Source organism: Lolium perenne, chromosome 6 (genome assembly GCF_019359855.2).
Source record: "Lolium perenne isolate Kyuss_39 chromosome 6, Kyuss_2.0, whole genome shotgun sequence".
NCBI lineage: Eukaryota > Viridiplantae > Streptophyta > Magnoliopsida > Poales > Poaceae > Lolium > Lolium perenne.
The window spans coordinates 49597161-49739335 of NC_067249.2; the positions used below are offsets into that span (position 1 = coordinate 49597161).

The 142175-nt window shown below is 45.0% G+C and overlaps 5 protein-coding genes and 2 pseudogenes across 26 annotated transcripts; 3 read left to right on the forward strand and 4 right to left on the reverse strand.

The window, feature by feature from the left end:
* Window positions 1–8405: 8405 nt before the first annotated feature.
* LOC127310462 (uncharacterized) lies at window positions 8406–17428 on the reverse strand. 21 transcript variants are annotated; one of them, XM_071821673.1, is made up of 14 exons: window positions 16980–17428; window positions 16239–16910; window positions 13774–16161; window positions 13544–13610; window positions 11007–13458; window positions 10559–10567; window positions 10356–10449; window positions 10134–10261; window positions 9947–10028; window positions 9752–9863; window positions 9525–9676; window positions 9220–9400; window positions 8909–9116; window positions 8406–8837 (listed from the first exon to the last, which is right to left on the reverse strand). In XM_071821673.1, the coding sequence occupies exons 5-9, from the start codon at window positions 11035–11037 to the stop codon at window positions 10021–10023; spliced, it is 270 nt and encodes an 89-aa protein (XP_071677774.1). In that variant the 5' UTR covers window positions 11038–13458; window positions 13544–13610; window positions 13774–16161; window positions 16239–16910; window positions 16980–17428; the 3' UTR covers window positions 8406–8837; window positions 8909–9116; window positions 9220–9400; window positions 9525–9676; window positions 9752–9863; window positions 9947–10020. The 21 variants fall into 21 exon arrangements, with proteins under 21 accessions (XP_071677774.1, XP_071677773.1, XP_071677770.1 ...); XM_071821672.1 differs by having other exon boundaries at window positions 9752–10028; XM_071821669.1 differs by lacking the exons at window positions 9947–10028; window positions 16980–17428 and having other exon boundaries at window positions 11007–13250; window positions 13351–13458; window positions 16239–16486.
* Window positions 17429–18306: 878 nt separating this feature from the next.
* LOC127307913 (receptor homology region, transmembrane domain- and RING domain-containing protein 1) lies at window positions 18307–23219 on the forward strand. The gene is made up of 5 exons (XM_071821674.1): window positions 18307–18485; window positions 19653–19979; window positions 20455–20679; window positions 21004–21408; window positions 21884–23219. The coding sequence occupies exons 2-5, from the start codon at window positions 19838–19840 to the stop codon at window positions 22879–22881; spliced, it is 1770 nt and encodes a 589-aa protein (XP_071677775.1). The 5' UTR covers window positions 18307–18485; window positions 19653–19837; the 3' UTR covers window positions 22882–23219.
* Window positions 23220–63115: 39896 nt separating this feature from the next.
* Window positions 63116–73109, forward strand: LOC127307914 (uncharacterized). 2 transcript variants are annotated; one of them, XM_051338679.1, is made up of 7 exons: window positions 63116–63496; window positions 64010–64168; window positions 64326–64583; window positions 65057–65185; window positions 65300–65431; window positions 72003–72160; window positions 72675–73109. In XM_051338679.1, exons 1-7 carry the CDS (start codon window positions 63211–63213, stop codon window positions 72804–72806), a joined length of 1254 nt encoding a protein of 417 aa, XP_051194639.1. In that variant the 5' UTR covers window positions 63116–63210; the 3' UTR covers window positions 72807–73109. The 2 variants fall into 2 exon arrangements, with proteins under 2 accessions (XP_051194639.1, XP_051194640.1); XM_051338680.1 differs by having other exon boundaries at window positions 64040–64168.
* A 685-nt stretch (window positions 73110–73794) lies between these two features.
* On the reverse strand, window positions 73795–121608 carry LOC127307917 (putative serpin-Z5; annotated as a pseudogene).
* A 5705-nt stretch (window positions 121609–127313) lies between these two features.
* On the reverse strand, window positions 127314–128575 carry LOC139832381 (uncharacterized). Its single transcript, XM_071822124.1, has 4 exons — window positions 128324–128575; window positions 128033–128207; window positions 127738–127877; window positions 127314–127667 (listed from the first exon to the last, which is right to left on the reverse strand). The coding sequence occupies exons 1-4, from the start codon at window positions 128573–128575 to the stop codon at window positions 127314–127316; spliced, it is 921 nt and encodes a 306-aa protein (XP_071678225.1).
* Window positions 128576–129275: 700 nt separating this feature from the next.
* Window positions 129276–132327, forward strand: LOC127307923 (F-box protein SKIP19). Its single transcript, XM_051338691.2, has 2 exons — window positions 129276–130082; window positions 131252–132327. Exons 1-2 carry the CDS (start codon window positions 129307–129309, stop codon window positions 131955–131957), a joined length of 1482 nt encoding a protein of 493 aa, XP_051194651.1. The 5' UTR covers window positions 129276–129306; the 3' UTR covers window positions 131958–132327.
* Window positions 132328–134113: 1786 nt separating this feature from the next.
* LOC127307921 (transcription termination factor MTERF8, chloroplastic-like) lies at window positions 134114–140881 on the reverse strand (annotated as a pseudogene).
* Between the last annotated feature and the right edge of the window lie 1294 nt (window positions 140882–142175).

A 142175-nucleotide genomic window follows, 5' to 3' on the forward strand; every position in this document is an offset into this window, starting at 1 on the left:
TAATGACTTGATCTTATGCTATGCTTATTTGGGTGTGTGTCCATTATATCATTCACCTAATGACATAACCTTGTTATTAATAACATCCAATGTTCATGATCACGAAACCATGATCATCCATTAATCAACAAGCTAGTTATACAAGAGCCTTACTAGGGACTCCTTGTTGTTTACATAACACACATGTATCAATGTTTCGGTTAATACAATTATAGCATGGTATGCAAACATTATCATAAACTCAAAGATATATTATAATAACCATTTTATTATTGCCTCTTGGGCATATCTCCAACAGAAGAAACCGCTCATTCTAGCGACGGTGCTTCTAATAGGAGAAACGTTGGACCACACAATATTGAACTCGGCATACTTGTCCTTGATGTCGTCGAAGCCGGCAGATAGCACTTCACTAAGAAAAAAAAATTAAACTAGAATGTGTCACTTGAATCTTGAGCAAAAGATAAGGACGAATGTAGGAAACATGGGACAATGTTTAAAATACAATTATATTGACAATTTAAATAACACGCAAAAATGTATACTTTCGTAAAGAAATAAATACATACTTTGGAGCACGCCTAACACATTTCCAGTGGCGGACGGGTGATTAACGCGTAAGAACATGCCCCTGGGAGGGGAACAACAATTCGAAACGGTTTAATACCCCGTAGGCTGAGGAGCAAAAGGAGAAATCCACCCAAGGAGGAGCTTGCGTCTGATTAGCTAGTTGGTGAGGCAATAATTTACCAAGGGGGTGATCAATAGCTAGTCCGAGAGGATGACCCGCACGGCCCAGACTCCTACGGGAGGCAGCAGTGGGGAATTTTCCGCAATGGGTGAAAGTCTGAAGTAGCAATGCCGCGTGGAGGTGGAAGGCCTACGAGGTCGTCAATTTTTTTCTCGGAGAAGAAACAATGTTAGTACCATGTAAAAGCTTGGAAGCCTGAAACACAACTAGGTACATATGAAGCAGGGATATTTCAAAGTGAGAGATTAGTGCTATCTCAGCATACATCATCTTCGTTGGAAGCATGAATGTTTGTAAGCAAGGAATTAGGTATATCTCAATAACCTATCCTATCTGCATTGGAAGCATAGATATTATGAAGCACATAATCATTGCTATCTTAGAATAACTCCTCTTTCGTTGTAAGCATATACATTTGAGAATTTGGAACTGACTATGCTTGCCTCCAGCATGTGAGTACATCTTCCTTTGATGTGCAAACCAATTTCATCAGGAACTATTTGTTTGTGTGGTCAGCTTACACAGTGCATGATGGGCAAACGATAAGGATAAAAGTCAATCTGCGGATTTTTTTTTCGAGAAAACGCAAGAGATGTTGCGTTTCATTTCATTGAACAGGAAGAAGACAACGGGAGTACAACCTCCAGAAGGAGGGGCACACACGCACACAACACACACACACGACCGTCCTCACCAAGCGACTGCAACTTGGTAAGGAGGTGCCCTCGACTACAGACCACAACAACATTAGGCCTCGCCTAGCCTTGCCTCCAACCAAGAATGGTGAGGCATTCAGACTTGGGACAACAGGGCAGCGACACCGCCGTTGCCAGACTCTTCCAAGGACGATTGCAGCTCCAAGACTGCCCAGGCCAACGTACCTCACTCCCATCATGTGCCAAGAGAGTCGGCAAGTGGGAGGCAGGGCCTAGCTGGAACTGGTGTAGCAATCATCGGGAGGCGTCGGCTTTGGCATACGCAGCGCCCTGGATTACAAAAAATCATATTACTCAATTACTTCCGGGCATGGTGTTTTGCCTCATAGGTCTAGATGCACCTATTATAAAAAATGCATTTTAAATTTATTTCAAAATGTTAAAATATTTCGAAATAAAATCCTGAGTGTGCTTCCTCACATTCTATGTTAGCTCACAAAAGTTTGGCACGAAAAAAATATCTTGTGTGCACTATGTAAAAAAGATAAAAACAATGTCTCGTTAAATGCTATTTTGGAGCGTCGGATTTTTTTTTTACACTGGCCACAAAAATATTATTTTTCTGTGCAACTTCGTGCGTGAACATAAAATGTGTGGATGTACACCCTGATATTTTTTCCATAATTTTCAAACATTTTAAAATATGATTTTAAATAGTAAGTACATCTACACCTATGAGCCAGAGTAGATTTCCCATTACTTGCAGGGTACACACTGGGAAAACACTATAATATCACAAATTGCATGAGGACGACGAGCATGCTGCAATCGCTGAAGAGATGGATCGTCTAATGAGGCAGCCAGGAATGGCAACATCTCATCGTGGCTGTTGTGCCCTCCGTGCCTACAGGTTGGGACCTAGGTCTAGGTCGTTGTAATTACCTTATCCGGACTCGTGTCGTCTTGAAAAAACGGTACATGGATCAGTGGAAGCAACCTCCAGGGCCGTGCTGATCCGCCAATCCCCCTCCCAACCTACAGTGCCGGCCGCCGGCAATAAGGAATGCCTCGGCGACGGTTCTCCACGGCGGAACAACATGGGTATCAGCGATTACTCGATCCAGGTGAAGGCGCCGGTCTCGGGCAGGATGGCATGTGGCGGCGCGGCGCTGTGGGGATAGGACTGGTGATGCGGTGGGGCGAGAGAGACGACCAGCAGCAGATCGATTCGGGAGGATGCGTGGGTCAGAATTAATTAGTAACCGACCGGAAATTATGGAGATGCGCGTGGTTAACGGCGCAAAAGAAAGATGTCGTCAGAAAAAAAAGTTGCATGTGGACCGTACGATGGAATAGAGTTGGACGGGATTGGAATTGGATCGGTCAGATGATTTGTTTCTTATCGGACCCCGGTAGGGAGTGTCTACCCATATTTATTTGCAATTCTTAAAAAAAACGAAAAGTGCTTTTAGCACACGAGCTCCAGTGCTCTCGCTCAGTTAAAAAAATTGAAAAATGTTTTTACAAGTTATTAAAAATTATGAAAATAATTCTGTAGATTACCAATGATACATCCCACAATCATGGAAAATCCCAATCCAAAATTCTTTTTATTTTTACCTAGACAAAAATGACAAATTCTGATATGTTTTGGAGATTTGAAAATGACTACTCAGATCTACAATTTTGTCATTTTTTTGTAGCTCAAAATATTAAGTATTTAAAATTGATTTTTTGCCCGTTTGTGGGATACATCATTGACTATGTGTGGATTTTTTTTCAGAATTTTTTACAACTCAAAACTATTATTTTTAATTTTTTAAAAAAACGAGATCACTGGTGCCCATGTGCACCAAATCTCTGTCCAAAAAAAAACCCATATTTATTTGCAGATACTGAAGATGGGCTATTTACTGACATTCAAAGAACTATTGGTGGCAATTTGGCTCATAGGAGCAAATGCTCTCATTATATAAAATAATTAAAAAACAATTTTAAAAATGTTAAAAAATTCTGATATAAATTTGTTGGTGTACATCTTGACATTCTATGTTAGTGCACAAATTTTCGTGGAGAAACAACATTTTATATGGCGTGTACAAAAAAGACAAAAAAATATCCTGTACGTAGTCGTGTTATAGCATCAAAACTTGTCTTTTTTACAGGAGCCACAATTATTTTTAGTTTTTTTTTGAAAACTTGTGTACCAATATAAAATATCTAGATGTACATGTAAAAATTTAGTTTAGAATTTTTTGATACTTTGAAATATGGATTCACATAATGGGAGCATATACTCCTATGAGCCAAAGTGCATTTCCCGAAAAGGAATGAGTAAAGAAAGAAGAATGGACGTGTGTGCTGGGCGCCTGGGCGTGCGCGTGCTGTGCCGGCCGGTGGTACCGCCAGGTCCAGGCCGGTACCACACCGCGCGTGGCGGGTGCCACACCCACACTACCGCCGCTACTGTTAGGCGCATCTCCAGCCGACGTAAACGAGCAGCGATAGTTTTCGTCCGCCGTGATCGAAAATGTGTCTGGGCACTTCTCCAGCGAGGCGACGTAAAGTGACCGGGCCGTCTACGGCGACGCAAATCTGGCCCAAATATGTGCCTCGAATACGTCTCTGGACGCTGCGCGAACGCGCAAAGTGTCCGCTCGCGTCTGGCGGACGTTTCGTCGGGCCCGCCTGGCAGTGACCCTGCGTCGATGCGTCTTCGCAGGCGCGCCAGTGACTGGCGCCGCTTCGCTTCGGCAGTCTGCGCCACGTTAATGGCGATGCCTCGACTGCCGAGCGGCCGCCGCCCACCTCCGCCAACGAAGTTAATGGCGACGCCACGCGTCCCACGGCCGTCTCCTACCTCCGGTCTATATAAAGAGGACGCGCGTTCTTCTTCCTCATCCACTCCTCCAAGCAAACCCTAGCCGCCACAAGCTCCGCCGTAGCGCCGCCTAGATCTTCCCGCGACGCAGCCAGGCCCGCGAGGAAGTCCATAGCGGGACCTGGTGGGACAAGTTCGCCCGCGACCTCGAGCTCGAGCCCGGCTGCCAGCTCACCTTCCTCTACGAGGGTGATGGCGAGATGATCGTCAAGGTGTTCGACGACACAGCGTGCCGCATGCACTACCACACCGGCGAATCCGGCTCGGACACCGATAGTTAGATCTTAGAGTGTTCTTTCTTTGCAGCGAATATGGCTACAGGCCAGTTGAAGCCAGTAGTCAAGGTTTCCGCATGTTCTTCCTCGAAGAACCAACATGGCCACCGTTACCAGCTGAATTTTCCAGTTTGGGTGACTGGGTGTACCCTCGAATGTTCTTTCTTGGCAGCGAACATATGAAAATCAACACAGCTGGTTTCTTTTTTTTAATGTTTTATTTGTGTGAACCATGGTTCAAACTATGTGTTAGTTTGTGTAAACCATGTTCCAAACTATGTGTTAGTTTGTGTAAAATCATGTTTCAATATGTAATATTTGGAACTATGTTTAAATGGAGAAGAGGAAAAAAAAACAAGTAAAAAAATGTGTCGCCCCGCTGGAGCCAACCCTAGACGCAAACGGACGCGCGAACAAAAACGGACATTTTAGCGTCCGCGGCGCGATGCAAACGGACGCTCGCGGACAATAAAATGCGTCGCGCCGCTGGAGATGCCCTAACCCCGATATCCTTTTTTGTTCGAAGACAAGTACCACGCCGGTACCGCACCGGTGGCCCCGAGACTGCCTATCCGGTGGTACCGGGCTGATTCGTGGGCACATCCGGCCTGCCCCGGGCGGCTCTACCGACCCGTTGCGGTGTGGCCGTTTGGCCATCTGTGGCTCGCTGCGTGTGACTGTTGGTGTTTGCTGGAGGTGGTATCTCCCACACCTCACCGGTACTACCAGCCCGAGCGGCTGGCCAATGGGTGGATTCCCCGCACATGTATAAAAGGAAGTCGTCTTCTCAGAAGCGCGTGGAACTCAAGAATTGCTCTTTGACCTCCATTATTGTGATGGCTTTATTAATTCAAAGTCGGGCTCGTCGAGCCTTCAGTTTAAAAAACCCTCAATTGTTGTGAGATTCATTTGCCTAGATATCTCTACTCCCCCACTTAAATCTCCTGATACTTGAGGATTTGGTAGAGAAGACCTAGCCCCATATTTTCACCAAAGAAATTTGTATTTTCCTTCATATTCTTTGTGGATCTTCCAGAGGTTGCCCTGAAGCTAGTCTTTGTGTGAAGCTTTGTGGTTGCCACTTGAGAGCCTCTAATTCAATTGTGGATGTGTGCCCCAAGCTTTGTGTAAAAACTCTTGTTGCCGCCATCAAGGCTACCGCTTAGTGGAGCATGAGTTAACATTTGTTGTTTGCTCACCCGAGAATTGAGTGATTCCTTTGTGGCGTTGGTTGGCTTTCGTGGCACCACACCCCTTCAACTTAGACGTACTTTCCCTCAAAAGGAAGAAACTACGGGAATCAAACCTTGTGTCTCCGCGTGCTCCTCTATCGGTTACCTCTATCCTTCTACCATACTTTACTATTCGTATCTTTTTGTTGTTTGCTTGCTTACATCTTGTCATATAGGTGGATTCACCTAGTTACATATCTAGATAATTTACCATTTGTGTCAAGCCTAAATTAAAAAAAGATTTGAAATTTGATTAGCACCTATTCAACCCCTCTAGGTGGCCATAAGAATCCTTTCACTATGGTAAGGTTCAAATACAAATTTGTTGTATCTTATTATATTGTTGGCAGAGGTGCAACCTTTACTTTAGCTTTGTGACCTTTAACATATATAGAGACAACTGAGTATCACTCAAGCCATTGTTAACTATGATCGAGCAACTCATTGGGTATCTAGGATCTACTTCGTTAATTTATTGGATTTTACATTGACATTTTTTTTGTAAGGTTCGAGTAAGTCTTACAATTTTATTATATTTTACTTTATTTATCTGCACATATTACTAGATCACGATGGTGGGTGATCGATGACAATCCCGTCTATTTTGGCAATATGTTGATAGTTTCATGTTCTATCATGCATCATATAATTTATGTATAGTCATAAGAAAGCCAAAAAAATTAGGAAATATGAAAAGCACGGCTGAAAATCATTGCATCACTCAAAACCAATCACATGTTCAACTATGTGGAAGAACGAAATCTAGGACGGAGTAAAAGGTTAGTCGAAATATCCATTTTAACTGATCTTCTAACCTGAAGACATCACTCGTTTGGAGTAAGTCTTAAATTCTCAATACGTTTTTATTTTGCATATCGATCTGCGAAGAAAAAAAGTATGGGGTTTTCGTGCATTGGCATCATTCGTGCACTAGTTTGTTGGCTGAACTAAATTTCGAAATATATGATGTCAGCTATTTAAAAATTGATTTCTCACAAAAAGTTCACATCTAAATTTGCATCCATCATTGTATTTATTTTGATGAAGGCTTTAAAGTAGATCCGGGTTTGATATGTTTTGATTAGTAGTAGAAAAAAAATGAATGGATAAAAATACACTAGTAAGTACTCTCACACTTGTTCTCGGGTTGCTATACTAGTTACTCCCTCCGATCCATAATAAGTATCGCGAATTTACTTAAAATTTGGCCAAATTTAAACTAAAGTCTAGACGTGTATTATTGATCGAAGGGAGCAACAATTTGTAAAGGCGAGCTAGAAGCTTACGATGTTGCGGAGACATTAAGCAGCCGATGAAGAAGATAAAAATAATCTTCTTCTATTATAAGGAAAATGCAATCCAACATAAAATAAGATGCAACTAGCAATGAAAGGCGCGGCGGCACGCCGCGCCATATGGTGGATGGTTGATGGTAATTTTTGTAGTGACACTGTACTTGCACGGGATTCAGATGCAAAAAATAAATACATGATCCCAATTTTTTTCATTCTCTTCTTATATGCGATTCCTAAAATGTCAACCATCTTTATTTATTTACTGTAGAATCAAATTTATGACACCCGGTGAGGGAGAGTACATTCCAATGTTTACATCTTACTTCCGACACTAAAATTTTACATTTTCTAATATTCTCAAGTTTATAACGGGGAACCAAAACTTATGAGTAGTTGCAACTTTTAAGGCGGGCTCTCATTTTTTCCTAGTCTTCTCCCTCCTCTTGAGAGTTGCGCAGATACTCCCGTCACCTCTCCCATCCTCCTCTGGCGGCTCTACCGGCTGGAGTAGGGATTAGAGGGGTGGCCGGCCTTCTCCTTTGTACAATATGTTAGGTTGTAGGTTTGGTTTGCCGCTATGGCATCTTGACGTTATGTCGTGTTGTGGATGATGATCTTGGTTGCGGTGGAGCAGCGACCTAGGTCGTCCGGCGTGCTTTCCTGTCGGATCTCCATGGTGGAGGATGGTAGTAGAGCATCGATCTGGCATCGGTCTCAAGAATAAGCTCGGGGCGTCACGGATGTTGGCGGTTTCTGCTAGAACTGTCCATCATGGAGGTGGACTGAGGGTTGCAATCTTACCTCAACAGCCGTTGGAGAAGATCTTAAAGCTTCACATGGTGGAGGTCATCAACGACAACAATTTTGCTCTGAAGCATCGGTGCTACTTGCGCCCATGGGTTTTCTTCCTCCAGGCAGCCGTGCCAAAGCAGAGGAACTTCAGTTTAAGCATAACCATTGCTTCGAAGCTCTGAAGCACCAACGGTGGAGAAAGGCTGGGTCGCTTTTCTCAGTTTATTTCAACATTCTATTTGCCAAGTGTGGGAACCATTATGTACTTTCTGTAATGCTTAGGGTCCTGCTTCTAAAGTTGTCCAACCACAGTTATTGAAGCTTCTTGGTCGTTTGGACCCTTCTCTTGTTCAAAAAAATGTTGAGTGCAACATGTTATACCCCCTTGAGGCAATATAAATATTTGAAAATTATGAAATAAAGCGGTGTGGAGTAGAGGTTCACTATGTTTGGCCCTTGTTACATACAGCGGGAAAACAAAAGAGCGCGCTAATTTTATTCATGTCCCATTACATAGTTCACATGACAGTTTAGCCGAGATAAGATATTACGGAGAGTTAGTTGCGTCCAGTTTAGTATAGAGTACATCTTAATAGCCATAGTCTAAAAGTAGAATGAAAAAGACATAGTCTAAACAGTCAGACTGTCCCAAGATGTATAAAGACAGAAGAGGACTCGGGGCCCAAACATATGAGCCTTGAACAACAGAACTGGGGGCCATAGCGAAGCAACCTTGTTGCATACACCAGCCAAATAGTAGCTTGTAGACAGTTAAAACACCAGCATAAAAAAAATCGCTGACAATAGAACCACCATGCTCTTCACGTTAAGCTCACAAACACGTGCCCAGGAACCTAGTCATCAGCATCCGAAAAATGTAACCCTTTCTTCGACCTGGGTGCTCGCCATCACCGGGATTGTTGCGCTTCATTCTCCCAATGGAATCGGAGGCAGTCTACAATAGAAATACATCGCCTGTCAGAAACGCAAAAACACTGATGTCCTGCAAAGACAGTACAATTATACCTCATCAATAACGGAAGCTGAATATGTTGCGTGCAGTCTGTGGCGTGAGATCCATGAACAGTGGCAGAGTTGATGTCTCAGCAGGATCTGGAACATGCTTTGGGGTTTCAGGAGCAGGGATGCCAACATTGTCCTGACCTACAGCTGAACAATTCACTCCCTCTCGCAAGACAACATTGGCATGGACAATCGGCTCAACAATTTGTACCTGGAGGTAGTTGTGCAATGAGTATAGTCATTCACGTCTATGAGTAGAACAACACTGAATTCTCAAGTAAAAACTTGGGCACTGCATTAGTTAGTCCTCTTACACTTGACACAAGCAGCAACGCCTCTTTTCGGACGACAGTTTCCTCAGAAGGTCCAAACAAATGAAGATCCTCTTTTTGGACGACCGTTTCCTCACGAGGCCCAAACAAATAAAGGTCCGTAAATTTGGCAGCGAGAGGATCTGTAGAACCAGTGTCAACTGCTCCAACAATGAGCCTATACCTGGCAGAGCAATGACATAAAAAAATAAGAATTAGTGTCTAACAAACAGAACATAAAAAGGGTAAAATAAAGTAAGCAATATACATCACGAAAAACGGAGGACATGGAAATCAGGTGCACATACCTGGGCAGATGTATAACAGTGGGGCACCAAGGACATTTGTATACTCCATCCTCTAAAGTAACCATTTTCCAATATTCTTTGCAGCTTATATAATACCAACCCTTGGTTATGAAAACATCGGTAATTATACTGGATATCTTATAACACTCACCCTAAACATGATTAACAACAGATTTAACCAGAGAATGCAGGGGAGAAAAATATTCACCATAGTACTCTGAACATACCATGATATCATTCGGCTCAAAGGCCGCTATCTCCTCGATTGATGATACGGTCGGCTCAGAACGACTTTGATTTGCACTGTGCAGCTCAATGCACCACGGTAGATGTTTCGATCTGTAACACACGGAAAATACACATGTCACCAAACAAACAACAATCCTGACACGCAGCAGGAACTGATTCCTTGATAAACATGCCTCTCCCGAACATCAGCTATCTCTAGAATTGGCAGATTAACATGCCATCTTGTAACAGATGTACACTTGAAGGCCTATAAACCTGCAGAGCAATAAATACTACAGTTTGCATAGACCAAAAAGAAAGGAAACAAATAAAAAAGCGAAAGATAACAGAAAATAGTGCTAGAAAGAGAGAGTGCGGCACCTGAGCAATGACTAACTGTCATGCCAACAAATAAAATGATAATAGGCTCCTCATCCGATGCCTCTATCAGCCCATCAGCATCAAACAAATCAGCGTGCTCCCCACAAAGGGTAACAATAGCAAGCTCGCTTCATGAAGCAACATAAACATAAATCAGATAACAATCAAAAGAGGCAAGTATGTTGTCGGAAAAGTAGATATAAAAGTAGCAGCAACACACACCTAACATCTGTGATATACACTTGACGTTTCTGGCTCCTAGCATTACCAGAAGGGGGCAAAACATAAGTGACCTTGTTCACCAATCCAACAACGTCTACAAATCCACATGGAGCAATCAAATTATCACAACATAAAACACATGGTATTAAGGATACAGATGACACAATAAAATAAACCAAGCACCAAAGCGGTCACATTCTCACCAGATAGAAGTATATTCCATAGTTGCAGGATTCGGGATCGATGCCGTGATCCGCGATCCTGGGTCGATCGATCCGGAACGGGATCGGAACGCCAGGGGATCGATCAAATTCGTTTTTCGGTCGTGATCCCGTTCCCATCCTTTCTCTTCCCATATTAGGACCCTGGAATATGGTAGGCCCATTAAAATAAAGCCTAAAATCGGTAATTCCTGGGCTTATTAATAACCTTGATTTTGCTCCTCTTTTTCCTTGATGCTGGGCCTCTTTTCCCTTAATTCTGCGCCTCTTCTCCCTTATCATCGACCCAAATTAAAGTGGATCGCGATCCACGATCCAACTTCCCATACCGGAGATGTGTACTCTTGACCGATCCTTGTTCGTTGCTATGTCGAACCTCGTTCCCGATCCCGTTCCCCGATCCGAGCGATCCGGTTCGCCGGCAACTATGGTATATTCCGATCGATGCGATGCAATAACATGCTAAATGGGAGAGCAGTATAGGCGAACAAAGGAAAGTTCTCCGGCGGTGGCACCACCTCTGCTAGAACAATCTTTAGACTAAAGCAGATCCGAAAAGAATGATCCACTGATATGTAGCTTTTTTGGGGATCATATAAATCAAAATGATCAATCACATAGTCTAAACAGTCGGCTGGCCCAATTCAGGGATAAACTTGCAAGCATCCCAACTTAAAAGAAAACACTGTATTTTCAAGGATGGGTTTAGTAGTTCTAATTATTTTTTAGTTTAGGTTGACTATCATACTCCCTCGAAAAAAGCCTCCTAGATACTTTCTTAAGACGCTGATGTGTTGTTAGAGAACTAAGTTGTCACAGTTCCCGAAACTTCATCTATGGACATGTGGCAGAGACATTGAACTAATGAAAGGATAGCTATCTAGTATGAAAGCACCTTGTCGAGCTTATTATGAACCACTTGGATCCAATTGCAGAATGACATGGCACTAAATGGTTGGAGAACAGTTGACAAAATATATACCGGATTCAGCAATTGGCAAAAAAAAACTCCGTTGCAGAAGTTTCTCTCCCGACTTTACTTTCCAATAGATGTTATTCATGTGAGACAAATAAGTGGTGACGACTGTATCTCAAGCAGTGCATAACATTGCCAAGAGATGCATCTTCTCAAGTTACAATACGCCTTCGTGTTCTCAGCTTCTAAGGACAGTTAGTATGATGATATCAGGAATTAATGAAGATATGTTATTTCTATTTGAGCCATGAAGAATAATTTTTACCTAAGCAATTACTTGCATTTGTGAGAAAAAATTGGGCTCCAGCCTGGAAAAATCTTTTCAATCGAATTGGAAACATCAGGGACAAACAAATTAAATAGGAACAGGTAGAGTGTGACAGATCAACATTTTCTAACATGTATGAAATAGCATAACTAATTGTTTTCTGGAGTTGCAAATACAAAAATGGCCGACGTGAATGTCATACAGAAGTCGCATTATTTCCTGCCATTCAGGATAGAATGCCTACAAATTTTGAGTAACAAATACTTTAGCCTGGATACACCATTCTGAGTAAGAAGAAAAGGCATGACATTTTTGTTTGCCTACAGATTTTGTTCAGAAGAAAGGCAAGTATGGCAATAATAAGCACTCTGTGGTTTCTACAGAAACAATTATGCAATGGATGGGAAGCAAATTTTGACCGAAGCAGCGCAAGCGCTCTATGATTTCTCTATGAAGTAGACAATGGACGGTAGGCAAATTTCTACCGATGAGGCAGCAAGCACACTGAACACCGCAAGCAATTTATCGTGAAAAGCAACACATGAGATAAAGTAGCACCTCCTAGCATCTTACCTTTTGGGAAAAGCTTATCTTGAAATGGAAATAAGTCACTTCTATATGTTACAAAATAGGCATACATTAATCTTCAGATATTTTGCTGAACAAACCGAAGATACTGAGACTGTGTTTCCTATTTGTAGAATAAAAAATTTAAGATGCTAACTCTACTACTGCTTGATCAACATCAGTTGTGAGGATCATTCAAAAATACACTTCCACTAAATATGGAACTAATTGCTGCATTTAAATTTAAGAGCATCATCATAAGGGCTTGGACGAATAAAAGTTTATTCATTACATAACTACCTTAGCTGATCCAGAGCATATACATAGTGAGCAACTCTTGCAAATATTGACTGATAAATTATCGAAATAAGACAATTCTAATCTAAAATAAGAAACATTTTTGACCTTTGAGCAAGAAGACAAAAATAATGTAGCTCAAAACAATCCGTAAATGCGAGGAGTTCAATGAGCTCTTACAATCCATTGAACCAAACTGCATCTTTATGGCGCAGCGGCACGCCGCGCCCGTGGTGCTACACTTTTTGAGTGTGCATATTTTGTACAATTTGAACTTATTGCAGGGGTAATATGAGCAGATGATATAAGTAAAAACATTAACAAAGCTGATGCATATATGGGACACACATTAGTTTATAGCAATAGTAAGCCAGAGGACACCTGTTTACTGGATTATATCGTAGATGGATTTATATTGGAAGGGGAGAGATTATCTAATATTTCTGACCTACACTACGATAACAGAAGGAAGGTGATCTAGCTATTCTCCAGCTCTGCTACCTGTATGTGCCTTGTGTCACTGTCCTCGTCAAAAAAGAAGATGATGATTGTTTCCCTCTTTGGCACTGCTAGGGCATGAACAAATACATTAGTTGTGTGCTATTCATACCCAGCTAAAGCGGCAGATAGGTGATTAATATTTTACACCACGATTTGTGGGCACACCTTGAGACAAAATATATTTTTTCACATAAACTACTTGGTTCATCAATTTGGGCTCTTGCCTGTTTGACCTTTAGCTGGAGTTCAGTTGATCTAGATTAATTATATTTGCTGCAAGGGAAAGAGGATTGAATTAATTTTATTTGATCTACCGCAGCCTATACCGTTCAGTTGAAATCTGTCCCAACAAATTTACCTCGCAAGATGCAGTGATCTATTTAGCTGGGAATAGTTCACTTGAAGTTTTCTTCTCATTTCCTGCACTGTGGACAGTGAGTATACATTTAGCTGCTAGTATAACTTTGCAAGTATGGTTATTTCCATAGTTTAGAGAAATTATCAAAAATGGCAATGAAATACGGTATGAAATAATCAAAGAATGCAAATGAAATAGATAATAAATCGTATGTCATGTTAGATAAGTACCCTGAAAGAAGAGTATTATCTCCAACGTGTGCTGCCAGAGGTGCAAACGGTTATGTATTGTAGTAACACTAAAAAATTGGCAGGATGCATAATAAATTATTGGGTCTTTCTTCGTGCTTCAGGGATGATGCATATATCGACTGGATAGGTCGATTATGGTTACCTGGCACACAACCCTCCATTTTAATTGTATGAATAAAGATTGCATAGCTCAGTAAGCAAAATACGGAGTAGATGATATGGCACGATATGGTTGATTCAAACTGTAACACGTGATGGAAGAGACAGCGAGGATAACTGCAAAGTTCCATGCAAAGTAATGGCTATAAAAGGAGAGGACTAAAGTATCACATTTTTGGACAGAGTAGTTAAAGTAACTGAACATAAAAACGTATATATATACAGGCAATTGCAAGTTAACTGAATCTCTAAGTTATAGGCAATTGTGTAAGCATATCTGAAGTTATAACCGGGATAGATATTACCCAATAGCATCACATGTGACAAATAGCACGGTGCAGGACATTTCCCGCGCTGTATAATTTTATCTATCCCAGTTACAGTCTAACCATGACAGAGCAAGTAGATGGCCAGCAGCAGATTTGGCAGCAGCACTCATGTGCAACACCTAAGATTGGACCATGCGGACATAAAGGTGGGGTAGTGAGTTGATCGAACAACGGTTATTTAAAAAATGGAAATTAGAGTAAAGATGTTCTGTATAATATATACCTGGCAGCCTATATGACCAAACCTAATTCTTATGTAAGTTGTCCAGTGTTTTGATCTCTGTCTTTTCAAATGCTTTGACATAATTCTGAGGAAGGCTGTTTGCATATCCAAAGGCAGGTCAAACCATAGAAATTCAGGTTTTGAATGCAACCAAAGAAGCAATAACTCGTGAACTTAGAAATTTATTTGACCAAAAAAGAGAGACTTTTTATCACTTGCTATTTGTTGAACCAATATACTTTTATCTAGCTAATGAAAACGGGAAATTTACAACTTCCTTTTGATCCACGAAAAGAGGCGTACAGGGGGAGCTGACATATTAGATGTTTTTGCCTATTTTTTGCAAGTATTATGTTGTTCTTGAGGACACAAAGCTAGAGCTTCCACCCGAAAAAATATTTTGATAACATGTTGCTACTCCGGATAGCAAGAATAGCAATGGACTCTGAAGAAAACTTATCTGAGGTAAATGTATCCCTTTCTGCTAATTTGCTACAACTAACTTGGTTTGAACAAATAACTCATATGTGAGAACATGATGCATTCAGTGTTCTAAGGCATGAAAACACTTAGGAATTAAGTCCTTTGAGTAAACCGACAATCAAAATTCCAAGGACTACACTCTTTTGCTTCTCCCAAACACTTCAGCTAGAGATGAGTTAACAAAGTAACTTGGATGAGAAATGGAAAGCTATCTTGAAGTAGAGCAAGTATGTGCACCTGTAATGAAGGCTTTTTTTCCTAGCATAGAACTTGCATACAAAAATAGTGATACATATACAATAATGCTCAGCGGGTTTAATAGAAAATATATCCACATGTACTTAAATTTTTTTCCTAGCACCGAACTGCATACAATATATTGTTAACACGTTTAGACAATGGAAGTTAAATGTTCGGTGTTGTCTAAAATACGACACCACAACATGCAAAAAGAACACAATCAAATTTACAACAGCCAAGTATAGGATAGAAATAGTTTTTTTTAATCATATTCAACTTAAATAATGGAATCTACAAAATCAGATATGTTTTGGATCAATAATGAATGTCATATAAATAATTATTCTCCACACATTGATAGTAAAACATTGTAAAGGAAAATAGCACATGAGGAGCTCTGCCACTCGCTGGGCCTCAATGCTTTGACCATCGTTATCCCAGTAAGTATTAGCTACGCGAATTATCTGAATTGTCCTAGCAGTGATACATGTACCCACCGGTTCAGCCATGGGTCTTTCGCACACCACCTCGCCGACAGAGTTGTATGCATCCTGGACTCCTGGTCGTCGTCCGGGTGGTCCACACAATGACAAAACGCCGCGCCCCCAGACTCAGAGCAGGCGGCGGCGCTGCTGGCCATCCAGTCCCCACATAGCGAACCAACCAGCAGGTCGCAGACCGCCGTCCAGGTGAGGAGATGTATGGGAGAAGCCAGAGCACGGGACGGCAGGAGAGCCTCAGAGACAGAGGAGGACCCGACCGATGCCACGGCCGCCGGCCAGGGGGCTCTCACGGCAGGGGAGAGATCCGGCGGGGAAGATTTTGGGGTAAGCAGCAACTCAGGACGGGGGGAGGATGGTGAAGGTGTCGACAGGGACTTTGTGGATGGAGCCCGTCATCGTGCCCGCATCCGCTTCCTTGCTCGTCTGCAACCTGATGGATGGATGTAAGAAGGGGGAAAACAGAGAAAGGAGAGGCGGATAGTGGAGGAAGGGAGAGGCGACGTGTACCTGAGATAGAGACTATTGTAGGACCGCTGCATTGGAGGTAACCCACATGCCCTGAAGCGACGGCGACCACGGCGACACGGCGAGAATCGTGTAGATGCAATCTAGGAAAACCAGGTCGCTGCTCCCTACTCGCCGTCTGGTCTCAGTGCCGACAGCATCGCCGCCACCCGCCACTCCAACTTCCTCCCGAGGTCGCGCGGTGGCCAGGTCGGCGCGCCGCCGCCATGCCTTGGCTGGCTTCGAAAACTCGGCGCGATGTCGCTCCTGTCAGCGTGCTGCTCCCATCACTGCTACTTGTGCAGTTGAGATCTCCGGGTTCGGATAGAAGAGGTCGGAGATTGGGGAAACTCGGGCGGGGACGCGAATTATCCTTCTGTTCGCCAACACAGCGCCCTCCTTATGCCCCCCGCCTCCCCTCTTCTCTCTCCTGGATAAAACGACTATACCCCTGGTTGAAGTCGCGGCAGAGAAGCGGCGGCCAGACGCCCGCCATAGCCACTCCCACTATATCCCCATCGGGAGGAATACCCGTTCATGGAGCGCCAAGCCTGAGGGCCGCCGCCGGGACCTCATCCGTCCGTGCGCCCCACCTTGCCCATGGCGTCGTCCTTGGTAGCAGGGCGGTCCGGAGGCAAGTTAGTGCTCACCGATCAGGAGCAGCAGGCATCGATTCTGGGAGTGAAACAAAGCACATTAGAGGGGGAGAAAGAATAACACGATGTAGGGATGAGGCAGGCGTACCTGTCAAGCGCGCATGGTCTTCCTCGTCGCGGAATCGGGTTGTCTCTGTCCTTGGGGCGTCCTCTCATGCTTGTGAGAAAAGGTGAGGCCAGGAGGGAGAAAGGAAGCGGCGCTCGAGACCTCCATACACGAATTCTAGAGAGGAAGGAGGCGGAGCCAAAGCGGACACCACGCGGAGTCGCCGAGGAAGAAGCGGTGACGCGCCGCCGGCCACGGAAGGGCTCGTTCCGGGAAGAATTTAGGCAGAACACGGCGAGGCGTGATAATACGGGGGATCAGGAGAGAGACATGCATAGAGACACAGGTCAGAAAAGAGGTCAAAGCGGTGAGTAATACCAGACAAAACCTGAATCTGACCAGGACCCATCACAAACAGCAAAAGACACATGCCTAAGTCTACCAATAGGACACAGCGCTAAAGCAAAAAGGAGGAGATCTGACCAAATCGTACCTAGAAGAAAATTTCTACAGGACACCAAAACTGCACCTAGAAGAAACACTACGGAAATAAAACTATCAAATAGCATACGTGTTACCTCCACATTAATCTCAAAAATAATTCAAAACTCTTACAAAAAAGATGTTTGTTCCTAAATAGTATAGTAGTTATGATAGAGCAATTGCACATGCATGTCATGGTAGGTACCATTCTTTTATTCCGAAGGGGTTTTGTTTCTTCTGGCTGATATCTGAACTGGAGTTTACTCTACTGACATGATTGATTGATCTTCCCCTTAATGATTGAAATTGGTAAAGTCACTGATATATCTTAAGTGGAGTTTACTCAACTGACATGATTGATTATCTCCCCCCTCCATGAATTAAACTGATAAAAGCACCAAGTATATGGAAACACGAGAGAAATGAACTCGGATATGACATATCTGATTAATTTACCCCACACTTTTCCCTAGATGCTAAACTGTGGTTTTCGGTCAAGGTCAGTATCACTGCACCAAGCTCCGAAGACACCTGAGATCGATCTGCTCCGACAGCTCAACTAGTAAGAGCTTGTACTACTAGTTTTTTTCTTAATTGTCCTTTTCATTTCTCCAGGACAAATAATAAACTGCACTCACTGACACAATTCTATTCGACCGTGGATAGCCATTTGGCTAATTTTAGAACGTCAAAATCACCAACCGATATAGATAGATGTTCCCTCATGGAGCATATCCATTCGGACCATCCCCTGCATCTACTCCTCGATGTGCTTCATGACAAACAAACAAAAATAACTATTTTTTTTGTACATCGCATTACCAAAGCATTTTCCCAGAAAAAGAACCAAAAAAAAAAGATGGTCATTTTCGAGGGTGTCTAGGCAGCTAGGCTAGGAAGGAAGAAAGGATAGGCCGCGACTCAGACTCGATCCCGCGAGCACCTACCACCAACTCTCCTCTCCTCTCCGGCCGCCGCCTCCGCCTCCCGCTCCGGTCCGGCTAGCCTCCACCACTCTCCCCGCTACATGGAAGCCGACGTGCCCATTGCCACCACCACCCTCAGGTACCCGATTCCCCCTTTCATCTCCTTTTTCCTTTTCTGGTCTGAGTCGCGTCAACGATTCGGCCTTGCCTCGTCAATTCCGTGCTCCTTTTAGCCAGGCCGCGCGCGCTCTAGTCGCCGCCACGATTGATGCTCGACTGGGTCAGAGAGACTCCCGGATCCTGTTCCTCTCTCTCTCGTCTTAGGTTTCCCTTCCAGTGGTGCTGAGCTTGGTTGCTGCCCTTTCAGCCGGATTATCCCATCTCTCCTAGGCTTTTATTCAGATGCCGACTTGAAAGCACCCATCTTTCACGGGTCTCGTCTTTCAGTGATGTGGCTCCTTGATTTGCCTGACTACCCTCGGCCGCCCACGGGATATGCCGGCATCGTACTGTTAGAATCCCATCTCTCCCGTTTTGCTTATGCTTGTTGCTGTTGGAATGAACCAAACGGAGCGATGTATCTCACCCATACAGATGAGAATGGTGATCGTGTGACACGGGTTCTTGCTCGCTACCTAATAATCTTGCCAGGGTAGAACGCCGATCTGAAACTTGGTTAGGCTCTGGAACTGAAGATGTTCTTCAGATGCTGGTACTTGATTGTTGTATTACCCCACCTGTCTAATAAAGTTCCTATTTTACCCGCAATAAAAAAGTCTGGGAGATTGTTGAAGATACTTATTCTTAACCTGTTTGCTTAGATCGCTGGGGAAGGTCCTAGTTTTGGAAATTTATTTGCCTGACTTGGCATTTTAACCGTGCTTTCGAAAAAGGAAAAACCTTGAAATGACTATATTGTTTCCTTTTTTTTTTTTTTGCGAATATACTATATTGTTTCCTTAATACTACCTCAGTTCTGTTTTAATCCACGCGGGAATCAATTAGCACCATGCACATAGTCAACTAAGGCCTGCGTCGATTAAAAGCGTCCGGAGGGAGTAGAAGTTATTTTTTCGTGTGGTGAGAAGGTTGGAATAGAATAATTTTGCTGCTTTTATATGATATTTAGTTGAGATTAAAAGGCTCTGTTTTCGTTGTTGTACACGTGACTTAGTTCCTATTAAATTATGTACTTTTTTATTGGAATGTTTAGCCTTTATTCCTCCATATTCCGTGCTAAATTTCTTCTCCTTTTGGCACAATGTAAGGTATAAAATTCTGAATGAATCTCGGTGTTGTGTTGCAGAAATCTTAGTTGATAAAGGTGCTTTGGAGCTGCCGACCCAGAGCACGTTTTGCTCATTGACTGCTCGCAGCGACATGGGCCTGAAGTCTTAAAAGTGTCAAGAGGATTTTCCATTGCTTCTTTTCCATAGCTGTAACCTGTGAAAATAAGCTGGGTTTTCTTTAATAGTCACGGAGATCGTTAAGATGAAGATTACACGAGGAGCAGCCCCATTTCTTCTCTGCCTCTGTGCAGTGGTTTGCCTCATGGCTCAGATAGGGACTGCGAATGTAGTTCTAATGGGGAATAACCTTACTTTTTCATTTGACGATGTTGAGGCAAACTTTGGTAAGTTCTGGATATCTTGGCATCATCTAGCTCTGACAGAGTAGAGTAGCAACTTCTAATATTTAGATGTCACCACATTTGTTTGCATGCCTTGATGTTTTCTCCAACTGTTACTTATTACTCCCTCCGTTCTATAATTCTTGTCGCGGATTCAGACGTATCTATGCATAAAATGTTATGGTGCTGCTAGGGTTTGGGAGGGAGAGAGAAGGCTAGAGAGGGCTGCGAGGGCGCGAGAAGGCCGGCACGTACTCTAACATAAAATGTGTCTAGATACATCCAAATCAGGACAAGAATTATGGAACGGAGGGAGTACCAGACTACCAGTTTATGTGCTAATACTTGGTTTCATACCGATTAGTTGCACTATTGATTTCTGTTGAGTTCCGGACATGCACATATGTTTGTGCTGTGCTGCATTTGCGTACATTGTTTTCTCTGAAGGACTCACCATGCCATTTCAATTGATTTGCAGCTCCCGGAGTGAAAGGTTCAGGTGTTAATGGCATTGTTTATACTGCTGAACCTTTGAATGCCTGCGGTGCTTTAACAAACAAAGCAGTCAAGGGTCCGCCTTCTCCATTTGCATTGATTATTAGGGGTGGTTGCACATTTGATGAGAAAGTGAAGAATGCACAGGATGCTGGATTCAAAGCTGCAATTGTGTATGACAATGAAAATAGTGGGGTTTTGGTTTCAAGTAATGTACCGTTTCACTCTCACCCGTACTTGGTTTTCTAAGTTTCTTGATATTACTTGCACAGCTGGCTGCATCATACTCCTTTCTCATGGTATCAACGTATGACCAACACAAATAGATGGATATTTTTCCTTTTGTTTGGCACCTGTTGCATTAAGCACAAATACTTCCAGGGATTATCCCCAGATAAATGAAATATAGAACTTACTGTTGAACGGAACCTGATATGAAATCATATCAGTGACTATAATTTTACTAGTTCATGTTTAACATTCTTCATAGCATATTATTTTTGCACTATCTAACTAAGAATAACTGTAACAGTGGCTGGAAGCTCAAGTGGTATTCAGATATACGCCGTGTTCATCTCGAAGGTCTCAGGGGAGGTTCTGAAGAAATTTTCAGGCTCTACTGACGTAGAGGTGTGGATAATACCCACATTTGAGAACTCCGCCTGGTCGATCTTGGCAATTTCGTTTATATCACTCCTTGCCATGTCTGCTGTTTTGGCTACTTGTTTCTTTGTGAGAAGACATCGAATAAGGCGGGACCGGCCTAGAAATCAAGAAACCCGAGAATTCCATGGAATGAGCAGCCATCTAGTAAAGGCAATGCCAAGCCTTATTTTCACAAAGGTGCAAGAGGACAATTGTACGTCGTCAATGTGTGCCATTTGCTTGGAAGATTACAGTGTCGGAGAAAACCTAAGAGTGCTGCCTTGCCGTCACAGTATGTCTCGCCAACTCTGTAACACCATATGTGTTTTATAAACAAGTACAAAAACTACTCACCTCTATATGTTATACTTTACGCTTCAATCTTCAAATTCAGAAGTACAAGTAGTATCTGTGCTAGGATTTGAATCTGTCAGCGCAGTGGCTCTATGGTGTGTAACAAATTTACTAAACTACTACTCGCTGCATTTATTATCATGTAGTAGGTGCTTGAAGTTCTTTGAGAACATATGAATATGGAATATCGGTATTGCCACTTGAAAATACCACAGTTGCATCTGAATTTCTCTGTAACATCACATCTATTATTTCATCTTTATCAGAATCATTAAGCAATATAATTGTAGTCAATTATTATCGTGAAATACACCAATTAGACTACTGTGTCCCTTTTATGCAACCAACCAGCTATCTGACTAGTTTGTTTTTCTAAGGCAGTATTCTGATATTTTGTTTGAATTACCATGCAGAGTTCCATGCAGTTTGTGTGGACATGTGGCTAACATCTTGGAGATCATTCTGCCCCGTATGCAAGCGAGATGCAGGTGCTGGAATATCAGCCCCTCCTGCCTCAGAGACTACCCCACTGTTTTCTTCTGCAGTTCACTTACCGTCCCCGACATCCTCATTCCGATCAAGTGTCGGAGCATCCCCTCCCAGGCCAATAAGCCGACGTCCTTCATCGCAATCCATATCTCGTGTCTACTCCGTTTCTGGCACCCCACACTCCTCCAACAACACCCAAAGGCCTTACAGAAACACATCTGCCATGAGTACAAGCAGAAGCGGTGCAGACCTCTCAAACTTGTCTTCTCCCCTCCTCCGCCCATCACACCTCAGCTCCACACACTCCCTGGTTGGCAACCACCTGTCTCCACCGGTCAACATAAGCTACAATTCCGGCTATGGATCGCGCAGCCGGCATCTCAGCTCATCCTACATCTCCAATTCTGGATACAGATCTTCTGGCCACCACTCCCTAGTTGGCAACAATCTGTCTCCACCGGTCAACATAGGCTACGCGCCACCGCATGCGTACCATTCTGGCTACGGATCGCCCAGCCCACATCTCGGCTCATCCTACATCTCCAATTCCGGGTATGGGTCTTCAGGCCAGCACTACTTGGGTTCATCCAGCCAGCAATACCTGGATTCATCCAGCCAGCAATACCTGGGTTCATCCAGCCAGCACTACCTGGGTTCGTCCAGCCAGCACCACCTGGGTTCGTCCAGCCAGCACCACCTGGGTTCGTCCAGCCAGCACCGGTCGTCTTACCTACGGCGCTGCGGTGAGTCGGGGCCCAGCCTGTCCACCATGGCCCCTCAGTCACCGCAGTCCCAGCTGAACCACCTGGCGGGCGCATCGTCGGGCCAGTCCTTGCGGCAGTCCTACCTGAGGCACTGCGGTGATTCAGACGCAAGCCTGTCCGCCATGGCGTCGTCGGGCCAGTCGCTGCCAGGGTGCTGATAGTGCTCAGCAGAAGCTCGCTTCCTTCTCCCTCTGCATGCAAGAGATGCGTAACCTGTGAATACATACATCGAGGCGTGTGACATAGGTGTTTGCTTGTTCGAGAGATAGGGGGAACTGAATCTTGCATAGGTTTTTGTTTTTGTTTCTTTTTCTTTTGCCGTTTTTGTGTTTCTAGTGGTTGTGTTATTTGTACATTATTATTTTTATAAGTATACAGCGGCATGAGGAAACTAAGTGTTATATGAGACAGGATAGAGATGGTGGTTTTGAAGTTGTCGTGGTTATTATGGAAGTGGAAATTAATTGTAAAGCTGGTTTAGATGCATTAGTCCTGATATATGATCACGTCTCTGAGTGTATAGTGAAGCAAGAGAGGCTCCTTTCTCTTGTCAGCAAGGCAGCAGCAGAATGTATCTGCAGTTCCTCTTTCTTCCTTCCTTCCTGGAAGTCTTCCTTAGAAAAAGGAAACTACTCAGTTAAGGATTCAGATATTTTGGCTGCCCCTTTAGTAGGGGGTTTGCCTGTTAGCATAAGCAAAAGCATCAGGTACTTCAGTTAGGATTTAGAAATTTTAGAAGAAGAAAGATCAGAAACACAATTTGAAATTCCTTTGCTTCTGTAATCATCTGTAAATATAAAATGTTGGTGTATGTACATTCTTGTATTTCCACCCTGCTAATAACTCAGCCTTCTTGCTTCTAACTGATGAAAGAGTGATCTTTTAGCTGCATGCTTTTACTGAATCCACTGGGAGTGCCATAAAGGAGCAGTCTTCTGCTTCTTTGGCTAGTCAGATAAAGCTGTTCAGATATGTAATTATCAAAATCAAGTATAAATAAAGTTTATGTTTTATACTCTGTCAAAAGTAGTACACGTGAAGCTAGATTGCAAACAAAAGAGTTTGTCAAATTGTCAATATATGCAGCACCGCCGTTCACAGATACTAATCCTATCCGTCCGCCTTCTCTAGCAGCAGCTACCGCAAAGCATAGCCATGGAGGCCAAGGACGATGAGTCGATGACCACGCCGCGTTCATGGGGAAAGTCCTTCCTATTTTTTTTGAGAACAATGGAGAAATTCTTCCTTTTTTTTCCAGAACTGGAGAAATTCCGCCTTTTTTTAGGGAAAAGAGAAATTCTTCCTGTTCTCCTACCGAGTCTTTGATCCACGTATGGGCCCAGAATTCGGCCTGCTATTCTAGCCCATGATCGCACAGCGGGCCTTTTATCTTCTTAGGAGAGGGCAAGGCTCTGTCGCACCGATTCGTAAGAGAGGGAAAAGCCCACACACAACGACGCGCTGGAAACTGTGCTTATTTCTCTGGAGCGTCTCGAACTTTTAGTCCCACATCGAGGAGCCTAGTACGTGTATTCCAGCTTAAATTAGAGCCGGGCTGAATAGTAGACGTGTCAAAACCAAAAAGAAGGCACATACCAACACATGGCTTTGGTCATGCATGTGCGGTTTGCACAACGTAGCAACTCCGTTGAAATTGATGAATTAAGCTGGTCCGCCCGGTCCATGGATCGGTAGATCTCATTGCAGCGTTATGAAATGTACGCCTGGCACAGCTATACTTTTTTTGGTACCCACACCGATTAATCACAACAGCATAAATCTGTGATACGTTTTTTCTCTTCTTCTTCTTTAGGCAATCACACGAGAAATTCACACATGATACTTGAAAGATGCTAATCAGCCAGCATCTCCAGCTTCTTGTGGTGGTTCGTCACATGGCTTTTCAAATATTTGAGGCTATTTAGCTTTTGGGTTTAACGTTTTTATCTTCTTCTTTAGGCAATCACACGAGAAACTCACACATGATACTTGAAAGATGTTAATCAACCAGCATCTCCGGCTTCTTGTGGTGGTTGGTCACATGGCTTTTCAAATATTTGAGGCTATTTAGCTTTTGGGTTTAGCGACGCATATAAAAAAATAGAATGTAAAAGGCAGAACCTAAAGCAACAAGTTTAGGGGGGCATTGTCATAGCTTTTTGTTTTTACTAATGGTCCATTTCAAACAAATATCGTTTGTCCCAAGTTTCTTGGATTTGTTGTACTCCCTCCGTCCATAAATAGATGCCAAAGATTTGTCTAAATTCGGATGTATCTATACACTAAATCGTGTCTAGATACATTCAAATTTAGACAAACTTTTGGCATCTATTTATGGACAGAGGTAGTATTACATTTACTTCATCAATACTTATTGTGCTCATAAATTAAAGACCAAATGTCCATCGGTGGACTCACTCTATTCTTTGTGCTCTTAAATTTATTTTGCTAGATTTGTTTTTTCTTTTCTAAAATTAGTTAAGGACTCGAAATAATATTTGTAAATAAAAATTATATATTGAAAGATGAATATTGGTTTAAAAGATTTTATTTAGTCGTACATATTTCATTTTGAGTGAAACAATATAATGAGGGACGAAGAGCCTAGCCACTAGGACATTTTTTTTAATCTAAGGCGACAAGTTTAGGGGGCGATTTCATAGATTTTTCTTTTTTAATAATGGTCCCTTTCATACAAATATTCTTTGTGCCAAGTTTCTTGGCTTTGTTGTGTATTGCAATAAACTTTATCAGTACTTATTGTGCTCATAAATTAAAGACCAAATGTCCATTGATGGACTCACCCTTTTCCTTGTGCTATTCAATTTATTTCGCTAGATTTTTTCTTCTAAAATCAGTTAAGGACTCGAACGGATATTTGTAAATCAAAATGATCTATTGAAAGTTGAATATTGGTTTAAAATTCTATTTAGTGGTACATCTTTGTTTTTGAGTGAAACAATGAGGGACGACGAGCCCAACCACCTGCACATCTTTTGCATTAAAGGTGCTAAGCGATTACTACTCCTTTAGGATTTAAAATTTAGAAGAAGAAAGATAAAAAAAAACATAACTGATAACCATATACTTCCTTAATCATCCAATAAATATAGTGTTGGTGTCAGCCTATTCTTTGTTTTTCCATCTTGCTAATAACTCAGATTTTCTAAATGGAATACTCTACGGCTGTGTGGCAGTGCAGAGGAGGCTGAAATCCATGCCTGTTTACGGGGCATCCGATACATAACAGAGCGTCCTTCCACTCTTGTTCTTGAAACGGACTGTGTGAGGATCGTCACAGTGCTTGCGTCTTCTGAGCGGACCGATCAGCAAACTAGAGCTTGTTGTTGGAGGCCAGGACCCTGCTTGCTGCCTCAGGTTAGAGTGTGCAAGCTGTCTAGGGTGAGTAACAAGGTGGCACACGATTTAACGGAATTAGGCAAACGTGAGTGTGGTGTGTTGCATAAGGCCGTCCCTCCCAGCGTGTTGGGTTCCCTCATGCATGATTGTAGGGTTCCCTCATGCATGATTGTAAAAACGTTGTTGCCCAATGTATAAAGCTCACCCAGTTAAAAAAAATGCACCTGGTTACTACTTGGAATATAGACAAGGCTATCATTTTGATTGTAATAGTTCATTCGATATATTCTCATTACTAGCGATGCCAATGTCAAACATTGTCCGATATCCACATTCTATTTTGTCCGATAAATTTCTTGAGCCCAAAGAATCACACTCACACCACCTGAAAGACGTATATCTAGTTCCATATAATCCAACAATTGGACCCTATTATCCTTCAAGGAAGACACTTGAACCTCGTCATGTACTATTGACCTTTTTGAATCTAAGTGTGGACATAAAGTCGTAGAAAATGTTTCTACTTCTTCTTCTTTAGTGATTCACATCAGGTTATTCAGATTCTCCGTCCCTTCTAACTTAATCCACATTCTAGAAAAAATAAGACAAATTGACTATTGCTACCTTTATTAGTATTAATTCAACCAATCCAACCTACAATGAAAGCAGTGACACCAATAGAACAAACAGAATTGCTTTATTTTCTATGTTATTGTTTTTGATTACTACCTCCATCCCAAAGCTTAGGGTTTATATTATTTTTAGAAAGTCAAACTATGTTAAGTTTGACAAAGTTTTCACCAAAAATCATTAACATGCAAAATACAAGATCAATATTAGATAGATGATGAAATATATTTTCATATGGTATGTATAAAATATCATATTTATTGATAATTCTTCTAAAAAAAGTTTAGTCAAACTTATTTTATATGTTTTTTTTAAAACCTACCATGGGTTTCGAGAAGGGAGAGGATCCCCTTTTTTCGCTCATGTTCTCAAATTGGGAAAGATTGATAGACTCATTCAAACAGATATAGTAGGTTCTTTTTTGAATGAATATTGATATTCATATTTGCATTTCAACATTAAGCGCGCATATTGGACAAGGTAAAGCTTTAGGATGGAGGCAGTACTTGATTACAAAGTAAGAATTGAGAGTAATTCAGAACAAATTGTAGACCTAAAATGCAGAGCATTTCAGAACGGATGGAGTATGTGATTATCAAGATCAGATATAAATAAAGAGTCTGGTTTGGTTTATACTGCAAAAAATGTAGTGCAAGTGACTGGTCCTATCCTGTAGCCGATGACGCGATGGCGGACATTATCGCGTCAGGAGGCCGGAATCGATGGAATGCTTTTTTTCGCCATCACACAAGCTACTAAGAGATGTCGAGAAATCCAATTTGGTTCACGGGTTCATATGGACCCATTATGTGAAAAAACATTTCAAAATGTCAAACCATTCTAAAATAAAATTATGCTAGTCTATCTAGAAATTTTATGCAGGTACATAAATTTTTGAGAAAAGGAACATTTTTTTTTGTCTCCCGTGCAAGAAGACATTTTATTTATCCAACATGACTATTTACATGCTTTTTTTTATATTTTTTATATGGGCGACATAAATATTCTTTTCCCCGAAAACTTGAATACACACATAAAAATGATCGGATGTACAATCAGAATTTTATTTTGATTTTTTTACATTCTTGAATTTTTAATTTTTATAATAGATTCATATGTGCCTATGAGCCAAAACATCACATCCGGAGATGCCATCTTATCATGAGAGTTTCTTTGCACGAGATGGATGCGCTGCCCACGTAATACGTTTTCTTGGGCATCCTAGTAATCAAGCTTTTGATTTACGTACGCAGTTTTTTTTTGAACCGGAGGCAAAAGCTTTGCTTCATCCATTAATTAAGTAGGAAATGTCCGGTTTTTTAGAAGAAAATTGGGCAAAAACCTACAAAAACAGGGCCAAGCCTACACCCACCCACATGACGCCGCGAAGGCAGAGCCACCCTGGCTACCCACATAAGCTACACAAACGCGAAGCTCGAGTTGGCCTATGCCAAACAGATGGCTCCCCAAGAAAAGGCCGGTAGCTTCGATTCTGACGATGAGCCGCGGAGAGGAGATGCACAAGACCTGCGCCGAAAAGGACCTTCACCGTCGGACCGCCCCTCGAAGGTCATCGTACATCACCCAAAGGCAGCTTCGACTTCACAGCAAGAGGAGGCCAACCTGAAGACATTCAGATACGCCGGGACGGAGCCGACTAACACGGTCTTGCAGCAACCAAACCATGTTCAACGCCATTGTCGTTGCCGCCCAAGCCCACCGTCGAGAGTCACCTTATCGCCCAAGCGACCCAAGGTCAAGCACCCTCGAAGATGATGAACATTCGGAGCCTCCGCTCCGACATACCGTTGCTCCGTCGCGCCCTGCGCGTCCACCAAGACCACCTTCCGGGGCCGCCGCCCCGACGTACCACTGCTCGCTCTCGAGCTGCAACGCCGCACGAACCGTCCACCCGCAACCCAAGCTGCACAGGGCAAAAGGCCGCAGACCACGGGCATCACACCAACTCATCCGGGGAAGCCGCCCCGACATAACGTCCGACCGTCCCCTCTAGGACGTGTCCGACCGAGCCGACTGCCCTACCGCCCACACAGCCAGGGTCGCCACCCAAGCCGTGACAAGCCGCATCCCTGCACCATAGAGATGCTACCGCACCACCTTCCGGGGCCGCCGCCTCGGCTCACAGCCACCTACCCGAGGCCGCCGCCTCGGCATCCTCCAACGTAGACCGTAAGGCAACGCAGTTCGGCAAACAAACCACCCTCACCGAGTGAAGTTCACGCCCTCCAAAGACGACGCCTCCAAGAAGGGAAGCGACGAGACCGCCGCCGTCGCCCGCTCCGGCCAAGGCAAGAGCTTGGTTTTTCACCCGGAGGGCACGAATCCTCGAAGGCAGAAGAGGTAGGAGCTCCACGACGAAGCATCCAAGAAGGGGAACGGCGCCGAGAGGCGTCGCCATCGCCGGCACCGACCAAGTGGGGCAGAGCTTTCACCCGGAGCAAGCACCCTCCCGCCGAGGCTTCCTTCACCGACAGGGAAGCCGGAGCACGCCATCATGCACGCCAGCATCGTCAACCACCTCGCCCACCATGACGCCGCCGCTGCCCGGGGTCACCGCCCCGGCACACCACCAACAACCAGCAGCCGCTGCAACCTGCAGCACCTCCACGGCTGCAGGACCTCCACGACCAGGGGCCCCGCGTACCCACACGCTTGAGGGGGAGCCGCACCCTGCAGGCTACCAGGGGCGTCGCCCCGACCCCATCCTTGACTTTCCCAGGTTGCACCCAACACCAGCACCATCTTCAAGCTTGCATCGCCCCGCGCCTGCGCCGTAGAACCAACCCGAGCAGCAGCCCGAGCAACGCCGCCGGCGGAAGATCTGGGCGTGGGATCCCCAGATCAGCCGCGCCACAAACCGCCGCCGGCGCGCCCGTAACAGCCCCAGCAGGCCACCCAGGGGAAGCGCCCACCAAGATCCGGGGCCGCCGCCCCGGCGTACGCTCGCTACGAGCTCCGGCAGCTGCCCCCAGCCGCACCTACCAGCCTCCAGCGGCCCAGCCGAAGAGGGAGACGCATCCCCACCACCTTTGGCAGTGGGGCCCGCCAGCGGGCAGGGGCCGGCGGCAGCGGCGGCGCAGGCCGGCCGGGGAGGTTCGAGCGGCGGCGCGCGGGGAGTCGCCCCTTTGTCGCCTGGGGGGCAACGGGCAACACGGGACGAAACTGTTGTCTAACTGTTGCCTCATTTTTTTTTGAAGTCTACGTACGCAGATACTCCGGCCTGCCTTTCTATCCCATGATCGTGCAGTGGGCCTCTAGCTTCGTAAGAGAAGGTAAACCCCTGTCGCACGGATTTGTAACAGGCAGAAAAGCCCACGCGCAACGACGCGAGGGAACCTTGAAACGGTGCTAATTTTTGTGGAGCTCTAATCTTTAGTCCCACATCGAGAAACTTGGAACGTCTGTCCCAGCTTAAATTAGTGCCGGGCTGAGTACGAGACGTGCTAAAGACGCCAAGACGTCGCGAGGGCACACCCACCACACGGCGTGGAAAGAATCGTGTGTATGTGCGGATCGCACAATGTTGCAAAACCTCAAATGGAATTAATCGAAGTCAATCGATTCGATCACCGCTCACCCCGATATGACCGGTAGATCAATCACATCGCAGCGTGTGACACACACGCCTGGTACCACTTTTTTTTTTACCCACTCGATTAATTTAAAATGCAAAATCATTTGGCTTTGGATTAATTTAAGATGAAATATTTTGGCTTCCCGGAAATATCGATGCAAGCATGTCATCATTAGGATACATGTACCATCTTTAGAAAAAACAATTATGAACTAACTTAATTAGTTAGGTTGTATAGTTTTTGCCATAGAAGTTGAACGTACTCGGAGAAAATGTTACACTAGTTTTAGGCAAGATTATCCCGACTAATTGGTAATTGGTATGAGAAAATAGACAAGCTTCCATGAGTTAACAAAACGTAACCAAATACTTACAAAGTTCTCCAAAGAGTGGTAAAAGGCATTATACCTTATATTTCAGATTTTTTTAAAATACTATATGTTTTGCAAAAGAAATGGACATGTTAAAACTATTCCGAAGGGAGGACTACTTAGTTTGTAGTTTATGGCTTCTGTTCTGACTTAATCTTCATATATACAATTTTTTTGCAATATACGAATAACAATTCAAATCATTCTGTTATCACCAGAATTTGACCGGATTAGAGGTGGGCCGCGATCAAGATTGGGCTTGAAGAATATACATGGAAGAAATACGTGAACCGGCCTTGTACACGAAGTTTGAGCAGTTTGCCCTTGTATCTGTAAATATAGTAGGATACGTGTCGGTTAGTTAGAGTTTGGCTCGTGCACGGTTGGGATTATTCCCACGTTAGAAAGTCCACGGACTATAAATATGTATCTAGGGTTATTGAGAAAGACAACAATCACGTTCATCACAAACCAATCTTGGCGCATCGCCGACCCCTTGTTTCGAGGGTTTCTTCCGGGTAAGCATCATGCTGCCTAGATCGCATCTTGCGATCTAGGCAGTATACGTTTATTCGTCGTTCATGTGTTGCTCGTACTGAACCCTTTTTGATGGCGAGCAACGTAGTTATCGTAGACGTGTTAGGGTTAGCATTGTTTTCATCGTATCACATGCTTTCGTTCATGCAACCCTTAGACGTCTAGCCGCCCTTACACCTCTCTTAGGTGTAAGGGCGGCACCTTGCTTGATCATTGTTTAGTAGATCCGATCCGTTATGATTGCTCCTTGATTCTTCAAGGATTAGTTTAATATCTGCATAGTTAGGCCTTACAAACGGGTTGAAGGATCCAGTAGCGCGTAGGGTGTAGTTTGCTAACCCTAGACAAGATGTTCCGGGGATCAACTTAATGTTGGTTTTTAGGCCTTGTCTAGGGTCGGTTTATTATCACCGTGCGTGGCTGCCAGGCTCAATCACGAGTAGGATGTTCCGATTATGTGGTGAAAACCCTAAATCGTCGTAGGTCGTTTTAGCTTCATATTGATCAAGCAGGACCACCATGCAATCGTAAACCTTATACGAGTCATGGGTGGATCGGCTCCTTGAGCCGATTCGCGGGGAAACCTGAGAGCCGATCGAGGCTCGTATTTAATGTTTACGTGCATGCCATGCAGGGAACTTAGCGAAGCAAATCCATCACCTTCCTGATCAGGTATAGATCAGGTGGCACGCCCTTGCACCAGCATCGGGACGTGCGTACCAGGAGCTTTGCGGGCCGTCGCTCGGAGGGACCAGGGCCAGCCGCAGCCCTAGGTTGTTCCCGGCTCTTCGTGTTGCCAGCCGTAGCTCGTCGGTGGGTTTCGGACGCCAACACATTCTGGCACGCCCAGTGGGACAGTCTTCGACATCAACTGCAGCGCCATCTACATCTGAGATGGCGGAAGGTACTCCAGTCACGTACGAGGATCTGCCCGAGGAGCTCAAGAAGAAGTATGACGATGTCAAAGCTATCCTCGAAGCCGACCTCATCGGCTCTTTCCACAGGACCCGCTCACACGGCATCAGGTGGAGAGGGTTCACACCTGAAGGCGCGCTCGATGGAGTGGACCTGTCCACCCCTTCAGAAGAACGCACCAGGTCCTTGCGTCAGGAGATCAATTTCATGGTAGCTCATTCGCTACACCGCCACTCCGAGAGCTTGGTGAACACTTTGGAGCGTGTCGCCCTTCGGGTGCTCCATGAAATCTTGAAGCATCAGTACTCTCCGTCAGGACCTGCTCTAGGGACTCACCAAGGAGAGCTACCACTCCAGAGCCGACCACCGCTGCCGTTCGCACTGGCAGCACCAGAGGTGCCGAGTACACCGGCATTCGTTGTCTACAAGATCGGTGGCGATCCTAGCGATTACCAGTTCTTGTATGAGGCGCCTAAGGAGATCCCTCACGGATACACGTGCACATACGTGCCAGACAGCAGTAACTGGGCACTCACGAACCAGGCTGCAACAGCAGGGACTTCCGGAACAGCAGGAGGAGCCTCTGGATCAGATCTTGAGAAGCAGACGTGGCTAGCTAAGTATGCCACTCCGACGAACGTCCAGAGCTCAACTCCTGCAGCTAGCTCAGATCTTGAGAAGCAAGCGTGGCTAGCTAAGTATGCCATGCCAGCGAATCTTCAGAGCTCCACTCCTGCAGCTAGCACTGCGGATCAGATTAGCACGATCTTGAGAGACCAGTTCGGCATGGTGCCGAAAAGGAGGGCAATCGGCTATTCCAAGCCGTACCCCAACGACTACGATTTGATCCCACTACCACCCAAATATCGGCTCCCTGAATTCTCCAAGTTTAGTGGGTCAGATGGCTCCAGCTCTATCGAGCATGTAAGCCGATATTTGGCGCAGCTGGGCACGATCTCAGCTGCAGATGCACTACGCGTGAGGTTCTTTGCACAGTCCCTCATAGGATCGGCTTTTGGGTGGTACACATCACTGCCACCAGATTCGATCCGGACTTGGAAGCAATTGGAGGAACAATTCCATATGCAGTATCACTCAGAAGCTTCCGAGGTTAGCATTGCCGATCTAGCACAAGTACGTCAGAAGCGCGGAGAAACAGTGTCAGAGTACATCCAGCGCTTCAGGACCGTTAGGAACCGATGTTATTCGGCTCGTTTGACTGAAAAAGAAGCGGTTGAGTTGGCGGTGGTGGGTCTCGCATCACCGATCAAGGATATGGCTTCCCAAGCAGACTACCCTTCACTGGCGCACATGGTTCAGAAGCTGTCATTATATGAACAGCGCCACCCAGAGCTGTACCAGGTCAAATTCAAGCGTGCAGTAGTCCTGGTTGAGACAGAGGAAGATGAAGGGTCTGCGGGAGATCAGGAGGTAGCAGTGGCTGAATGGACTCGGGGGGGCAAGCCCCGTGTCCTGCAAGTGGGTGAAGCCACAAGGTCCTCCAAGAGGGTTTGACTTTGACGTAACTAAAGCTGAGCAAATTTTCGACCTCTTACTTAAGGAGAAGCAGCTGAAGTTACCCGAAGGCCTCAAAATCCCCACGGTACAGGAGCTGAACGGAAAGCAATACTGCAAATGGCATAACACGTTCTCCCATACCACCAACGACTGCAGGGTGTGGCGTCAGCAGATCCAAATGGCGATAGAACAAGGACGTCTAATTTTGAACCAGTACGCCATGAAAGTCGACACACACCCCTTCCCCGCCGTTAACACGGTGGAGTACGCTTACCCCGAGGGGTGCCAACCAGGTTTCTCGTTAAGCATTAACATGGTCGAGCCTGGGCACCACTCTGGTAAGGACAAAGGCGAGGGCAGCCGCTCTCGTAGCAAGGACAAGGAGGAAGCCGTTCCACGCGACCGGCTCCGGCACGACGGCAAACGCTACATCACTGAGGGAGAAGTGAAGAATGTGCGGTATCAACGACCTCTCTCTGATCATCTCCTCAACAAATATGTAAGTCAGTACGACCAGCGCCGGCGGTACAACAGCGACGATGAAAGGGATCGTCTAGCTAGCAGGGACGCTAGGAGACATCGTCGGCATGATCGCGATGAGGAGAGATACGAGCGCCGTACCAAGGAAAGGTCAAGAGAACAAGAAGACGTGGACAAGCACTGGGACTGTCCTTTCTTCAAACATTGCTGGGATTTAGGAATGAGCCGATTGCCTACAATCGGCAACTGCCCAGAATGTTGACAGAAGAAGAAGGGTGCAACAGACGTGTCAGTGTTCAAACGTCTAGGGCCTCTCCCATCTAGGAACAAGCAAACTGAGTCCTCTCGGGAAGAAGACCTCGAGGAGTTAGAAGATGACTACGAAGAAGAAGAGGACAAGTACCACCGGCCAAGGTGGTGCCCTGATGAACTCAGCCGTTCCCAAAAGCGTAGGGTTCAGCGACTGCGTGGCTTGGAGGAAGCCGAAAGGTTATACCTGCACACGCTGAGGAAGGCGCGGCCCGATCTGGCCGCGAAAATTCAGCGAACCCTGGATGAAGAGGGTCGACCACAAAAAATGGAGTGGCGCCCCAAGCAAAGGAAAGCCGATGATGAGACATCGGCTAGTACAAACATGGTGTTCATCCTTCCAGCGGAGTTTTGTGCCCCAGGATTAGACGAAGCGCCTGTGGCACAACTTGACTGCGGCCCACGGCCGGTTATCTTTGAGAAGCCACGTGAAAGGAGCTACAGACACCTGAAGGCCCTGTACTTACGAGGTTATATCAATGGGCAGCCTGTCAATAGGATGCTGGTGGACACCGGAGCGGCAGTCAACATCATGCCATACTCAATGCTACGTCGGTTGGGACGCTCTAGCTCGGATCTGATCAAGACCAACGTTACACTGAGCGATTTCAACGGCCAAGCATCTGATGCACAAGGTGTTCTGAATGTGGATCTGACCGTAGGGAGGAAAACCATCCCTACGACATTCTTCATTGTCGATAGCAAGAGCACTTACGCTATCCTGCTAGGGAGAGATTGGATCCACGCCAACTGTTGCATTCCATCTACGATGCACCAATGCCTAATACAGTGGGATGGAGATGAAGTAGAAGTCATCCATGCAGACGATACAACCGAGATTTCAACGGCTGGCATGAACGTTTGGGAGACGGAAGGCCAAGAGCCACTCTCAGGCATCACTTTGGACGATTGCGAGTACATCGACGTGTCAAAAAATGGGGTGAGGCTGGTCTTATCCACTGGCCTGACCGTGTAACAAGAGCAAAGTCTATGAACGTACATGGGAAGGCCGATCCTTGTGATCGGCCCCAAAAAATGAAAAGTAATGATCTTGTCTCAAGCATGTCATGTAATCATAGTGAAGCACGAACAAGATGTAAACCTCTTTTGAGCAATGCAGTCAAGTTGGGGGCCGATTCCAGCAATCGGCCCATTTTATCCTTGCCATGCGTTTTGCCTGTGTTCAGCGTCGATCTAACAGGTGACGGAAAGCTAGGGTATGGGTTTACATCGGCTGATGAGCTAGAAGAAGTCGACATTGGTCCTGGGGATAAGCCACGACCAACCTTCATCAGCAAGAAGTTAGATCCACATCTCAGGAGCCAGATGATAGCTCTGTTAAAAGAGTACCCAGATTGCTTCGCATGGGATTACACAGAGATGCCTGGGTTAGACAGGAGCATCATCGAGCATCGGCTCCCTCTCAAGAAAGGATTTCGGCCATTCCAACAACGAGCACGTCAGATGAAGGCCGAAATTCTCGAAGAAGTCAAGAAAGAGATCGAGAAAATGTTAGCCGCCGGGTTCATCAGGCCGTGCAGGTATGCTGAATGGATCTCCAGTATTGTACCTGTGGAGAAAAAGGACGGCCGATGGCGTGTGGCTATAGATTTCCGAGATCTTAACAGAGCCACTCCAAAGGATGAATATCCAATGCCTGTGGCAGAAACATTGATTAACGCAGCTGCTGGCCACAAGGTGTTGAGTTTCATGGATGGCAATGCCGGCTACAACCAGATTTTCATGGCCCCAGAAGATATACACAAGACTGCATTCCGAGTACCAGGATCAGTAGGCTTGTTCGAATATGTGGTCATGACTTTTGGTTTGAAGAATGCCGGTGCAACGTACCAACGAGCCATGAATTATATTTTTCATGATCTGATCGGCAAGTTGGTGGAAATCTACATCGATGACGTGGTGGTCAAGTCTGTCTCCATGGAAGGACACTTGGGTGATTTGTGACGCATCCTAGACCAAACTCGGAAATTCGGACTCAGAATGAATCCAAAGAAGTGTGCATTTGGTGTGACGGCCGGTCAGTTCCTAGGTTTTCTTGTTCATGAACGAGGAATTGAGATCGGCCTGAAAAGTCAGGAGGCAGTACGTACCATGCAGCCACCTACCACGAAGAAGGAGCTCCAACGTCTTATCGGCAAGATCAACTTTGTCCGGCGATTCATATCTAATCTCTCAGGACGAATTGAGCCGTTCATGGCATTGGTCAAGATTAAATCTGATGACGAGTTTCACTGGGGGGGCAGAACAACAGCAGGCGTTTGATGAGATTAAGCGGTATCTAACAACACCGCCTGTACTAGTTCCGCCTCAGCAGGACAGGCCGTTCTATATCTACTTATCAGTAGCTGACACGTCCATTGCTTCAGTGGTGGTGCAACTCTACGAGGGCGTTGAAAAGGTTGTATTCTACCTCAGCAGAAGGATGTTGGATGCAGAGACAAGGTATCCTGAGGTTGAGAAGTTATGCCTCTGCCTGTTCTTCACCTGCACCAAGCTCCATCACATCCTTTTGACAGCAGAAATCATCGTCATATGCAAGTCAGACGTTGTCAAGCACATGCTGTCGGCTCCTGTTTTGAAAGGCCGACTTGGTAAGTGGATGTTTGCGTTATCGGAGTTTGATCTCCGGTATCAGCCTGCAAAAGCAGTCAAGGGACAAGCGTTGGCCGACCTCATAGCAGAACGGATCAATACTAATATAGCAGCACTATCTATACGTGCATGGGCTATGTTCTTCGATGGATCGGCTTGTGACGATGGTTGTGGCATCGGCATTCTGCTCGTGTCGCCTCGGGGGGCAACATATTCCTTCTCCATCAGACTATCTACCCCTTGCACAAACAATGTCGCTGAATATGAGGCAGTACGCAAGGGACTGGAGTTGCTGCTGGAAGCTGGGGCAGAAGCGGTGGAGCTTTTTGGAGACTCGAAGTTGGTGATTTCCCAGCTCACAGACGAATACAAGTGCGAGAGTGAGTCACTCTTCCCATATTGGATGGAATGTCGTGAGCTGATGACACATTTTCGGTACATCAATTTCAATTGGGTCCCAAGATCTCAAAATACCGATGCCAATGATCTCGCGCAAATGGCGTCAGGGTACAAGGACATACCAGACGGGTCAGAAGTTCAGGTACAGTTCCTGGAACAGGATGACTGGAGAGCCGATATCTTCAATTACTTGAAGGATTCGGCTCGGGGGGCACCTAAACGGATAAGATACAAGGCTATGAAATATGTCCTTATTGGAGATGACATGTTCTACAGGACGTTGGAAGGGTTACTACTCAAGTGCCTGGGACCAACTGAGTCTAATCGGCTCTTACATGAGGTGCACGAAGGCGCCTGCGGAACTCACCAATCGGCTCATAAGATGAAGTGGCTGATTAGGCGATCAGGGTTTTATTGGCCCACTATGCTTGAAGATTGCTTCAAGTACTACAAGGGATGCCAAGCGTGTCAGATGTTCGGGAAAATTCAGATGGTACCCGCATCAGCAATGAATCCCATCATCAAGCCTTGGCCATTCCGAGGTTGGGGCATGGATATGATCGGCAAAATCCATCCTGCGTCAAGCAAAGGCCACGAGTGGATCCTGGCCATTACAGACTACTTCACCAAATGGGTGGAGGCCGTTCCTATGAATAAGGTAAAATCAGAAGATGTTATCAAATTTGTCAAAGAACACGTCATTCATAGGTTCGGGATTCCCCAAACAATCACGACCGATGGAGGTTCGGTCTTTATTTCTAAAGAATTCAGAAAATTCTGCGATGACATGGGGATTAAGCTGATCCGATCATCTCCATACTATGTTCAAGCCAACGGGCAAGCTGAAGCGTCTAATCAGAGCCTGATCAAGCTGATCAAGAGGAAGATTGACGAGAACCCTAGGGTTTGGCATGAAACACTGTCAGAAGCTTTGTGGGCCTACCGCATGTCATGCCATGGAGCCATAAAGACTTCGCCTTACCAGCTCGTCTATGGGCAGGAAGCCGTATTGCCTTGGGAAATTACGGCTGGATCAAGACGTGTCACGTTTCAGAATGATCTAACAGCTGAAGAATATGCAGCTTTGATGAGTGACACTATTGAGGATGCAATGGAACTTAGACTTTGGTCGTTGGAAAAGATTAAAGAGAATAAAGCTAGGGTAGCTCGTGCATACAATAAGAAGGTGAGACCGAAGGAGTTCCAAGTTGGTGATCTAGTATGGGAAGCAGTGTTGCCATTAGGAACCAAGGATAAAGCATATGGAAAATGGTCTCCTAATTGGCACGGTCCATACAAAGTCGTTCAGGCCTTGAAGGGTAATGCATACATGCTGGAGCAGCTGGACGGTGCTAAGTTCCCGGTAGCTGTCAACGGTCAACATCTCAAGAGATATTTCCCAAGCATGTGGTATGACGAACGGTGAAATTTGGGGGCCGATTCATGAAATCGGCCAGTAAATTTTTTTTTTATATACAAATCACAGCCGATGCTCGGACATCAACTTCAGAGTAATTAAAACCGATGCATTGCCATCGACTCTAGACAGAACAAGCTCAATTGAGCAGGTTAACAGATCAGTTCCAAGCCAGAACCCATGACATTTGAGATGATTCTCTCGTTGGATTTCTTGAATCTGTGCGTTTGAGATTTGAGGATGGCATGGACACGGATGGGATCTGTTTGACTGCATAAGCGACCGATTTGGGCCTTGAAATGCGTGTTATGGTAGGAGCCGATGCTCTGCCATCGGCTCTTTGTGCATCAACTTCGTTTGACAATCGGCAAAATCGACAAAGAAGCAACATTATTTGGGGAATATTTCTTCATTAATAAAGGATTTCTTACAAAGAAAGAGCCGATTGCTCAAGGAAGGAAGAACAAAAGAAAGGCCTATTGGCCGATCTACTACTACTGCTAGGCCTATGCTACTAGGTCCTAGTCTATGGGCCGTTGCTGCCCTCGTCGTCGTCATCGGAGCTCTCGTCGGCGCTGCTGCCGGCGGGCTCTTCGTCACTGCTCCAGCGACCCCCAGGGGGGGCCTCATCATCTTCATCATCGACGTCGTCGTCGTCGTCATCATCATCTGACCCGGCGCGGAACCGCTTCGCCGGCGGGTAATCCTCGAGGGAGTCGGTGTCGTCGTCTTCCTCCTCCTCTTCCTCGGAGAAGGTGTAACCGTCCCAGGAGAACGAGTCATCCTCGCTCTCCGACTCCAGTTCCCCATCGGCGAGGAACTGGAGCTCTTCGTCTCCGCTGGTCAAGGACTTGTCGTCCTCGGACCAGATGGAGGAGGCGTGGTCCTCCTGGTCCCACTCTTCAGGGGCGCGCTCGTCGTGCGCCGCCATCTGAGCCGCCACCGGGTCCCATTCTGGCGTCAGCTCGCGGGAGGAGGAGGAAGAGGAGGAGTAGGACTGGGAGGAGAGATCCGATGAGGCGGAGGAGGAAGAGGAGGAAGACATTGCTCTGGATTGGGGTTTTTTGGGTGCCGATGGCCTGAACAGAGCAAGGGGATGAAGAGGCGAACTGTTCGGCGCGGTTAAATAAAAGGGGATATAGTGGAGATTCAATGCCACAGCAGTTTCCGAGGAGGTGGTGCCCGAAAGAAAAAAAATGGTCAAATCACGCGGAGAAGTTGAGAAGGCAATGCATCATGATGAAGGATACTGCGACGGTTCTGCTCTGCCACGACATGACCCGACAAAGAAAAGGCAGAGTGATTTTGGAATTATCAATTCCAAAACCAGGGGGGCATGTGTTATCACCAGAATTTGACCGGATTAGAGGTGGGCCGCGATCAAGATTGGGCTTGAAGAATATACATGGAAGAAATACGTGAACCGGCCTTGTACACGAAGTTTGGGCAGTTTGCCCTTGTATCTGTAAATATAGTAGGATACGTGTCGGTTAGTTAGAGTTTGGCTCGTGCACGGTTGGGATTATTCCCACGTTAGAAAGTCCACGGACTATAAATATGTATCTAGGGTTATTGAGAAAGACAACAATCACGTTCATCACAAACCAATCTTGGCGCATCGCCGACCCCTTGTTTCGAGGGTTTCTTCCGGGTAAGCATCATGCTGCCTAGATCGCATCTTGCGATCTAGGCAGTATACGTTTATTCGTCGTTCATGCGTTGCTCGTACTGAAGCCTTTTTGATGGCGAGCAACGTAGTTATCGTAGACGTGTTAGGGTTAGCATTGTTTTCATCGTATCACATGCTTTCGTTCATGCAACCCTTAGACGTCTAGCCGCCCTTACACCTCTCTTAGGTGTAAGGGCGGCACCTTGCTTGATCATTGTTTAGTAGATCCGATCCGTTATGATTGCTCCTTGATTCTTCAAGGATTAGTTTAATATCTGCATAGTTAGGCCTTACAAACGGGTTGAAGGATCCAGTAGCGCGTAGGGTATAGTTTGCTAACCCTAGACAAGATGTTCCGGGGATCAACTTAATGTTGGTTTTTAGGCCTTGTCTAGGGTCGGTTTATTATCACCGTGCGTGGCTGCCAGGCTCAATCACGAGTAGGATGTTCCGATTATGTGGTGAAAACCCTAAATCGTCGTAGGTCGTTTTAGCTTCATATTGATCAAGCAGGACCACCATGCAATCGTAAACCTTATACGAGTCATGGGTGGATCGGCTCCTTGAGCCGATTCGCGGGGAAACCTGAGAGCCGATCGAGGCTCGTATTTAATGTTTACGTGTATGCCATGCAGGAAACTTAGCGAAGCAAATCCATCACCTTCCTGATCAGGTATAGATCAGGTGGCACGCCCTTGCACCAGCATCGGGACGTGCGTACCAGGAGCTTTGCGGGCCGTCGCTCGGAGGGACCAGGGCCAGCCGTAGCCCTAGGTTGTTCCCGGCTCTTCGTGTTGCCAGCCGTAGCTCGCCGGTGGGTTTCGGACGCCAACACATTCACACTTAATCCTACCAAACAAGAAATGCTAGGGAGAAATTAGAAAGTGACAAATAAAGGAGAAAATCAACAAATAACTCTAAGACCTAGATCCCAAGAGTTTCCCTAATTGATTGGTGGAGATTCTCCTTTTTCAAATTTCTCAAAAAATGTTATAATCATAGGAGGAAATAGAGAGAAAGCAAGATTTTGTGCTTCAACAATAAAATATGAGAGAGAGAAGTGAATAGAATAGTTGAGCATACCCCCTCAAGGAGGAATAAGGGATATTTATAATCCAAGGGGGAGACTAGCCGTTACGGGGAATTCCTACGACCCAAACTGGCAGTAAAACTGGCGGTGCCGATTCTCTCGCCGAACTAGATCGACGTACAAACCGACAAGCCGGAACCTACGCTGAGTTTCTGCTAGCACACAAGGTTGGGCCGGTTTCAAACCATCATGCCGGTTTCCTCGGCCAGAACAATTGAGACTGCAGTTTTCTCGAAAGAGATAAACTTTTAAAGAGTTCCAAAACTCCGATCGAGATGAAACCAATTTTTTAGAAAGGTAATGCAGAATAGAACCCCAACATAACCCCAGAATATTAAGAATCATCATAGGATATTTCTACAAAATTTTAGAAGTGAATCCCCTCCAAACTAATAATCGGTAAAGACGTCCAAACTCGAAAATGCAATAGAAGATGTATACGAATTTCGTTTTCGATGAACTTGGGCTTGTTGAAAAGTTAACAACAAGCTCAAGAACCTCACTTATAGAAATACCAAGAATAAATAAGAATAAGGGGATGCAAAGTCCGCAAAGGTTTGAGCTCCCTAAGATAATGTGATCAAGTTGTAGGGATTCGTTGCATAGAAAACAAAAAATTTCCTACCGCGAGAACGCAATCCAAGCCAAGATGCAATCTAGAAAATGGTAGCAACGAGGGGTTTATCGAGTCTCACCCTTGAAGAGATTCCAAAGCCTACAAGAGGAGGCTCTTGTTGCTGCGGTAGACGTTCACTTGCCGCTTGCAAAAGCGCGTAGAAGATCTTGATCACGATCCCTCCGGCGCCACGAACGGGCAGCACCTCCGTACTCGGTCACACGTTCGGTTATTGATGAAGACGACGTCCACCTCCCGTTCCAGCGGGCAGCGGAAGTAGTAGCTCCTCTTGAATTCGACAGCACGATGGCGTGGTGTCGGTGTCGGTGGAGAACTCCGGCGGAGCTTCGCTAAAGCACGCGGGAGCTATGGAGGAGAAGGGGGCGGCTAGGGTTTGGGAGGGGGTGGCCGGCCACTCAAGGGGGGCGGCCAGGCTGTGGTCTTGGGGTGGTCAGCCCCCTCTCAATTTTATAGATCCATTTACTTTCAAAAAGTATTTATCTATCTTGGATTTCATGGCATATAGCCATTTTAACGGAGTCAGGGCCCATCATAACTTCTTTGTTTGTAGTTGGTTTATCATTGTTCAAAATCAATCCTTTGTTCACAAATCATTTATTTGATCACAAAGTAAACCATACCTACAAGGTTCAATATGTACTTCGATCTCCATGGCTAAAACACTTTGTAGTCATGGGAGCCATGTTCGTCATGGTCGCTTCCGGAACCAATTTCCGATGCTGCGCTACTCTGATCATTATGCTCAGGTTCATAAACCTTATCAAGTTCTATTGTCCTCCCACTCAAATACTTCGCTAGAAAATAATTTCTTGGAAATAAGCAAGTAACATTAACAAACACTTTTGTCGTTTACTTCATAGTGGAAAGAATTCCCAATCAATTCTTTGGGATAACCAACAAAGACATTCATCCGATTTTGGTTGTTAACTTTTAGACCAAAATTTAAAGAAAGGACTATTAGGGTTTATACCCATGCCATAACTCGTATGGTGTCATTTCTACGGATCATGATGATGCTCTATTCAGTGTAAAAGCGGTAGTCACTAAAGCATAATCCACAAAAATATAATGGCGTCATAATATTTTATCTCATCATTAATCCAACAAGGCTTGGATACATCTCTCGGATACTATATCATCATTATGATGCTCCAAGAAATGTGAGTTGTAGAACAATTTCATGACTCTCTTAGATGTTCGCTAAAACTCGTAATTTAAATATTTTCACCATGATCTAATCATAGATATTTGACTTTTCTATTACGATGATTTCCACTTCATGCTGAAATTTATTTGAATCCATTCAAATGTTTCAAACTTCTTCCTTATTGAATATATCCACATATATATATACTCAATTCACTGTTGAAAGTTTTCATGAAGTAGAAGAATCTCCCGCACACAACTATGCCCAGTGAACCACATACATCATCATGTATTTTTCACTAAGTTAGTTGCCCGTTCAACTCTTGGCCTATGAACGGTATTTTAATCATTCCTTTTAGAAAAGATTTGCAAGCGCCAAATGATTCAAAAATCAAATGACTCCAAAATCCATTTGCATGGAGTTCCTTCATGCGTTCCTTTCTAACATGACCTAAATGGCGGTTCCACAAATACGTGGAATTAAAATCATTTGCCTTATGGCATTTTAGCGTCAGTGTTATGTATGTGTGTTTCACCATTAAGATTTATAATAACTTATCCATCGTACATGGAGTAATGTCATAATTTGAACAACTCATTGTTTTCATTTGACCAGAGCAAAATAACAATTATTAAGTTCTTTATTATAAATTCTAAGGGCTAGATAGAATGCCAACGACGAACATAATAACACTTTATTTTGTTCCAGACGTGTATTCCTATCATATTCCTTGTCAGTCACTTAGGCCATTGTATTCTTGTATTGTGTTGTTTTGTATGACACTTCATACCAACCAATATAGTACTAATACCCAAGAATTTCATAGTGTGACCTAACTAGGAATACAACCATAACATGTATATCATTTATATACACCTGAGCTAGACTTTCTAGTCTTTTCTTTCTTTCTGCCAAAATATCTTTTGCAGTTTCTCTTTTAGCTTTCCTCATTATTCAGAAAAACACTTCAACATCAATAACTTCTAGGTTTGTTGGTCAAATACCAATAACCTTGAGGTTCTTACTTTGAAGTTGATCATCATATGACAAGTGTTCCGGATTTCTCTATTAATAACCTTTTAATATGATGAACAATTTCACTCATAATTTTATCCATCATATCATGACGAATTTTCGAGACCATGTCTGTACATGCTAGGCTCGTAAAGTTTAACCTTAGTATTCGCATGTGCAAATCTGGCTTGTACCCGTTGTAAGCACACGTAGAATCTATAACACCCGATCATCACGTGATGCTTCGAAACGACGAGTCTTAGCAACGGTGCATACTAAGGATGATAACTTCATGGATATGCGAATATTATTAGTGCCCCAATAGTTGGAGGATTGTGACGCCTGGCATCTTCAACCTTCATACATTCCCATAAAACTTATGAGTTTATGTAGTCTCACCAAATTTATATTCTATCATCTTGCAATAAGGTCTTAGATATCACATATATCTCATACCTTGATTATTTATGAAAACTAAATTTTCAGCTCCTTACTTTTCAAACAGATTTGAACTTCAAGTTTCACGGAGACAAGATAACTTTAGGTACTAATTGAAACCATAGCTCTTTGAATCAACAATGTGAGGTTTACTAAAAGTTTGCAATAGGACTTAATCAATTCTTGATTCTTTAACAATACGGTACCAATCCGTAAAGTTTCTTATCAGATTTTAACAGTATTTCTATCTCAATTACAAGACTAGCGCATGGTAGAAAAACGGATGCCAATACTACAAAATTAATTCAAAATACTACTCAGACTATGTTTATGATAATTAGTTCATGTTTTAATCTAATTACTAATGAACGCCCACTTAATACAACATCCCTCATAGTTGTTAAGTGGTACACGATCCACATCCACTACACCAAAACCGATCATCACGTGAGATGATGTAGCTTCAATGGTGAACACCAACATGTTGATCATATCATCCATATGACTCGTGTTCAACCTTTCGGTTTCCGTTGTCCCGAGGCCATGTCTGTACATGCTAGGCTCGTCAAGCAAACCCAAGTATTCCGCGTGTGCAACATGGCTTACACCCGTTGTATGTTGAGTTTATCACATCCGATCATCACGAGATGCTTCAAAACGTCAAACTATATCAACGGTGCATACGAGGGGAGAACACTTTATTATCTTGATATTAAAGTGAGGGATCATCTTATAATGCTACCGTCGCGTTCTAAGCAAAATAAGATGCATAAAGGATTAACATCACATGCAATTCATATGTGATATGATATGGCCCTTTAGTCTTTGCGCCTTCGATCTTCATCTCCAAAGCACGGACATGATCTCCATCATCAACGGGCATGATCTCCATCATCGTCGGCGTAGCGTCAAGGTTCATGGCGCCGTCTTTATGGTTGTTCACCTCATGTAGCAACTATTACAACTACTTTGAAATACTACTCAACATGAAATTTAAAGACAACCATAAGGCTCCTGCCGGTTGCCACAATACAATAATGATCATCTCATACATATTCATCATCACATTATGGCCATATCACATCACCAAACCCTGCAAAAACAAGTTAGACGTCTCTAATTTGGTTTGCATATTTTACGTGGTTTAGGGTTTTCGAGTAAGATCTAATCTACCTACGAACATGAACCACAATGTTGATACTAATGTTTTCAATAGAAGAGTAAATTGAATCTTCACTATAGTAGGAGAGACAGACACCCGCAAAGCCTCTTATGCAATACAAGTTGCATGTCGAACGAGGAACAAGTCTCATGAACGCGGTCATGTAAAGTTAGTCTGAGCCGCTTCATCCCACTATGCCACAAAGATGCAAAGTACTCAAACTAAAGATAACAAGAGCATCAACACCCACAAAACCATTGTGTTCTACTCGTGCAACCATCTATGCATAGACACGGCTCTGATACCACTGTAGGGATTCGTTGCATAGAAAACAAAAATTTTCCTACCGCGAGAACGCAATCCAAGCCAAGATGCAATCTAGAAAATGGTAGCAACGAGGGGTTTATCGAGTCTCACCCTTGAAGAGATTCCAAAGCCTACAAGAGGAGGCTCTTGTTGCTGCGGTAGACGTTCACTTGCCGCTTGCAAAAGCGCGTATAAGATCTTGATCACGATCCCTCCGGCGCCACGAACGGGCAACACCTCCGTACTCGGTCACATGTTCGGTTGTTGATGAAGACGATGTCCACCTCCCGTTCCAGCGGGCAGCGGAAGTAGTAGCTCCTCTTGAATCCGACAGCACGACGGCGTGGTGTCGGTGGCGGTGGAGAACTCCGGCGGAGCTTCGCTAAAGCACGCGGGAGCTATGGAGGAGAAGGGGGGCGGCTAGGGTTTGGGAGGGGGTGGCCGGCCACTCAAGGGGGGCGGCCAGGTTGTGGTCTTGGGGTGGTCAGCCCCCTCTCCTATGCCCCTCATTATATAGGTGGAAGCCCCAAGTGTTGGACTACAAGTCTTCGAATAAGACTCGAACCAAAAACCTTCCATGTGTAGGGAAACCTACCCAAGGTGGGAATCCCACTTGGGGTGGGATTCCCCCCTTCCATGTGGGGGTTGGCCGGCCACCCTTGGGGAGTCCACCTTGGACTCCTCCCCTTTAGGGTTGGCTGGCCATGCAAGGTGGAGTCCCTCCGGGACTCTACTTTCCATGGTGATTTCTTCCGGACTTTTCTAGAACCTTCTAGAACCTGCCATAAATGCACCGGATCATTTCCAAACTTGGAATATGACTTCCTATATATGAATCTTATTCTCCGGACCATTCCGGAACTCCTCGTGATGTCCGGGATCTCATCCGGGACTCCGAACAAATATTCGAACTCCATTCCATATTCAAGTTCTACCATTTCAACATCAAACCTTAAGTGTGTCACCCTACGGTTCGCGACCTATGCAGACATGGTTGAGTACTCACTCCGACCAATAACCAATAGCGGGATCTGGAGATCCATAATGGCTCCCACATATTCAACGATGACTTCAGTGATCGAATGAACCATTCACATATGATACCAATTCCCTTTGTCACGCGATATTTTACTTGTCCGAGGTTTGATCATCGGTATCACTCTATACCTTGTTCAACCTCATCTCCTGACAAGTACTCTTTACTCGTACCGTGGTATGTGGTCTCTTATGAACTTATTCATATGCTTGCAAGACATTAGACGACATTCCACCGAGAGGGCCCAGAGTATATCTATCCGTCATCGGGATGGACAAATCCCACTGTTGATCCATATGCCTCAACTCATATTTTCCGGATACTTAATCCCACCTTTATAACCACCCATTTACGCAGTGGCGTTTGGTGTAATCAAAGTACCTTTCCGGTATAAGTGATTTACATGATGTCATGGTCATAAGGACTAGGTAACTATGTATCGAAAGCTTATAGCAAATAACTCAATGACGTGATCTTATGCTATGCTTAATTGGGTGTGTCCATTACATCATTCATATAATGATATAACCTTGTTATTAATAACATCCAATGTTCATGATTATGAAACTAATCATCCATCAATCAACAAGCTAGTTAAGAGGCATACTAGGGACTCTTTGTTGTCTACATATCACACATGTACTAATGTTTCGGTTAATACAATTATAGCATGATATATAAACATTTATCATAAACATAAAGATATATAATAACCACTTTTATTATTGCCTCTTGGGCATATCTCCTTCACAAGTTACCCAGCCGCAAGCCCTTCTTGATAGTGTGGCTATTTATCTTATAACCCGGTCTCCCTTGCCTTGTGCATACCTAGCAAGCCATACCTTTGCCTTGTGCATCCCTCTTGATCTTGATGATAACAATCCAAGCTTCTTTCAAGTCGGAATGTCTCACTTGATCATTGTTGCTTCGTGAAGACTCATAATTGCTCCCCCATACACCACTATGGGAAAGCTACATTGAAGCATATCTTGACAAGTCCACTATCAGCGAATGGATGAGAAGATTCAACCATGCTATTCTCGATATGCCCGTCTTGAATTTTCCCTTCTAAACCTTGATGAAGATCACCACTTGATGTCATTTTCTCATGGGCTATACACGATCTTGCTTCTTATGCATGTCCATGGAAAGATACCTAACCCACATAGATAACACAAATACACATATATGAAGAGTTAGTTCATAAATCATAATTGGCAAGGTTTACCATACCACAAGATCATATGATTCAATGTGGTACAATCTTTATGCTTCATGTGTTGACCAACTTGAATCTAATCTTCGTTCTTAGGCTTGGTCAACATTGTATATCTTCTTGGTCTATCATAATATCTTGATCATCCATTGCTTAAAACATAAGTTAGAGCATGGCTAAATTGAGTTCCTCACAAGAACTCCATCTTCATTTCTTCTTCTAGATCATATCATATTCTTCTCTTCAAATCGATGATCTTGATGCAAATACTCAAGATATATCATTATCTTGATGGCATCCACACTTGAATCCAACAAATGGGCTACAAGAACAACCCATCGAATATTCCTTCATAAAAACTGAATAAAAACATTAGTCCATAAGAATTGTCAATAATTACAAAAAAATACACATAGGGGCAATGTACCCTTACAATAGGGGCCGGTGGAGATGCTCTAATAACCATATGATCAATTTTGAATGATGGTTCCGCTTGACCTGTTAGCGGGGGCTGCCACACACATAGTGATGCAACCCCGCTCAAGGACGACACTACATCATGGACAACTTATCCCCAAAGTGAACCAATGACTCGAGCCCGAGTGAAAGCTATACATGACAAGGTGAACTCACTCCTCTCTGCACTCGAACTCAACATAACCTTGGACGGATTGCTACCTTATACCGATATATGATGTGGCATTAGGTACCAATCTCGTCAAGGATCGTAAGGAGAAGAACCCTCTTTGCTCAAGAAGAAGAAGGGAAGACCAAAGAGAAGAAGAAGGGCTCCAGCCGCCGGTCACAACACCAGGCCGACACTGCCGCCCCACCAGGCCGGCACTGCCGGTGGGCGCACCCCGGCACTGCCCGGTGGACACACCCCGGCACTACCGGTGGACGCACCCCGACACTGCGGGCCAAACTTCTCCGGCACTGCCGGCCCCACCGGCACTGCCGCCTCGAGCACGCCGGCACTACCGGCCCCTCCCAAGTCAACTTCATCTGGGCCGTCCATTTTAATCCTATGGCTATGTTTATTACGTGCAAATGACTAAGTTACCCCTGCTCCGAATCTGGGCTATATGTATCTCATTCCCCACCTGGATTAGGGTTAGAAAATGATTTGAGATTAGACTTGAGCTTTGTCTCCCTAGGACTATTGTTCTTTGTATCCAAGGTACTCTTGTGAAATCTTACTCTCTTCATGGATGATTCTAGGGAAACCCCTCTCTCATCCAAGTTCTAGGGTGGATCTCTTCATCCAATCTCTCTCCTCTTGGATTCTACCTAAGGGTCTCTCCAAGAGTTGATTCTATTGGCTTGGTCTAACCAACCAAGGGAGTGAATTGGTTTGTATTGGGTTGGTGTGTGTGTGCGTGTGTTTGTGATTTGGATCTTGTGGTCTTCTTCCTCTCCCACCTCTTCCATCCACAAACTTGGTCAAATTCGTGAGATCTAGGCACATCCTAGCCCTTAGGCCACATCAAATGGTATCAGAAGCCCTTGGTTAGCACGGATTTGACCCTCCAACCACCCAATTTTGCCTCAAAAAAATTTCCAAAAAAATCCCCAAAAAATAGCCCTAAATTGCCTTTGGTCGGATGTGCGATTTTGTTGAGTTTTGAGTGGTTTTGGTCCATTAATTTTGTGTTCCGACGGTTGACCTACTATTTCCCCCACTTCTTAGCCCCCACAAGTATAGGGGGTGTATCGTAGTATCTTCGATAAGTAAGAGTGTCGAACCCAACGAGGAGCAGAAGGTGTTGACAAGCAGTTTCGATGAAGGATTCACTGTAAATGCTCACAGACAAGTATTCAGGGGGTTTTGATATAGCAGATGAATAAAGTACGAGTAAGTAAAGTGCGAGAGTAACAATTGCAGCGAGTGGCCCAATCCTTTTTAGCACAAAGGACAAGCCGGTTTGTTTACTTATAATGACCAAACGTTCTCGTGGACACACGGGATTTTAGTCTAGTGCTTTCGCTACATACGGCTAATTAATCTTCATTGTTTTGATAAGTGTTGTGTGGGTGAACCTGTGCTAATGTACCGCCCTTCCTAGGACTAATACATAGTTGTGATTATACCCCTTGCAAGCATCCGCAACTACAAGAAAGTAATTAAGATAAATCTAACCACAGCCTTAAACTCTGAGATCCTGCTATCCCTCCTGCATCGATATACCAACGGGGGCTTAGGTTTCTGTCACTCCGGCAACCCCGCAATTGGCAAACGAGTACAAGATGCATTCCCCTAGGCCCATAAAGGTGAAGTGTCGTGTAGTCAACGTTCACACGACACCACTAGAAGAATAACACCACAACTTAAATATCATAACATTGAATATTACTCAACCATACTTCACTACTAACATTTAGACTTCACCCATGTCCTCAAGAACTAAACGAACTACTCACGAGACATCATATGGAACATGATCAGAGGTGACATGATGATGAATAACAATCTGAACATAAACCTTGGTTCAACGGTTTCACTCAATAGCATCAATAACAAGTAGAAATCAATACCGGGAGAGTTTCCCCTATCAAACAATCAAGATCAAACCCAAATTGCTACGGCGGTGACGATGTCCAGCGGTGGAGACGGCGGTGATGATGGTGAAGATGATGATGATGGTGATGGAGATGATGTCCAACTTGATGGCGGTGACGATGGCGTCGATTTCCCCCTCCCGGAGGGAATTTCCCCGGCGGATTTCAGCCCGCCGGAGAGCTCTTTTCTCTCTGGTGTTCTCTGCCCCGCAGAGTCGGCTGTAACTCTTCGCGAGGTACCCTCTGTGGCTTAGGTCTTCGGGACGAAGGATTTCGCGAAGAAAAGGAGGCGAGAGGGGCTGTGGGCCCCCCTCCTCACTAGGCGGCGCGGCCAGCCCTTGGGCCGCACCGGCCTATGGTCTGGGCCCACCTCGGGTCCCCTCGGCTCCCCCTTCTGGCTTCCTTCGTCATCTGGAAAAATAGGATTTTTGGTATAATTTCCTTCAACTGTTGATCTTCCGAAATATTGCATTCTGACGGTGCTTTTTCCAGCAGAATCCTGGCTCCGGTGCTCGATCCCCCAATAATCATGAAACATGCAAAATAGATGAAATAACGTAAGTATTATGTCCAAATATGAAATATATCAATGAATAACAGCAAATTATGATACAAAATAGTGATGCAAATTGGACGTATCAACTCCCCCCAAGCTTAGACTTCGCTTGTCCCCAAGCGAAACTGAACTCGGTAAACAGGACCACATGTTTATAGAGTGAAGAGTCGATAAATAAAATACGGACAAGAAGCATCATATTCATTCACACAAGACATTCTAGTAAACATCTTCCTCATATAACTCAACTTGAAAAAAATATAAGGTAATCACAAATAAAGGTGCATAAGAAATCATAATTGGTGATGGTAAACTTCGTTCTTGGTCAGAGAACAATTAACAGGTTATATTTATCTATTGAGCAGCGCTCTCATGTTAAAGTTTATATTGCACAACTTGCATACTCAATCATAATAGTCTCCTCATGATCATTGATAACTTGCAAAGCTATATTCATTCAGATAAAACTTGTACTAAACAAGGAAGAATAAAAGACATGATGAAGCAAATCACAATATAATGGTTTGATCACAACTACTCAAATGCTTGCTTGAGACGGAGGGAAATAGGTTTACTGACTCAACATAAAGTAAAAGACAGGCCCTTCGCAGAGGGAAGCAGGGATTAAATCATGTGCTATAGCTTTTTCAGTTTTGAAATCATATAAAGAGAATAAAAGTAACATTTTGAGAGGTGTTTGTTGTTGTCAACGACTGGTAGCGGGTACTCTAACCCCCTTGCCAGACAACCTTCAAAGAGCGGCTCCCATTTTATTTTTATTTTGTGTGGCACTCCTTCCAACCTTTCTTTCACAAACCATGGCTAACCGAATCCTCGGGTGCCTGCCAACAATCTCATACCATGAAGGAGTGCCTTTTTATTTTAGTTTTATTATGATGACACTCCCCCCAACCTTTGCTTACACAAGCCATGGCTAACCGAATCCTTCGGGTGCCGTCCATCAATCACGTACCATGGAGGAGTGTCTATTTAGGTTAATTAATTTGGGACTGAGAATCCCATTGCCAGCTCTTTTTGTAAAATTATTGGATAAGCGGATGAAGCCACTAGTCCATTGGTGAAAGTTGCCCAACAAGATTGAAAGATAAAACACCACATACTTCCTCATGAGCTATAAAATATTGACACAAATAAGAGATAGTAAATTTTGAATTGTTTAAAGGTAGCACACAAAGTATTTACTTGGAATGGCAGAAAATACCATGTAGTAGGTAGGTATGGTGGACACAAATGGCATAGGTTTGGGTTAAGGTTTGGATGCACGAGAAGTATTCCCTCTCAGTACAGGTCTTTGGCTAGCAAGGTTAATTAGCAAGCATAAGAGTTGAAGGAAACAAACAAATATATATGTGATAGAAACAATCATGCATCTTCCTTGTAAGCACAAACAATTTTAACTTCAAAATAATAAGCTATGAGCTAACAAGAAAGAAAGACAATGAAACAACTACATGTATTTCTCTTTTCTACTTAAACCTCAAAGTGTTGTTGCTATTGACCAATGCTAAGTTTGCCAAAACCAAATTGATTTATTCAATGCTCCCAAAGTGATACCAATACTAACAACAAGGTAAATCATATAGTAGAGATTGCAAACTAAAATAAGATGTGCAATATGTAAATGATAAAACTTCTCATTAATATTCCATAACGATAACTCACACCAAGGGATACATAGACGACTAATTAAAGGAGAGATACTTCCAAACTGCAACCCATCTTATATGATAACTTCCCTACTCATGATATGACACTACTTGACAGTAAAAAGTAAAAGATAGTGATGATGTGATACCGCGGCACTCCCCCAAGCTTGGAACAAACCAAAGGGATGCCAATACCGATGATGAATTACTCCTTCGGCGATGGTGCTGATGAACTCCCGTCATCAAACTTCCAAGGAAGAGGCTCCCCATCAACAAACGACATCTTGGTCTCGGGAATCCTGAAACTAGCAGCATGGCTTATGTATTTAAACCTGTTTTCATACTCACAGTTCTGATTCTGAACGTCATAGAGTTGAGCTTGGAGTTTGTTGGTGGTGTCGTGAAGTGAGAGGATGTTGACCCATAGCTTTGCAGTTTCCTTCTCGTGTACAGCAATGAGTTCAGACACAATCTTGTGGAAGATATCCACCTCACGCTCAGCCATCTTCTTGTATTTGAAGACCTCTTGTTCTAGCTTCTCCATCCTGTCTTCCAAGCTTCCTTCTCCTTTAGGACCCTGGACATCCTTGATCTGCAGTTCTCCCTCAACGAGCAGCAACTCCTTGGGGTGCATCCTCAGCTCCTCCATGTACAAGTTGTCAACATCCTTGCAGGAGCTGTCCTTCGGGGTTTCCGATGAAGACATGATGGCTCTAGATCCGAAGCAAATCCTGGCAGAAACAGCTCGAAACAAAACACGTCGAGAAAACGATATACGGACCTCCAGGGGTCCGGGGGATTATATAGCAAAAATTTTCACGACAAAAGGAAAGTACCAGGTCGAACCAGAGTCGGAAAAGGGCGACGAGGCGGCCAGCTCATAGGGCGGCGCGGCCTGGCTGGGGCCCGCGCCGGCCTATGGCGGCACGCCCTCGTGCGTTTCCTCCACTCCGTTTCGATCTCGTAATTTTTCATATTGTCCAAAAACAGCGAAAATATTGTTCGGAAAGTAAATAGCGAACTTTTTATTACCAGTACTGTTACCTATTCAAAGTCGAGTTCTGGCGGACTGTCAATTTGTTCTTTGATGAAAGCCTCCGGTGTTTCCACTCGAATAATATCAACATCAACATTATAAGAATCACCTGAGATATAATGCTTGAGTCTTTGTCCATTCACCACTTGCGTAGCATTGCCTTGAAGAGAGCTAATTTTAATTGCTCCTGAACGATACACCTCCTCAACAACATATGGTCCTTCCCATTTTGAGAGTAATTTCCCTGCAAAGAATCTGAGACGAGACCGATACAATAGGACTTTATCCCCAATATTAAATTCTCTTTTGATAATCCTTCTATCATGCCATTTTTTAACTTTCTCTTTAAAGAGTTTAGCATTTTCATAAGCTTCACTTCTCCATTCATCTAGAGAACTCAATTGCAGCAACCTCTTATTACCGGCAAGTTTAGGATCTTTATTTAATTCTCTAACTGCCCAATAAGCTTTGTGCTCTAGTTCTAAAGGTAAATGACAAGCTTTCCCATAAACCATTTTATAAGGTGACATTCCCATGGGATTTTTATAAGCAGTTCTATAAGCCCATAGTGCATCCTTCAATTTACTAGCCCAATTCTTTCTAGTTTTATTAACAGTCTTTTCCAAGATAGATTTAATCTCTCTATTTGATAATTCTACTTGCCCACTAGTTTGAGGATGATAAGCGGAAGCAATTCTATGATTAATACCATATTTAGCAAGAGTTTTTCTAAAACCACCATGAATAAAATGAGAACCTCCATCAGTCATAATATATCTAGGAACTCCAAATCTAGGAAAAATAATATCTAAAAGCATTCTTAAAGAGGTCTCACCATCAGCACTCTTTGTAGTTATGGCTTTCACCCCTTTAGTAACATAATCAACAGCAACAAGTATATGAGTGTTACCTTCTGAAGAGGGAAAAGGTCCCATGAAGTCAAATCCCCAACAATCGAACGGTTCAATAACAAGAGTATAATTCATAGGCATTTCATTGCGTCTGGAGATATTTCCAACCCTTTGGCACTCATCACAAGATAAAATAAACTTTCTTGCATCTTTGAAGAGAGTTGGCCAATAAAAACCTGATTGTAGAACCTTTTGCGCGGTTCTTTCTCCGGCGTGATGTCCTCCATAAGCACTACCATGACATTTACTCAATATCTCTTATTGTTCATATTCAGGAACACATCTTCGCAGAATACCATCCACTCCTTCTTTATATAAGTGTGGGTCATCCCAAAAATAATGCCTCAAGTCATAAAAGAATTTCCTCCTTTGCTGAGCTGAAAAGGTTGGAGGCAAGTACTTGGAAACAATAAAGTTAGCATAATCAGCATACCAAGGACTGTCTCGCGAGCTCACCTTTATTGCAGCCAATTGTTTATTTGGAAAACTATCATTAACAGGAACATGATCATAAGCAATATTTTCCAATCTAGACAAATTATCAGCAACAGGATTATCAGCACCTTTCCTATCTACAATATGTAAATCAAATTCTTGCAACAGAAGTACCCATCTAATAAGCCTTGGCTTAGCATCTTTCTTTTGCATAAGGTATCTGATTGCAGCATGATCAGTATGTATAGTAACTTTTGAATCAACAATATAAGATCTAAACTTATCACAAGCAAAGACTACAGCTAACAATTCTTTTTCAGTAGTAGCATAATTTCTTTGAGCAGCATCAAGATTTTTACTAGCATAATGAATAACATTCAATTTTTTGTTTACTCGCTGTCCAAGAACAGCGCCTATAGCAAAATCACTAGCATCACACATAATTTCAAATGGTAAGTTCCAATCAGGAGGTTCAACTATAGGAGCAGTTGTTAAGGCTTTCTTTAGAGTTTCAAAAGCTTCCTTACAATCATCATCAAAAACAAAAGGTACATCTTTTTGAAGAAGATTAGTAAGAGGCTTTGAAATCTTGGAGAAATCTTTAATAAACCTCCTATAAAACCCAGCATGACCAAAAACACTACGAATACCTTTAACATCCCTAGGATAGGGCATCTTCTCAATTGCTTCAACTTTAGCTCTATCAACTTCAATACCTCTCTCGGAAATTTTATGTCCCAATACAATTCCTTCATTAACCATAAAGTGGCATTTCTCCCATTTAAGAACAAGGTTAGTTTCTTCACATCTCTGCAAAACTTTATCAAGGTTCCGCAAGCAATTATCAAAAGAATTCCCATAGACAGAAAAATCATCCATGGATACCTCTACAATACTCTCACAAAAGCCATGAAAAATAGCAGACATGCATCTTTGAAAAGTAGCAGGAGCATTACATAAACCAAAAGGCATACGTCTATAAGCATAAGTTCCATAGGGACAAGTGAAAGTGGTTTTCTCTTGATCGTTAGTTTTAACAACAATTTGCGAAAACCCAGAATAACCATCAAGAAAACAAAAATGAGTATTTTTACACAACCTTTCTAACATTTGATCAATAAAAGGCAAAGGGTAATGATCTTTCTTAGTAACTTTATTAACTTTTCGATAATCAATGCACATTCTATACCCTACAACTACTCTTTGAGGTATGAGCTCATCATTATCATTGGGCACAACAGTCATTCCTCCTTTCTTAGGAACACAATGCACAGGACTAACCCATCTGCTATCAGCAATAGGATATATAATACCAGCTTCAAGAAGTCGTAATACCTCATTTCTTACCACATCCTTCATCTTAGGAATTAGACGACGCTGAGGTTCAACAACAGGCTTCGCATCATCTTCCATATTAATGGCGTGTTGGCAAATAGAGGGAGAAATCCCCTTCAAATCATCAAGAGTGTAGCCAATAGCACCTCGGTGTTTCTTCAATATTTCCAATAATCTTTCTTCTTCAAACTCTGTAAGCTTAGAACTAATAATAACAGGATATATTTTCTTATCATCAATATGAGCATATTTAAGATTATCAGGCAAAGGTTTTAAATCAAAGACAGGATCTTCCTTTGGTGGCGGTGTTGTACCCAGATCTTCCACCGGTAAATCATGCTTAAGAATAGGTTGGCGAAGAAAAATTTCATCAAGCTCATCTCTTTCTTTCCTAAAAACTTCACTCTCGCTATTCTCCAAATGTTGCTGCAAAGGATTATTAGGAACAAGAACAATAGATGCACACTGTTCCATTTTAAAATCATTATTAGGCAAATCAGCTTTATAAGGAGTTTTGGTAAATTTAGAGAAGTTAAACTCATAAGATTCACCAGCAAATTTAGTCAAAATTTTCTCTTTCTTGCAATCTATAATAGCTCCACAAGTATTTAGAAAAGGTCTACCAAAAATGATAGGACAATATTCACTAGCAGCAGAACCAAGTACCAAAAAGTCAGCAGGATATTTAATCTTACCGCATAGAACTTCCACATCTCGAACAATACCAATTGGAGAAATAGTTTCTCTATTAGCCAGCTGAATAACCACATCAATATCTTCAAGTTCACAAGAACCAATTTCGTGCATAATCTCCATGTAAAGCTCATAAGGAATAACACTAATACTTGCACCAATATCACATAAACCATAATAGCAATGATCACCAATTCTAACAGATAGCATAGGAACACTAGCTTGCTTGGGTTTATTAGGATGTGAAACAATATTAGAAGCATCTTCACAGAAAATAATATGACCATCCTCCAAATTTTCAGTCACAAGATCTTTAACTATTGCAACAGCAGGTTCAACTTTTATTTGTTCTTCAGGTTCTATAGGTTTCTTTTCACTTTTATGAACCGCACTATTTATAACAGAGTACTCCTTCATTTTAGCAGGGAAAGGGGTTTTTTCAATATAAGCTTCAGGAATAACATGATCAACAGTTTCAACTACAACGCATTTATTAATAGATGAATCAATTTTATCTTTATACGGTTCATGATACTTATCAAAATTCTTCTTAGGCAATTCATAATGAGAGGCAAAAGCTTTATAAAGATTTGCAGCAACTTGAGAATCAAGACCATAAGTAGCACTCATATTACGAAATTTATCAGTATCCATAAAAGCTTCAATGCATTTATAATCATAATTTATACCTGATTCTCTATCTTTGTCGATCTCCCATCCTTCAGTATTTTCCTGGATCCGATTAAGAAGGTCCCTTTTAAACTCTTCCTTATTGCGCGTGAATGATCCAGAACAAGAAGTATCCAGCAAGGTCTTGTCTTCAAAAGAAAGTCTTGCATAAAAACTATCAATAATAATATTACCAGGAAGCTCATGAATGGGGCATTTGAGCATTAAAGACTTCAATCTCCCCCAAGATTGGGCAATACTCTCTCCATCATGAGGCCAAAAATTATATATGCGATTCCGATCCTTGTGAATTTCACTTGGAGGATAGAACTTAGAATAAAACCGGGGCACAATATCATTCCATTCAAGAGAATCCCCATTATCCAGTAATTTATACCAATGCGCCGCTTTACCAGACAGCGATATAGAGAATAGTTTCTTCCTCACTTCATCCATAGCAATACCTGCACACTTGAATAAACCGCATAATTCATGCAAGAACAATAAATGATCTCCAGGGTGGACAGTTCCATCCCCTGTATAACGGCTACCCACTACGCGTTCAATAATTTTCATAGGTATTTTGTATGGTATCTCTTCCTTACCTGGCGCCTCATCCACTACCTTTGCAGTAGTAGCAGATTTCCCAAATAAACATTCAAAAGGAGATCTCTCCATAATGAATTATGGCAGCAGGTAGAAATAAAATCAGCACAAACAGTAGATATTTTCCTTACCAATTCCACTTACCAATAGCGCTTCACTCCCCGGCAACGGCGCCAGAAAATAGTCTTGATGACCCACAAGTATAGGGGGTGTATCGTAGTATCTTCGATAAGTAAGAGTGTCGAACCCAACGAGGAGCAGAAGGTGTTGACAAGCAGTTTCGATGAAGGATTCACTGTAAATGCTCACAGACAAGTATTCAGGGGGTTTTGATGTAGCAGATGAATAAAGTACGAGTAAGTAAAGTGCGAGAGTAACAATTGCAGCGAGTGGCCCAATCCTTTTTAGCACAATGGACAAGCCGGTTTGTTTACTTATAATGACCAAACGTTCTCGAGGACACACGGGATTTTAGTCTAGTGCTTTCGCTACATACGGCTAATTAATCTTCATTGTTTTGATAAGTGTTGTGTGGGTGAACCTGTGCTAATGTACCGCCCTTCCTAGGACTAATACATAGTTGTGATTATACCCCTTGCAAGCATCCGCAACTACAAGAAAGTAATTAAGATAAATCTAACCACAGCCTTAAACTCTGAGATCCTGCTATCCCTCCTGCATCGATATACCAACGGGGGCTTAGGTTTCTGTCACTCCGGCAACCCCGCAATTGGCAAACGAGTACAAGATGCATTCCCCTAGGCCCATAAAGGTGAAGTGTCGTGTAGTCGACGTTCACACGACACCACTAGAAGAATAACACCACAACTTAAATATCATAACATTGAATATTACTCAACCATACTTCACTACTAACATTTAGACTTCACCCATGTCCTCAAGAACTAAACGAACTACTCATGAGACATCATATGGAACATGATCAGAGGTGATATGATGATGAATAACAATCTGAACATAAACCTTGGTTCAACGGTTTCACTCAATAGCATCAATAACAAGTAGAAATCAATACCGGGAGAGTTTCCCCTATCAAACAATCAAGATCAAACCCAAATTGCTACGGCGGTGACGATGTCCAGCGGTGGAGACGGCGGTGATGATGGTGAAGATGATGATGATGGTGATGGAGATGATGTCCAACTTGATGGCGGTGATGATGGCGTCGATTTCCCCCTCCCGGAGGGAATTTCCCCGGCGGATTTCAGCCCGCCGGAGAGCTCTTTTCTCTCTGGTGTTCTCCGCCCCGCAGAGGCGGCTGTAACTCTTCGCGAGGTACCCTCTGTGGCTTAGGTCTTCGGGACGAAGGATTTCGCGAAGAAAAGGAGGCGAGAGGGGCTGTGGGCCCCCCTCCTCACTAGGCGGCGCGGCCAGCCCTTGGGCCGCGCCGGCCTATGGTCTAGGCCCACCTCGGGTCCCCTCGGCTCCCCCTTCTGGCTTCCTTCATCATCTGGAAAAATAGGATTTTTGGTATAATTTCCTTCAACTGTTGATCTTCCGAAATATTGCATTCTGACGGTGCTTTTTCCAGCAGAATCCTGGCTCCGGTGCTCGATCCTCCAATAATCATGAAACATGCAAAATAGATGAAATAACATAAGTATTATGTCCAAATATGAAATATATCAATGAATAACAGCAAATTATGATACAAAATAGTGATGCAAATTGGACGTATCATGGACATGAAAAACGATGACTTGTTTCCTCTTTCTTGCAATATGAGGACCACTTGCGCTTTCACATGTGTTGTTGACAATGATGTCATTAGCTTTCGCATGCTTTGCCCCAAATGTTTGCAGTACTCCATAATCCTTGCGTCCAAGATTGTCACAAATTGCTCATTCCTATGCTTGCTATGCAAAAATTCTTATTTCATTGTCCACGAGATGGCCCCATAGCCTTCTCAATTTTTGATGACTCCAACTTACCACATAACAGAAATGCACCATCATGCCATAGGCACACTCTCCATGCATTTCATAAAACCTTGATTGACAATAATGGTGATGTGCACAAGACATGACACATCATGATGGATGATGTGTTCATCTACTATGCACACACGCTTTTCGTCTTGCCGATTGTGTGTATAGGTACAATCAGGGGCGGAGCTAGGATCTGAGTGGGACAAGGGCCAAACAATGCAAAATAGTGCAAATAATGTCAAACTGTATGAAATATGTTTGCATGGTGCTAAAGTAAAGGAAGGAAATCATCCTCACAAGTCACACCCCAGGCCATGGCCCCTGCTGCCAGGGGTGTGGCTCCGCCCCTGGGTACAATAATGACAAAGTCTACCTCCACGGAGCATGAACTAATGAAAAGAGCAATTGAGAGCTTCCCCCACAAGGACTTCAACAAGCACGTCTGCACCACGAAGAAAATCCATAAGGATACAAGGGCAACAATACTCGAAGATGTCCTTCACCAAGCTAGAAGGATCAATGCCTACATCATCGACATCAAAAATTCCAAGTACTTGATGAGCAAGACATTCAACACCTCGGACATCTCACCCCATCGGGGCCGGGCGGACTCAAACAATTGCTCGCCCGGTTGGAGATGCCTAAGAGCATCTCCAGCCGCGTCCCCCAAAGTGTCCCCCAAAGCAATTTGGGGCGCGCCGGACCAAAAAACGGTTCCAGCCGCGTCCCCCAAAGCCCATTTTTGTCCGGCGCGCCCCGATATGGTGTCCGGTGCCCCGAGCCCGTCCCCGTCCCACAGGGGACGCTCCGGGCACGCCGGACACAACGAAAAGCGAGGCGAAGCGACGCGGGCCCGACGCGTCAGCGGCTCGGATGCTCAACCGCCGCCTACGTAGCAACGGTGCAGTTGCCCGGAAGCGGAACCGTCGCATTGGCAACCGGGTCGCCCGACGCGCCAACCGCCGGAATGGAGCGCGGACTACTCGGAAGAGCAACCGCCGCTCTCTTCGACTTCTGCGCCGCCGTTCATCCGCGCTCAATAAGAAGACCTGTACGTAGGCGCTTTTGGATCTTCAACCGGTCGCCATTGATCCAAGCTTCCAGCGACGATGAGCTACATCTCACAGCTTCCATCCGACACCTCCAGCGAGGGCAAGTCTGCTGGATTTCGCCATTGGTGGGACAGAACCCAGACGTCCAGCAGCGGTGATGATTCCCTGTCGGCACTTGGCAGCGAGGAGGAATGGCTGGGCGTGGAGGAGGACGCGGAGGAGGAAGGGTCAGAGGAGGCGGCGGCGGCCCGTGCGAAGGCGGAGGCGGACGCGAAAGCGAAGGCCAAGGCAAGGCCAAGGCCAAGGCGAAGCCGGTGAGCACCGGCGACGACGAGGAGGACACTAGTTCCTCCGACGAGTCGGCCGACACCGCCTCTTCGGAAGAGGTGACGAGCAGGAAGCGCCATCGTGATGACGACGACGAGGCGGGGCCATCATCGAAGAAGAAGACGAAGTAGTTTAAAATAATTTATATGTAATTTAATTATGTTTTTTCGAAGTTTTATATGTAATTTTAAGTTGAACCGATTTGAATATTATAGTAAAGAGTTTTCTTCTATCTATTTAAATTATTTTTAATGTTTGGGGGCGGCATTTGGAGGACGCGGCTGGGGAGCGACGTCCCCCAAACGCGGCACGAACAAAACACGTCCCCCAAACACTCGATCCGGCGCGCTTTGGGGGACGCGACTGGAGATGCTCTAAGAGCAATTCCAATAGTGTAGCCAGCTACTGGCTATAAGCCAAGTGCATTGTCATCTATAGCCAATTTATAGCCAACACATACAATAGTGAGCTATAAAAATGTAGTACTTTATCAATGGATGGCCCACTTTTCACTCTCTCAAAGTGCCTAGGAGCACGTGCTAGAGCTGGCTTTTGCATAAGAGCCCACTCTCCTTCTCTCTCATCCTCTCACTCCTCCAACTAAGCAATAATATAGTAGTAGTACTATTTTAATCTACCCAGCTGATTAGAACTTATTTTACTTGCTCTAAGTGACTTGTGCTGGAGCAGCATAAATGCTTCCAGTTTACCCACGTTCTCCGTACGGACTACGGAACCTTCAACCACAGGCCCACAGCTACCGACCGGCGGACACGCAAAGCGATCTTCTGCTTTCGCCGTGACTCCGAAGTCTCAAGTACAGCGACGCCGGCATGGCCGCCGCCCGCGTCCCGGACGAGGCCAGAAGGTGGTGGGAGACCTTCAGCAACGGCGCTCCCCACGTCCCGGACGAGGCCATAAGGTGGTGGGAGACCTTCAGCAATGGCGCCGCCGTCGACGAAGGGGAGGAAGAGGGGGAGCCGGATGCGGATTCCGACTCCAGTTTCGAGCAGGAGGAGGACGATGAGGGGCAGAATGCGGACGCGGTGGCGAGCGAGAGCGACCGGAAGATGGCGTCCGTGCGCGTCGCGAGGGAGTCAACCAACGGCCATAGCGATGGTAAGAGGGGTACTCACATCCGCAGCATTTACTCTCGCCGCAGTCATCTCCTGCAGTCCTGCTTCGTTTCTCGCCATGACCATCTCGTCTGGCTCGCACGCTTCGGGAAACCGCGAGCCAATGGTGGGATGATGGGGAATTTGGGGGTTCAGTCTTCCGGTGGAGACACATAACCTAGGGTTTTGTCCAGAGAACAAATCATTCGATTGAATCCGCAGTCTGAGTCCTAATGAAGGATCATCGGCCAAATTGGACTGCGCGTAGTATTCAGTCAAAACTGTCGTAGAGAAAATTTGGTCTACAGGAGAAGAGCGTGTGGTACCGGTGCATCCTAATTTCAAATGGCCCTGCAATTGCCGCACACTGGATGGAATTTCAGTAAAGAGATGGTACTGTAGTAATAATTGGTCACTATTGTACTGTAGATAGGCACTGTTCATGTATTTCCATATGGTTCCATCATGAGTGGGATCGATGCTGCATCTTTGGGACTGATTAGATCATTCTGAATAGTGTTGCAAATGGGATGTTGTCGAGATGCAGAGGAGGAGGTTTCTGGGGATTGCTATGCTCAGCTTCAAGGTGGGCTGCTTGGGAGCAAGAGGAAAGCAATCGCGACACATGCTGAACCGCAGATTACTAGAACAGGGATCCAGGACGAAAAAGTTCACAGTATAAAGTCTCGTATCGATTACACTTGTTGCAATTGGTACTTGTAGAGCACAATGTCCATGTCTTCTGATGCAGTTTTCATCCTTCCTTATATATAGATGGGATTGATTGCATTTTAATCTTTGTGTAAAACTGTAAATGGATTGTTCAAATGCAGAGGAGTACATTGCTCAAGATAACTTCGTTCATATTGGAGGTGGGCTGCAAGGAGGGAAAATGGAAGCAACTGTCACACTTGACAAACTGCAACCGACAACTGGAACTGAGATCCATGACAAAAAATGCTATCATCAGAAGGTGAAGGAGGAGAATGCAGGTGTGACGGCGAGCGAGAGCGGTGGCAAGATGATGGCTGATGCCCAAGCACCCGTCGAGGAGCCGAGCAGGGGGGGCACCGCCAGCCATCATTGTAACGGTAATTAAGAGCATTTAATTTGATTATTCGACGCTATCATCTCCTCTGGCTTGCACGGTTACAAAAATCAACTAGTAGCCTATATAAGAATCTTTCGCAGATTGAGCAATTTCTGGGGGTTGAGTTATTAAGCATGAGACCTTATGTAGATTTTAGCCCAGAGAGTTGTTCAGTCGATCGAAACAATCCGCAGTTCGAATCCTAACCAACGATCACCCAATTGATTAGGTAGGTACACAGACTATTGTAGTTAAACACAGTTTCCAGGCATTGTAAAAAAGAAGTTTCCAGGATCAGAGCATGTGGTACATTCAAATGTTGCTGCAATACTGCACACTAGATGGGTTTTCAGAAATGGTACTAATGTAAACATACACTGTTCTTGTCTTCCTATACAGTTTCATTGTGAGTAGAATTGATGCTTTAAATGTGAACTTTGTTGAATTCTTCAATGGCATGTTGTTCAAATGCAGAGGAAGAGGTTTCTGAGGATGCCTATGTTCAGCTTCAAGGTGATTTGCTTGGGACGAAGAGGAAAGCAGTCACGACACATGCTGAACTACAGAGTACCAGAACAGAGATCCAGGACAAGCAAGATCGCGGTATGAAGAAGTATCAATTACCCATTGCTGCAGTTGGAGAGTAAAATGCATGCCTTGTGTTTCTTGGAGATAGATTGCATTTTTGAGTGGTGTAAATGGAATGTTCAAATGCAGATGAATACATTGGTGAGGACAAGTGCGTGCATATTGGAGGTAGGCTGCAAGGAATGAAGTGGGAAGCTACCGCGACACCCAGCAAACTGCAGCGGACAATTGGAACTGAGATCTATGACAAAAATGCTCAAGGTATAAAAAAAAATATCACTAGTTCATTGTAATATCCCAGGTAATGGGGTTACAAAAATAGAGGAAACAGATGTGTGCATTGCATTCATGCATAGAAAATCCGGGGAATTTTCGCGTTTTTGTTTAAAAATATCAAAGTGATCAAGATTTCTCTTGCATCGGTGGAATTGAGTTAGTCATCGATGTGAGTGAGACAAATTTCGACATGACCTTTGTTGATTTATTATGTTTTTGAGGGAAATAGTTTGAATTCAAATTCAAATATGAAAGACATAATTCAAATAATAAATTGAATTGGAATTTGAAATTTAAACAAGTATAAAAATATAATAAGTACAAGTAAATACACTTGATAAGTCCAAATAAATAAATGAGTCAACTTTTTTACAAATAACATTATTCAATAACTTACAAGCTAGAAAAGAAATGAAAATTACAAAGGAATAAAAGAAAACCCTAAAACTAAATCTTCATCTTCTCAATCCTTATTCTTCTTTTCCTGCAATAAGAAAAACAAAACAAAAGACAAACAAATAATTGTGTCATGGTTAGAAATGTTTGCCTTCACCTTTGGTGAGGCAATATTACTGTTGGTGGCTAGCTAGAGGGTTTCAAGAACTATTCTTGATCCCTAATGATGATTAGAGGGAATTAATTCTTTCTTAGGCAACATCAGGAAGAAATGCATCCGGGATGAATGGGTCATTTGGATCATGGAACATTCATCAACAAAGCAACCAGGGACTAGAGGCAACAGTAGCTGATCCATATTACAAGGCAACATAAATTGTGGCAACAAGGCAACTATTTAAAATTTCCCTCTAATCTAGCTAGCAATCATGAAGGCTCACAAGTTTATTTAAAGTGATCAGTTTTGACATGGAAAAGTCAAAATGATCTTAAGCAAATATTTTATAAATCCACTTGTTAATTAAGCAGTGGCTTAATTAATATTAAAGTAACATTTACTTTACAGAGAACAATCATAGTGATTAAGCAATCAAATCATCCAGTCATAAGCAGCCAGCTCACATAAGTACTAGCTATAGAGTCAAATAAGGAAGCTCACGGTGGTATCCTCAAAAGAAAGGAAAATAGGGATGGTTATCCATGCTCATCCATAACTTGCACAAGGGAGGAAGCACCCAACTTGGTAACTTGTACCCTCAAGTGGGGACCAGCTGTAAGCAGCACACTCATCCCATCAGAATTGGTGTGCTGTCGACCCTACAGACAGCAGCTCAACAGTATTAAAGCAAAGCACTAGCAACCAGCCACCACACTCGCTACACACCAGCAGATTTATTTCTGCAGTTCATCCATCCAATCCTTGCACTAGCTAAAATCACCAAGACCGGCAACTAGATCATTAGGAGCTAGCAAAAAGCCAGAAGGTGGAGGCTACCACAAGAAGGATAATTATTTCAATATACAGAAGCCAAGCTACCAAGAGCAGCAAATCTGGTTGAAGAGGATTAGAAGGAGGAATTCTCTCAGAAGTGCATAGTGGTGCTATGCATGATCATCACAGAGAAATCAGCGGGGCAACAAGTGAGTATCTGTTCATATCACAAGTTTGTGCCTCAGCCTTTGCATCATCGGCAAGGCTACAAGATCAAGCATATCATCTGTTCTTATCAGTTTATATTTAGAACCAGAGAAACCATCTATGAGTGCAGCTAGATCCATAGATACAAGCCAACCATCAAGTAAATCCTCAAGCACCAAAATCTCTACCTTGTTGATTAAACTCAACCCATATATGCAACATCAAATTATTATACCAAGATAATTATGCCTGGATGAATAAACCATCCAAACAGGGGCACCACACCTACACATCCACAACAGAGTGTCCATATAGATAAATTTCAGAGAATTACTTGGGGTCCAGGAACAATCCCAGGCCAACCAAGTTATCTCCAATCAGAGCCATAATTAAAGCAATCATCTAATTGCCACCAGCCAACAAGCATCATGTATTGCCCAAGTAGCACAAGTACTAACCATGAATTACTTTTCCAGCATGTCTGAGCTCAATTAAGATTAAACAGCAGTACCACTGAACTTCTTCAGTTAACACAACAGTCCATATTATAGTGTATATACAGCTCCGTCAGTAAAAAGTAACACAGCCAGACACACATGCTATGGATGAAAAGAATCACCCAAACAGAGGCATCCTTGCACCAACTACACCAGGATCAATCAAGCTATAACATTAAGCTCCTGGAAGAGATCACCACGAGCTAAGCATTACTGGCCCAAACCACATTTCTCAATCCCCACTATAAGCACACCAATCAATGGGCGCATTAAATCAACTAGCAGTAGATGCACAGGTACTGGAAATCACCACTCTTAAGCACCAATTAACAACAATGCTACAATCACCACAAGTAGATAGCTGAGGCAGTACATCGAACATAAATAGAAGAGAGGGGAGAATAACAGCTCACAGTGAGATAGAGGGTTCATGCAAGAAGCGGACGCCGGGGTTGCGTCCACGACACCGTCCCACCGGCGTCGAGGTCGGAGATGCAGTGAGAACAGCGACAACACCACCAGTTCATGGACGCCAGGGTTGCGTCGGCGACGCCGTCCTGCTGGCGTCGAGTCACCCACCAGTAGTCACCCCATTACAGCCCCATCCGCATCGCCACACCAGCACCACACCACCGAAGAGGCCAGAGCTGGACCGAACACAACCAGGTCTAGCTGGGGTCGACGAGGGGGAGCAGCCAGAGGCGCCGGAGACAGTAGCGGCCGGCGGCAACCATGCCAACCCGCAGCTAGGTATTGCTCCGGGGGTGCAAGCGGGGGCGTGGAGAGGATGGCGCCGATGGGGGTTTTGTGGAGGAGGTCAAGGTAGAGCGGAGAAGACTGGAGCCGGCCGAAGTAGTGGCGACGGCGGTCGAACCGGCCGGTGACCAACTAGGGATTCGGGGTCGAGGATGACCGCTAGGGATCAAGAAGATCAAATTAACCAAGGGGAGGTGGTAGATCATGGCGTGGCGACCAAAAGCCCTAACTCACCGGTGCCAAAGAGGACAGGGAGCAGCCGGGGACGAGCGGCGACGCAACACCATCGCCAGGAGCTCGAGAGGATGCGAGTGCGAACGAGAAGACAAGAAGATGGGAGAGAGCGATGAGGGTCGGTGGCCAGTCGGGTCCGGTCCACTCGACCTAACTCAACCAGGTTGGGCCGGACCTGGTTGACCAGGCCTTGGGCCAAACCATTGGGCCATTTGGTCCAATATTTTTTCTTTATTTCTTTCCCTATTAGATTTTATCATTTAAAAATTAAGTAAATAACAATAAATAAATAAAAGTGAGTAGGAGAAAATTACCTCTATAATAATATATAACAAATAATTTAAAAACTAAAGGAACAATAATTTGGAGTTCCTCTAAATATTAAAAGAAGTAATTTTAAATCTTAAACAATTAAAACCTAAAAATTAAGCATATAATTTCTTGTTTCAATTCTTCACATAAATAAAACATTAAATTTTACTTCACATTAATATGCCATATAAAACAACAAATATTTCTAGATGGTTATGTTTAATCATTTGAAAATCCTAATTGATCATTACTTCCACCATTAGTTAAAAAACCCTAAACCCTAATAGTATTTATCATATTTTAAGTCTTTTAACAATAATATAATGTTAAATCCATTATTATTATTTCAAAGTTAGCAATCACTTCAACTTTATAGTGAAGTTATTATCTTAAGAACTATATGGTAGATTTAGAAAACCTAATTCCTTTATACATAACATAGTAGTTCATAATTTTATGTGGAATCCTAAAAACCTTAAACCATTAGGAACCCTAGTTCCATTATTACATATGAACCTTAATTTAATTCTAACCTAAACCCTAGCTTAGAACATGTGATCATGTTACTCCATTACCATAGAGCTATATTTAGCAACTAAATAAATATTCATGTCCTCATAAGATAGTAGAAGCAATATTACTAATAAATTGGTATTTCACCTATTCATAATATTAAAACTTAGATGATCTAGTAGAACCACCTAAATATAAACTCTAGTTCCTATCCTTCAATTCATCATCCTTGATTATCCCTATTTAGCATCACACCATGGTGATGAACCCTAATAGCAACCATATCTACTATTTTGCATTACATAACCATGTTCCACTAAACCCTACTAGTGTGAGATACTTATGAACCATCCTATTTAGGAACCAACCATTCTCTACTTAGGGATCCAATAACTAATACAAGACAACCTCAACCTTAATTGTTATACTTCTTAGTACTTAAGAAGTATGTTCTTCAAAAGTTATTCTTTTGAAGAAAATAATGAGTAGCCATCAACCCTGCCTTATAGGATCTATAAACCCTAGCTAGCTATCACCAGCAAGATGAACCAAGCTTAATAGCAACCATGTATAAATACTTGCTTAGAATGCCTAGGCTTAACTCAACCTTACAAGCCCTAGGTGTCGATGAATCCAACATTGTTGTGATCCATCTAATACTTACTCCAGAAACTACTTGGAACCATAATAAATTATAGCAACCCACAAACCTAATTACCATACTTGATCTTTATCAAATTATATGTTCTTCAAAAGTTATTCTTTTAAAGTATATGATAATCAATCATTAACCATGCCATATAGTACTAAAACTGACCACTGTTCTTTACTTGTTAACATTATGCCAATAATCATTCTCTTTGTGCTCAATTGATTATTATGCTTTATTATCTACCTGTTTATAATACCAAGTAATCACACCTGAATAAGAACCTTATATGTGAATCACTCTAAAAGTACAACACACCCTAAACCAATCATTACCACTCACTAATCCTAAATCGTCGGGGTTAGGACACGTTTAGAACGATTTCATCTCATACTTATGCATTATTGCATCCTTGCCAATTTTTTAAACATCGTCCTTACCGGACGATGATGCTATTTCAGAATTTGGAGTTACTACGTATCGAAGACCTTGCCTGCATAATCTTGCAGTCAAGAAAGGCAAGTTCATCACTTGCTCATGTCATTTGAGTATTTTTATCAAATTACTTGCAAAGTATTATGGTTATCACTATTGCACAAAAATCAAAACCACTACTTTCATAACTATGAATATGACTATGTGGTGGGCAATGGAACCATGGATTGTGTTGATATGGTGGAGGTTCCATTGCACGGGTTTATATCCATCTAGGATTAAACAACAAATGTCGCCAGTGATTCTTGTGCCGTAATACCCGTGTTAACCATAAGATCCGGAGTGGGACGGAGTAGTCAAAAGTGTTTCCACCTCTCGTTCATCAACGGATGCGCTTACCGTAGCAGTTGTGTCTGGCGGAACAACCGGAGGGTGGGGATCCCATTCTAATTCCCCACGGTAAAGCATTGCTTGCCGTAGCAGTTGTGTCTTGCGGAACAACCGGAGGGTGGGGATCCCATTCTAATTCCCCACGGTAATGCGGTCTATGATGGGTTGCAGCTACCGGCGTAGGAGTGTATGGTAGAGCCCAGCACTGTCGTCGTGGTCGGGGTCCACCCTGAAATTACGGGAATAATGGGACCGGCGTGGACCCAGGGTCGGGGCATGCAACAAAGGGTGGGTGTTCGAGGTAGCGGAGGAACATGATTGGCTAGACCTTATACCGGGCCTCACACCAAAGGAAGTGTGGACGGGAACAATTGCCCGGTTGGCACCAAGGTTAAGATCTCTTATGGGTAAAGCAACACACCTCTGCAGAGTGTAAAGAACCGTGACCTGTCACTCCCTGTTCCGGGATATGGAACTGCGAACGCGGCCGGAAAGGAGCTCCATGAAGTTCTAGTAAACCGGTGAAGGCTGACGGACATAGTTCTTCTAAATAAAAGCAACCTTTTGAAGAAATGGTTATGAAAACCTGCATTGGTATTAGACTTTCTGGTCTAATGCCGTAGCTAGTGCATTAAACACCTCTTTCCTATAATGAACTTGTTGAGTACGCTCGTACTCATCCCACTCTTAAATCCCCTGCTTAGATATGGAGGCCAGGATGGAGGACCTACAATGCAACTCGAAGACCGAGGAGTCAACAAATACTTCAAGGAACAGGAACCTGTCGGAAGAGTCAAACACCACATCCAACATGGATAAAACCTAGCTTAGCAATAGAACGGGACTAGTTTCCTAAACCTAGCTCCTATTTAGCTAGAATCTATTCATAGCCTCTATAGCTAGTGAAATACTCTACATATAGAGTTCGTGATAAGACTAGACTACGAGTCGTTCTTCTGGAGTTTATTTGCAGTTTTACCTCATTGTAAAGTAGGAGGCTGTGATGATCTTATGTAACAGAGTCATTGTTGTAATTCTATAGACATACCTTGGACCCGCATATATTTCTGTTGTACCACTCTGAGCGATATAATACTAGTGGAACGGTGTTTCATTGGTGTTATATCAGACTTGCATACTACACCATGCAGTGGTATGCCGGGTCACCACATTCATGGTGCTCGCACATTTCAAATGCACCATGCTATTTCTCGGTGATATTTTGTCCCAATGCAGGTGAGTGCCTGAGGGCTGAGAATGAGATGCCGAACGAGCTCGAGGCTCAGCAGATTCGGAGGCTCGAACTTGAGCTGAATCTGAAGACCAGGGAGATCAAGTCCCTGAAGAAGCAGAATGAAGAGTTGAGAATTGAGAATGAGTACTACAGGAAGACCGTAAGCACTACACGCAATTCTACTCATATTGTCAGGCCTCTAGATGATTTATATAACAGAGAAACTTGTAAAACATGCTTGAATCGCTAATATTATTTTCTTCAGCAAGTTGTAGATGTTCTGTGCATAGATATTAATTTCAAACAATGGTCAGAAATGCATTATGTCTTTCCTTTATTTTCCAACGGACATCACATTTGGTTTCAAGCGGATGCTATAGTGTATGCGTTAAGAAAGAATGCTCGTAGTAATTATTCTCATTGACACGTAAAAAAATTCGAATTGACTACCATATCCTTACAATGGAGAAAATTTTAGAAGCTGCAAGCTGTTTTTCATGGTGGGATTTTTCTGATGTTGCCAGTATGACATTTTTTCATTCCCTCTTGTAAGACTTTTTTTTCCACTTCATGTACCTGTCATATGATATTCCATTGCCTCTTGTAAGACATTTTTTCCACTTCCAAGCAGTAAGCTGTATATATTTACTGATTAGATCCTTGCATGTACCTAGGCAAAGCCACCAAAAAATCCAAGGCTGTGCAGGTTCTGTAACTTGTATGTATTTGGCCACGAGTACAAAAATTGCCCCGGGAGGCTTGCTTCGGCTTCTTCCGAACAAGATGGAGGAGACGATTCCCACTAACGCTTGTGAACTTATGTTGTGTTAATACCTGCCTGATAGGATCTGATGAGATAGTCTGCTTCTGTCCTGGCGTCAAGAAAATTAAAATGCATTTTGTTGCTTCTAGTGACGATATCGCGGCTAACGATCTATAATGCCAGCTTTAGTTAGGAACGGATTTGCTGCAGAACATGAAGTTGTATGAACTTGACCTGTTCAGTCTTCTCCATTACTATGTATAAGTGCTACTGTATCTTTTAAGCAACTACTGACAATCAAAGGAATGTTATTAATATGTGGGGGATCAATTGATTTTTCGCTCAATATCATGGAATTAATGAGACTCATTGTTGTTAATTTCCCGTGTGATATGGTGTAACAACATACTCCCTCCGTCCCAAAATGTAAGGCGCCTAAAGATTAGTCAAAAGTCAGCGTTTTTTAAGTTTGATCAAGTTTATACTAAAAATATAAACATTTGCAATACTGAACCAACATGAATAGATACACCATAAAGTATATTTTTTTAATATGTCCATTCGATATTGTAGATGTAAATATATATTTCTAAGTATTTGGTTAAAGTTAGTAAAATTTGACTTTTGACCAATCCTTACACGCCTTACATTTTGGGATAGAGGGAGTATCAGATAGACTAAATAAATATTTAGTCGCTAGGTTATATGGGCACTCAACTTTTAAATCCAGCAAATAATTATCTTCTCTTAAATTCAAATCTATCTAGGGAAATGAAAAATAGCACCAGTTGTTGCCTGTTCATATCCTCCCGCATGCAAAAATGGTCAGACCAAATCATACAAACCTAAAATTTTATCCGGGCCGACAAATACAGGTATGGTTTTTGATTCGTACTTCCAAAATAAACTTCTATGAAACATCGTTGCTTTAAGATGAGGACAATGTAGCTTAAAGACGAAACTTTCTTTGAAACTCTAGGAACGCAGCACCAAACAGCTCTGGTAAATAAACATTAAATTCCCCCGTTCCGATGAGCTAAGTAGTTAGAGCAACATCAAAACCAGTAAGCCAAAAATGGGCATTGCGATCAAACTTCGTGGACTAGGACTTTGAAGGGTCAAGGACGTGGCCTGCAAACATAATTGCACCGGACATATTCTCGATGACAAAGAATGCAAATGGATGGTTGGCAACGAAATCGACGGGCCTTGGCCGGCGTCGCTTACAACCTGCACCCCGTAAGAAGCCTCCGGTGACGGCCACTACCTTGGTACCTTTCTCATTCACCTCGATTACAGCCTTGTGGACGATTTGCTCGAGCGCCAGCGTCCTGCCGTCTTCGTCCTCTTCCACCATGTCGGACAGGTCGGCCTCCCCCTGCTTGAAAGCCAGCTCCAAACCCATGTCCCGGAGAACACCGGTGACAGGCCTGGAGAATTCAATCTTGAACTTGGGAAGACAGAAGTCGCGCACCGCGACGTCGGTCATGGGCTGGTGCTTGCTTACGAAACCAGGGGTGCGCTCTATGTTGAAGATGAGTCCAGGAAGGCCGTCGCGCGCATCCGGGAGGAAGACGCACATTGAGTACGACGGTGACTCTCTACTCACTTCACCCCTCCCGTAGTGGAGCTCGAGCACCTTGAATCCTGGGTGGCAGGCTATGTACCGGCGCATCCGGGTTCGCATGAACGGCACCTTCCTGGTGCTACCGTCGAGAAGATAGAACTTGCCATCTTTGGTGTACTTCTTGTTGAAAGGCACGTCCCACTTACCCTTGAAGTATATGGCGTTGGCAAGTATGAGATCCGTCTGTTTTGACACAGAGCTCGGATCAAGGATTGAATCAATGAGGTTGTTTGTGGCTGCTGCGACCCATTTGTTGATTCGCTTCCCTGATTTCTTCGGCTGCATGGAGAATAAAAGATAGTACTCCCTCCGTTCCATTCTATAGTGCCTATAGTTTTTTGGCACGGAAATTAGTGCAAGAGTATTTTTTACACAAGATCCCTAGCTGAACGATTGGAGATCAACGAAAAATTGGGAAATCTATATCTTCCTAACTTACCATAACAAATATGGGAGCTGAACGATTTGGGAATTGAACGCACTGGTGGAAAAAGGGCCTTTGGTCGCGGTTCGCAACTGCCATTAGTCGCGGTTGCGCAACCGCGACCAATTAAGCGCGACTAAAGGCCCCCCTTTAGTCGCGGTTCCTTACGAACCGCGACTAAAGGCACGTCCACGTGGCCGCCAGCAGTCCGTCGGGGCGGAGGACCTTTAGTCGCGGTTCTCCTGGCCAACCGCGACTAAAGGCCGCCGCAGGTTTAGGGTTTTAGCCCCCCCCCCTCCCCCCCCCCCCCCCAAACCTGTTTTCTTTTTAATTTGTATTGTTTTATTTCTTTTGTGTTTTATTTTAATTTTGAAGGAGTTTCACATATTCTACGGTACTACATACATGCATATGAATGTACAATTTCAAACAAATTTGAAATTAGAACCAAAAAGAATTCAAGAGGAATATACAATATATATTCAATATCATCGGATGACCATATACAATTTTGAACAAGTTTCCATACATAATTTAATGCATATGAAGTTCTACGTCCTCTACATAGTGTTCTCCTTTAGGATCGATGACTTCCCTCGTGAACCATCCAGCTAGTTCCTCTTGAAGTGGTCGGAAGCGAGCTTCTGGACTAAGCATCTTCCGGAGGTTATTCCTCTTCTCATTGTTATCACTTGGAACCCGCTCAGAGGTGTATCTCCGGATCATCTCACAGACATAGTATCCACATAGATTGGTCCCCGCTGGCTGAATATCGCCACCATTCTTAGCCATTGACCGCATGAAATGTAGCTCTTTTTTGAAGTCACCGACCCTTTCATCTGAGAACCGTCTCCAAACCCTACGAGGCAAAGAAAATTAAATGAACAAGAGAGTTATTAGTTACTTGATATTAGGAAATGAACGAAATAGACCGATCGATATAGAGCGCAAATGAATGAAAATAATTACTTCTGCAGCATTCTTCTCATGTCGCCCCAAAGCTTTGCATCCAGAGTCAGAGAGTCGTGGACGAGACATGTGGAGGTGTCAAATTTAATTACTAGCAGAATCCAGTGGAACCTGCGGACACGATACATGCACAGTCATGCATAACTCATCGATTAGCCGGCCACATACCATGCATGGAGTAAACACAAAAGAATGTGCTCAAGATAGAAACACTCACCCAAAATGGTAAGGAAATAGAATATCACTTTTGAGTTCCTGCTTTGAAGAAACTGCCACAGGTCTTCCTCCACATCGGCGGGGTGATGCTCTAACACATATCCATTAACGATGTGTGGGTCAATGAACCCAACATCATGGATGTTCCTTACTTCGCATTCCTTAATCTTCATTCTGCATATATAATAGCGTACACAACAATATAGTTAGGACATATATATAGTGCAAGCAATATGAACGAGATGGGGTAGAAATAAATCACTTACAGAACGTAGCAACTGATGATAGATTTGTCGAGCTCGCGCAGATTGAAAAGCTTACAATTCACTCAGATGAATTTTTACATAGTAATGTTTGAAGTGATGCTCAAATCTAACTTCCGCATAAATATATTCTTTGGCGTTTTTATTTTTTATGTAACCCTTGTACCATTTCAGCAGACTTGTCATTTGTGGAGGTAGATCCTCTTCCTGCGCAGGCTCGACGAGAGGCCCATTCGGCACATATGTAATTACTACCTCCTTCACTGGCGCCTCATCAAGGCCTAACAGTTCACGAAGAGTCATACCTAAGTTGGCCGCTTGTTCTCTGGCACTCGTTACAGTCAATCCCTGTGCTGCCGCAGCTGCTATGATATCGGGGGCATCCGGACCGGCGGCTTTCACTATGAGCGGGGCAATCGATTGTTTACTTTGTTCCCCGAGCTGGGCAACTCGTTTCCCGCTTTTTTTTACTTGCTAATTCTTTCTCGGCCTCCTCCAAGGCTTTCTTCTCCTGCTTCTCCGCCCGCTCTTTCTTCTCCTTCAACACGAGTGCCCGCCTACGAAGTTCACGTGCATAGTCGTCAGGCAGATTCTTCGCGGCTTGGGACGGTGTGCTCAAAAATGACTTAGCCCACTTCTTTTGCTCATCAGAAAATACTGGCTTGGGCTCGGGCTCTCTTTTCTTCTTGCAGTCCGCCTTCCATTTCTCATAATCAGCAGTCGCGGCCGCGTCGACTTCCTCGGCACTACGTTCCCAAGGCCTTTTGGGGAGAGGCTTCAGTGATGGCTCCGGTACCTTTGTGGTCTTAGGTACATAAGGGTCCGGGTTAATACTCCAGGACTGCTTCTGCTTCTTCGCCGGAGGTGGATTGGGGGGCGGCGTCTGCTTACCCGCCCGGGGCGGACTGTGGGGCGGCGGCTGCTTACCCGCCGGAGGTGAATTGGGGGGCGGCGTCGGCTGACGTGAAGGAGGTGTAGGTGAAGCACCACCACCACCACCACCGCCACCGCCACCACCACCGTAGGGGGGTGGACTTGTTGGCCTTGGCGCCTCGCCTGGAAACTTGATAAACTTCTTTTGCCATAGAATGAACTGGCGCTTGACATCTCCAAGTCTTCTCGCCCCTTCAGGTGTAGCAATGTCAATCTCCAGGTCCTCAAACCCTTCGACTATGTCCTCCACCGTGACACGAGCATAGCCATCTTGAATGTGGTTGTTGTGGTGGAGTGCTCCAGGTAAACATGGTAAAGCACTGCCGATGGCTACCTTCATGGACATGTTCCCCATTGGATAATACAGATGACATTCTTTCATCTCCTTTACATCGTCCACGGGGTAGCGAGGAGGCTCCGGTGCAGTAATTTCGATCGTCGGAGGCTCCGGTGCAGTAATATCGATCGTCGGTGCATGTGCACTAGTCGGCGGGGCCTCCGTGGAAGCCACGCTGCTTCTCCGCTGCTGGCTTCCGAGATCCGCTGGATGATCTGCATGCGTCCCAGCTGCCGATCTTTCTTGTACTAGTATATTCACGGTTTTCTTCATCTCATCGATTTCCGATGCCAACCGCGCCACAACATCTGCATCCCGATCCATCTTTCTCTTACGGCTTCTGTAACCGTACGGGTCATCGTTCTGGGAGAACCCTATTTTCCACGGAATGTTCCCCATGCCTCGTACACGTCCTCCGTGTTCAGGATTCCCGAGGGCTTTTGTCAGCGCGTCATTCTCTCTGTTGAACTTGATCTTCCCCTCTTGAGCATCCATCATTGCGTTAATAAGGGCTTGGGTGGGTTTAAACGTTTTGTCCCGGTGAACACACTCCCCTGTCTCCGGGTGTAGCGTTACCCCATGCCCGTACCACCAGCTTTTGGCCCTTGGGTCCCATCCCTCCATACCTGGACGGATTCCTCGCGCCCTCAGCTCGTTCTCCATCTTCTCCCACCTAGGCTCCCAAAGGCGATACCCTCCTGGCCCCATAATATGATTGTACTCCTTCTTAGCCGCATTTTTCTTATTTTTTTCGACATTTCAATGAACTGCTCCGATTTCTTTTGCTTCACAAATTATGGCCAATCATGTTTCAGTTTCTCATATTGTCCTTTGAAATCCGGAGTCTCGTTCTTGTTGACATAGTCACGGGCTAGATTTTGCTTGAATTTCTGGAATGCGGCGGCCATCTTATGAAGAGCGAACTGTTTGACTAGCCTCCTCCTCTCCTTGTTTTCCTCAATCTTGTTACCCTCATCGAATTTGTTGTATTCCGGAGGTAGAACGAAATGTTGCATAAGCTTTTTTAAGCAATCTTTTTTTTGTTCTCTTCTCGACAAAAGTGAAACCAAGACGTGCCTTCTTTGGCTCATTCCACTCCTGGACGGTGATCGAGACGTTTTCTCTAACAACGGCTCCGCATTGGTTGATAAACTTGGTGGCGTTCTTGTGGGGCTCCAGCGGCTTGCCGGTTGCACTAACAACCTCGATGGTATAAGTTTCTCCTTGTTTCAGCGTCTTGGTTGCGCCACGCTTCGACGACGTACTCGATTGTTTCGACGATCTGGCCGAGGGCTAAAATAAGAAAGAGAGTCGCGCGCGTTAGTACACACATATTTATTCAAATCAGTAAGTTTGTATCACCAGAGGCTCAATGTATATATATACCTCGGCGCCGGAGGTGGTTGCTACTTCCAATTGAAGATCGTCGTTTATCGACGTTTCTTCGTCATCATCTTGCTGACGGCCTTCATCTTGACCGTCAAGGTTCAGATAAGAAGAGATATCCTCTTCTTCATCTTGTTCGGTCGGCACATAAAGAATATCGCCGTTTATGAGGCCCATTATATGTTCTTCAGCGTCCGGATCATAGTTGGCCATAATCGGGTCAGCTCTATCGTCCGCCATATGTCAGTACTGAAAACATGTAGTAAAAACAAATTAATTAAGTGAAGAAGGGGGCGGAGGCGATGGCGAAAGGGCGGTGGCAAAAGGAGGGGGCGAGGAAGGGGTGGGAGAGGGTGTCACGGAAGAGCGCGAGACGGGGCGGCAGACGACGGTGTCACGGAGAGGGAGGCGAGGACGAGCGCGTTGACGGTGATTAAAGGTTTTTTTAACGGCGTCACGGAGAGGGAGGTGAGGACGAGCGCGTTGGCGGCGATTAAAGGTTTTTTTAACGGCGTCACGGAGAGGGGCGACGACGAGCGCGGCGAGGAGAAGAAGTACTGGCGCGCGTATACGGAGGGGGCGACGAGGGGCTCGCTGCCCCCTCCGTATACGCGCGGTGGTTAAGTCAAATTTGTTAAGTCAAACCTCGGCGATTTGTGTTAAGTTAAAACAAAAAAACAAAATAATTCTTGTTAATTAAGTTAATTTTTTTGTTAAGTTAAAATTTTGTTAAGTCTAAATTTTGTTAAGTAAAATTTTTCTTAAGTCAAAATTTTGTTAAGTAAAAAATTTTGTTAAGTAAAATTTTTGTTAAGTTAAAATTTTGTTATGTCAAAATTTTGTTAAGTCAAGATTTTGTTAAGTCAAAATTTTGTTAAGTATACAAAATTTTGTTAGTATACAAAATTTTAGTTACAAATTTTTGTTAAGTATACAAAATTTTGTTACGTATATATACAAAATTTTAGTTACAAATTTGAAGTTAATTAGTTACAAATTTTGTTAAGTATACAAAATTTTAGTTATAAAATTTGTTAAGTATATAAATTTTTTGTTAAGTATACAAATTTAGTTACAAAATTTTGTTAAGTATACAAAATTTCAGTTACAAATTTGAAGTTAGTACATTACAAATTTTAGTTTCAATTCAAATTTGCCTCCGTCGATCTCTCTCTCTTCTCCTCTCTCTGTTTCCCTCCCGGCCGGCCGGCATCCTCTCTGCATGCGACGAGGGCGCGCGCGGCCGGCGAGGAGACAGTGGCGGCGCGGCGAGGAGCAGGGGCGGGGCGACACGTACTCCGGTGGCCGCGGCGGGGCTTTGGCGGCGACGACGGTGTCGATCGAGGGCGCGCGTGCGGCGGCGGTCGGCGAGAGGGAGGAGGGGCCGGTGCGGCGGTCGGCGAGAGAGGGCGCGCGGCGACGGCGTCGAGACGCGGCGGTCGGCGAGAGAGGGTGCGGCGGCGGTCGGCGAGAGAGGCAGCCTGCCGGCGTCTCTGTAACTTGGACGGATTGGGAAGAATGGCGCGCCCGTTCGCGCTCGCGCGAAATTTATAGCGACGGGGCTTTAGTCGCGGTTGGCCACACCAACCGCGACTAAAGCTTTTTTCGTCCGAATCCAGCGGTTCCCGCCAACCGCGACTAAAGGTCATTTTCAAAATTCTTTTCCATTTCAAAATATGAAAAATACAAATAATATATCAAAAAATTCAGAAAAATAAAACTAATTCATTTCAAAATCTTAAAAATACAAATAATATATCAAAAAATTCAGAAAAATAAAACTAATTCATTTCAAATTCTTAAAAATACAAATAATATATCAAAAAATTCAGAAAAATAAAAATAATTCATTTCAAAATCTTAAAAATACAAATAATATATCAAAAAATTCAGAAAAATAAAACTAATTCATTTCAAAATCTTAAAAATACAAATAATATATCAAAAAATTCAGAAAATTCTAATTTCTTCCCTCATCTGTCTTTCCGCCCCCGCTTCCCACAAGTTCTTCCCGACCGTCTCTGTCTTCCCTCGCCCCTCTTCCCGCCAGTTCTTTCCCGCCTCTGTCTTTCTTCACGGGCTTGCAGGAAAATTTTCCCGAGGAGCAACTTCCGACGATGTCATAGGGCGTGTGCACCGACGACATCTTCGAGAAGTTGCACCACGGGAGATTTTCCAACCCTTTACCCAACACTGTTAGAGGAGATGGAGTCTTTCACGGGCTTGCAGGAAAATTTTCCCGAGAAGTTGCGCCACGGGAGATTTTCCAACCCTTTACTCCATCCATGGGGATGAAACTCTCCCTACCTGCTAGGTTGGCTTGCTGGTCTGCTTGCCAAGGCGTATCGATGCTCCTTTTATAGGCACGGCGCCGATGCTGCTTTGTCTTGTTCCTCCGACAGGGTGTCGTGCGCTACATGCTTTATCTCATCGAGCAGTACGTCCACCCAGGCGTCCTTATCCTGCCGACAGCTTTAGTCACGGTTGCACCCTCCAGCCGGGACTAAAGCTTACCCAAACTGTAGGAAAACGTTGCATAGAAAACAAAAATTTTCCTACCTCGAACACGCAATCCAAGCCAAGATGCAATCTAGAAGACGGTAGCAACGAGGGGGTATCGAGTCTCACCCTTGAAGAGATTCCAAAGCCTACAAGAGGAGGCTCTTGTTGCTGCGGTAGACGATCACTTGCCGCTTGCAAAAGCGCGTAGAAGATCTTGATCACGATCGGTTCCGGCGCCACGAACGGGCAGCACCTCCGTACTCGGTCACACGTTCGGTTGTTGATGAAGACGACGTCCACCTCCCGTTCTAGCGGGCAGCGGAAGTAGTAGCTCCTCTTGAATCCGACAGCACGACGGCGTGGTGTCGGTGGCGGTGGAGAAGTCCGGCGGAGCTTCGCTAAGCTACACGGGAGATATGGAGGAGAGGGGGGCGGCTAGGGTTTGGGAGGGGGTGGCCGGCCACTTCAAGGGGGGCGGCCAGCTTGTGGTCTTGGGGTGGCCGGCCCCCTCCCTTGGCCCCTCATTATATAGGTGGATCCCCAAGTGTTGGTGTCCAAGTCTTCGAATAAGACCCGAACCAAAAACCTTCCATAAGAGGGGGAAACCTAGCCAAGCTAGGACTCCCACCAAAGGTGGGAGTTCCACCTCCCATATGGGGGGGGGGCCGGCCCCCTAAGGGGGAGTCCACTTGGGACTCCTCCCCCACTAGGGTTGGCCGGCCATGGAGGTGGAGTCCCATGTGGACTCCACCTTCCTTGGTGGTTTCTTCCGGACTTTTCTAGAACCTTCTAGAACCTTCCATAGAACCTTCCGCGACATTTTAATTCACATAAAATGACATCCTATATATGAATCTTATTCTCCGGACCATTCCGGAACTCCTCGTGATATCCGTGATCTTATCCGGGACTCCGAACAAATATTCGAACTCCATTCCATATTCAAGTACTACCATTTCAACATCCAACTTTAAGTGTGTCACCCTACGGTTCGTGAACTATGCGGACATGGTTGAGTACTCACTCCGACCAATAACCAATAGCGGGATCTGGAGATCCATAATGGCTCCCACATATTCAACGATGACTTTAGTGATCGAATGAACCATTCACATACAATACCAATTCCCTTTGTCTCGCGATATTTTACTTGTCCGAGGTTTGATCTTCGGTATCACTCTATACCTTGTTCAACCTCGTCTCCTGACAAGTACTCTTTACTCGTACCGTGGTATGTGGTCTCTTATGAACTCATTCATATGCTTGCAAGACATTAGACGACATTCCACCGAGAGGGCCCAGAGTATATCTATCCGTCATCGGGATGGACAAATCCCACTGTTGATCCATATGCCTCAACTCATACTTTCCGGATACTTAATCCCACCTTTATAACCACCCATTTACGCAGTGGTGTTTGGTGTAATCAAAGTACCTTTCCGGTATAAGTGATTTACATGATCTCATGGTCATAAGGACTAAGTAACTATGTATCGAAAGCTTATAGCAAATAACTTAATGACGAGATCTTATGCTACGCTTAATTGGGTGTGTCCATTACATCATTCATACAATGACATAACCTTGTTATTAATAACATCCAATGTTCATGATTATGAAACTAATCATCCATTAATCAACAAGCTAGTTTAAGAGGCATACTAGGGACTTCTTGTTTGTCTACATATCACACATGTACTAATGTTTCGGTTAATACAATTATAGCATGATATATAAACATTTATCATAAACATAAAGATATAAATAATAACCACTTTATTATTGCCTCTAGGGCATATCTCCTTCAGTCTCCCACTTGCACTAGAGTCAATAATCTAGATTACATTGTAATATACCTAACACCCATGGCATTCTGGTGTTTGTCATGCTTTGCCCTAGGGAGAGCTTTAGTCAACGGATCTGCTACATTCAGATCAGTGTGTACTTTGCAAATCTTTACTTCTCCATCTTCGATGTACTCGCGAATCGAGTGGTAACGCAGCTTGATATGCTTCAGCCTCTTGTGTGACCTTGGCTCTTGTGCATTGGCGATGGCACCCATGTTATCACAGTAAATGATTAATGGGTCCAATGCACTAGGAACCACACCGAGCTCTACAATGAACCTCTTCATCCATACCGCTTCTGATGAAGCCTCTGAAGCCGCTATGTACTCTGATTCTGTTGAAGACTTCGCCACCGTGCACTGCTTCGAGCTCGCCCAGCTTCATCGCAGCACCATTCAATATAAACACGTACCTGCAGTTGTGACTTAGAGTCATCAGGATCAGTGTTCCAACTTGCATCGGTGTAACCGTTTACAACGAGCTCTTGGTCACCTCCAGAACAAAGAAACATATCCTTAGTTCTTTTCAAGTACTTCAGGATATTCTTGACCACTGTCCAGTGTTCCATTCCTGGATCACTTTGATATCTGCTAGTCAAACTAACGGCATGTGCTATATCCGGTCTAGTACATAGCATGGCATACATGATAGATCCTACTGCCGAGGCATAGGGGATATTACTCATCCTTTCTCTTTCTTCTGCCGTAGCCGGTCCTTGAGTCTTACTCAATACCTTGCCTGGTAACATAGGTAAGAACCCTTTCTTACTTTCGTCCATTCTAAACTTCTTTAGAATCTTGTCCAGATATGTACTCTGTGATAGCCCTATTAGGCGTCTTGATCTATCTCTATAAATCTTGATGCCTAATATATACGATGCTTCACCAAGGTCTTTCATTGAAAAACTATTATTCAAATAACCTTTAACACTGCTTAATAGTTCTATATCATTCCCGATCAATAATATGTCATCTACATATAATATCAGGAATGCTACAGAGCTCCCACTCACTTTCTTGTAAATACAGGCCTCTCCATGACACTGTATAAACCCGAAGTCTTTGATCACCTTATCAAAACGTCGGTTCCAACTTCTTGATGCTTGCTTCAGTCCATAGATTGAACGCTGAAGTTTGCATACTTTGTCAGCATTTTTAGGATCAACAAAACCTTTGGGTTGTACCATATACAACTCTTCCTCAATGTCTCCATTAAGGAACGCCGTTTTGACATCCATCTGCCAAATCTCATAATCGAAAAATGCAGCTATTGCTAACAAAATCCTCACAGATTTTAGCTTCGCTACAGGTGAGAAAGTCTCATCGTAGTCAACTCCTTGAATTTGTCGGAAACCCTTTGCGACAAGTCGAGCTTTATAGACAGTAATATTACCATCAGCATCTGTTTTTCTCTTGAAAATCCATTTATTTTCGACAGCCTTTCGGCTATCAGGTAAGTCTACCAAAGTCCATACTTTGTTATCATACATGGATCCCATTTCGGATTTCATGGCTTCTTGCCATTTGTTGGAATCTGGGCTCATCATCGCTTCTTCATACGTCGCAGGGTCCTCATCATTGTTATCCACAATCATGACATTTAGACAAGGATCATACCAATCAGGAGTGGTACATTCCCTTGTCGATCTGCGAGGTTCAGTAGTTTCCTCGTTCGAAGTTTCATGATCATTATCATTAGCTTCCTCTGTTGCCGGTGTAGGCGGTACAGGTACAACTTCCGCATCGCGCTACTCTGATCAACGAGTATAGATTCATCAATCTCATCGAGTTCTACTTTTTTTCCAGTCACTTCTTTAGTGAGAAATTCTTTATCAAGAAAGGTTCCGTTCTTAGCAACAAAGATTTTGCCTTCGGATCTGTGATAGAAAGTGTACCCTATAGTTTCCTTAGGGTATCCTATGAAGATGCATTTCTCCGCTTTGGGTTCTAGCTTGTCCGGTTGTAACTTCTTTACATAGGCTTCGCAACCCCAAACTTTCAGGAACGACAGCTTAGGTTTCTTATTAAACCATAATTCATACGGTGTCGTTTCTACGGATTTTGATGGTGCTCTATTTAAAGTGAATGCGGCTGTCTCTAATGCATAACTCCAAAAAAATAACGGCAAATCAGTAAGAGACATCATACTACGAACCATATCTAAGAGAGTTCGATTACGACGTTCGGACACACCGTTACGTTGAGGTGTTCCCGGCGGTGTCAATTGTGAAAGTATTCCGCATTTCTTTAAATGCATGCCAAACTCATAACTCAGATATTCACCTCCACGATCAGATCGTAGAAATTTAATCTTCTTGTTACGTTGATTTTCTACTTCACTTTGAAATTCCTTAAACTTCTCGAAAGTTTCGGATTTATGTTTCATGAAATAGATATACCCATATCTACTCAGATCATCTGTGAAGGTTAGAACATAACGATAACCACCGCGCGATGCTACGCTCATTGGTCCACATACATCGGTATGTATGATTTCTAATAAGTCGAGCTCGCTCCATTATACTGAGAAAATGGAGTCTTTGTCATTTTTCCCATTAGACATGCTTCGCATCTATCAAGTGACTCAAAGTCAAGTGATTCAAGTAATCCATCAGTATGGAGTTTCTTCATGCGTTTCACTCCAATATGACCAAGACGACAGTGCCACATATAAGTAGAATTATCATTTAATTTAATTCGCTTAGCATCAATGTTATGTATATGCGTATCACTACTATCGAGATCTAACAGAAATAAGCCATTCTTTTGTGGTGCTCGACCATAAAAGATATTATTCATAAAAATAGAACAACCATTATTCTCAGACTTGAATGAATAACCGTCTTGCATTAAACAAGATCCAGATATAATGTTCATGCTCAACGCAGGTACATAATAGCAATTATTTAGGCTTAAAACTAATCCCGAAGGTAGATGTAGAGGAAGTGTGCCGACTGCGATCACATTGACCTTGGATCCGTTTCCAACACGCATCGTCACTTCATCTTTCAGCAGTTGTCGTTTATTCTTTAGTTCCTGTTTCGAGTTACAAATATGAGCAACCGAACCAGTATCAAATACCCAGGTACTAGAACGAGAACCAGTGAAATGAACATCTATAACATGTATATCAGATATACCTTCTTTCTTCTTCTTGACAAGGCCGCTCTTCAGATCAGCCAGATACTTGGAGCAATTACGCTTCCAGTGTCCCTTCTCCTTGCAGTAATAGCACTCAGCATCAGGCTTAGGGCCGTTCTTAGGTTTCATAGGAGGCGTGGCAGCTTTCTTGCCACCCTTCTTGAATTTTCCCTTAGACTTGCCCTGTTTCTTGAAACTGGTGGTCTTGTTGACCATCAACACTTGGTGCTCTTTCTTGATCTCAATCTCAGCAGCTTTTAGCATGCCAAAGAGTTCAGGTAACTCCTTGTTCATGTTCTGCATATTGTAGTTCATCACGAAGTTCTTGTAACTTGGTGGCAGTGATTGAAGGACACGATTAATCCCCAGTCTATTAGGAATCACTATTCCTAAGTCACTGAGTTTCTTCGCATGCCCGGTCATGGCGAGCATGTGCTCACTAACGGAGCTACCTTCTTCCATCATGCAGCTGAAGAAATGTTTCGATGCTTCATAGCATTCCACGGCCGCATGAGTCTCGAATATAGCTTTCAGCTCATTCATCAACTCATGAGGATCGTGGTGCTCAAAACGTTTTTGAAGATCGGATTCCAGACTGCACAGGATGGCACACTGAACTTGAGAGTACCGAGTTTTCCGAGTCGCGTAAACAGCTTTTACTTCATCGGTTTCAGTTTCTGCAGGAGGGTCACCTAGCGGTGCATCAAGCACAAATTGCAGATTTCCGCCAGAGAGGAAGATCCTCACATGACAAAACCAGTCGGTGAAGTTGCTACCGTTGCTCTTAAGTTTCTCTTTCTCTAGGAACTGATTAAAATTGATTGAGGACGCCATCTCTACAACATATATTTGCAATAGTTTAGACTAAGTTTATGACAAATTGAGTTCAAATTTTAATTCAACATAATTAAAAATCCAGGTGAACTCCCACTCAAAACAATATCCCTCGCATTGTCTTAGTGATCACATGAACCAAATCCACCGCACCTAAACCCAATCATCACGAGAAAAGGTGTGATTTCAATGGCGAACACTCAAAGTGTTCATCATATCAACCATATGATTCATGCTCTACCTTTCGGTATCATGTGTTCCGAGACCATGTCTGTACATGCTAGGCTCGTCAAGGCCACCTTAGTATCCGCATGTGCAAAACTGTCTTGCACCCGTTGTATGTACTTATTGAATCTATCACACCCGATCATCACGAGATGCTTCGAAACGACAAGACTTGGTAACGGTGCTACTAAGGATGAACACTTTATTATCTTGAGATTTTAGTGAGGGATCATCTTATAATGCTACCGTCGCGATCTAAGCAAAATAAGATGCATAAAATGATTAACATCACATGCAGTTCATATGTGATATGATATGGCCCTTTTTGTCTTTGTGCCTTTGATCTTCATCTCCAAAGCACGGACATGATCTCCATCATCTTCGGGCATGATCTCCATCATCGTCGGCGTAGCGTCAAGGTCAATGGCGCCGTCTTCATGATTGTCCTCCATGTAGCAACTATTACAACTACTTTGAAATACTACTCAACATGAAATTTAAAGACAACCATAAGGCTCCTGCCGGTTGCCACAATACAATAATGATCATCTCATACATATTCATCATCACATTATGGCCATATCACATCACCAAACCCTGCAAAAACAAGTTAGACGTCTCTAATTTGGTTTGCATATTTTACGTGGTTTAGGGTTTTCGAGAGAGATCTAATCTACCTACGAACATGAACCACAACGTTGATACTAATGTTTTCAATAGAAGAGTAAATTGAATCTTCACTATAGTAGGAGAGACAGACACCCGCAAAGCCTCTTATGCAATACAAGTTGCATGTCGAACGAGGAACAAGTCTCATGAACGCGGTCATGTAAAGTTAGTCCGAGCCGCTTCATCCCACTATGCCACAAAGATGCAAAGTACTCAAACTAAAGATAACAAGAGCATCAACGCCCACAAACCATTGTGTTCTACTCGTGCAACCATCTATGCATAGACACGGCTCTGATACCACTGTAGGAAAACGTTGCATAGAAAACAACAATTTTCCTACCGCGAACACGCAATCCAAGCCAAGATGCAATCTAGAAGACGGTAGCAACGAGGGGGTATCGAGTCTCACCCTTGAAGAGATTCCAAAGCCTACAAGAGGAGGCTCTTGTTGCTGCGGTAGACGATCACTTGCCGCTTGCAAAAGCGCGTAGAAGATCTTGATCACGATCGGTTCCGGCGCCACGAACGGGCAGCACCTCCGTACTCGGTCACACGTTCGGTTGTTGATGAAGACGACGTCCACCTCCCGTTCCAGCGGGCAGCGGAAGTAGTAGCTCCTCTTGAATCCGACAGCACGACGGCGTGGTGTCGGTGGCGGTGGAGAAGTCCGGCGGAGCTTCGCTAAGCTACGCGGGAGATATGGAGGAGAGGGGGGCGGCTAGGGTTTGGGAGGGGTGGCCGGCCACTTCAAGGGGGGCGGCCAGCTTGTGGTCTTGGGGTGGCCGGCCCCCTCCCTTGGCCCCTCATTATATAGGTGGATCCCCAAGTGTTGGTGTCCAAGTCTTCGAATAAGACCCGAACCAAAAACCTTCCATAAGAGGGGGAAACCTAGCCAAGCTAGGACTCCCACCAAAGGTGGGAGTTCCACCTCCCATATGGGGGGTGGCCGGCCCCCTAAGGGGGAGTCCACTTGGGACTCCTCCCCCACTAGGGTTGGCCGGCCATGGAGGTGGAGTCCCATGTGGACTCCACCTTCCTTGGTGGTTTCTTCCGGACTTTTCTAGAACCTTCTAGAACCTTCCATAGAACCTTCCGCGACATTTTAATTCACATAAAATGACATCCTATATATGAATCTTATTCTCCGGACCATTCCAGAACTCCTCGTGATATCCGGGATCTCATCCGGGACTCCGAACAAATATTCGAACTCCATTCCATATTCAAGTACTACCATTTCAACATCCAACTTTAAGTGTGTCACCCTACGGTTCGTGAACTATGCGGACATGGTTGAGTACTCACTCCGACCAATAACCAATAGCGGGATCTGGAGATCCATAATGGCTCCCACATATTCAACGATGACTTTAGTGATCGAATGAACCATTCACATACAATACCAATTCCCTTTGTCTCGCGATATTTTACTTGTCCGAGGTTTGATCTTCGGTATCACTCTATACCTTGTTCAACCTCGTCTCCTGACAAGTACTCTTTACTCGTACCGTGGTATGTGGTCTCTTATGAACTCATTCATATGCTTGCAAGACATTAGACGATATTCCACCGAGAGGGCCCAGAGTATATCTATCCGTCATCGGGATGGACAAATCCCACTGTTGATCCATATGCCTCAACTCATACTTTCCGGATACTTAATCCCACCTTTATAACCACCCATTTACGCAGTGGTGTTTGGTGTAATCAAAGTACCTTTCCGGTATAAGTGATTTACATGATCTCATGGTCATAAGGACTAGGTAATTATGTATCGAAAGCTTATAGCAAATAACTTAATGACGAGATCTTATGCTACGCTTAATTGGGTGTGTCCATTACATCATTCATACAATGACATAACCTTGTTATTAATAACATCCAATGTTCATGATTATGAAACTAATCATCCATTAATCAACAAGCTAGTTTAAGAGGCATACTAGGAACTTCTTGTTTGTCTACATATCACACATGTACTAATGTTTCGGTTAATACAATTATAGTATGATATATAAACATTTATCATAAACATAAAGATATAAATAATAACCACTTTATTATTGCCTCTAGGGCATATGTCCTTCACAAACGTCCTTATCCCACCGACAGTTTTCTTAGATGACACAAAAACCACATTTAGTCCCGGTTGCACCCACCAGCCGGGACTAAAGGTTAGATGACCAGCTCTGGATTCCTCTTCTTCCCGCCATTTCTTCCCTGTCTTCCCGCCTCTTTCTTCCCGCCACTTTCTTCCCGCCTCCTGTCTTCCCGCTCCCATTTTTCCCGCCATTTCTCACTACATATATGTAGCCCGGCTTGGCCAGCATTATCACATCTCTACAATCTCTCATCACTCTCTCATGGCTTCCACTGCACCCACTCTAACCTACCAGCAGGTGGAGGAGCTTTGCGCCTCGAACTACCCTTGTCCACCGGGCTACCGCGTCCCCGCTGGCTGGAGCCTAAGCGCCGGAGGCGTGCCGGTCCCTCCCGTCCCTCAGGGTACTGCGCGCCGGGCGGCCATCACGAAACACTACTACCTCGATCTCACGCCGGAGCAGCGGATGAATCCCCGTTGGCATCCCGATAACCAGCATACTTGGGACGCCTTCTTCATCAATCGACGTGACAGGGCGCTCGCCAGGTATGAGGAGGACGGTCTGCCTCCTGGGAACTTCCACGAGGCCGGCCGTCAGCTATGGTGGTACGGCCGGACTCCACAGAGCGTCATGGACTACATCACGGCCGGTGATATCCCTGATGTCTACGGGTGCTTCTATTCTTTTAGACAGTGTTGGGCCTCCAAGAGCAGAGGTTTGTAGAACAGCAGCAAGTTTCCCTTAAGTGGATCACCCAAGGTTTATCGAACTCAGGGAGGAAGAGGTCAAAGATATCCCTCTCAAGCAACCCTGCAACCACAAAGCAAGAAGTCTCTTGTGTCCCCAACACACCTAATACACTTGTCAGATGTATAGGTGCACTAGTTCGGCGAAGAGATAGTGAAATACAGGTGGTATGAATATATATGAGTAGTAGTAACGGCACCAGAAAATAGCTTACTGCTACAACTGGCGTGTGGTTGATGGTGGTAATATTGCAGGCAGTACAGATGCAGTAGAACAGTAAACAAGCGATGATTGCAGTATTTAGGAACAAGGCCTAGGGATTATACTTTCACTAGTGGACACTCTCAACATTGATCACATAACAGAATAAATAGATAAATGCTATACTCTACACTCTCTTGTTGGATGATGAACACCACTAACTGTGTAGGATTACACGAACCCTCAATGCCGGAGTTAACAAGCTCCACAATATTCGATATTCATATTTAAATAACCTTAGAGTGCATGATAGATCAACACAACTAAACCAAGTACTAACATAGCATGCACACTGTCACCTTCACGCTACGAAAGGAGGCATAGATCACATCAATACTATCATAGCAATAGTTAACTTCATAATCTTCAAGAGATCACAATCATAGCCTACTCCAAGTACTACACGATGCACACACTGTCACCATTACACCGTGCAGGAGGAATAGACTACTTTAATAACATCACTAGAGTAGCACACAGATAAATTGTGATACAAAACACATTGCAATCATAAAGAGATATAAATAAGCACTTCACTATGCCATTCATAATAGTGAATAAGTATTCTGTGAAATATAGCCTAAGAGACCCACACGGTGCACACACTATCACCTTTACACACGTGGGACAAGGAGTCTCCGGAGATCACATAAGTAAAACCCACTTGACTAGCATAATGACATTTAGATTACAAGCATCATCATATGAATCTCAATCATGTAAGGCAGCTCATGAGATTATTGTATTGAAGTACATAGGGAGAGAGATGAACCACATAGCTACCGGTACAACCCTTAGCCTCGATGGAGAACTACTCCCTCCTCATGGGAGACAGCAGCGGTGATGAAGATGGCGGTGGTGTCGATGGAGGAGCCTTCCGGGGGCACTTCCCCGTCCCGACGGCGTGCCGGAACAGAGACTCCTGTCCCCCAGATCTTGGCTTCGCGATGGCGGCGGCTCTGGAAGGTTTCTTGTACCGTGGCTTTTCCATCTCGATGTTTTAGGTCGAGGGGCTTCTTATAGGAGAAGAGGCGGAGTCGGAGGGCTGAAGGGGCGACGACACAGTAAGGCGGCGCGGCCAAGGCCTGGGCCGCGCCAGCCTATCATCTGGTGGGCCTGTGGCCCCCCTCTGGTGACTCTCGGATGTTCTGGAAGCTTCATGCAATCCTAAGATGATGGGCGTTGATTTCGTCTGATTCCGAGAATATTTCCTTACTAGGATTTCTGAAACCAAAAACAGCAGAAAATAGCAACTGGCCCTTCGGCATCTCGTCAATAGGTTAGTTCCGGAAAACGCATAATAATGACATAAAGTATGCATAAAACATGTAGATATCATCAATAATGTGGCATGGAACATAAGAAATTATCGATACGTCGGAGACGTATCAATCCCCCGCCTGCGCTACCCTCAGTTCGAGCCACGAGCGCCGCCCGACGACAGCGACGACAACAACAGCGACGACAACGGTGGCAACTTAGAAGGCGACGACTACCAGTACAACGGCGGCGACTATGAAGACTACGAGTATGCATATTATACGCCTAGGCAGGAGTATGACTAAGTCACTCCAAATTTCATATGTATCATCAGTGGTATTTATGGCATGGCCAATCAATTTCGGCAATGCTAGATCCACCAAATCCCATGCAATTACGGCTCCTCTAGTCCTTTTCCCATTATACGCCTAGGCAGGAGTATGACTTGGTCACTCCAAATTTCATGTATCATCAGTGGTATCTCGAATCAATCGAATCATTCGAAAATGGACACCAAACACATCGCAGATAATATAATTCACATGATCCATTCAACAAAGTTTGGTATAATAAATTATTACACATCATTTCTTCCCTTGTGTCCCTGCTTGCTTACGATTGAGCCGTATCCATGGAGCATCCTCATCATTTAACTTAATGCTTGGGGTCGGTGTTCACTTTGAAGGGCGGAATTGCACCAAACATATTATAATCTTCTGGCATGTCTGTCTTGCCCTCCACTCCCACGATGTTTCTTTTCCCTGAAAGAACAATGTGGCGCTTTGGATCATCGCATGATGTACTGATCGTTTTCTTATCTTTACGTTTCCTCGGTTTGCTACTCATGTCCTTCACATAGAAAACCTGAGCGACATCTTTCGCTAGGACGAATGGTTCGTCAAGGTAACCAAGATTGTTGAAATCCACCATTGTCATTCCGTATTGCTGGTCCACCTTTACCCCACCTCCTGTTAGCTTGAACCATTTGCACCGGAACAAAGGGACCTTAAAGGAGGGTCCATAGTCAAGTTCCCATATCTCCTCTATGTAACCATAATATGTGACCTTTTGCCCATTCTCGATTGCTGCATCAAAGTGGACACCACTGTTTTGGTTGGTGCTCTTTTTATCTTGGGCGATCGTGTAAAATGTATTACCATTTATCTCGTACCCTTGGAAAGTCGTTATAGTCGAAGATGGTGTCTTGGCCAACATGTACAGCTGATCTACAACATCATTGTCATTCATTAAATGTTTTCTCAACCAACTGCCGAAAGTCTCCATGTGGGCCTTCCTAATCCAGGATTCAGGCTTCCCCGGGTTGTCCGACCGTAAAATATTCTTGTGTTTCTCAAAGTACGGAGCCACCAAGCTGGAATTGGTCAGAACTGTGTGGTGTGCTTCAGTCATAGAATGGCCGTCCATACATATCGTTGATTTCCTTCCGATTGTGTCTTTTCAACTTAGTCTCCCCTCGTGCCGCGATCGAGGAAGACCAATCGGCTTAAGGTCAGGAACAAAGTCAACACAAAACTCAATTACCTCCTCGTTTCCATAGCCCTTGGCGACGCTTCCTTCTGGCCTAGCACGGTTACGAACATATTTCTTTAATACTCCCATGAACCTCTCGAAGGGGAACATATAGTGTAGAAATACAAGACCGAGAATGGAAATCTCTTCGACTAGGTGAACCAGGAGGTGCGTGATACGTCTCCGACGTATCGATAATTTCTTATGTTCCATGCCACATTATTGATGATATCTACATGTTTTATGCATACTTTATGTCATATTTATGCATTTTCCGCCACTAACCTATTAACGAGACGCCGAAGAGCCAGTTGCTGTTTTCTGTTGTTTTTGGTTTCAGAAATCCTAGTAAGGAAATATTCTCGGAATTGGACGAAATCAACGCCCAGGGGCCTATTTTCACACGAAGCTTCCAGAAGACCGGAGAGCTAACGAAGTGGGGCCACGAGGCGGCGACACACTAGGGCGGCGCGGCCCAAGCCCTGGCCGCGCCGACCTACTGTGTGGGCCCCTCGTGACGCCCCTTGACCTGCCCTTCCGCCTACAAATAGCCTTCGTCGCGAAACCCCCAGTACCGAGAGCCACGATACGGAAAACCTTCCAGAGACGCCGCCGCCAATCCCATCTCGGGGGATTCAGGAGATCGCCTCCAGCACCCTGCCGGAGAGGGGATTCATCTCCCGGAGGACTCTACGCCGCCATGGTCGCCTCCGGAGTGATGAGTGAGTAGTCTACCCCTGGACTATGGGTCCATAGCAGTAGCTAGATGGTTGTCTTCTCCTTATGTGCTTCATTATCGGATCTTGTGAGCTGCCGAACATGATCAAGATCATCTATCTGTAATGCTATATGTTGTGTTTATTGGGATCCGATGGATAGAGAATACTATGTTATGTTGATTATCAATTTATATCTATGTGTTATTTATGATCTTGCATGCTCTCCGTTATTAGTAGAGGCTCTGGCCAAGTTTTTGCTAGTAACTCCAAGAGGGGGTATTTATGCTCGATAGTGGGTTCATGTCTCCGTGAATCTGGGGGAGTGACAGAAACCTCTAAGGTTATGGATGTACTGTTGCCACTAGGGATAAAACATTGATGCTATGTCCGAGGATGTAGTTATTGATTACATTACGCACCATACTTAATGCAATTGTCTGTTGTTTTCAACTTAATACTGGAAGGGGTTCGGATGATAACCTGAAGGTGGACTTTTTAGGCATAGATGCATGCTGGATAGCGGTCTATGTACTTTGTCGTAATGCCCAATTAAATCTCACTATACTCATCATATCATGTATGTGCATGGTCATGCCCTCCCTATTTGTCAATTGCCCAACTGTAATTTGTTCACCCAACATGCTATTTATCTTATGGGAGAGACACCTCTAGTGAACTGTGGACCCCGGTCCATTCTTTTACATCGAATACAATCTACTGCAATACTTGTTCTACTGTTCTCTGCAAACAATCATCATCCACACTATACATCTAATCCTTTGTTACAACAAGCCGGTGAGATTGACAACCTCACTGTTTCGTTGGGACAAAGTACTTTGGTTGTGTTGTGCAGGTTCCACGTTGGCGCCGGAATCCCTGGTGTTGCGCCGCACTACATCTCGCCGCCATCAACCTTCGACGTGCTTCTTGGCTCCTACTGGTTCGATAAACCTTGGTTTCATATTGAGGGAAAACTTGCCGCTGTACGCATCACACCTTCCTCTTGGGGTTCCCAACGGATGCGTGCTGTACGCGTATCAAGCTCTTTTTCTGGCGCCGTTGCCGGGGAGATCAAGACACGCTGCAAGGGGAGTCTCCACAATCCAATCTCTTTACTTTGTTTTTGTCTTGAATTATTTTATTTACTACTTTGTTTGCTGCACTAAATCAAAACACAAAAAAATTAGTTGCTAGTTTTACTTTATTTGCTATCTTGTTTGCACTCCATATTAAAAACACAAAAAAATTAGTTACTTGCATTTACTTTACTTATTTCATCATGTTTCCTCCTAAGTTTGTTCTTAAAGATGTACCGGTAGGCCGAGGGTCTATCCTTGGGAAAAATAATATAGAATTTTTTTTCACTCATATTAGTACGGTTGAGGATTTTGAAGATAGACACCTGGTAGAACTTGCTCCTACTTATAAAATTGTTGTTGCTTCTTTAGTACACGCGTTAGAAGCTAGATTTGTTAATCTTAATCCTGTGATTCAACATATGTTTCTTACACTCAGTGATATGGAAGAAGGAGAAAAGAAAGATTTTGTATTAGAAACCCTTCTTAAAGAATTTGGGGGAATAGCAAGAGAAGCTAGAAAAGTCTTCATTAAATATAATATGCTAGGCTCTTATACCAACTTTGCTAGTACCCTTGAAAAGATGGAAAAAGATAGACAAAAGTACACTAATAAAGTTAATTATGAGGGGGATATTAAAACATCAATACCTTGCAAGCTCTTGGGAATGTGCGAGGCACTAGAAAAGAATTTTGATTGGATTGTTCCTGAAGATTTGTTTGATGAGAGTAGCAAGCCTAAGGGTAATGAAAAGGGAGCCTCTGAAACCTACATAGATAAGATACAATGCATAGTTGAGAAAACTCCACACCCCGCTGTAGATGCTCCATCTTTCGATAACACTTGATATACACTTTCTGCGCCTAGCTGAAAGGCGTTAAATAAAAGCGCTTATGTGAGACAACCCATGTTTTTTTTACTACAGTAGTTTTATTTTATATTTGAGTATTGGAAGTTGTTACTACTGTAGCAACCTCTCATTATCTTAGTTTTGTGCATTGTTGTGCCAAGTAAAGTCGTTGATAGTAAGGTTCATACTAGATTTGGATTACTGCACAGAAACAGATTTCTTTGCTGTCACGAATCTGGGCCTAATTCTCTGTAGGTAACTCAGAAAATTATGCAAATTTACGTGAGTGATCCTCAGATATGTACGCAACTTTCATTCAATTTGAGCATTTTCATTTGAGCAAGTCTGGTGCCTCAATAAAATTCGTCTTTATGAACTGTTCTGTTTTGACAGATTCTGCCTTTTATTTCGCATTGCCTGTTTTGCTATGCTTGATGGATTTTTCGATTTCATTGACTTTCAGTAGCTTTGTGCAATGTCCAGAAGTGTTAAGAATGATTATGTCACCTCTGAACATGTAAATTTTAATTGTGCACTAACCCTCTAATGAGTTGTTTTGAGTTTGGTGTGGAGGAAGTTTTCAAGGATCAAGAGAGGGAGATGATACAATATGATCAAGGAGAGTGAAAGCTCTAAGCTTGGGGATGCCCCGGTGGTTCACCCCTGCATATATCAAGAAGACTCAAACGTCTAAGCTTGGGGATGCTCAAGGCATCCCCTTCTTCATCGACAACATTATCAGGTTCCTCCCCTGAAACTATATTTTTATTCCATCACATCTTATGTACTTTGCTTGGAGCGTCGGTTTGTTTTCATTTTTGTTTTGTTTGAATAAAATGGATCCTAGCATTCTTTGTGTGGGAGAGAGACACGCTCCGCTGTTGCATATGGACAAATATGTCCTTAGGCTTTACTCATAATATTCATGGCGAAGTTTCTTCTTCGTTAAATTGTTATATGGTTGGAATTGAAAAATGATACATGTAGTAATTGCTATGATGTCTTGGATAATATGATACTTGGCAATTGTTGTGCTCATGTTTAAGCTCTTGCATCATATACTTTGCATCTATTAATGAAGAAATACATAGAGCATGCTAAAATTTGGTTTGCATAATTGGTCTCTCTAAGGTCTAGATAATTTCTAGTATTGAGTTTGAACAACAAGGAAGACGGTGTAGAGTCTTATAATGTTTACAATATGTCTTTTATGTGAGTTTTGCTGCACCGCTTCATCCTTGTGTTTGTTTCAAATAACCTTGCTAGCCTAAACCTTGTATCGAGAGGGAATACTTCTCATGCATCCAAAATCCTTGAGCCAACCACTATGCCATTTGTGTCCACCATACCTACCTACTACATGGTATTTCTCCGCCATTCCAAAGTAAATTGCTTGAGTGCTACCTTTAAAATTTCTATCCTTTACCTTTGCAATATATAGCTCATGGGACAAATAGCCTAAAAACTATTGTGGTATTGAATATGTACTTATGCACTTTATCTCTTATTAAGTTGCTTGTTGTGCGATAACCATGTTCCTGGGGACGCCATCAACTACTCTTTGTTGAATATCATGTGAGTTGCTATGCATGTTCGTCTTGTCTGAAGTAAGGGAGATTTACCACTAAAATGGTTAGAGCATGCATAATGTTAGAGAAGAACATTGGGCCGCTAACTAAAGCCATGATCCATGGTGGAAGTTTCAGTTTTGGACAAATATCCTCAATCTCATATGAGAATATTAATAATTTTTGAATGCTTATGCATAAAAGAGGAGTCCATTATCTGTTGTCTATGTTGTCCCGGTATGGATGTCTAAGTTGAGAATAATCAATAGCGAGAAATCCGATGCGAGCTTTCTCCTTAGACCTTTGTACAGGCGGCATAGAGGTACCCCTTTGTGACACTTGGTTAAAACATGTGCATTGCGATGATAATCCAGGTAATCCGAGCTAATTAGGACAAGGTGCGGGCACTATTAGTATACTATGCATGAGGCTTGCAACTTGTAGGATATAATTTACATAACACATATGCTTTATTACTACCGTTGACAAAATTGTTTCTTGTTTTCAAAATCAAAGCTCTAGCACAAATATAGCAATCGATGCTTTCCTCTTTGAATGACCTTTCTTTTACTTTTATGTTGAGTCAGTTCACCTATCTCTCTCCACCTCAAGAAGCAAACACTTGTGTGAACTGTGCATTGATTCCTACATACTTGCATATTGCACTTGTTATATTACTCTATGTTGACAAATATCCATGAGATATACATGTTACAAGTTGAAAGCAACCGCTGAAACTTCATCTTCCTTTGTGTTGCTTCAATACCTCCACTATGAATTATTGCTTTATGAGTTAACTCTTATGCAAGACTTATTGATGCTTGTCTTGAAGTACTATTCATGAAAAGTCTTTGCTATATGATTCACTTGTTTACTCATGTCATTTACATTGTTTGGATCGCTGCATTCATTACATATGCTTACAATAGTATGATCAAGGTTATGATGGCATGTCACTCCAGAAATTATCTTTGTTATCGTTTACCTGCTCGGGACGAGCAGAAACTAAGCTTGGGGATGCTGATACGTCTCCGACGTATCGATAATTTCTTATGTTCCATGCCACATTATTGATGACATCTACATGTTTTATGCATACTTTATGTCATATTTATGCATTTTCCGGCACTAACCTATTAACGAGACGCCGAAGAGCCAGTTGCTGTTTTCTGCTATTTTTGGTTTCAGAAATCCTAGTAAGGAAATATTCTCGAAATTGGACGAAATCAACGCCCAGGGGCCTATTTTCACACGAAGCTTCCAGAAGACCGGAGAGCTAACGAAGTGGGGCCACGAGGCGGCGACACACTAGGGCGGCACGGCCCAAGCCCTGGCCGCGCCGACCTACTGTGTGGGCCCCTCGTGACGCCCCTTGACCCGCCCTTCCGCCTACAAATAGCCTTCGTCGCGAAACCCCCAGTACCGAGAGCCACGATACGGAAAACCTTCCAGAGACGCCGCCGCCGCCAATCCCATCTCGGGGGATTCAGGAGATCGCCTCCGGCACCCTGCCGGAGAGGGGATTCATCTCCCGGAGGACTCTATGCCGCCATGGTCGCCTCCGGAGTGATGAGTGAGTAGTCTACTCCTGGACTATGGGTCCATAGCAGTAGCTAGATGGTTGTCTTCTCCTTATGTGCTTCATTGTCGGATCTTGTGAGCTGCCGAACATGATCAAGATCATCTATCTGTAATGCTATATGTTGTGTTTGTTGGGATCCGATGGATAGAGAATACTATGTTATGTTGATTATCAATTTATATCTATGTGTTGTTTATGATCTTGCATGCTCTCCGTTATTAGTAGAGGCTCTGGCCAAGTTTTTGCTAGTAACTCCAAGAGGGGGTATTTATGCTCGATAGTGGGTTCATGTCTCCGTGAACTGGGAGTGACAGAAACCTCTAAGGTTATGGATGTACTGTTGCCACTAGGGATAAAACATTGATGCTATGTCCGAGGATGTAGTTATTGATTACATTACGCACCATACTTAATACAATTGTCTGTTGTTTTCAACTTAATACTCGAAGGGATTCGGATGATAACCTGAAGGTGGACTTTTTAGGCATAGATGCATGCTGGATAACGGTCTATGTACTTTGTCGTAATGCCCAATTAAATCTCACTATACTCATCATATCATGTATGTGCATGGTCATGCCCTCTCTATTTGTCAATTGCCCAACTGTAATTTGTTCACCCAACATGCTATTTATCTTATGGGAGAGACACCTCTAGTGAACTGTGGACCCCGGTCCATTCTTTTACATCGAATACAATCTACTGCAATACTTGTTCTACTGTTCTCTGCAAACAATCATCATCCACACTATACATCTAATCCTTTGTTACAGCAAGCCGGTGAGATTGACAACCTCACTGTTTCGTTGGGGCAAAGTACTTTGGTTGTGTTGTGCAGGTTCCACGTTGGCGCCGGAATCCCTGGTGTTGCGCCGCACTACATCTCGCCGCCATCAACCTTCAACGTGCTTCTTGGCTCCTACTGGTTCGATAAACCTTGGTTTCATATTGAGGGAAAACTTGCCGCTGTACGCATCACACCTTCCTCTTGGGGTTCCCAACGGACGCGTGTTGTATGCGTATCAGTGCGTCATAATATTGAAGAAGGATGGCGGGAATACCAACTCGAAACTGACAAGATATTGGACCACATCGTTCTGTAACCGTGGTAGAACTTCTGGATTGATTACCTTCTGAGAGATTGCATTGAGGAATGCAGATAGCTTCACAATGGCTACTCGAACATTTTCCGGCAGGATCCCCCTCAAAGCAATCGGAAGCAATTGCGTCATAATCATGTGGCAGTCGTGAGACTTCAGGTTTTGGAACTTTTTCTCCGCCATGTTTATTATTCCCTTTATATTGGACGAGAATCCAGACGGGACCTTCATACTGCTCAGGCATTCAAAAAAGATGACCTTCTCTTCTTTGGTCAGAGCGTAGCAGGCACGACCTTGAAACCATTCCGTATGCCGGTCATCAGGGTCTTTCAAACGTTGCTGGTCCTGCCGTGCTTCCTTTGTATCATTTGTCTTCCCATACACTCCCAAGAAGCTTAGGAGGTTCACGCAAATATTCTTCGTAACATGCATCACGTCGATTGCAGAGCGGACATCTAGGACTTTCCAATATTCTAGCTCCCAGAATATAGATTTCTTCTTCCACATGGCTGCGTGCCCGTCAGCTCCCTTCGGAACTGATTGTCCGCCAGGACCCTTTCCAAAGATGACTTTCAAATCCTTGACCATACCAAATACCTCAGCACCAGTGCATTCCGTAGGCTTCGGTCGGTGATCTGCCTTGCCGTTGTAATGCTTGCCTTTCTTTCTTACTGGATGAATTTTCGGAAGAAATCGACGATGCCCAAGGTACACGTTCTTCTTACAATTTGGCAAATGTACACTTTCAGTCTCATGTAAGCGGTGCGTGCATGCATTGTATCCCTTATTTGACAGTCCCGAAAGGTTACTAAGAGCAGGCCAATCGTTGATGGTTACGAAAAGCAACGCTCGTAGGTCAAATTCCTCTTCTTTGTGCTCATCCCACACACGGACACCAGGTCTGCCCCACAACTGTAAAAGTTCATCAACTAATGGCCTTAGGTACACATCGATGTCGTTGCCGGGTTGCTTCGGACCTGGGATGAGCACTGGCATCATAATGAACTTCCGCTTCATGCACAACCAAGGAGGAAGGTTGTAGATGCATAGAGTCACGGGCCAGGTGCTATGGCTGGAGCTCTGCTCGCCAAAAGGATTCATGCCATCTGTACTTAGACCAAATCTTATGTTCCTTGCGTCAGCTGCAAAATCTTTGAACTCTCTGTCGATCTTTCTCCATTGCGTTCCATCTGCGGGGTGTCTCAACTCCCCGTCCGACTTACGGTCCTCTTTGTGCCATCGCAACAACTTGGCATGCTCTTTGTTCCTGAACAGACGTTTCAACCGTGGTATTATAGGAGCATACCACATCACCTTGGCGGGAACCCTCTTCCTGGGTTTCTCGCCCTCAACATCCTCACCAGGGTCATCGCCTCTGATCTTATAACGCAATGCAGTGCATACCGGACATTCATTCAAATTCTCGTATTCACCGCGGTAGAGGATGCAGTCGTTGATGCATGCATGTATCTTCAGAACCTCTAAACCTAGAGGGCAGACAACCTTCTTTGCTTCGTACGTACTGGCGGGCAACTCGATATTCTTTGGAAACATATTCTTCAACATTTTCAGCAAGTTTTCAAATGCCGAGTCAGCTACACATGCCTGTGCCTTCCATTTCAGCAAATCCAGTGTGCAGCCCAGCTTTTTCAGACCATTATCGCATCAGGGGTACATCGACTTTCTGTGATCCTCTAACATGCGATCCAAATTCTCCCTCTCCTTTTCAGTTTCGCAGCGTCTCCGTGCATCAGCAATGGTCCGACCAAGATCATCAACGGGCTCATCACGTGCCTCTTCTTCACCTTCCCCTTCACCTTCAGCATCCTCCATGAAAGTATCACCGAAATGATCAAGATGGTTTTCATCGATGAAATCATCCCCTTCTTCATCTTCTTCCATTATAACCCCTCTTTCTCCATGCTTGGTCCAACAATTATAGCTTGGCATGAAACCGTGCCGAAGCAGGTGCAGGTGAACTTCTCTTGAGGAAGAGTAACCCTTCTGATTCTTACAGTCAACACATGGACAGATAACAAAACCCTTCTGCTTGTTCGCATTAGCCAGTACGAGGAAATCTTTCAAACCCGTGGTGAACTCGCCGGAGAGTCGGTTACCGTACATCCATTGCCGATTCATCTGCATTATTATAATATAAAATATATAATTAACCATCATGCATTTGTTAAACTAACTAGCTATAAACAATAGAAATTAAACAATGAACTACACACATGCATATTTTATCAATGACACATATGAAAGGTTCAAGTTGCTAACCGCGATCGAGGAGGAAAAAATAAATGAGGAAGCTCAAGTGTGGCTCCGACACTTCATATCATGTTTGTTTCATGCTCTTGGGGCATTTCATCAAACACTTTGTGTGGATAAGAGGAGCCAAAAGCAAACCTAACACCCCCTTGTGAAGTTTGTGAAGAGAAGTGGCACCAAATGGCTAAGTGCAGTGGGCTGAACGGTATATATGGGGTTGGCCAGGCCAACCGCGACTAAAGCCCCTCACGTGCACCAGCTGCCCACCGAGCGCCCTGGGCCTAGGCCTTTGGTCGCGGTTCGCCTCCCGAACCGCGACTAAAGACTCCATTAGTCGCGGTTCCTATAGTTTCGCGACTAATGGGGCTGGACGGAAGCCTCTTTTTCTACCAGTGACGGGGAGGGGGTAATTGAGAAAAAGCTAAGCTAAAACCTTATATTCTGAAATAAATGTCAAAAATCTATAGGCACTATAGAAAAAAACGGAGGGAGTATATATTAGTACTCTCAATTTTGAGAAAGACCAAACTATTGAACATAGGGTTTTACAAAACCCTGACCGGATAAACAATAGCAACTTTTGAAATAATTTCGAAGAACCCAAATGATACGACTAGTCCATGTAATAGTGTTTCGGGCAGTCAGGTGTCACTGGCCAGGTACATGTGGCAAAGGTTTGGCTAGTTTCTCCTTTTTCTGCAGACCGAATTGACTTGAACCAAACTGTTCGAATTTTCCACCTTATAATAAATTTATGTCAAATTTAGTTCAAATACTAAAACCTTTTTAAAAACACCTAAGAAATTACAGTACTTCGTTCCGTTACTGGACTTCGATTAAGCTACTGTATTTTTATGATTTGTTTGGAAACTTCAAATTTTATTGAATATTGATCAAAAGTCACAAAACGTCTAATCAGGTGGGCGAAATGTGATGCAAGTTTTCTAGTTTACTCACGACATGTAATCTGAAATAGTAGTGCAACTTTTGTAGATCCTTTTTAAAAAAATTGAACAAATTTTTGTCAAGGGTAATAAAAAATGGGCAGAACCTCAAAAGGGCTAAACGGAATGAGCTCGAAATTTTCCAGTTTAAGCACTACAAGTGGTTTTAAAATTTTAATTGCTGGATTTTTTTTAGAAAAAAAAACAAATTTATTTAAACTTTTAAACTGATTTTGGCCAAAAGTTTAAATGTGAATAATTCCAAACGGTTTGGTTCAAGTCCGACCCATTTAGTACGAAAATATCCAAAGAGAGAACCGCATCATATACAAAAGAAACCTAACCAATGGGGTTTGGGTTGTCATAAATGGTGTCACTCGTAGAAAAAGGGGCAATAGGCCCGGTCCATTTGGGCCTTCAGTTCCGGTTCCCGAACCGGGACCAATTAGGCGGGACTAAAGGGGGTACCCTGTAGTCCCGGTTCAAAGATTAACCGGGCCTAAAGGCCTCGACACGTGGTGCGGCCAGGGAGCTCGCGGTGGAAGGCCATTGGTCCCGGTTCGTGGTACGAACCGGGCCTAGGTTTCTCTGCCGCGGCAGAGAATTGCTATTTCTCTGCCGCGGCACAGATTTAGGCTGTACCAGCGTTTCTCTGCCGCGGCAGAGAACAGGCGTTTCTGCCGCGGCAGAGTTTCAGCAATGCATATATATCATTCAAGAAACCACAAAAAATCGTCATGAATATATATAGACATCGTCAACAGTACACGACATAGTCAACACAGTACACGTAATGCATGCATATTTACAATACAACATCTCCTCGACGAATATCCTCCGCCATCACGATCTGCCGATAGTGCTCTCCACCTGGGGTAAGGGCCTCGGTAATAAAGAATCCCGCGATTTCCTCTTGAATTGCTTTTATTTGATCCGCTGTTATGAGAGTGTCCCGCAGGTGTGTCATCTATATTTAAAAAAGGAGATCAATATATGAATGGAACTCAATACAATAGATGGTACTAATTAAGATTAATTGTGAAATTTTGTTATCGTACACGAGTGTGGTGTATACGGGCATCCCCACCCTTGGGACAGGCCATGTCACGCATGAAGGTGCAGACGTAGTATCCACATAAGTTATTCCCTTGTTCCTGCCTCATACACTTTACGAAAAAATAGTTCGATCAAACTAATAATCAAACATCGTATTGAAAGTAAATATCATATATAAAGTTTCACGGACATAGCTATATATATAGTACTACTTACAGGGTAATCTTCAAATGTAAGCTCCGGTTTCCATTTACCCTGAATAGTATTGATGAACCGTTTCCAAGCCCTGCCCGGCAAAAAATAATGAGTAAATGAGTAATTGATTAGTTGATGATATCTTCGAATTAGAGCAGATGAAGATGCCAATACGAAATTGATTGAAACTACCTCTGGAGGATGGCAGCCATGTCCGCCCATTCCGCATGTTCTTTATGTTTCGAGTCCATGACTTTTACGACTCCAAGGTGAAGATCAATGATTAGGAGAATAAAGTGGAAACTGCACAAGCATAGCTCAATGATTACGAGAATAAAGTGGAAGGTGCACAAGCATAATGTATGTTATATATAACACTCACTTGAAGTTGTAGGGAAAGAATATATCCTCTTTGTCTGCTTGCTTCTCTAAAAACATTACGATGTTGTCCTCTGTGTCCTTGGCGAAGTCTCGAACCGTAACTTCATGAACTGTGTTTGGGTCTATGAACCCCAGCGGTAGGAGCTTGCCTCTTTTGTATTCCAGCTTCTTCATTCTGCATAATTAAATGTATATCGTACACAAAGAATATAATGAGGATAATTGTTAGTGCAAATGAATGAGCTACAAACTTAATTACACAAATAAATCACTTACAGGCAGTAGCAACTGATGACAGCTTTGTCGAGGGCGTCTTGATTGAATAACTGAAACAGTTCTTCTAACTCAAGGTTTATCTCGTCTTTCCCCCGGAAGTAATGCTCATCTCTAAGATACACCGTGAGGTAGACATCACCTCTTCGACAGGCTTTCAGGTACCATTCATGCAACCTCCGCATCTGAGTCCCTAGACGCGCGAGCTCGCCAGGTTTGACGAGATCAGATCCGTATCTATACTTGTTTACCACTTGAGCCGTTGGATAGTAATCTTCGTACTCAACTGATGCTCCCTGAGCTCTAGCCGCCCGTTCGATCATCGATGCCGTCTCTGGATCATGATAGGGCTCCACGATGAAGTGGGGTACGGCCTGAATGTCCTGCTGTCCAAGCTGGGCGACTTTTTTTGCTTCTTTGCTCGCTCTAGAGGACTGTCCAAGAGAGCGGTCATAATCAGCTCTCAGCTCAGGTCTCTTCATTCTCGTCTCGGCAAAGTGCTTCACTGTCTGCGGTGGAATAAACATCTTCCTCGGCGCAAGAAACGCCTTTTGCTCTTCAGTCTGCTCATGTGGTAACAACTCTGGAGTCTGTGCCCTCATTGGAGTTGATGATCTCTTCGGAGCTGTAGGAGGTGCCGCGGACCGCTTCCTCTTTTGCTTAGGTGGAGGCGGCGGAGTCTCCTGACGAGGAGGAGGAGGCGGCGGAGTATTTTCATGCGGAGTAGACTGGTCATGGATAGGGGAATCATCATCGCGCAGAGGAGAATCATCACGCGGAGGAGACTGCACAGGTGGCGGAGGAGGCGGAGGTGGCCTGCTTGTTGGCTTCTCACCTGGAAACACAATGTTCTCCTTCCGACATTGCACGGTGGTTCTACGGGCTTCTCCCAGTTCTTTGATTTCCCCATATTCACCTGCAGGGTGCTCAAGCACCAACCCCTCATAATCTCTCAACACTTCATCCACCATCACAACAAAGAAAGTCGTCTTGGACCGGACGGCAATGGTAAGACCTTGTAGGTAAGAGGATGCCGACCGCCGCCTTGAAGGATAGGTTGAAAACTTTAACATGCAGCTCACAAGGACGGCTCTCAGTGAGATCATCCAGGGGGGGGGGGTAGCGAGGAGGCTCGACCACCTGGTCATCATCATCATCATTATCCACCTGCTGAGAGGAAGCCACGCTGCTTTTCCGGTGTGGTTGAGATTGCAGCGGGGCGAGGGCATTGAGCAATGCAGGATCTACAGCCTGCCCCCGAGCCATCTGAGATGTAAGTACTTGGGTTACCATGGTTAATTGGGCTTTCATGGTGCTCATACCCTCCTCTAAGTTAGCCAGGCGGTCTGTTTCCCTTGCCTTCCTCCTCTCATGGCTTTTATCAGGAAATCTCTTCCTTTCCGCAGGAAAGCCATACTTCCACGGAACGGAGCCTTCTGTGCCTCGTGTTCGTCCGGCGTGTTCTTTGTTCCCAAGGGCGCGTGTCAGCTCATCGTTCTCTCTTTCGGGCTGGAACAACCCCACCTCCACGTCCCTATGTGCTCTTTCCAGGGCATCAATGGGAACCTTCAGATGAGCTTTCTTATAGATGCACTTCCCTGTTTCTGGATCCAACGTTCCCCCAATCCCGTAGAACCACTCCTTGCACCGTTCGATCCAACCGTGTGTCCCTAATCTGATCCCTTTACTGGTCAGTTCCGCCTCAGCTGCCTGCCACTTAGGACGGTTAGCCTTGTATCCACCTGGACCCAGAATTTGGTGATATAGCTTCAACGCAGCATGTGCCTTATTTATTTCCGACCTTCTCTTAAATTCTTCTGACTCCGTGCTGTACTTCACGAATTCGTCCCAGTGATTTTTTACCTTCTCACTGTCCGGAGTCTTCTTTACCTTGATAAGGCGGCGCAATCTTTTCTTGTGGTGCTTGAATAGTTCGGCCATCTTCTTCTTGCCAAACTCGCGGAGGGCCTGCTCCATCTTGGCCTTTTCAGCGTCACCCCCCTCTTCGGGTACTATGTTGAAATGTGACATGAGCTTGTTCATAATGCTGTTTTTGGCTACATCATCGATATAAAGACCTTGAGCTTCTTCCTCTGCAGACAGCACTAGTCCCTTCGGCTTGTGCCATTCTCGAACGGTGATCGGGACGTGGTCCCTAACAAGCACTCTGCATTGAGCTATAAATGCATTTGCACCTTTCTCTGGAGCAATCGGTTTACCATCCTTTTCGATGTGGGTGATGTCGTGCCTAACACCGTCATCCAACTTTTTGGCCGGGCCTCGCTTCCTCGACTTTACAGAAGAAGTGCTCGATCCGGAGGGCTAAAAAAGAAATAATTCATAGTCAGTACAATTTAATTAGTTAATGCATCTAGTCGATCAACAGCGGCTTAATTAATTTATATACCTCGGTGATAACTACAGTTCGGGAGCCATTATGATGATCTTGTTCCTCACCGGCGCCACTAGGATCTTCTTCCTCAATATTCTCCGCTCCCTCACCGGAGTCATTCAAATAAGTTGCGGTGACATCGTCACCACCATCATCTGGAATAACGTCGTCGTCGCGATCATCCAGAGTACCGTTTGCTATGAGTTCCTCCATGAAATTTTCTTGAATTTTTACATCTCTGTCCATGCTTTCTACAACGACCTGCAAGCTATACATAGGAACCATCATATGATCAAATTAAGGATAATGCAGAAAACTGAAAATGGAGTTACATATGTAGTTCTTAACTAAGGATCGATAATATAGTGCTGAAAGCAGATACTGCAGATACATGCATACATAGATCGGGTTCATGTTTATTTAACCCTAATACATATCAATCACTACTACAACCACTCAATCGCGCAGACCGGGTCCTAGAGGGCGCCCGACCGGGTCCTGAGCCGCGCTGGGTGTACCCCCAAAGCCACGGAACAACAACGGGAGCATAACTAACATGAGATCCCGGCATAACGCTCCATCCGGTCCTATACATGTTGTCTAACGCGTACATGTAACGGCGAACGTGCTGGTCCTCCGCTTCAATGCGCTGAGCTACCTCCTCCGGCGGGGCCGGCTCCCTCTGAAACGACTGTGGCCCATAAGACCTCCACCAAAGAATATCCGGGTCGACAACGGGACCCGGATTCCGCACCAAGGTGCGCGACCCGGAAGCTAAGACCTCCCAGTGCCACCCCGGCGGAGCCCAGTCCCGGACCTCCCCCATCTGCTCCATCTCCTCTAGAAGAGTCAGACCACGGCGCGGCGGTTGTCGCGGCATCGTAGCTACGAAAACAAATCATATATGTACTAATATAAATAAAAAACATGATATTGTGCTAAATAAAAAACTTCACTACTTTTGTACTAACGCCGCGTTCCACGACCCCGGATCGATCGATCCGGATCGGGGGTCGGGAACGACAGCAGGAGCGGTAGCGGGAATTGAATGACCCTGTTATGGGGGCGTCGGCAGGGGCGCCGGCAGTACCGGCACCGCCACGGACTCGGCGCTCCTCCTCGCTCGCTCTTTCTCTATTTCGCGACCCTAAGTCTATGTCGCGGCGGCATCGCTACGGACTCGGCACCGCCACGGTCTAAGTCGTCGGCGCGCGCGGGGGGCGGCGCCGACACAAATGAATCTATTTTGTAACTTTTCTAACTTTTTTCTAACTAATTTTACTAACTTTTTTCTAACTAATTTTACTAACACTAACTAACTAATTTTCTAACTTTTCTCTAAATAATTTTACTAACACTAATTTTACTAACACACTAACTAATTTTACTAACACACTAACTAATTTTACTAACACCTAACACATTAACTAATTTTACTAACACACTAATTTTACTAACACCTAACACATTAACTAATTTTACTAACACACCTAATACTAACAATAATCTAACAATTTCTAAAAATCTAACAATTTCTAATACTAACAATAATCCAAAATTTCTAAAAATCTAAAAATCTAACAATTTCTAATACTAAAAATAATCTAACAATCTAAAAAACTAAAAAAAAAGGGTGTGGCCGGGGGCTCACCTTGCTTGGCGCCGGCGGAGATCGAGGACGTCGACGGCGGCGCGGTGGAGAGGAAGGCGACGGGCGCGGGCGGCGACGGCAGCGCGGTGGAGAGGAAGGCGACGGGCGGCGGCGGAGGGCACCGACAGCGGCACCGGGCGGCGGGCGTCGGCGGGCGATGCGGACGAGGCCGAAGCGCGCGCGCGCGGCAGGAGGGGGAGGTGGCGTCGGCGGCGGCGGAGGACGGCGTCGGTGGCGGCGAACGGCGGTGTCTACGGCGCGGGCGCGGGAGTTGGGCGGCGGCGGCGCGTGGGCGCGCGGCGGAGCAGCAGCTGGCGGCTTCGTCACAGTCTGCGGCTTCGTCTCCGTGGGATTGATCTCCGCGGAGACGAAGCGGTTGCACTTATACCCCCCCTTTGGTCCCGGTTGGCCCCCTTTGGTCCCGGTTTGTAATACAAACCGGGACAAAAGGCCATTTTTGCTGCGTTTTCGCTGCGCGCGCAAAAAAGGCCTTTAGTCCCGGTTTGTAATACAAACCGGGTCCAATGGCCACTTTTTTAAAAAAGTTTCATTCCCGCCTTATTTCAAATGAAAAAAAAAGCCACCGCACTGCCACACGTGTCCACCGCCGCCACCGCCATGCATGTACAGGCCACCGTCGCCACCGCCGTGTACTGGCCACCGTCGCCACCGCCACCGCCTGGCCACCATCGTCACCGCCATGTACGGGCCACCGCCGTGTACTGCCCACCACCGCCACCGCCATGTACATGCCACCGTCGCCACCGCCGTGTACTGGCCACCGTCGCCACCGCCGTGTACTGGCCACCGTCGCCACCGCCACCGCCTGGCCACCACCGTCACCGCCATGTTCGGGCCACCGCCGTGTACTGCCCACCACCGCCACCGCCATGTACAGGCCACCATCGCCACCGCCACCGCCTGGCCACCACCGTCACCGCCATGTACGGGCCACCGCCGTGTACTGCCCACCACCGCCACCGCCATGTACAGGCCACCGTCGCCACCGCCACCGCCTGGCCACCACCGTCACCGCCATGTACGGGCCACCGCCGTGTACTGCCCACCACCGCCACCGCCATGTACTGGCCACCACCGCCACCGCCACACGTGTCCCTTCCCCGTGCCACGTGTCGCCGCCGCTTCCACGTGCCTCGCCCCGCCGCCACCACCGTGCGACGTGTAGATCCCGCTTCCACGTGCCACGCCCCGCCGCTTCCCCACGCCACCTGTCGCCGCCGCTTCCACGTGCCACGCCGCGCCGCTTCCCCGCGCCACCTGTCGCGGAACTTACCGCGTCGCTGTGCTATAAAGCGCCGCGTGCGCGCGGAACCACACGTCGCCGTCGCCTCCGTTCATTCGTCGCCGGGATGCCGCCGCGCCGTCGCGGCTCGTCCGGCTTCCGTGGCGTCCGAGCGCGTCCGAACGGTAGGTTCTACGCCGAGATGCGCGCCGGTGGCTTCCGGCTCACCCTCGGCACGTACAACACCCCGGAGCTGGCGGCGCGCGCTTACGACGCGGCCGCATGGCGATTTCGGCGGCCACAGTGCGACATGAACTTCCCAGACGTCGAATCGCTAGAGGAGGCGGAGTTCCTCGCGCCGACGTCGTGCCTCGTCGACGACGAGGACCGTCGCCGCCACCGCCAGGTGCAGCGCTGGATCGCAATCACCGAGCACGACGAGGAGTTGATGCGCCAGTGGAGGGCGCAGTTCCCCAACGACGTCGACAACACCGCCGCATTCTTCGCTGACCTCCGGGCACAACGCAGGTCCAACAGGCGCCACCGTCGGGCCGTCGCCGTGTTCGAGCTCGACAACCCGAATACAACTTGGGCCGACAACGACCCTCGGTGGGACGACATTTGGACCGAGACAACCTCCGACGACGAGTAGATTGACTAGACTAGTTGTTTATCTATTTTAATTGTATTTTCAATAAAGTCGTTGTGGCAGACGCTGATGATGAGAAAAGTTTCCCGCCAGATTACATGTGGAATTAAAGTACAGAACTCAACTGAAAATTAATTAAGATACATGGCCAGATAGTACTCGTGCCTAGCCCTATAGTACTCGTGCCTAGCTCAACTGAAAATTAATTAAGATACATGGCTAGATTCGACTGTTCGAGTCATTCAGTCATACTTGTGCCTAGCCCTATAGTACTCGCCACTGTAGTCGTCGTAGTCGCCGTCATCATCGTCGCTGGCATCGGGGTCGCGGTAGTCAAACCTCGGCGGGAGAGCACGCGTGGGCTGGGACTGAGGGTAGCGCAGGCGGGGGCCACGGTGGGCCATGACGCCCTGGAGAGTCCGGTCGCGCCACCACAGCCGACGGCCGGCCTCGTTGAAGTTCGAAGGAGGCGGGCCGCCCTCCTCGTGCCTGGCGAGCGCCCTCTCACGCCGATTGATGAAGAAGCTTTCCCAAGTCGGGCTGTAGTCGGGATGCCACTGGGGATTCCTCCGCTGCTCTGGCGTGAGCTCGAAGTAGTAGTGGTTCGTGATGGCCATCTCGCGCGCCACACCTAGAGGGACAGGAGGGACCGGTACCCCTCCGACGCTCAGCAACCAGCCGGTAGGGACGCGGTAGCCCGGCGGGCAGGGGTAGTTCGACGCGCAAAGCGCCTCCGCCTCCCGGAGGGTTAGAGATACGATGGAAGCCATGTGACCTGGTGATGAGGTTTGCAGATATGAGTCTAGATGTGATATGTAAATGGAGGCCAAGCCAACATATATATAGTGAAAAAATGGTGGGAGGACGGAGGCGGGAAGCAGTGGAAAGCACGGGAAGAAAAATAGGCGGGAACGCAGTGGCGCCTAAAACTGTCGGTGGGATAAGGACGTGTGGGTAACCTTTAGTCCCGGCTGGTGGGTACAACCGGGACTAAAGATCCTTTTTTGTGTCATCTAACAAAACTGTCGGTGGGATAAGGACGTGTGGGTAATCTTTTGTCCCGGCTGGTGGGTACAACCGGGACTAAAGATGTCGGCAGGATAAGAACGCATGGGTGGACGCACTGCTCGATGAGATAAAGCATGTAGCGCACGACGCCCTGTCGAAGGAACAAGACAAAGTAGAAGAGGTGCCGTGCCTATAAAAGGAGCATCGATACGCCTTGCCAAGCAGATCAACAAGCCAAGAAGAGTTTCATTCCCATGGATGAAGGGAAGGGTTGGGAAATCTCCCGTGGCGCAGCTTCTCGAAGATGTCGTTGGTGCACACGCCCTACGACATCTTCGGAAGCTGCTCCTCGGAATTTTTCCCTGCAAGCCCCTAAACGACTACATCTCATCTAACAGTGTTGGGGAAAGGGTTGGGAAATCTCCCGTGGCGCAGTTTCTCGAAGATGTCGTTGGTGCACACGCCCTACGACATCTTCAGAAACTGCGCCTTGGAATTTTTTCCTGCAAGCCCCTGAACGACTACATCTCATCTAACAGTGTTGGGGAAAGGGTTGGGAAATCTCCCGTGGCGCATCTCCACTTTTAATATCTTACATACAGTTACATGATTACACAAAAATAAATGGGAAATTGATTGCCATCTTGAGATACTCATTTTGCCATGAACATTCTTCAATTAACTTGATGATGGAGCATCTTCATCATTTAATTAATCTTCTTCGGCCGTAACCATGAAGCATCTTCATCATTTAACTTGATGCTTGGATCAATGTTCACTCTGAAGGGTGGAATTTCATCAAACTGATTATAATCTTCTGACATGTCTGTCTTGTCCTCCACTCCCACGATGTTTCTTTTTCCAGAAAGAACTATGTGGCGCTTTGGCTCATCGTTTGATGTATTTGTTTCCTTATGTTTCTTTTTTCTTGGTTTGGTAGACATATCCTTCACATAGAAAACCTGGGCCACATCCTTGGCTAGGACGAATGGTTCGTCTCTATACCCAAGATTGTTGAGATCCACTGTTGTCATTCCATACAACTTGTCTACCTGAACCCCGCCTCCTGTTTTGTTGACCCATTTGCACCTAAACAAAGGGACCTTAAAAGAAGGTCCATAGTCAAGTTCCCATATATCCTCTATGTAACCATAATATGTGTCATTTGGGCCTTCATTCATTATTGCATCAAACCGGACACCACTGTTTTGGTTGGTGCTCTTTTTATCTTGGGCGATCGTGTAAAATGTATTCCCATTTATCTCGTACCCTTGGAAAGTCACTACAGTCGAAGATGGTGTCTGGGCCAGCAAGTACAACTGATCTTCAATATCTTTGTTATTCAGGAGATGTTTTTGCAACCAACCGCCGAAAGTCGACATGTGTTCACGTCTAATCCAATCGTTCGACTGCCCCGGGTTCTGGGAGCGTAGAAAGTTCTTGTGGTCACCGATATACGGAGCCACCAAGGTGGAACTTTGTAGAACTGTGTAGTGTGCTTGAGTCAAAGAAATCCCGTCCCTACATATCATTGATTTCCTTCCTAGCGTGCCTTTTCCACTTAGTCTCCCTTCATGCCGCGATTCAGGAACACCAATCGGCTTAAGGTCAGGAATAAAGTCAACACAGAATTCAATGACCTCCTCTGTTCCATAGCCCTTGGAGATGCTTCCTTCTGGCCTAGCACGGTTATGAACATATTTCTTTAAGACTCCCATGAACCTCTCGAAGGGGAACATATTGTGTAGAAACACAGGACCGAGAATGCAAATCTCATCGACCAGGTGAACGAGGAGATGTGTCATAATATTGAAGAAGGATGGTGGGAACACCAGCTCAAAACTAACGAGACATTGGACCACATCATTCTGCAACCTCGGTAGAATTTCTGGATTTATTACCTTCTGAGAAATTGCATTGAGGAATGCACATAGCTTCACAATGGGCAGTCGAACATTTTCCGGTAGAAGCCCTCTCAATGCAATCGGAAGCAACTGTGTCATTATCACGTGACAGTCATGAGACTTCAGGTTCTGGAATGTTTTCTTCTCCATATTTATTATTCCCTTTATATTGGAGGAGAAGCCAGACGGGACCTTGATACTGCTCAGACATTCAAAAAATATTTCCTTCTCTGCTTTTGTAAGAGCGTAGCTGGAGTAATGACGTCCTTTAACTCTCTCATGCAGTTTTTTGGGGTCTTTCCTACGTTGCTGGTCCTCCTGTGCTTCTGGTGTATCTTTTGTCTTCCCGTACACGCCCAGAAAGCCTAGCAGGTTCACGCAAAGATTTTTCGTCACGTGCATCACATCGATTGAAGAGCGGACCTCTAAGACTTCCCAATAGGATAGATCCCAAAATATAGATTTCTTCTTCCACATGGGCGTGTGTCCGGCATCGTCATTCGGAACAGACCGTCCGCCAGGACCCTTTCCAAATATTACATCTAGATCCTTGACCATACCAAATATATCAACACCATCACGATGGAGAGGCTTCCTCCGGTGATCAGCCTCACCGTTGTAATGCTTGCCTTTCTTTCTTACGGGATGGGTAAGCCTAAGAAATCGACGATGCCCTGTACACGACCTTCTTACATTTTTCCAAATAATCACCTTCGAGCTCATGTAAACAAAGTGCGTGCATGCATTGTATCCCTTGTTTGACTCGTCTGAAATGTTACCAAGAGCAGGCCAGTCATTGATGGTTACGAAAAGCAGCGATCTTCGATAAAATTCCTACTGCTTGTGCTCGTCAAACACACCTACACCTGCTAGAGACCACAACTGTAGAAGTTCTTCAACTAATGGCTTCAGGTACACATCAATGTCGTTCCCGGGTTGCTTCGGGCCTTGTATGAGCACTGGCATCATAATGAACTTCCGCTTCATGCACAACCAAGGAGGAAGGTTATATATACAAAGAGTCACAGGCCAGGTGCTATGGCTGCAGTTCTGCTCTCCAAAAGGATTCATGCCATCTGTACTTAGACCAAACCGTAAGTTCCTTGCATCCTGTGCAAAGTTTGGGAACTCTCTATCGATTTTTCTCCATTGGGAGCCATCAGCAGGGTGCCTCAACATCACGTCTTTCTTACGGTCTTCTTTGTGCCATCGCAACAACCTAGCATGCTCTTTATTTCTGAACAAGCGTTTCAGCCGTGGTATTATAGGAGCATACCACATAACCTTGGCAGGAACCCTCTTCCTGGGGCGCTCGCCCTCAACATCACCAGGGTCATCTCGTCTGATCTTATACCGCAATGCAGTGCACACCGGACATGCATCCAAATTCTCGTACTCATCGCGGTAGAGGATGTAGTCATTAATGCATGCATGTATCTTTTGCACATCTAATCCTAGAGGGCAGACAATCTTCTTCGCTTCGTACGTACTGGCGGGCAATTCGTTACCCCTTGGAAGCTTCCTCTTAATTATTGTCAGCAACTTTCCAAATCCTGAGTCAGTGACACCGTTCTCTGCCTTCCATTGCAACAATTCCAGTGTGTTGCCTAGCTTTTTATGGCCATCTTCGCAAGTTGGGTATAACAATTTGTTGTGATCTTCTATCATCTTGTCGAAGGCCAACCTTTCCTTTTCAGTTTCACATTCTCTCCTTGCATCAGCAATGGCCGGGCCAAGATCATCATCAGCAGGCTCATCTGGTGCCTCTTGATCTTCTACTTCATTGTCTTCATTGCCTTCTGCAGTATCATCGTATTCAGGGAAATTGGGATAACCGTCATCATCCTCTTCCTCTTCGTCATTGTCTTCCATCATAACCCCTCTTTCTCCGTGCTTGGTCCAACAATAGTAACTGGGCATGAAACCGGATCGCAGAAGGTGGCTGTGAATGAGACTCGAGTGAGCGTAATTTACGGTATTCTTGCAGTCCACACATGGACAATACATGAAGCCACCATGTTTGTTTGCCTCCGCCACGGCCATAAAATTATCCAGGCCCGCAGTGAACTCGTCAAACCGTCGGTCAATGTACATCCATTGCCGATTCATCTGCATGATATAATTAAGCTGATCAAAACCATTACAGAACATCACGATGTATATATACACATGCATTTTATCAATTGCAGATGAAAAGGATAAAGTTGTTAACCTCGATGAAGAAGAAAAAAGCAAGTTAAGTGTGGCTTGATTTGTGTAAACTCAAGTGGCAAATCCTCTTAAGCATTTCATCGAACACCTCTTGTGCATGTGAAGAAGAGAGGAGAGCAATACACCCCTCTTGTGAAGATAGTGAAAAAATGGCCAAGTGTGGCTCACACTTGGGCAGGGGCAAGGTTATATAGCCAGAGGCGGGGCCTTTGGACCCGGTTTGTATTACAAACCGGGACTAAAGGGTTCCCCACGACTGACACGGCCTGCGGCGCCCTGCGGTGGACCCTTTAGTCCCGGTTTGTAATACAAACCGGGTCCAAAGGCCACTACAGGACAGGCGCCAGCGGGTGGGGTCGTCCTGGGCAGAAACGAACCGGGACCAATGCCCCCATTGGACCCGGTTTGGTTCAGCACTGGGACATTTGCTTGGGACCAAAGGCCTCTTCTCCACTAGTGTGTCAAATCGACAAAATCACAGAATAACATTCTATGAAACAATTAACCCCAAAAGTTGGGTTTTTTTTTTTTGGAAAACATCACTTAGTCATGGTTTGTAATAGTTGTGATTTTGTGAAAAGTTCTTTTGAAATTATATATCAAGGATGTCTCTAGTTTTCAGTCGATCAGCAATTAACTTAATTCTAGCTAGGTTAGATGAAACCACCTAGGTACATGTGTAATTCATGTGTAACCGGGAAAAAATGACATCATACACTTATATGTAATAAATTCTCATATGCAAGAATCACAATGAAAATCTAATGGTAGAAATAGTTGATTTAGAACTAATTTAATTACCGGGCAATCTAGAACTAATAAACTTAAAGAAAAGATAACTCTAGATTCTGCTAATTTACTAATTGCTTCGGTGACAATAGAAGTCCTACGTAAAATAAGAATCTGCAAAATGATGGATAAATATTGTTTGACCATTATCTTCTACTCCTACATTCTTATATACAAGTTGCTAGAAGTCGGAGATAACATGATACGAGCTACTGTAACTTCTTCAATCTTTTTGAAGCCTAGATAAATATTGTCAAGAACCATAATGATATTATTATTTACCTTGAAAACCTAGATAATTTTTCCCATTACTAGTAATGGAGCACGTGCAATGCACGTGTCGACTAATACACATAACTCAATTGAAATTTTCATATTTAAGTTTCATTATGTTTACAAACAATTGTAAGTTATTAGTACATGTAAAAAAGGATCAGGAGATCACCATGAATTCAATAGAATTTCACCCTCTTTAGTTGTTTGAAATCATGTTCAGACATTGTTTGACACTCAGGGGAACAAATTCTGTTGGACATCACACAGCCAGCCACTCGAAAAATGGATGCAACGCCAAACAGATTATTAAGTTTGGTCTATTGAAACATTTCTGAAAGTAGTATCAATATAAATAAAAAGTGTAGTTGCATAAGACATCTCGATACAAATTCCCATGGAATGTTGCTCGTGCTCTGACCTGCAAACAATGTGGGTTGTGCACATACACCCTGAGTGGTAAAAAGTGTTAATTCCTTTTCCTGAAAATTAAGAACACAATGAGGAACAAAATGAATGGTACAACAGCTGAATAAATACAAAAATACCTTTTAAGTAAATTTGTATTCTTGTATAGAACTTACTCATTGCAACTTAGAATTCTGTATAATGAATCTAGGAGCATATCGATGCATTGATATGTTTCTCATGTTCCCGTTCAAAAATGAAAAGAAAAGAACACCACCTTTTTCCATTAAGAAAAAAATACCACATGTTCTATGTCGGACAGTGGAAATAATTTGTGTAATCAATTCTATAACATGAGCAATAGCATCGCGAAGAAGTGGCAGAAATATTATAAATGCAACTTTTCTTGGCAGAGATAACACGAATATAATTAATTATGCCTTGGCATGAAGTGAGTGAGATCTGAAGATACAAATTGTAGGAAACATGAACATAAACTGTTGGGAGCATGAAACAGTGGTTCCATACTTGCACTTTGCAGAAGCAGCTACCTATATAGCCTGTATCGCATGTCTAGCTCTCCATGGTTGGTACGTTTCTTCTCATTTGAACTGTATTTTTTTGTTTGCGTGTAAAACGGACCGAACTGTATTTTAGCTTCAAGGTTCTGAAACGTAATACAGAAAAACAAAATAATTAATTTGCTCAATGGAGGTCTTTCCTTATGGCAGAACAATGCTGTCATTGTAAAAGTTAATGGTACACTTATCAACAGTTCAACAATAACAACACATGCCTAAAAGGATATAAGCTTAGTATATATTTTTGGGGGTTTGATGTACCTTGGAAAAAAACGCTATGAATTATTGTTGCTGCTCCTGGAAGTATAAAGGTTGTGTATGTTGCATTCAAAGCTGATAGATCTTGTTGTAGATGCCAGATTTTATTTAGCTTTTTAAATGGGAACCGGGAGCTCTTCATCATTTTGTTTCTCCTTCTAGATGTCTTCACTTCTCAATAGTTATGAATTTGAATAAATTTGCTACCCAGCTTGTTTTATGTATCAAGAGTGGGTTAAGGTAAACTTCACAACACAAAGAAATGCGAGCCTCTTAAACATATCAAGCGGAAGCAAATGTGTCTACGTGATTGCAGGAATAGTATTATGGTGTAGAAAACAAGGCTCCCCTGATCCCATCGGACTCTGTTCTGTTGCACACAACCTAATTAGTAGCTCACCTTATATAGACTTATGGAGTATCACATTTTGGTGTAGAATCGACACAAAGAACCACAGGTATAACAGGCAGCAAGAGCATAATAATATATTTATTTATTGCGAATAAGAAACATAATAAATTAAAGTTGTTGTTTTGTAAGGCCGGGGTTTAGAGAAATGAAACAGATCATTAAGTCATGCATACCAACCTTCTCCATTATGTTCAGATCCCTGCTAGCTCAGTTGGTGGCATATGAGCATCATTACTGAGAAGATTTGCAGCCCCAAATGCTGCACCTGGCAAAGAAGATGTATCATAGTTATCATTAGCAAGTGCCAAGAGGTTATTCAATATAACAGGATTCGTGTAAATGAAATTATCATATCCCGTGTGTTGGTAATGTGGTTCAGAGGAGTGACACACAGCCATCAAAGAAGATGCAGAGTTCAAAAAATAGAGGAAGATGCAGGTAGTTGAGGTTCGTCCACATTAGTAATATTTGATTTGGAATCATTTGTACCACTCTGCAGTTTATGATCCCGAGTTATATCTCCAGCGTTTTTGGTTAAGTCTATAAGAGATATGCTTCCCCGATGGAGATCTAGATGCATTGGCTTTATTTATCAACTGGGGCAAGGAAATAAACAAATAACTTCAAGGATTGGAGAAGGAGGGCACGGACGGGCTGATTTTGGAGGAGCTGGGCGCGGTTGAGCTCGGTGCAGATGAACTGCAGTGCGGCAGACTGCAGATGCAGTGGATGCTACGGCATCCAGCCCTGCCCAAATCCCGTCGGGCAAGCCGTGGTAGGCTGGTCGACGGGCGGCGGCATTGACTGGTCGGCGGCGTGCAGCCCAAATCCCGTCGGGCAGGGGGGTGTCGGCAAGGGAAGTGCGCGCGGCGGCGGGTGACGCGGAGGTCGGTTATGTGGGATGCGGTCCGACGCCTGCGGTGCGGCGGCGCCGAAATCACGTCGGTTGCAGGTCGTGCAGGGCGGTGTCTTCGTTTGGGATAAATGGCAGTTTGATTTAGGACGGGAGCGTCTAACACATGTTTTAGCGCTAATCTGAACCATTAAATGAGATGATTAGATGGTCCAGATGATTTGGATCTGCCGCTCTCTCTCTTTTAATAGTAGTAGTGATTACTAGTAGTCGGACCTAGAAGAGTTAGGTATAAGTTTTATTGACAGAAATAATCAAATAATGCATGCATATTGATGCAGTGGCGGAGCTACACAAGAAGTGCTGGGGGGGCGAAATGTAAAATCTCTAAGTTTGGGGGCAAAAGGTTAAAAATCCCATTTAAGCCTATCCCAAAAAATCTTCAGAGAATGGTCAAAAGTTGGGGGCGGTGCCCCCCCCCCCCCGACATGCACATAGCTCCGCCACTGGATAGATGTACACCGGACACACCTTTCTGCGGAAGTCGACGGCGCGCATCTCGGCCATGTATGACTCGGTGGCGGCGGCGCGGTAGGTGGGCTTGAGCTCCCTCGTCTTATCGTGCCACACGCCGCACGCGAACATGACGGACGGCCCGCCCGCCGGCGACCTGTCGATGAGGGCCCGCTCCGCCAGCCGAGTTCGTCCCGCGATGGCGCGCCGAGGACCTCGAGCAGCTCTTCGAGCGTGCGCCCGCGGGCTCCGGCGGCCGCCAGGGCGAGCGCGGCGTAGATGGACAGCGGCGAGAAGACTAGGTTTTTGTCGTTTCCTGCTGCTGCGGCGTCGGCCGCGAGCCGCTCCGTGAGACGGAAGGCGAGAGCCTCCAGGCCGGCGGAACTCGCCTTAGCTTCTTCCATCTCGACTTGCGGCTATCATCCTTTGGGAGCTTGGGTTTGGGAATTTTGTGATTCTCGGGCTATCATGTTGTGTATGCACAGAGTATGACACTGCCGAACTCCTAAAAGGCTACGTCGCCGCGCCGCCATGTGTTATGTTTCCTTTTAGCCAGACTCTTGGACTTCGCGTATTTTCAGGAGCGGAGCTCTCCTTAGGGTAAGACTAGCAAAAGTGTCCGTGCGTTGCACCGGGAGCCCCACTATACCGGTGGTCCTTCGTACTCGAGGAAAGGAACTGGCTAGTACTGATGGACCTTCGTACTCGAAGAATAGGGCGCTAGGTAGTAGTGGCGGGTTGACGAAGATAGCGAGGTCGCTAGCCGCGGATGCGTTGAACCGTGATGGACCGCAAGCTTGGCGGCTTTGGGAAATTGAAAGGGATCATGTGCGGACAAATAAGAGGTGGATATGTACAAATCGTGACTTCCGTAATAAATTGTAATCCTTATTCTAGTGCAAATGGATAGTTTAGTCTCTAGAAAATTTACGATATGACGCAATAATTTTTAAATATATATGGGTCATCTGTATTGTTCTCTGACTAAATAATTTTTAACCTTCAGTTAACAATTTGGAATGCTTTTCTTAGTTATTTTATGTGAGACAGGAAGGAGTATCAGGCAAAGAGTTACATGTCCGAAATTGTAGGTAAAAAAAAACAAAATTTGCAAATAACATTAGCTAGCAGCAAAGAGAAATGTAAATCGTAGCAGTAAACCGCATCAGCTAAGCAAATTCCAAAGAGACCACAAAGCAGTGGGAGCACGGGCTGAGCTTCTTGCCCAGTCGAGCTAGCTCAGCACGGGCCCACCCCCCACTGGACGCGCCGGCCAAGAGGCTTAACCTAGGTGGTCCAGCAGAAGCCCAGCTAACAGCCGACCCACGACAGGAGCACACGCACTGTCCAGGGATGCGAGGCTTCGCTCGCTTCTCCTTCCCCTGCGCCGCCACCAACCTCTGTCGCCACTCCCAGCCGCACGCCGCCGCCGTCTAGCTAGCGTTGCTGCTCCGCTCGCTGCCTCCCTTTTGCCTCCCTCTTCTCCTGAGTCTCACGTTTCTCGCGCGTCCGAGAAGCTGCCGTCGGCAGTCGGCAGCTCCCACTACCCCAGCCAACGACGGCCGCTCGGCTCTCCTAGTACCAGCGCTGCCGCCAGCTCTCTTAGCACCGGCGCTGTCTCCTCGACCTCCAGCCCGTCTGTAGACTCCCGTGTTGACGGTGTTGACCTAGCGCGTGGGGATCCGGCCATAAGCTCGCGGCGAGTAGCCTGGAAATGTTATAAAATGAACCGGTACCATGGCGGCCATGGCGACGTGCGCGGGACGCTGGCGGCGGTGGCACGCCGCTGCGGTCGTGAGGATGCGGTGCAGCACAACGCAGTCTAGTGTCAGAGAACGGATGCATCCGCTGCCACCACGCGCGTCCGGGAGCAGGCGCGGAGACGGGTTTGGTGCTCGGATTCGCGGCGGGCATATGTTGGGGTTTGGGGAGCTTTTTTTTTTTTTGAGCACAAATATCTGGATTATATTAAGTAAGGAAACTTGAAAGTACAAGAACAGTCCAGAATTTGGACAGCTGACCCAAAATTACAGAAAGAACCCTAGAAAAAGAGAGAAAAACAGCTAGGTCCTTGGGATCTTCTGCGCCTAACACGATCCGCCGTCGCCAGCACCGATACCTCCACCCCGGAGTAAGGGAAGAAGCACCTGCGGGCGCAGCTTTGTCGCCGGGGTAGTCCTTTAGAGGACATTTCCTCGTTGAAGTCGCCGCATCTATCACTCGACGCGGACGCCGAGATCTTGCAAAGGTGATGAGCATGTCGGCGGGGGCAACGCCCCGAACCACTCCGGTGGTCAGGTCAACACCAGAGGCCGGAGCACGCGAAGACCTGCATCAGCACAAAGGGGACAGCGGAAACCCGCCTCGCCGAACGAGGCAAGCTGGACTCCTACACAAGAACGACGAGGGCCTCGGAAGCTGCATCCCGCGTCACTCTCCACCACCAGCTCGCCACCGCCGCAGGAGCCACCGACGGCAACACGAGGAAGAAGCCGGGGGGACAAAACACCAGAATACGACGAAGCCAACCTCGCTTGGACTTCGCCGACGGAGACAAACAGAACCCAAAGTTCCTCACCGTCGCCGGCGAGATGGGGCTGGAACTTGGGCCACCTTATTAGACAGCACGGCGCCGCCACCACCAGAACGCGGGGATCGTTCGGGGAGCTGAGGCCGAAGGAAATAAAAGGATTGAATCGGTACCGTGGCACTTGTGATATATTATGCGATTTGATGGGAGGATAAAACGGTCCAAAAAAAATGTTGACGAATTTTTTTAGCAGAAACCTTAGCTTCTTTATTATTAGGTATATAGATATAGATGGGGCAGCTGCCCTACCTTTATTTTTGGATAAAAACTACATATATTCATGTATGTTCTTATGTGTATATAATGTTCATTATTTTCTGTTAAGTAAATCAGACTTTTTGCTCCCATAAAAACTCAAATTTAGATGTTTAAATAGGCAAACGAAAGTTTTAGAAGAATCACATATATACCTCTCATGTCTTGATTTATTTTATTTGATATCATCTTTCCAAAGCCTTTTGACGATCTTGAAGAACAAGTCTACGAGGGATAAATTTTGAGAAATTCCAAATTTCAACACAATGAGAGGCTACTTCGTGATTAATCTAATATACATGCAGTCCTTACATATCAAAGTGTAATTTAAAAACATGTGCACTTTTACAACTATTAATATGTTAGTCCCAATAAATATAATAAAACTTATCAAGTATCATGAATAATATTAGAAACATCAAAATAGTAGATATGTTCGGTATAAGCGTGCTACATAGAGCGAGATATATCCAAAAGCAAAAAATGCTATACTCACAGGCAGATCTGTACGGGATTTGTTTACGGGCACGACGTGGACTGGAGTGATTGGAAGAGAGTCCTTCACCATTTCTTGCAAGTTATCATGCGATCGCTCGCTGGTTGTCAACTCATCCTGTAAAAAAATCCCGTACGAATCTCCCGTAAGTGTAGCATTCTCATCGTGCCGAAACTAAGAAAGATTTTCAAAAATAAGCTTTAGCTTTTCTACTGTCTACGACTTTTGGATGGAAATAAAATTTCACTTTTGGTATGTTTATAGGTTCTACTTCTATTTAAAGATGTTAACATTACCTTGCGTTTATAAATAGTATACCAATTCAAAATAAATAACTTTTACGTTGAGTGATGCAATTAAATTTTGATTGGAATCCTTTAAAAATTTAAAAAACTGACTTACACAATATAAATATACCCCCCCCCCCCCCCCCCGTCCCGTCCCCCGTCCCCCGTCCCCGTCCCCCAAACTACACATGGTTCAAGTTAAATAATAATGTATGTCCATGATTTTGCCCTACCAAACTTTCAGAACGTCCCCCGCCACTGTGTATTTTCATGTGCTTCACTACGACCACGAGCCCGCATTGATCTTGTAGTTGTTGCATACTTATCGATCTCCTTGGCTAGGTTGTGTTTCAGTTTGTTTTTGCTTGAAGATTCATGTTCACTTATGTTTGTATTTTGTTCAGGCCCACATTAAAACACACTAAAGTAATTTGACTGAGACATAATTTAAATCTAAGTCGACCGAGCTTTAGAGACACCCAGAAAGAAAAAAAACCAGCCCCGAAAATAAAGCCGGAGGTGGTGCACGCTGCCGAAACAGCTAGTACATGTATGAATCAAGTGGCCTACATGCCGAGGTGGGAACTGGTAACAGATAATCTGAATTATGGTACATTGGCATTGGAAAAATTGAAAATCATCAAGGTAATATCCGTATTCGGATGAACGTGAAAATAGATATGATAAATATCCAGATTTATTTTACAAAAAAAACATAAATATGCTATCACATTTTGAATGAAACGTGGATATGAAAATAGATATATCTGCATCTGAATAAAATTATGTTTACCTGTTTTAGTAATTATATCCCAATATGACAATTATTCAACCAAAAGTACTAACAAAGTGGTCAAATGTATTTTTCTATGAGTGAACTTGAAACTATTGTGTATTATATCATTGTATAGTTGACTCACCATAACATATGAGCCTATTATTTCATTATTCGTATCTGTGCCGAATGGAGAAAACATCCGTCCTGCATCCGTATTCGAGTAACATCCACTCTGTATTTATATTCGACAACATCTGTATTTATATTTGTATTATTTTGAAAACATGAAAACATATATGGGAAGGGCACTATTTGATCCGCATCTGATCCTTTTCCACCCCTAAGTGTCCCCTCCCGCTGCCGGTGGCATATCTGGGGTGCGGGGGGGGAGGCTCCATGAATTTGTGCATGCCCTTGGCCCTCTAATCTCGCATGTGCAACATAAAATCGTGTTTAATTTGCATTTAACGCCCGCCTCCACATCTAAGCACCACATCTTTGCGTAGAACACATTCAAAGCTTTATAATCACAGTTTTGATGTGATGCATGTGACTTGTGTGGATGTTACCGTTTCATATTTCCGCCATGTGTCGTGCCCCCAACTAGTGCAAGAGAGCGAGGATGTGGCCTATCGTGGATAGGCTGCGAGGCTCCCGTGTGGGGGTGGGGTAATTAATTACTCCTTTGGATTACTGTTCTACTCATGATCTTACCTTTTCCGGGTCTCTCTCGAACCCCCTTCTTGTTTCTGATCTCCTCCATAGCTTCCCTAGGCCTGACTGGAGCTTCTCCTGCCGGTGTTGCCTAGTTATAGTATTTGCTTAGAGATTACCTATATGGAGTTTGAGGGGTAGGATGGTGGATCTCGGCGATCGGATCCACTACGTCGTAGGTCTCCTCTTCCTCGCGTCTTTGCTTAGAGATTAGAAACCGGCTCTAATAATAGGACCGCGTGAGGCGGTTATAATAATGCGCCGGTTGCAAACAAAAAATTATAGAAGCAGGGGCAAGTATCTATCGACTCTACAATTTTTAGAGACGGGTTGGAAAACGTACCTGTGTGAGGCTATTTTGGAAAGCCGGTTTATATCGTAAATAGGGTAACCGGCTTAACCCGCCTTCTCTAAGTAGCGAGTTTGTACTAGTGTCTCTCTTATTTTTCTTACCAACTGCACCAAATCCTCTCTCTACGTGTGTGGCACTGGTCGCCTCCGCCGCGTCACTCCTCTCCCCAGCCTGCTGGCCCATGCCTAGAAGGTCGTCTCCTTCCTTAAGCGCGTGCGGAGGCGCGGGATCCCGAGCTTGAGGTCTTGCTTCGCGTGCGCCCCTTCGGCCACATACCTCCGACGTGTCACTCCTCTCCCCAACTTGGTAGCTGCTGCCGTCCTTCTCTTCCATTCGTTTGTTTCTCTATTGGGAGTTGATTTGGGCGACAACCCGTGTGGGCAATCGAAAAAAATTACCAACATTTGTGGCCGGTAAGAGCATCCAGACGAACGTATGGGGGATGCCGGCACCGTCCTCCCAAACTATAGGGACGTTCGTCCCACACTGGCGCCCCCTATACCGGCGTCCCCCATTTTTTTTTTGTTTTACACCATCTTAATAATATTTTCAAACAATAGTTCAAATAGTTTTCAAAGACATAAAATCATTCATACATTAATTTTACATAATTCCACATAATGATATTATTCATACAATAATTTAAATTAAATCATGTGTTGGTGGTTCCTCTCCTCGCCCATAAATGCGCAGCCAGATCCGCCTGAAGTTGAGCATGGACACCTGCATCTCAGATTTCTTGATGCATGTGAAGGAAAGCCGCAAACTCTTGGGGTACATTCTCAACTTCAGCAAGAGACCCTGGTAATCAAATGATTGATCATCATCTAGAGATGTGTCATACTCACTCTCAATGATCATGTTGTGCATGATCTCACAAGCGTTCATCACCTTCCACATATGAGACTCCGACCAAGTGAGGGAAGGGTACCTGACAACGACGAAATGCTGCTGGAGCACACCAAAAGCCCGCTCAACATCCTTGCAAGCTGCTTCCTGGCATGTAACAAAATAAGTGTCCATCTCTGAAACTGGATCGGGGATTGTCTTCACAAATGTAGCCTACGTGATAGATACCATCGGCTAGATAGTACCGCTTCTTGTATGCGTGGTCGTTGACCTCAAAGTTCACGGCAGGAGCTCGTCCCTCAACTAGCCTAGCAAATACCAGAGAGCGTAGTAGCACGTTGATATCATTGTGGGTTCCTGCCATACCAAAGAAAGCATGCCAAATCCAGATGTCATAGTCTCCGCCTCAAGAATGACACTGTACTCACCGGTATGCCCCTTGTAGAGCCTTTGCTAAGCAAAGGGGAAAATCCTCCAACCCCAATGCATGCAGTCGATGCTTCCGAGCATACCAGCAAACACTCGGGCAACACTTTGTTCCAGGATCTGAGATGTATCATCTGCCCTCGGTGCTCCGAGATAATCTCCAACAAACACCGCTACGATGGCTTGGCAAAACATGTCGATAGTCTTGGAGCATGTCGACTCCGCCATGCGTAGGTAGTCCTCGATTGCATCTGGGGAGCTCTGTATGCAATACATCGCATTGCAGCAATGCACTTCTAGATTGAGGAGAAGCCCCATAGACCGGTGCAATCTTGCTTGCACATGAAGTAGTCGTCGTACTCCCTAACACCAAATACAATATTAATGAATAGATCCTTGTTCATCCGAAACCGACGCCAAAAATCCTTCGGTGTCCGAGTTGCGTCGTTGGCGAAGTAGTCGGAGTCAAGGACCAAGGCTTCGGCTTGACGATGCCGCTCCTTGTTCCTCCTCTTGCCAACCCTTGAACCGCCGCATCGAGGCACGACCAGAATGGGTTGGTAGAGGTGGAGGAGGTTCGCCAGCATCAGCTGCTGCAGCTGCACCAACATTTCGTTGTCGATGTCCATCACGACAATCCGTCGAACACCTTGCGGGCGGGACGGACAGACGGCTGTGGCGGCAGCCTCCTACTGTCGGTGAGTCGGTCAGGCTGAGATCAGGCGCCGGTGCGCTACCAGACGTCATGCCCGGCGCCACCGTAGGACTGCTCCCTCCGGGCGATGATAGCGGCGACCTCTATTCCGACCAAAAACAACGCTGGCCAGTCGAGGGGTAGCGACGGTTTCGATGGACTGCGGTTTCTGGACAGGCGAGATGGAAGGCAAGCATGAGGGATGCAACGGCGGCAATGGCGATCCAGAAGGGTGGGAGGCGCATCAGCGGAGGTGGGGAAAACAGACGCGGGTAGCTGGGCCTCATGGGTGTTTCCATACGTGGGCGAGGCTGTCGGCACCGCCGATTCACATCTTTCACGGGATTGCCGGTGATTCTATTAGCTCGAAACCGCGACGCGTTTTATTGGTTACGGCTGGTATAAGCCTAATTTTAATACCAGCCCTGAAATGATTATTGGGGACGTTATTGGGTTCCCAGTGAATGCTCTAGCCCAATACCTGCGGGCTACAATTTAATAGCGCGCTCCATCCACGCACGGTAAAATCTGCCCCACGATTCCAGCGCCTGTTCCGCGCCTTTACCGGCTGCGCCCTCTTTTTACTGTCTCTTTCCCCCATTTCTCGCCGTACCCTGCAAGCCTAAACCCTTCTCTCTCTCTCTATCTCGTCCAACCCCCAACGCCATGTCCACCTCGGACTCCCGCCGCCGCCACCACAAGCCGCCGCCAGCGAGGCGCGCCCTATGGGTGCCTCGTGACGCCCAGCCCGCCGCCGTACGCGGCCTCGGCGGCGCCCCGCGGCAGCGCCCTGCTCCCCCGAACCCCGCGGCGCCTCGTCCGCAGGCCGTGGGGCGCGCGGTATGGGTGCCCCGTGCCGCGCCGCCATCCACCGTACGCGACCTTGCCGGCGCCCAGCAGCAGCGCCCCGCTCCTCCGAACCCCGCGGTGCCCCATCGGCAGGCGGCGGTATGGGTACCTCGCGAGGCGCCGCCCGCCACCCTGTGCGACGTTGGCCTCACCCAGCGGCAGCCCCTCGCTCCCGCGAACCCTACTCCCGCCGAGCCCCGGCCCCACCCCGCAGTGCCTCGTGACGGCGGGGCCCCGCCGCAGCCCCTCGCTCCTCCGAACCCCGCGGCGCCGCCACCGGACGCGGGCCCCGACGGCGAGGCGAGGGACTGGGCGGCGCTGCCGCTGGACGCCATCACCTGCGTCCTGCGGAAGCTCGACCACATCGAGATCCTCATGGGGGCCGGGCAGGTGTGCCACTCCTGGCGCTGCGCCGCGCGCGACCACCCCGCGCTCTGGCGCCGCATCGACATGCGCGGCCACCCCGAGCTCGACCGCCAGGTCAACCTCTACAAGATGGCGCAGGGCGCCATACGCCGCGCACAGGGCCAGTGCGAGGCGTTCTGGGCCGAGTATGCTGCAGACGACGACGTGCTCCGCCTCCTCGGCGACCAGTAAGATTTCGTCCTCTTAAATTTGCGTCTGCTTAGTTCTGTTCAGCCTGAAAATGCTGCTTCGGTTTGTTCATGATGAAATGATGTTCGATTTGGTTCGATTTTAATTCAATACTGGTAATAATGGTTAGTTTACATAGGATTGGATAAGAGGTGCGGTTCATCCTAGCCTTATTCTTGTCTTCTTACTTACATCTTTACATTCATACTTTAGTGGTATTTTCCTCAGAGGAAGAATGTAACGCTATTCATACCTGGAATATCTTCATGTCTTAGTGTTTTACTCCCATGATTTTTCTCAGCCTACCATTTAGCGGGTGCCTGTGCAACCTATCTTCACAAAGTAATTAACTGTGCGTAGCAAGCAGTGTGATTTCCTCATATGCCTGACAATTATCTAAGGTAGGAACTTAAGGTGTTATCAGCTTACACAACTATGTGAGATTTCCTTCTGGTGGTCTTTGGTCTAGAAAGTTCACAAGTTTCCTTGCATATTTAGCATAGAGCAATGCTTTCCTTGGTTTGAAATGGGGCACCAGGGAGTTGTAGTTTCAGGGATGAAACATGAAAATATTGAACATTGGATCTGCTGATGATCCCATATTACTTTTTAACAGTGAAGTGGAATAAATTACTCCGTGCTGAGTTTATATGCGAAATAGATTTTAAGTGCTGCTGTCGTGCCCTATAACTGCATTCTCCAGCCAAGTCCGTTCACCTAATGTTCTGTGTGCCAAACATAAATAAGTGAAGTAGGTACCACTAAACTCATTCCAGGTGATATCCTGGTCATCATGGGTAATTATCCTCTAAACGACTTAAGCCCTATTACACTCATATCTGGTCATTAACAGTGACTATCCTCTGAGATGACATATCCCCTATTACAATCATATTTTAAGTGCTCTTCTACACCAGGATAAAGATGGTAACTCTTCATAGTTTTTACATAATATCTGTGCATTTCTTTTTTATGGCGTATTTATTGGTTAATATTTTATTCTTACTGCAATCACCTCTATATTGTTATCTCGTAGGACTGATAGTGCATAGCTGCAACTTCACTGGGGCAAGCACTTGTGCCAGTTATAACTTGTGCAGCATACATCAACAATTCTGTTTTGAGGGCGTATTTTCCGGTTACTAATGTACAATTTCTATCTTTGCAGGGCACCATCTCTGAAGAGTCTCAGCCTCATTGCTTGTCAGGATATCATGGAATTCGAAGAGGAGATAAAGAAGTTCCCTCTGCTTGAGGAGCTTGAGATTTCACTCTTCACAAATATAGGTGGGAAGCAAGTGTTTGAGGAGATTGGCAAAGCATGTCCAGAGCTGAAGCACTTGAAATTCAATGCGTACCGGTTCTGCAATCTCGGTGATGACACGGACACTGAGGATGACAATAATGAGTTCAGGTATAACAGGGATGATGATGCTCTGGGGATTGCATCCATGCATGGGTTGCGCTCCCTGCAGCTCTTTGGCCAAAACTTCACCAATAAGGGGCTGACAGCCATCCTTGACAACTGCCCCCACCTGGAGTCCCTCGACATCCGCCACTGCTTCAACATCTCCATGGATGGTGCTCTGCGGAGAAAATGTCGTAACATTAAGACACTCAAGCTCCCCAATGATCCAATGGATGGCTATGATCTTTGCTTTGAGGGCCCTCTCTGGTCATTTGGCGTCCAGTCTGACAGTGATGATTATGCCTATGCGCCTGACTACATCCTGGACTCAGATGAATACGACGACTACTGTGATCCTTTCCGTTACCTTGACGGTGTCTATGAGTCCGAACTCAATCCAGAAGACCGTATGTTCCTCAAGGGTATGCGCATGTTTATGAAAGATTCTGATGATGATGATTACTGACATAAAGTTCTTTGTGGTCTAGCTACTGGTGATGCTAGGGATCTGTTGGTGCTCGGATCTCACATTTGGCTGGAAGGTTCCTTACCTCTTTCATCGTAGATCATGTCTCGTACTTTGTCTTCTGTTCTTTTCGTGTGTTTATCGAGTAATTCCATGAACCAGTTAGCAGTAGAAAGCATGTGAGCAATCCCGTGTGGCAAGGTTCTCTACAACTGGAATAAGTATTTAGGGATTCAGCAAGTTTGAGAATATGGTTCATCATTGTGACAGGAGCTCTATGGTTTGGGCGCTGCAGTGCTTGTTTGATGTACCGAATGTTTCAGTGGAAAACTTCTTTAGAAGTACTGTTATTTGATGCCGGTGTTGGGAATATTGCTGTGACAAAGGGTTTTCTTGGTTTTTTTTGTGTGCGTGTATCTTTTTTGCCAGAAAGAAACGGAATTACATTAGTCACTGATCTTTGAATTATCTACCAGAGATAAGTTCGCGTTGAGGTCCAACGTAGAGGATTAGTTATTATACAGATCATGTGAGGTGTGTGTATCGGTTGTATTATCGGACGACTTTCGCATTCCTAGCTCACCGATCCAAACTGCACTACTTCTAGTTAATGCAAACTCTTTACTCCTTATCTACTTCCTCGTCTGATTGCCTCTTGTTTATCTTCCTCCGCGGTGTTCCTCTCTGAACCTTCAAGAAATGCGTAGTTCTTTTGCACCTTCCTGTTGTGCCAGTTCTGCTAATCGGTAGATGTGTCACCCACTCATCTTATGCCCCCACCGATATAGAAAGGGTAACTCTTTTTCTTTTCAACAAATAGAAAGGGTAACTCGGTGGCGGCATCGCCAACAGGACCTTAACCCAGAGAAGGCAGACCTATGCCGATCTGAAGCTCATCATCCTTAATGAAGGGTAACTCCTTTTACCTCAAGAAGCAAGTTGGAGTCGTCTTAATAAAGCTCAACAGAATAAAAACAAGTGGGCAAAAGAAAAATACTTAGCAAACTACAATGCAGAGGCGAAAGAACAGTCGTAGCTGATCAGAAAGCACCAACTGGACACTAAATTCCAGCAAAGAAAATGCGTAGTGAACCAAAAAAAAAGTATAGACCCCTGCTCGCCTCGCCAATTCTCCATGCTCGAGGGCTATAGAGCCTTCGTGGCCATGCGCAAAAGCTTATTAATTGGAATAGCTACAGTGGACTTGGGTGCAAGGAGGTCTGAAAAGTCCCGAGTCACCTTTCAGCTCATTCAGATTCAAGATTCAGGGTACAAAATATATACCATACCAATGAAGTGTGTACATGCATGACTTGTCCAAGATGTCTCAAGCAAGAGGAAGCATGTACGGAGCTGAATGTACCAATATATTCAGCTTATTTCTTGTTCAGGCTCAGTTGAGCTGATGAATACAGCAGGCGACAGCAACATGTGTGTCACCTGATTACATGAGTACAATCCATAGGACAATACAAGAAGGATTGCATAACTTGCAAAATTCAAAAGGGGCAAGCTAATTAATTAAGAGCTTCTTCTCCGAATAGGACTCCCACCGGCATCGGGTCATGAATATTAGTTCTTGAAGAAAGCCACAGGGCATCATGAATGTGCATAGCATGGTCGAGTAGTCTTATTCCAGACGGACTGAAATCCGCCGTCTGCGCTGCCATATGACCTGAACCGAGGCTGATCCTCCTTCGGAATCACCTACATATAGTATTGCAAAGCCATATCTGCCATGTTTCTTCTCGCCACCTGGAAGAAGAAAGTTGGTACAAACTCAACAGCCAAATAGTTAGGTGCACTTCGAATAGAATAGATCTATCCATGTATTACTTCAAGGAAGAAAAATATATTTCCATGTCATTTCAAGAGCAGAATAGCCTTCGCTTTGGAGCACATTGTTCGTTTCATCCTTTACTGAGATATCAGAGAGATATGTTTAGCCGTTTAACTAAACCTGCATCAATGTTGCACAGAAAAATTAATACTACAATGGAGCAAGTGGAGGCCGCAACTGATCAATTCTCCTATCGCGAGTGTGAGCCAATGGACATGAGGAAGAACCAAAAGTGTACAATGGTAAAAGAATCCTATTATACACATTGTTAAAACACCTACGACTTCTTTACAGAAATTCAAAAGTTCACGTGGACAAACATTGATGGGTGTCCAAGAATATACATGTTCTCAGTACCCATCGAGCTGCAGGATTCGCATTAGAAGATTTGCTGCAAACACAATTTTTTTTAACTTACTGTAACACTTCAATCGGTGGACAGGGTGGAAATCACGCACACTACAAATTTAGGTCCCGTAGATGGTTAAAATGACAGTTCAGAAAAAACACTACAAGGTGTCAAATACAGGATGTGTAATCTGCCCTAAGATGATTGCAAATTGGCAGCTTGTGAAGAAGAAAAATGAAACTTTTCAAATATGATGCATGTAGGCTGTAGCCCTCATTTCTGTATTGATTTCTTAATATTGACATGAAAAGCTTCACCATTTTTATCAATTGCAGGGACAGCTGAGATATGGTAATTTTATGACGTGCTAATGAAAACAGAAATGTGTGTTCAAATCAACTACCGATTAAATTAAAAAATAAAGCATTTCTAATGCAGCGAAGAATCGCCTGATTGCAATCCAAAAATGTGTGTCAACATCACAAGAGGATGAACAAGTTCATAACCGTGCCATGATTTCTTCTCTACTGAATGATGACATGGACATATGAGAATCAAGGAATGAAAGTAAGAGTTACATAAGGAGTTTGAAACTTGCACAAGCGAAAATTTATGTCACGCCATACATGGTTTCAGAATTTCATGGCTGTTGTTGGTTCATGCAAATCTGAATCTAGTCGGCACTTGGCCTCCGCAAGCTGTTGCATAGTCTTGAGCAAGGTGCGGTGCAGCTTCCTTGTGTGTGAAAACAGTAAGGGTAGGTAATGTTTGGTAGGGTAGACCTTGCCTCATACCGGGCGGCCAGGTAGCTTTATATATTGGTACAAGGGGTACAAAGGGTACGATGAGAATACAAGGTATGACCGTATGTACGTATACAGTTATGTTAGGACTATACATTTAGTTTATCACCCTCCCTCAATCTCAGCCGAGCTATGAAGGTTGAGATTGCGCCTACACAACTGAAATAATGGCAGTGGTAAAGGCTTGGTAAAGATATCAGCAAGTTGATCTTTGGAGGAGATAAACTTAATTTGGAGCAACTTCCGAGCAACCCGTTCACGAACAAAGTGATGATCCACCTCGATATGCTTCGTACGTGCATGAAAAAACGGGTTTGAAGAGAGATATGTTGCACCAATATTATCACACCAAAGTATTGGCAGACGAGTCTGTGGGACACCAAGTTCACCAAGTAGTGCTTGTACCCAAATAAGCTCAGCCGTGGCATTAGCAAGAGCCTTGTACTCAGACTCCGTACTCGAACGAGAGACAGTAGCTTGCTTCCTAGCACTCCAAGCAATGAGATTGCCACCATAGAAGATAGCATGACCCCCCGTTGATCGACGATCATCAGCATCGCCAGCCCAATCAGCATCAGAAAAGGCAGACAAAAGATCAGGAGACATAGTAGGACGTCTCAACTGTAAGCCATCAGATAAGGTAGCCTGAACATAGCGTAAGATGCGCTTAACTGCTGACCAATGGGTACTCCGAGGGGCATGAAGATATTGACACACCTTATTCACCGAGAAAGACAAGTCCGGTCTTGTCATGGTGAGATGCTGTAGACCGCCCACAATGCTTTGCGATACTTACTAGACTCCTCGGAGAGAGAAGAATACCATCCATGGAGGACAACTTCTCGAAGAAACCATGGGTGTAGGGGCTGGACCACACTTCAAGAGGCCAGCACGGCGCAGCAGCTCGGAGGCATATTTGCGCTGAGTGAGAACTAGGGAACCATCAGAAAACTGAACTTCTATGCCAAGAAAATAATTGAGTCTTCCAAGATCCTTCAGAGCAAAAGAACTGCGCAACTGATGAAGAAGGCGATCAACAGCAACTGCAGAAGAACTGACAACAATAATGTCATCCACATAAACCAGGAGGTAGAGTGTAATATCAGGACGCCTCAGGATGAACAGGGATGTATCAGCTGTGGAGGATGTGAAGCCAAGACCACCAAGAACAGTGGTGAGACGCGCATGCCATGCCCTTGGAGCTTGCTTCAACCCATAAAGTGCCTTATCAAGACGACATAGATGGTGAGGCTTACTAGGATCTGCAAAACCAGGAGGTTGACGCATATAAACTTCCTCCTCAAGAATTCCATGTAGGAATGCATTCTGTATGTCCAGCTGACGAAGATGCCACCCATGGGTAAGAGCCAGAGATAATAGCAGGCGAATGGTAGTAGGCTTGACAACTGGACTAAATGTATCTTCATAGTCGAGCCCATAACGTTGCTTGAACCCCTTGGCGACAAGACGTGCTTTGTACCGTTCAATAGAACCATCAGCCTTGTGCTTAATTTTGAACACCCACTTAGAGTCAATAATGTTGACACCTGAAACTGGGGGAACAAGCCTCCATGTCTTGTTAGTTTGAAGAGCTGAAAACTCGGCTTCCATGGCCAAACGCCAATGAGGACAAGCCATAGCTAGACGATAATCAGTAGGTTCTGCAGTAGTGAGATCAGCAAGATGTGCCTGACGAGAAACAGACCAGGCAATAGTACCATCTGTACGGTTCTTGGGATTACGTATGCCACGCTGAAGGCGTGTAGTAACTCCTTGTTGAGCAGGGGCTTGCACAGGAATGGCCGCAGGCTGCGTCGGTGAGGCTACCGGCAGCACAGAGGAACTGGACTCAGCGCCAGGAGAGGCAGCAGCTGCTCCAGGCGAGGCAGATGAGCTGCCACGAACTGGGCCGCAAGCGCGCGAGCGTGGAGGCGTGACGAAGCCGTCCAGGCTAGGCGACGTGTGCGGTCCTGCATGGGGGTGTAGCGGACCGCCATGCAGATCGTCGTCGAGTGCGACGTGAGCGTCGTCCGTAGTGGGAGCTGGAGGATCGAGCAATTCCAGGCGTGCGCCACGGTGCTTCCCTGCATCATGATTAGCTAAGAGCAAAGGTGTATATGCTACATCATCAAATTGGTCAGGAGTGAGAGGAATAGTGGAAGAAATTGGTGAAGTGGTAGTGGCTGGGAGTTGGGAGAAAGGAAACACATTTTCGTCGAAGATGACATCACGGGAGATATACATGCGATTGGTAGGAACATGAAGGCATTTATAGCCTTTGTGTATAGAGCTGTAACCAAGGAAGACACATTTTTTGGAGCGAAATTCGAGTTTGTGTTTGTTATAAGGGCGAAGGTGTGGCCAACATGCACAGCCGAAAACTTTGAGAAAAGTATAATCAGGTATTTCTCCTAAGAGTCGTTCTACAGGAGTTTGCATATTAATAACGCGACTAGGAAGACGGTTAATAAGAAAGCATGCGGTGGAGAAAGCATCACTCCAAAAACGGTATGGAACAGAGGCATGTGCAAGAAGTGTCAACCCTGTTTCAACTATATGTCGATGTTTTCGCTCAGCAGTGCCATTTTGTTGGTGTGTATGTGGACAAGATACTCGATGTGAGATACCAATGTCCTGGAAGAACTTGTTCAGTCTATGATATTCACCACCCCAATCAGTTTGAACATGTATTATCTTTCGACCCAAGAGACGTTCAACATGTTGTTGAAACTGAAGAAATATGTGGAATACATCAGATTTATGTTTAAGAAGATAAAGCCATGTAAAACGACTATAAGCATCAACAAAGTTAACATAATATGAATGTCCACTAACAGAAGTTTGAGCAGGACCCCAAACATCAGAAAAAATAATCTCAAGTGGTGATGTAGTAACACGAGTAGAAAGGGAAAATGGCAACTGGTGACTTTTGCCTTGCTGACAAGCATCACAAATTACATCTTTATTAACTGACTCGGAAGGAAGTTCATGACGATGCAACACATGCTGAACAATCTGAGTAGCTGGATGACCTAAACGCGAGTGCCACCTCGAACGGGACACCTTGACACTGCTGAAGACATGCTTGTATGCAGAAGACACATCAAGACTATAGAGACCTCCACGGCAGCCCCCTCTAAGAAGAACCTCCCTCGTGATGCGGTCCTTAACAAGAAAAAACCAAGGATGAAATTCAAAGAAAACATTATTGTCGAGAGAGAATTTCTTAACGGATAAAAGGTTGCGAGTGACTGATGGCACGTGGAGGACATTGTTTAGGTGAAGTGGATGTGATGATGTAGGAAGAGTAGATTGACCAATATGAGTAATGCGCATACCTGCTCCATTAGCCGTGTGAACATGGTCCTTGCCATTGTATTGTTCTCTGGTATGAAGCTTGTCGAGCTCGTTGGTGAGGTGATCCGTTGCGCCGGTGTCCGCATACCAGCTAGGATCCACGGGGAAGGACGAGGTAGACCCGTGGTGAGTAGTCACAGAGAATGCAGCAATCTGCTTCTCCATATAGCGCCCATCATTCCCGTGGCCAAGATACTTGCGATCGAACCGCTTGAAGCAGCAGGAGGCAACGTGCCCCAACTTGGTGCATATTTGACACTGAGGACGGTTGCCGGAGCCACCGCCAGTCGGAGCGCCACCAGTATAGCCAGAGGTAGGGTTTTGTGGCGACGGGGTAAAACCAGACTTGGGGTAGATGGGCTTCCCTTGTTGTCGAGGATCAGGTTTGTAGGTCTGCTGATAGCTGGGTTTGCTGCCTTGAGGCGAGGTTTTGGAACCTGCATAGTTGGCAGACATCTGCATATCAGTGTGAACCTCAGCCTTCCTCTCCTCCATGCGCTGCTCCGTTGCCAACATCTGAGCATATACATCACGGAGTGGCATGGGATCCGTCAGAGCTCGCGCAGAAACCAACTGCACAAGGGAGTCGTATTCTTCACCCAGGCCTTGCATCAGATATCCAGTAAATTCAGACGTGCTGAGAGGTTGCCCAATGGACATCAATGAATCAGCCAAGGACTTCACCGTGTTGTAGTATGTGGTGATTGACTTGTCCAGCTTCTTGCACTTCTGAAGAGCGCCACGGATCTGCATAGATCGGGCTGTTGTCTGTGAGGAAAAACTCGTCTCAAGGGTGTTCCAGGCATCTGCAGAAGATGTGGCGAAGAGGATGAGCCCCTGGATCTCTTCAGTTGAAGTGGACATGATGGCTGAAAGTATAGCTGCATCCTGCTGATGCCAGGCAGTAAATTCCGGGTTGTACATCACCGGAGGAGCCGTGCTGTCAGTAGCATGCGCCGGATTTGGAGTTGACTCAGACGGGCACGGAAACGTTCCGTCGACGAAGCCGGTCAGGAGATGGCTGCGAAGGATCATCGTGACCTGGGCCTTCCAGTACAGATAGTTTCCAGGGTGGAGGCGATTTGTGATCATCGGGGCGAAGTTGAAGGGCCCCGACGAGCCACCACCTGACGAGGATGATCCACCGCCAAAGTTGAGGGTAGGGTTGGACAGCCTGGAGGCAGTCGACTTGGAGCTGTCCGAAGACATAGACGACGACGATGAGGAAGTCACCATCGCGTGCAGCGGAGAAGGTGCCGAGCGGATCCGATCTAGGTTACGCCGCCGGCTCTGATACCATGAAAACGATGAGGTAGGTAATGTTTGGTAGGGTAGACCTTGCCTCATACCGGGCGGCCAGGTAGCTTTATATATTGGTACAAGGGGTACAAAGGGTACAGTACAGAATACAAGGTATGACCGTATGTACGTATACAGTTATGTTAGGACTATACATTTAGTTTATCAGTGTGGGCATATGTACCTGTCCACAAACACCTTCTCGGTCACAATGACTGCTGAGAAGTAGCTCCGCTCCCGCTGTAGCAATCCATTCTCCTTAAGAAACTTTAGAACATAATATCGGGGTCTGAGCCGGCCCTCCAAGCTATAAGAGAGTATTGCTGGGCGATGAGCAATGTAGGCGGGTTCCAACCCCACCTCAGACATGAGGAAGTCAGACCTTCCTTGCAGCGTTGCTTTGGACCTTGTCAGCACAAGCGGAGCCCTAGACACGGCGATGGCCACCTCAGCATCAGACCAGTTAAACGTCTTCTTCAAGTAGTCTAGTTTGGCGGCGAGAGTGTCCTCGGTGTCAAATGCAAGAGCGTGCAGGGCGTGCCTCAACATGGGAGAGGCACGAGGCACACCTAAACGCTCGGCGCAAGCCACAGTCGCCCGGACACGGTCCAGATTGTTGGTGAGCATACTCGGCGCAGCTATGCTCAGCTTGGCAATATCGCAATCATGTAGACCGCACAATCCGCAGGAACGTGACGTTGGGTTTCACTGTCCTCTCGAGGTTATATCCGAGGAGACTATTGTTGAACTTCAAGGCTCGAAGGAGGTTGTGGAAGGAGCCGAAGATGGGCAGGTAGTAGTTGAGGTAGGAGACGATGGATCTGCAGCGGATTCTGTCGCGGGCGACCAGGACGAGGCGCGCGACACCGAGACCGGCGAGCCCGGTGACGACGGGCGCCAGGGTTTTGTCCACGGCGGAGCAGAGTAGCTTGGGGTCCTTGGCGACGACGGCAGAGACGTCGCCGGTGGAGAGGCCGAGGCCGGCGAGGAAGGAGAGGACGGCGTCGGGATTGGTGGGGGACTTGAGGTGGGAGATCTTGGCGGAGGCCTTGATTACTGCGCCCGGGTGAGGCCGCATCGATCGACGAGGTACTCCTCCACATTGAGTCCAGGGCTTGGGGAAACGGCGGAGAGGAGGCGGTGGAGATGGGAGATGGGAGAGGCGGAGGGAGACGAGAGGAGGCGGGTAAAGATGCTGCGCCGCAGCCGAAGCATGGCGGCGCCGCCCCCCGCCGGTGGCGAGTGAATGGGGAACGGAGGTGCGAGACAGCGAGAGCGAGAGCGAGAGTGGTAGACACGACTCGTGTCAACAGAAAATCCCCACGGGGCCTGACCTGATCCTGAGTTTTAGGCCCAATTGCCGGACTACTCAGAAATGTTGGAAATAGGAAAGAGGGCCCGAAACCTAACTGGGCCGGGTTTGGGCATGAAATTTATGCCCAATGATTGAGGCTGGGCCTTGATTTTCTGTACCAAGCTTTGTTAGGCCCGGCCTAAAGGATGTTCAAGTATACCAAGTGCCTCTCACGCTTCAGTATCAAATAGGACTACTCCAATTAACTCATGTGAATGAATTGGTTCATCCAAGCACGGGTCAATGGGATAAAGTGATGGTTAGAAATATTTTTTGGCCATGCTTATATTGCAAATGCCATTGTCGGATGGGATAGAGGACTTCGTGGCGTGGCGCTACTCTAACTTGGGTATTTTTTCGGTGAGATCTACTTATCATGTTAGAATGGGACCGTTGAGAACAAATGGAGTTGGCTCATGTGAACTCAACTTGGTATGGTCAAAGCTATGAAAACTTAGGATTCCATCAAAGATTAAAATATTTATCTCAAAGACACTACATAGTACTTTGCCATGTCGGTTCATCTTAGCAAACAAACACATTAAAGTGGATGCGCAATGTCTTATATGCATTTCCGACATGCATTGTTTATTTGTGAAAGAGCCATGGTGGCCCACCGAAACCTTATAGAAACCTCCGGTCAAACACCGAAACTTTCCAAAAACACAAAAAGTGATTTCCCATATATGAATCTTATTCTCTGGACTATTCCTGAATCCTATCCAAGACTCCGAACAACATTCGGTTTCTAACTCACATTCCAAATCTACCCTAAGCGACGTCGAACCTTAAGTGTGTCATCCTACGGTTCACGAACGATGCAGACACCTCTCAGATCAATAACCAATAGCGGGACCTGGAGATTCATAATGGCTCCTACACATTCAACGTTGACCTCCTGATCGAAAGAACCATAAGCATTCGTTACCGAATCCCTTTGTCTCGTGATACTTTACTTATCCGAGATTTGATCATTGATATCTCCATACCTAGTTCAATCTCGTTACTGATAAGAACTTTGTACTCTTTCCATGATACGACATACCTTGTGACATAGTCACATGCTTGCAAGCTAATTGGGTGCCATCCCACTGATGCATGTAAAATGCATGCATGAACTTTGTAGTTTGTTGACATATATTCCCACATATTTGCAACATATATGATGTTATATCCATGCTTTATATTGATTTTTGGGGATTTAACAATGATCTCC

Bases quoted from the DNA above. Each gene is read 5' to 3' on its own strand.
- LOC127310462 (XM_071821663.1), bottom strand. The intron at 9,401-9,524 runs GTATGTGCACCT...TTGCTCTGCCAG, and splicing joins ACTGTTATACATCTGCCCAG to GTATAGGCTCATTGTTGGAG. The intron at 9,117-9,219 runs GTAAGAGGACTA...AACTACCTCCAG, and splicing joins CGTTGCTGCTTGTGTCAAGT to GTACAAATTGTTGAGCCGAT.
- LOC127307913 (XM_071821674.1), top strand. From the start codon at position 19,838: ATGAAGATTACACGAGGAGCAGCCCCATTTCTTCTCTGCCTCTGTGCA. The intron at 20,680-21,003 runs GTAATGTACCGT...TAACTGTAACAG, and splicing joins TAGTGGGGTTTTGGTTTCAA to TGGCTGGAAGCTCAAGTGGT. The intron at 21,409-21,883 runs GTATGTCTCGCC...ATTACCATGCAG, and splicing joins AGTGCTGCCTTGCCGTCACA to AGTTCCATGCAGTTTGTGTG.
- LOC127307914 (XM_051338679.1), top strand. From the start codon at position 63,211: ATGGCCGCCGCCCGCGTCCCGGACGAGGCCAGAAGGTGGTGGGAGACC. The intron at 63,497-64,009 runs GTAAGAGGGGTA...CATTCTGAATAG, and splicing joins AACCAACGGCCATAGCGATG to TGTTGCAAATGGGATGTTGT. The intron at 64,169-64,325 runs GTATAAAGTCTC...GTTCAAATGCAG, and splicing joins CCAGGACGAAAAAGTTCACA to AGGAGTACATTGCTCAAGAT.
- LOC139832381 (XM_071822124.1), bottom strand. From the start codon at position 128,575: ATGGACATCGACAACGAAATGTTGGTGCAGCTGCAGCAGCTGATGCTG. The intron at 128,208-128,323 runs GTATTTGGTGTT...TATTGCATACAG, and splicing joins AGGATCTATTCATTAATATT to AGCTCCCCAGATGCAATCGA. The intron at 127,668-127,737 runs GTAGGCTACATT...GTTACATGCCAG, and splicing joins TAGCCGATGGTATCTATCAC to GAAGCAGCTTGCAAGGATGT.
- LOC127307923 (XM_051338691.2), top strand. From the start codon at position 129,307: ATGTCCACCTCGGACTCCCGCCGCCGCCACCACAAGCCGCCGCCAGCG. The intron at 130,083-131,251 runs GTAAGATTTCGT...CTATCTTTGCAG, and splicing joins CTCCGCCTCCTCGGCGACCA to GGCACCATCTCTGAAGAGTC.